Source organism: Mauremys reevesii, linkage group 2, assembly GCF_016161935.1.
Source record: "Mauremys reevesii isolate NIE-2019 linkage group 2, ASM1616193v1, whole genome shotgun sequence".
Classification (NCBI taxonomy): domain Eukaryota; kingdom Metazoa; phylum Chordata; order Testudines; family Geoemydidae; genus Mauremys; species Mauremys reevesii.
This window is the reverse complement of record NC_052624.1, coordinates 189,695,558-189,813,189: the sequence shown is the minus strand read 5'-3', so window position 1 is coordinate 189,813,189 and position 117,632 is coordinate 189,695,558. Positions and strand designations below refer to the sequence as shown.

Below are 117,632 nucleotides of genomic sequence, written 5' to 3'. Positions count from 1 at the left end.
CATGGTAGCAGTTGGCAAACAATGACTATTCAAATAGCAACCATCATCTGTACCATCTACTCAGATTTCTGGTAGGCTGCTCATTGTAAACATAACTAATATCCCGAAAAAGGGATGAGTGATAATTCTCTCTCTTGTAACATCAGAGTTCTCTCCATTTCTCTACAAGTGAAAGCTTTTCATTTTGCTGTTCAATCACCTTATCTGATAGGTCCTAGGGGAGTAATTGTAACTTACACAAGTACCTGTTGTAACTGGACCATGTTGCTTGCAGCATCTAATTTGCTGGACAAGTTGTGACTTTACCATGACATTGCAGCAACCTGGTTTCAGTACAGCTTTTTTTAAACCCCATGTAAGCATTTTGTATAACATTCCATACTGGCTGTGGTGGAAGACAGCTCCATCCCTCCAGCTAGACAAAATTAGTTTCAGCAGCAGCCAGTAGATAAGGAATAAAAAGCTAAATACAGGCACAGCATCTGTTTGAGCAGAAGCTGCATTTTAAAACAAGTCACAACCTTATGTTAAAAGTAAGGGAGACCAAAAGGATAAACAGTAGGGAGAGCAACTTAACTCTAGTCACCTTTTAACTGCAATGTTTCAGTGGATCAAAATGAAATTTCTGCAATTTAATTTAGGAAAATTTCAGGGATTTTGGAAGAGAAATAGGTCCAGGCCTGTCTGTCTAATCTAAATTCAGATTCTTACCACCCTCAAGCTATGTATGAATTCAGAACTGAAATATACATCTCTGCTGATTATCTGAAAGCCCCAGAGGATATCTTCATATAACTGGGGAGTTACTGATCATCACTTGATCAGTTGATGAGCAAGTCATAGCCTTTCCTGCATATTGAGTCAGTACCTTGAATGCATGCGGGTAACTGAGGCTACATTTTACTCCAGCAACCATTAGACTCCTCTATATTATTTAGGTCAGGGGGAAAGAAGCAACTGTTTTTTTTAAAAAAAACCTTCCCTTTATTTCTCGTGAAATTGAGAATCTGCCATGGTTTTGTCCACAGAGAATGTAAAGTGGCAGTTTACAAGCTCCCTTTAGTGTGTTTCCTTGTAAATCATAGCTAATCATCTGACAGAGGTTACAGCACCTGCTTGGTACACCACCGGTACACCAGGCCCCTAAGCATTTGTGCCCTGTTTTGTAAGGGGTCTAACCGTCAATGTGGAGCTTACATTGTGGGTACTGTGATCTCAATAGCCAGTCCTGGTGGGCTCAAAGGCTAACTATGCAGAAATAAGAACACAGCTCTTAAGCAGGTGCAGGTGAAAACTTTTTTTCCTAAGCCATCTGGAGCCTAAGCTCACCCTTCAAAGTTGGAATATATCCCAGTTTTCTCAAGCATCTTGTCTCACCCATACAGGAATTACAGTGGCTTCTAAGCAAGGAGGGGGTTAAAGAAGATCTTAGGGAAGGGGGCAAAATTATGTGTAGGGAGTTTGTGGGGATAGGGTGTGCACAGAAGGAGGGGAAGGCACTTGACAGGCTCAAGGGAGGAAATATCTGGGTGAGAAATGTGAAGCAGGGAAAGAGCTGGGAGAGAGAGAACAGGGAAAGAGTGCTTATTCGGTACTGTGAGAGGGAATAACTAAGAAAGCACAGAGGAACACAGAGGACTTATTGAAAAAGGGCTGTGACACCCAGAGAGAAAGGGGACAGAGGATATTAAGAGGAAAAAAATAAAACAAAACAAAAAGAGAATGAAGACTGAAAGAAGGAAGAAAGGAAAACGGAAGAAAGCACACACCCTTCTGGCTGTCTCATTTTACAAATGGTGTTATGAGCGCTCTGATGTGGAATAATGAGGAAAGGGAAAGGTAGTTGGATCCAAGTTTTTAGTGGCAAAGTCCAATGTGAATTTACAGAAGGTGGGGATCCCAATTAAAGATGATGTGATGAGCAGAGAACATGATGTTAGGGAGACGGGCCTAGAGGAGGAGTAGGTAACTCTAGGTATGGTAATGACATTGCATCCTTGGATTTCCATCATCATGAAGGGTCATGCAAATGTTCGTGGCTTGGATTTTGGTGGCCCCCAAACCTTGCTTTTCTGTCTTCCCAATAGAATTCAAGGGCTGGCTCTGAAAGAGAAGAAAGCTAATACAGCCAACTAGCTGTTTTGAAGGCCTTGAGAAGTGGGCAGTCATTAGCACAGGTCTGAAGTTGAAGCTCAAGGATAGCACAGGTCATAAAATATCAGCATTTCTCTGCTGTATAGCAGACTCAGGAATCTTGTGCTCTAATAAACCGTTTTCCTGATGAATCTGACACAAACTATTTTCCTGTATTTGATGTTGTGGCCTCTATTGTCTATCTGTAACTACAGTAATATATAATGCTACATTGGACTGCTGACAATCCCTCAGTATTCAGCTGTAATATTCTCAGGGCTAGCACAAAGACACAAACATTGGGGTGTGGAATTCCATCAGGAATGTTGGCTGGCAAGTGACTGAAATTCAGCCCTAAAAGGACTTTGAATACTGTCTTCTGATTGGATGATCAGTTTCCCCTATATGAACCTCATACTCATGGGGTGCACAATGAGAATACTAATCTATTGCCATTCTTACTACAGTAATAAGTAATGATATATCCCTGTGAATTTGCTTCTATAATATTTAAGGTATCAGATTTCTATTCTGCTAACCAAGATCAGCCTAACAATAGGTGCTGGGACGAGTCACATTGCATAACACAGCACGCCTCAGAAATCATGACTTCTAGAATTAGAACAGGACTTTTGCAATTAAAGTTCTTCTTACTTCTCACAAAACTGGAGTCCTGGGATACTACATTTTTATTTAGTTGCCTGGTTAATTAGGGCAAGAATTACCTTCAACCAAAAATCTTTATTACTTGAATGGGCTGCCATTCAGTGAGAAGTATTTGTTAAAAAGCAAAGTTTTCCTTGGAGTCAGTGGTATAAATAAAGGGGATGGAGTGAAGGTTTTTAGGACCTGAAAACACAGCACAAAACTCAATCCCTGCTAACTATACTGATTCAGAATCCGTTACATTATAATCAGGATAATGTAGGGACAAGTTTCAATGCCGAGTGCAAACTAATAGGTTTTGCTGAGGCAATAGTGTCTGACAGAGAAGGTCAGACAATTCATGCAATAATCAGACCTCTAAGATGGAAATAAACCATATAATATATGGATGGTAACAAAAAATGTATACTAAAGCATTCTGTAAAGTCACAATCAATCCTTCTAACATTAACATCAATCTGGCTTCAAAATGATGGATTATGATTTATTTTGGGAACTTTTAGCTTTATCAGCATAGGTGTTCTGGGAATTGTAGTTCAAATGACCTCTCGCAGTTAAAAAACTGTTTCAGAATGACTTTCATTCCTATAAATGGGTACTATTTTCACCTCAGAACATGTGTACAACTCCTAATAACATGAAGAGGAATTGCACCAAGACCTTTAATAATTAAAACTACTCCTAATGAAGCTATCTGTATTCTTAGAACCTTTGCAAAAAATTCTTCATTGAAGTCTATGTTACCAGTTATGAAAATTCAGTCCCTCTCCACAACTCAGAAGGTAAAATAAGGAAAAAGACATTAAAGACAGACCCCCTTTGTGCAGGGCAAATCTCCTATTACTGTCCACTGTTAGGGTTTAATACTTGAGGGATCGGGTACCCCTCACTCCTACAGACCTCAATGGGAGTTGAGAGTGCTCAGGACCTCACAGATTCAGGACCTCAATGAATAAAGGAAGAGGTGCAGCAGGTCTCCCTCATCCACATAGTGAACAGTGGTATAAACGATCGCAGAAATGAAGCTTCAGAGCCCCCTTCTGTACAAAGTGGCACTAATTTTAGCTATTCCAAGTGGCACTCTAGAGAGATCTAATGTCCCCACTCTTTATGGATGATTGAACACCTCACCTGTACTTTAAGAGCCCTACACTGGCTTCCCACTGAAGTATGCATTAATTTTTAAAAAAACCAGGAGTACTTGTGGCACCTTAAAGACTAACAAATTTATTTAAGCATGAGCTTTCGTGAGCTACAGCTCACTTCTTCGGATGCATAGAATGGAACACACAGACAGGGGATATTTATACATACAGAGAACATGAAAAGGTGGAAGTATGCATACCAACAGGCAGAGTCTAATCAATTGAGATGAGCTATCCTTAGCAGGAGGAAAAAACTTTTTGAAGTGATAATTAAGATGGCCCATAGAAGGTGTGAGGAGAACTTAACATAGGGAAATAGATTCAATTGGTGAAATGACCCAACCATTCCCAGTCTTTGTTTAGGCCACAGTTAATTGTATCTAGTTTGCATATTAATTCAAGTTCAGCAGTTTCTCTTTGGAGTCTGTTTTTGAAGTTTTTTTGTTGCAAAATTGCCACCTTCAAGTCTGTCACTGAGTGGTTAGAGAGGTTGAAGTGTTCTCCCACTGGTTTTTTAATGTTATGATTCCTGATGTCAGATTTGTGTCCATTTATTCTTTTGCGTAGAGACTGTCCGGTTTGGCCAATGTACATGGCAGAGGGGCATTGCTGGCACATGATGGCATATATCACGTTGGTAGATGTGCAGGTGTACGAGCCCCTGATGGCGTGTCTGATGTGATTAGGTCCTATGATGGTGTCACTTGAATGGATATGTGGACAGAGCTGGCATCGGGCTTTGTTGCAAGGATAGGTTCCTGGGTTAGTGTTTATGTTGTATGGTGTGTGGTTGCTGGTGAGTATTTGCTTCAGGTTGGGAGGCTGTCTATAAGCAAGGACTGGCCTGTCTCCCAAGATCTGTGAGAGTGAGGGATCATCTCTAAGGATAGGTTGTAAATCTTTGATGATGCGCTGGAGAGGTTTTAGTTGGGGGCTGTAGGTGATGGCTAGTGTGTTCTGTTATTTTCTTTTTTAGGCCTGTCCTGTAGTAGATGGCTTCTGGGTACTCTTCTGGCTCTGTCAATCTGTTTTTTCATTTCAGCAGGTGGGTATTGTAGGTTTAAGAATGCTTGATAGAGATCTTGTAGGTGTTTATCTCTGTCTGAGGGATTGGAGCAAATACGGTTGTATCTTAGAGCTTGGCTGTAGACAATGGATCGTGTGGTGTGTCCGGGATGGAAGCTGGAGGCATGTAAGTAAGTATAGCGGTCAGTGGGTTTCCGGTATAGGGTGGTATTTATGTGACCATCGTTTATTAGCACAGTAGTGTCTAGGAAATGGACCGCTTGTGTGGATTGGTCTAGGCTGAGGTTGATGGTGGGATGGAAATTGTTAAAATCTCGGTGGAATTCCTCGAGGGCTTCTTTTCCATGAGTCCATACAACATAAACACTAACCCAGGAACCTATCCTTGCAACAAAGCCCGATGCCAGCTCTGTCCACATATCCATTCAAGTGACACCATCACAGGACCTAATCACATCAGACACGCCATCAGGGGCTCGTACACCTGCACATCTACCAATGTGATATATGCCATCATGTGCCAGCAATGCCCCTCTGCCATGTACATTGGCCAAACCGGACAGTCTCTACGCAAAAGAATAAATGGACACAAATCTGACATCAGGAATCATAACATTCAAAAACCAGTGGGAGAGCACTTCAACCTCTCTAACCACTCAGTGACAGACTTGAAGGTGGCAATTTTGCAACAAAAAAACTTCAAAAACAGACTCCAAAGAGAAACTGCTGAACTTGAATTAATATGCAAACTAGATACAATTAACTGTGGCCTAAACAAAGACTGGGAATGGTTGGGTCATTACACCAATTTAATCTATTTCCCTATGTTAAGTTCTCCTCACACCTTCTATGGGCCATCTTAATTATCACTTCAAAAAGTTTTTTCCTCCTGCTAAAGATAGCTCATCTCAATTGATTAGACTCTGCCTGTTGGTATGCATACTTCCACCTTTTCATGTTCTCTGTAAGTATAAATATCCCCTGTCTGTGTGTTCCATTCTATGCATCCGAAGAAGTGAGCTATAGCTCACGAAAGCTCATGCTTAAATAAATTTGTTAGTCTTTAAGGTGCCACAAGTACTCCTGGTTTTTTTGCGGCTACAGACTAACACAGCTGCTACTCTGAAACCCATTAATTTTTAAGTGTTCTTACTCACTAATAGTTGTGGTCCTCTGTATCTAAACTCTTATTGCTACCCACCTTAGCCTGTCCATTAGGGATCATAATCAGCAGCCTATTTGGTTTGTCCTAGGAACAATTTAATCTCTAGGAGGAACACACTTCATTTCTATTCAGATACTAATTTTTAATTGAAGATACATAACTTTTACTGTACAAATTATATGTGTACTTAAATATTCAGAGGTGGCAAATACAAAAGGCAAGGAGGATGAAGCACAGTTGAAGGTATGTGATAAGTTACAGTAGGAGATAAGATACTGTTTTGATAAGGTTACTTTTTAAAAAAAAAATCTGTTCATCTCTATAGGCCCATCTTTAACAACTGAACTATTTGAGGAATCTAAGACAGGCAGCAAGTTATCCCATAATCTCTTAATTCTTTTATCCTCATAAACCACTTTTTATGACTGACAGCTTTTAACACTAAAGAAACATTCATGTACAGCTGCCTTTTTGAAACATTATTTTGATCATGTTTTTACTGAAAAGCAGCCTGCAAAGGATGCTAGCCATAAAAACTACAAATGTGTACACTTTGAAATTTAAGCACAATGGTAATAGGAGAACCACCACTAAATTTAGTGTGTGTAAAGTTCACTTAGGGGATCTCATCATTTTTACATGAGATCACCAGAAGTCTTTGATAGCATGAGATTAGGGGGCAATAGAATTTTGGCAGTGTTCACCTAAGGGAAAGATCTGACCACTTGGTCTAAGGAACAAGCCCAAGTATTATTTAGTGTCATAGCCCTGAAGTAGTAACTTCCAACATCCATCAATGATTATAGGAAAATAAATTACTGAAGGCCACCTGTTACGGGTAATCTGTAGTCACCTCTTCGCTTTTCAGTCTTCCTAAAATGGAAGGATAGTGAGTGCACAGTGGTGCAAGGGGTTTCACTCACCCAATTGTGCTAACCGATCTTAGCATCAGGAATGTGATGAGTGTTGCTCTACATCCCCCCCAGAAAGAACCACCACAGCTGGGAACACTTTCAAAGCTTTTAAATGCCATCAGCATAAAAGAAAAGGCAAAATTACATTCTTATATAGGCACACTGGGTTTGAGCAGTCTCCCATTGTAATAATAAATCACTCTTATGTGTGTACCAAGGCACATTTAAAGGAAATTATCTTCTGTTAATGCTTGATTAATACCCTCTCCATTCTTCAGAGTTCAATGTACAGTATACGAGTCCCTAATGATATAGCATCAAATGTTTAATTTGATGGAAAACGTTCTGGTCACTGAATGACCATAATTATTGCAATTTGCCTTCTCTTATTCTGGTCTAAAGTTAAAGAGCTTACAGCCATTCAATAACAAGCGTATTCTCCATAAAAGAATAAAGAATTGCCCTTAGGTCTAATTTATTAGACATTTCCTGTATTAAAGTGCATCTATTTTGGAAGCAAGAAACAAGTATGTATTCCCCCCTTTGTCTAACTTTTCTGCCTTTATTGTTTTGATTGAAGCATTGCTTACTACAGCTGGTTAAATTATTTTTTGCAAATAATATTTGTTTCCCTTGCCCCTGGGCTCCTGACTCCTGCTGACCAGCACTTAAATATCAGGTGTTAGAACTTTGCATGGTAATAGTGACATTTCTGTTGATGCACTGTGGCTCTTCAAATCCCACCCTGCAAGTAACTGAGTGGCTTTCAGCTGTGAGGAATGGTGGTCTGCAACAAAGTGGTTCTGGATGGAAACTCTAGGGCCAGTCCAACCCAGATTATACATAATAAAAGAACTTTTACTTCTTCACAAGTTGTTTGATCATTGAACCTGAGTTTTGAAAGTGTTCACCCACTCCCACCCCGGATCATTAGAACATGAGAATAAAGAACATACCTCTGGCAGACAACCTTTCACACTGAAACTCTGGCATTCATAGACATTTTCAGATAGCCTTAGGGCTTAATGAGCAGCAATATGAATCCACAATCCGCAAATCATATTCGTCTCACTATTTGAGCAGCTCTACCATTTACTGTGATACGATTACAATTTAGTAAGATGTGGGTTTGATAATGTTTTAGCTGAGGATTAGTTTAGAGAAATGCAACCAAACCAAGAATTCCTTGACCATTGTTTGGTTTCTATAAAGTTTGGTGCATTCATAGTTTCACAACATTTAAAAATAACAAAACCAAAAAACAGAACAAAGCAAAACAAACCCTTTTCAGAGTACATGGGAAATATTTTAAAGCAGTGTCATTCATATTAACGTACATAAATGGCAGCTTTCTGTCACTGGCTAGCAGGAATTCCACTTCAGCATTTGTGCATGGGCGCATAGAAAATAATCCATCATCCCCACAGCTCAGCACCTAAAAAATAATGTTTCTAGCATGAAAGTCTTTTTACAGCATAGTTTCTCACGAGGATATAATTGGGTTTTCAAAATGACCCATAGCAAGAACACCTCGGCTAACCACTTGTGGAAAGCCATAAATCTATTATCACAACACTGATAGCAGTGCCCAAGTTTCATGGCTTAGTAGTTGCTGGCAATATTATAACACACACGTCTCGTAAAAATTTCAGAAGTCTCGGGTTACATTCTGTACAGTGTAAAGCACAGTACAAACCTGGAAACTAGCTCAACCTTTACCCTACTCTAGTACAGAGCACCCTCATTCTGGCTTAATACTTAAACTCACCTGCCTTTTCGGGGACCTTCTATTACTGCGGCTTTACGTGGGGGAAAACTCACCTATAGCCTTGAGGAGATAAGAAATCATTCTAATGCCTTTATCAGCAGACAAACAGCCCAGGTGCTCCTATGCTCACAGGTGGTGCAAGCTCATAGGATATGTCTACACTGCAGCTGGGAGAGTGCCTCCCAGCCCAGGTAGTGAGACTTATGCTAATAGGGCTTGAGCTACTACACTAAAAGTAGCGGTGTGGAAATTGCGGCATTGGTGGAGGCTTAGGTTTCAGGGGGTTGGGTGGGTCCGAGCTTGAGTGGCTAGCCCAAGCCTCTGCCGCAACGTCCACGCTGCTACTTTTAATGTGCTACCTCAAGCTGAGCCACACACAATCCATAGTGGCCACATGTTGAGAAGCTGCTCTTTGGGCCTGTCCCCAACCTCAGACTCTTAGCCTAACAGCAGGAAATAGAGGTGAGATATCCTGTCAGCTCCCTCTGGCTCTAGGCTGGAGGGCTGGCCCTTTCACCTGTTGTAATGTGGACCTCGGGTTCCAAAAAGGCAATTCAAACACTACCACCTGTTATCTCTGTCCCACAACCTGTCTATCGCAGACTGTTTCTTTCCAGCTAGAAAGTCACTCTCACCTCCATGATCTCCTTGCTGGAGTTAAGGAGCTTCGGTGAGTGAGAAGGAATCAGTCAGCATTTCCACTCATGGTTCTAACACCTGGTAACAGCATGGGTCAAAGGCACCTGTGCACTATTGCCAACCCAAAGGATTCCAAAAATATGAGTTAGGCCTTCCTAAAATCATGATATTTAAAGAAAAATACATTGGGTGGTTTTTATTTGCCTTCTGGTTTCTGAGTTTTCACAGTTCACTTGGGTCACATTTTCAAGCTTTTCCCCACAAACATGATAGCTAGAAACTTACTTTAAACAAAACAAAAATAAGGCTGAGATTTTACCTGATCACAGGTTTCAAGAACAAATCCAAAATTGCAACATTGCCAGTGTCAGGATAAAAATGAACTTATCTTTCTATAAATACAATAAAAACAATGCAGGATCAGTGCCTATGACGAATCACATCTCCCGAAGTACTTTGCTTTCGATGGTTTCCTTTTTTGGTAAAATGGAACACCCTCTGGCTAAATCCATATGAATTCCTGCACTGCGTGGGAAAGTTAACAGCAAGGGTAAAATAATTGTAGATTGTTACAATGTCACTTAAACTTGAATACATGGCAAGTTTCATACTGTAGGTGGGTGAAAAGTTTTAAAATACACAAATGCTTTAGTCTCTGCTCCTTGATCAAAGACCTGCTGGCATAAGAAAAGTATTTCAAAGTATTCGCTTGATTTCAACTTATTTGGAATTTTTTTTCAACACTAGACATGACGCATAAGAAGAATTATGTCTCTCTCATATTTCATATTCAATTTTAATGTATACATTAGGGTCAAAGTGCAGCCTGCACCTCTATTCTCTCTAGAGGCAATGGAAGCCTGGTGGTTCCACTGCACAAGGAGTTTGGACCTCTATGCAGTGCAGAGCTCAATGTGGCAATCTATAGAAGGAGACAGAGTGGGTGGAAGGCTGGATCTCAGAAAAAAGGAATTGTGGAGGATGCTGGGACTGGATAAGGAGGCAGGGGTCCTGTGTTAAAATAGTAGATGATTATGTAATTAAAGACTGCACCATAATGCATATGCACAAGGGGGCTGAATTAAGATTGCACAGTGTGATGTTCCCCTGGTGTTATCTGAACCGGTGATCAGCTAGGTCACTCCAATCCTCAACTCTGGGAGCCAGCCTTCCCCTGCTCTGCTGTGAGAACCCCCACCCCCAGGCTGTTCACGCACAGCCTCTAGCATGTAAGCTGCTCCCAGCTATGTGAGTGAGCACTTTTGGCCAGCTGCTGCTTGGACTGTGCAACCAAATGACACTAGCCAATATCTCCAGTCCCAGACACAACCCTAGGAACCTCTGTCTTGCAGTGTCCAGTTAGGCCCACTGGATGTTGCAAGCTTATATGAGTTCATCAATTTGACAAAGAAATTGATATGTACTAGGCTTGTTATCCCAAGGGGAGTCTGTGACATGCTTCAAACCAAACACGCTGCTTCAGGTAGAATAAACAAATGTATTAACTACAAAGATAGATTTTAAGTGATTATAAGTCAAAACACAAAGATTTGGTCAAATGAAATAAAAGCAAAATGCATTCTAAGCTGATCTTAACACTTTCAGTGGCCTTACAAATGTAGATGCGTCTCACCTCAGGCTGGCCGGTTGCCCTTCAGCCAGGCTCTCCCCTTTGATCAGCTCTTCAGTCGCTTGGTGGTGGTGTCTGTAGATGGAGGTGAAAGAGAGAAAGGATGGCAAACATCTCTCCCTTTTTATCATGTTCTTTCTTCCCTCTTAGCTTTGCCCTCACCCCTTCAGAGTCAAGTGAGCATTACCTCATTGTAGTCTCAAACTGACCAAAGGAAGAGGAGTGACTCGCTCAAGAGTACAACAGATCCTTTGTTGCTGCCTAGGCCAGTGTCCTTTGTTCCTGTGAGGCTGGGCTGGGTTTGTCCCATACATGCCCTGATGAGGTGTGAACTGCCCCTCTGCTCCTGGAGAGTTTTGCCTGGGCTTGTTTTAAGCCATGATGAGACATTTTCAGCCTCATAACTATATATATGAAATTACAACCTATAACATTACTATAATAACAATGCTCAGTGCATCATGAGTCTTCCAAAGACACCCACCATGACAAACTTTGCATTGGATACCACATAATCATATTATAAGGATGAACATGGGGGTGCAGCATGTTCCCTGAGGTACAGAGCATCACACAAAGCAGCCTAAATTCTGGCATGTCCTAATTTCTGAGTGCTTGACTTTGCAACCTTCATGGTGTGTGTGTGTGTGTGTGTGTGTGTGTGTGTGTGTGTGTGTGTGTGTGTGTGTGTGTGTGTGTGTGTGTGTGTGTGTGTGTGTGTGTGTGTGTGTGTGTGTGTAAAATAATATATTTACCATGTCTAGCGCTACGATAACCAGTAATGGTGTCTCAGATCCCACAGGGTGACCTGCCTCTGCCAGCTACAGTCTCTCTGGGAGTGTCCATCTTCTAGTGCTAGGCCCTAGGCTTCCACTTTTTGCAAGAGGGAGTTCTGCAGCTGCATTACTCCAAGACTAGGCCCTGAGTTCAGCATCAGAGGGTTGGACTAGATCAGTGTTCTCAAACTAGGGCCGCCACTTGTTCAGAGAAAGCCCCTGGCAGGCCGAGCCGGTTTCTTTACCTGCCACGTCCGCAGGTTCGGCCAATCGCGGCTCCCACTGGCTGTAGTTTGCCACTCCAGGCCAATGGGGGCAGCAGGAAGTGGCACGGGCCGAGGGACGTGCTGGCCACCCTTCCTGCAGCCCCCATCGGCCTGGAGCGGCAAACCACAGCCAGTGGGAGCCGCGATTGGCTGAACCTGCGGACGCAGCAGGTAAACAAACCATCTTGGCCTGCCAGGAACTTTCCCTGAACAAGCAGCGGCCCTAGTTTGAGAACCACTGGACTAGATGACCTCCTGAGGTCCCTTCCAACCCTGATAGTCTATGATTCTATGACCACTGTTTTTCGCCAGGGCTTCTTCAGAAAGTCCAAACAAACTTGAACTCCTGATGGAGGCTTTACCTTTTGGAAGCAAAGCAATGCAAGACAGCATTGTTTAGGCAACTGGAATACAGTGTTTTAAGATCTTTAGGTTAGAATGGATAAGCAAAGCTTACACGCGTATCCATTCTGGCAGCACAACTTGCCTCTCTGGTCCTAAGAAATCCAGGATTCCATCTCTCCCACTACACCGTGAAACAGAGTTCTTACCACAGTCTCCATCTCCCATCTCCATCTCCCAGAAAGGCGTACACCCCGCCTTTCCCCCCTCCAAGGGCTCTGCATCTCCAGTTTGTTTCATCTGAAAATCTCCAACCAGCTCTTCTCCTGACTCCTCCATTCTTTGTTTCAAGCTCTAGACATGCTGATTTCATATGTCCAGCAGTCACTAAAAGTTAATGTCCATTTGTTAGTCTTCCATGATATCCCTCAGGTTACTCCATTTCCATGTTGACAGTTCTTGATAGTTCATTCATATCAAGCCAGGCCTGGCCTACACTAAAAATTTAGATTGACAGAGCTACGTCATTCAGGAGTATAAAAAATTCATCCCCTTGAGTGCAGCAGTTATGCCAACCTAACCTCTGGTGTAGACAGAATGCTTCCATCAACCTAACTACTGCCGCCTGGGGAGGTGGTGTTTCTACAGTGACTGAAAAACCCTTTCCAATGCTGTAGGATGCATCTATGCTATGGCATTACAGTGTCATAGCATAGCACTGCAGATATTATATCTGCAGATATTATATCTGCTACTGTAGCCCCCTCCTCCCAGTGTACACAAGCCCCCAGACATGCCTACCTGACCAGTTCCAATCTCCTATGCTTCTGTCCCAGAGAACAAATTAACCCCTTCAGTCATAATATATAAAAGTGAGTGGGGAAGTGAGTTATGCATATTTTGTCATAAAAGTAATGCAGAAATTTCTCATGTTTTCCACACATGGTATTATAAAGTGATTTGAGATCCTCAAATGTAAGATGGTTGTAGTTACATGGAAAAAAACAACCACTGAAAATGGAGGGTATGTATGAACAGCCTCATAATACTTCCTTGGACTGTTTCAAAATGAGGGGCAATGACATGGGGTGGGATATCATATGAACATTCATCTAGCTGTGCAGACAGCCATAGAAATGACTGGGTACCCAAGCCAGCCCAAAAAATCCATTCAATTCCCTTTCAAATTATGTTTCTCAAGTCCAGTGCTTAGAAAATGTAACTTTTGCTTTTTGAGAGACACAAAAATATTCCTTTCACAGTAACTTGATCATGAGCCATTAAATGGAGACTGCATTTTACTCTTCCAGCTTAAAAGTGGTTATTGTAATACCTTCAACCACACAAGAACAGGGTAAGTGATGCAGTGGAGGCAGAGAAAAACATATTTCATCTGTGTGCATTGTTCAGGAACAAGCTTAAGTAACTGACTAAACCCTCCCACAAAGACAATGAAGGAGGAAGACAAACAAGAATACAAAAAGTAAATGATGTGCCAATAGGACTTTAAGTTTTCCATAGGCAGGTAAGGTAATTTGCTTTACTTTTTTCTGTTTTATTGCTCTTGTGCAAATCCTTTATTTATTTATTCTTTTAATATCTTAGTTGTGTGTCATATATTGTATTCCCTTTGTGAGCCCGTTTCAACAAAGTTATTGGAAGGATGCACTGAAGCCAGTCACTCTACTTTAAATCAAGCTAAGAACCGCCATTTTTAAACCAATATCCCAAAGTGCAGACTTTTTAAAGAAAACAGTTCTCAAATTTGTACGTTTCCATAAATTAGGTGCTAAAATATTACTTTTGAGCAATTTTCAGCTGTAGATGTCTAAGAGTTTTAGAAATTCAATGCTCCCAGCTTACCAACCTCTCTCAACGTCAACCTTTCATTTTCTCCTAGTTCCTTCCTCTCCATGTATAGACAAAAATCTCCCCCAGTCTCAAAAAAACAACTCTAGGCACCTCTTGGTTCTCTGTCTACCTTCCTCTCTCTCATCTTCCTTTCTCTTTACAGCCAATGTATTAACTTATTCATTGCCACTGCTGAATCCATACCAATCTAGTCAAACTACTCTCACCCAAGTTTCTAATGTACCTGACCAGATCTCAAGTTGTTGTTTTTTTCCAATCCACACTCTCATCTGCCTTGACCTTTCTGCTGCCTTCAGCTGAATTATATTTCCCTCTTTATTTTGGTATATGATGTTCACCATATTTTCTTCTTCTGGTGCACTCCAGCTGCTCTTTTTGGTCTGGTTTTGCTCATTTCCTCCTCTCTGTAGGTGTCCTGCATTGGTCTCTTCTTGGTCCCACATTTTCTCCCTCATCACCTTTTCCATAGATCTCATCCACTTGCTTGGGTTGAATTATCGCCTCTGTGCTGACAGCTCTCAGGTCTACTTCTCCACACCTGATCTCTATCCCATTGTCTCTCCAGCACTTCATCTTCGATAACTTTCTGTCTTGTCAAACTCAAGATGGCTAAAACAGAGCTCCTGATCTTTCCTTCTAAATCATCCTCTCTGATTCCATCAAGACCCCATTCTTCATCACAGTTGAGAACATCTGTCATTCTCCCTAGGCCAAAAACCTAGGGGATCGTCTGTGACTCCATACTCGTCCTCTACCTAAAGGGATTTAATCCTGTTGCTTCCGCTTCCATAGGATCTATTTTAGAGATGTTTTCTTCTCTGTCTCTATGGCTAAACTATGTCTCCATGTCCTAAGCATCAACTAGAATTACTACTGCATACCTCCTTTTCTTTCGTCTTCATGATACGCTCTAGTCTGTCCATTATATGACCACTGCCAAAAGCTTCTTTCTTCTCATCTACTATGGCCATTTCACCTCCAATCTTTTAATCACTTCACTGATGCGCCATCATTCTGTGTAACAAATACAAACTTTTCCTTGTTTTCAAAGGCCAGTTCTTGCTATGTGTCTGACTTACCTGCATTCATCTTCCCCCCTGTGCCCCCAAAGAAACCAGCCTTGATACTCCTTTAGGTCTCTCACACACCAATCTTACACGCTGCCCTCCACTCCTGGCATTCTCTAACCCAGGGGTTCTCAAATTTCATTGCACCGTGACCCCCTTCTGACAATAAAAATTACTACACAATCCCAGGAGGGGGAACCAAAGCCTGAACCCGCTCAAGTCCTGCTGCCCCAGCTGGGGGAGGAGGGCAAAGCCAAAGCTCCATTGCCTCAGGCAGGGGAACCAAAGCCAAAGTCCAGCCTGAGCCTCGCTGCTCAGGGCTGAAGTCCTTGGGCTTTGGCTTCAGCCCTGGGCCCGAGCAAGTCTAAGCCAGCCCTGGCAACCCCATTTAAAATGGGGTCACGACCCACTTTTGAGACCAGTTTGAGAACTGCTGCTCTAACCAATCCACATAATTTTATGACGCTGCTCTTCCCCTTCCTCCCTACACCCAGGTTTGTTCTCTCTGACCCTTATGCTGCTATATCTGAAGTTTAGATTTTCATTTTGAGGCGGGAGCCTTCTCTATTTGTTCTCTTGGGTGTTTAGCACACCTTTTTGTGCACAGTACAAATCATCAATAAAATCCTGCGTCAAGGAGATTGAAATCAACTGGATTTGCAGGTGCTCAGCACTTCTCGGGCTCTCTAATGCAGATGGGCTTATACTGCCAACACAGTATACAGGCATATATTTGATGTAATTTTATTTTAAAAAGCCAGAGAGAGAGAGTTGGAATGAACTCTCTTTCACCTCTACAGTCACTGTTTAAAATGAAAAATTAGCATCCTTCTAGGCAGAGGAATTGAACTGGCATGGGAATTGAGCTATTTTTTCACCCCTCGAGGTTAACACCCCTAGATTAGGAGTTGGTGAACTCTGCTGTCATCCATGTTGTACAAATTCTCTGGAAGGGCAGAAATCTTCTGCCTCAAGGGCTGTCAGTTTGGAGCCTGCCAAGAACCTTAAATTCACTTAAAATGTAAACCAGAAAGGTGTCACCTACACAGACTGCAGATCCAAATTCTCAAAATCTAGTGAACAAAATTAACCAATATCAGTATAATTTAGAAAATCCCTATCTATTGAAATTAACCCATTAAGCTACTTTACAGCTAACTTTTAACTGGCAAAATAATTAGTACAGTAGAACCTCAGAGTTACAAAAACCTCGGGAATGGAGGTTGTTCATAACGCTGAAATGTTCATAACTCTGAACAAAACATTACGATTGGTCTTTCAAAAGTTTACAACTGAACATTCCCTTAATACATCTTTGAAACTTCACTATGCAAAAGAAAAATTTTGCTTTCTCTTTATTTTTTAGTAGTTACGTTTAACACAGTACTGTACTATATTTGCTTTTTTTTTTTTTTTTTGGTCTCTTCTGCTGCCTGATTGCATATTTCTGGTTCCAAATGAGGTGTGTAGTTGACTGGTCTGACTGGTCAGTTCCTAACGCTGGTGTTCGTAATTCTGAGGTTCTACTGTTTATGTTTCATACTGTAGAATTAGTAAGCTGTAGTAAAGTTTTAAAGTACATTTACCACTCGACTCTTCCCCCTTTACTTTCCGCTGCAGCGCATAGCTACACATACCCTACACCCACCGATGGTGGTGTGTGGTGTAGACATAGCCTTGGTCTCCAAGGATGCTATTCAGTAGCTGTAATGGAGGTTCATATTTACAGATCTGTGTGATGTCTCACTGTACATCACATCTTCAGAGTAATAAGAGTAAATGATTCTGTATGTGAAGGGAATCTCTTGTGGTGTGATTGATTTAGGATTTAAACTTCTTATAGAATATTAATTTAGTCCCTGTTTCCAGATTACAGGTGACATACATATCGTATGTGATAAAATTTGTATCAATTTATGTCTGTCATTGCCAATGGCTGAAATCTCTTCTGTAATATCATTCCTTTACTTTGCCTGCCACTAAAGGTATTGTGCTAAGATGGGAAGACCTCTGTGGTTTTGCAATTTATACTATAGCTGGGATATTTTTTTCTCCTATATAACTATTGGACAAACGGGAAGCTACAGGTATGTTCACTACTGACATTAGGAATCACTCTTTGATGCCATTAAATATTCAGTTCTGTACTTAGGGAAAGAGATCAAACCAGATTTATTGGAAGCATTGTGTGTGGTCAGACCATTTGCCTAAGGATGAGGAGACTAGGAAGGAAATGCAGCAAGACAAGAAAAGGTTCTGGCATTTCCCAGCAGCAAACCTGCCAAATGTTCAGTACATGAAAGAACTAGGGGCCCCTCCTCTGATCTATTCCTTGAACGTGGATGGTGATGGGAGGAGAAAGGTCAGAGGGTGCTCATCAAGAGAAAAGGGATAGCAAGAGCTAAATACGGAATGAAGAATAACAGAAAAATGAGGAAAAAACAGGCAAAGATAATGAAGGCTAAAATATAGGCTAGGGATACTATAGGCTAAGGATTCTGTTTCTATCTTCATCTCCCCTAATTTCCACAGCAAGACTATTCCAAAATTCTGTTACTAGTGTCCATGACACTCTAGGAGGAAGTGGGAGGAATTTAAAAGTTCAATACTGCAAGAGAGGATCAGATGAAACAGAGTGAACCAACTAAGACAATGTCTGCAGTAAGAAAATAACCTATAGTTGACAATGGATGTCAGCCATGGATCTTAACCCTTATCCCACACCCAACTAAGGTGGAAAAAATGTGGCCATTAACATAGGCTTGGCCAAACCCCTTTTCAGGAGCTAAATACTGCACCCCTAACTAGACATTCTTGTGCACCAGGGATGAAATCCTGGCCCTACTGAAGTCAAAGGGAATTTTGCCATTGACTTCAATGAAACTAGGATTTCACCCAGTGTCTAGTTCCCTTCTGTTTTCATTGCAGACAGTAGTTTGACCAATCTGTTTTCAAGCCCGTTGAGGGCAGTGCCACCCAGGGAAGGGGGAAAAGCCCAAGGCTTACTCTTACTGTCAACAACAGACTGTATTCATCATACAGTTCTTCAGTTCCCAAAAAAGGAGGACATTTCCACCGCTCTCACACCTTTTATTCAATCAGGCGGAATCAGGAGTTATATTCACCCCCTCTGCCCAGATCTTGGTTCCTGGATTTGGGGACTTTAAGGGGAAAGGTGGTATTTAATGAATTGGTCTTCTAACATTCTTTCCATGTTTGCACTCTGACCAAAATACTCCAGAAGACAAGTCAATTTCAAAGTAGAAAAGGAGCAGTGGTGAACACTTTGTATGTCTGATGGTTTATAGGCTCACTGTTATAGCGTCTAAGCACTCAAATGGGTGAATGCAGAAAACTAATAGTGGCTACAGCAATTGCCATATTACAGGCCTCACAATTGAAAAAACTGTTTTAACCAACTGGCACCAGGAAAATCTGAAAGCCTAACAAATATCTGCGCTGCTGAATACCCACAAATCCAGCTGAAGTCACTGGGAGCTGCATGCTCGGCACCTCTGAAAATCAGACTCACGAGAGATCAACCTCAGTGTATGCTAGCACATTGGAAAAGCCTAATTACAGAAGCTAACGGGTTAAAAAAAACAAAAAAAACTAAAACTGAGCAAATACTACACAAAGCAGTGACTGGAATAAAAACCACAAATACACTTCAAGAGTATTTGCAAACCTTTTTATTAATTTTCTACAAACATTTATACAAATGGAGGGGAGGGATTTCTTACAGGAATGTTAATGGAGAGTGCAAGTCTCATGAATGCTTATATGAACGTGCTTCGTGCGACAGACGTGCACTTGACGCGTTCATATAGCCATTATTGACACACATGCTTTTCACACCTGTTTATGAAAGTTTTATTCATGTAATAAGAGAGCAGAAACAATGTCATGAGTTAGATGACTACTCACACACCACAAATAATGAATAGCAAATAATCAATCAAATAGCTGAGTAGAATAATTTGTGAATAACTCATAAGCAGAAATATTTTTGCATAATGTGTTTGGCAACAATTATGAACAAATTCATAAAAATAGACAATAATTCATGAGTGGGGGAAAAGAGAGGCTACACTAATCAAGAGAATTCTCTGGATAGTTCACCCCAGCTCCCACCTGTTGTTTTTGTGTGTGGCAAAAGTAGCCCTAAGGAGAGTAAAAGCTTTCACCTACCACACACATCAATTTGGGCACCAGTTGCACCTATTTCCCATGTTTGGTCCACCGAAGCGTTAACACGTCTCTCTTGAGCTCTGGTATGTTCATACACAAAGCAGTGCCCATAAGGGTTGGGTCTACTTGTTTCTTTAGGTGTGTGTAATATAGGACAAGAGGGCCAAGAAAAGGCTGACTTGTTAAATATGGAACAGCCAAGACCTGGATGCTGCTATTATTTTCAAAGGCTGAGACCTGCCCCAACCCTTCAATTCTTTACCTTCTGCTTAGGTTCAGGGTGCAAGATCTAGTTTACCAAATGGGGGAAACCCAGGACAGTGGGGACCTGAGCAGTACCTTAGCTATCAAGCCTATCCCACGTTATTACTAACAAGGTTTTGTTTTTCACTAATACAAAAACCTTTATCAAAAGTGTATGTGGTGAGGAAAGGGGGTTCTGGGCACAGACTAGAATACAAATAGCGGAAACTGTGATTTGCAAGGACGGCTGGACTGCCAGTCATTTTGATGCCTTGGGAGAAAGCAACCAAATAGTAGGAAATAATACTTCACTGAAGGTAATCTTATGCAAATTCCAGTCACTAACAGTTCCTTGTATGGGAAAAAATAGGGTGAACAATCACAGTTTATTCAGTCTGTACAAGCTTCTGTTTGTCCAACTCAGCATGTGTCATTTTATACATCATACTGAAATGAGAAGGGAAAATAAAAAGGATGAGGTGATCACTTCACATGCTACCTGTCTGGAATGCCAAATACACAACAAGGTTTGCAGAAGATTATGTGCACTACCTGGGAGCTGGAAATAAGAATAAAGGATAAAATGAGAAAGCGTTGTGTCTGAAATTTGCTGCAGTGCTTGCAGCATAGGTGTTGAGAAAAGTCACTGCATTAAAATCCTCTTTGGGTCAGTTTGTTTCCAATTCCATTGTTTCAAAAAGCTTAATCCTTGGAAGACAGTCAAACTGCAAATTTCAAAAGGAGGAAGGGAGTCACAGCTCCAGTCAGTCATCATACATTTTGTGGCTGTGGAAAAATATTATTTTAAGCCTGGAGAGTATGTCTGCCTTATAGCCTTATAATTCACTACCATCTCCTAAAGCATTAAGGAAAGAGGATCTAAATCTATTTGCATTTCTGTTATTTCTGAGATAGTGGAAATTACCAAAACTCAGAAATAATATATTGAGAACATGGCACAGCCAGATTACATGCCGTTTCCAATTAGCTTTAGCAGCCATACATTTGGGGCAGACTTATAAGGCCAGAGAATTGGTTTCAGAACAGATTTGTGGTGAGAGATAGGGATGGAACAACTGCTTGTATCCTAATTCCAAAGTATTAGTTGTAGCCTGAGGTTAATTCATATTTTAATAGTCAAGGCTAACTATCAATATGAATCACAAACTTTAAATCCTTCTCCCATTGAAATGTAATTTTGCCCAGTTTCACTGCTTGAGAAATCAAGGCAGCATAAGTATAGTTAATGCATTTTATTTAAAAATGACTCCTAGCTTGCCAAATGTTACCTGTGAATTAGTACGGGTGGGTGTAGAGCGCTGAGCCTGCTTAGTACCAACTGTGATAGATTTAAGATCCAATTATAATGAAGTACTCCAAAATGAAAATCCCCAATTGTTTCAATGCACTAAAAAACACACTTCTCGATGGAAGGTCTGAACTGTAGATGGGCCTCCACCTATATTCTAAATGTACAGACATCTATAGATAAGGAGCTTGTGCTCACAGAGATAAAATTCCTCCTGTGAGAGGGCACCATGACGTAATTTGAATGGAAGGCACCTACACATCTGAGGACAGACTATGTATTTGCATGGAGTAATGCTGGGGAATTTGGGTAAAAGGCTTTTCATTAAGAGCAATCTCCTGTACGAGGTCTACTCGGTGATGGGGTTTTTGAGGGGTTGGCAGAGGGGCAGGTACTGGCACTCTATCAACCTTTACATTCACATTACTGAGAATGTAGCTAACTGTTTGAAAAGGTATCAAAACAGCTGCGCGCTAGCACTGTTCTAAGACTGCATGTGGTAGACTGTGGCTTGCCAGTTCAGCCTCAGCTCTGTCCCCTACAATGTGCAAAACCACATACAAAAGGTGAACATGAACATTTACCAAGAAATTGTAAAATCCCATTGTCTCTTCATAGATTCATAGATTCTAGGACTGGAAGGGATCTCGAGAGGCCATCGAGTCCAGTCCCCTGCCCTCACCAAATCCACTTCCAATATGATGTCACATTAAGATATTATTATTGTATATTTAACATATTCATTTTGGTAGTGCCCAAGGGCCATTCAAAACTGGGGGCCCACTGCACTAGGTGTTGTAAAAACAGAGTAGTAGAAAGTCCCTGCCCCAAAGAGCTTACAATCTGATAGGCAAGAGAGACGTAGGGTGGGGGAAAGAGTAGAACACACCAGCAGACCAAACAATGCAATGGCAGCAAACAGCATGATAGTGCCACAGAATAAATAAATAAAATGTTATTTATGAGTTTAATTAGGAGGAGATAAGCTAGATGGAAAGAAAAGGGAAGGGGGACTGGGCAGGGGACAAGAGGGTAGGAGAGTGTGGTGTGAAGCTGAGGGGGCGAAGACTGTGAAGGAGAAGAGGAGGAGGAGTGTTGGAGCAAACAGCCCATCAGCACAGGGCAGAGAAAGTCCAGTCAAAACCGTAGAAAGTTCTCTGAGTGTTCAGAGGTCCCTGCTTTGGCTGCTTCTGCCTCTACCAGCTCGAGTCTCTGGCTGGTTCTTCTCTGCAGCCCACATTAGGGGGAGATAGCATCTGGGTCATAGTGCCCCCAGCATGAAGGGATGTGTCTCCTCTGTCCAGTATTGGGTTAAGGGGGCTGCTGGGGAGAAGGGTGACCTTGGCTGGGTCCCACTTTACCTCCCTCCTCAGCGCAACATTCCCTGCTTTGGCATATGTAGCTTTATGCACTACAAAATCTTCTGCCCCTGTCCCACACACATTAGTTCCTACAAAATACAGTTAAACATATAAATGGTAAGGTCAGCACCCACTTACATAACCAAAGAACACCAATATGATCAGCACCTTTTGTAACAGGACAGATTCTGGTTCTATTCCCAAAAGCAATCTTCTGCTCAACACCACACTAACACAGAACCTACGGAACTCTGCCATAGGCTCTGGCTACAGCCTCCTCGCTTCACACTCTGTATTACACATTTAATGAACAATATATGAAATCAGAAATATACATCCAGCCGCACATTTCTATTACAAAGAAAACAAGAGACAAAGCTGTGACTGGGTGGGTGGTGGTCAAGTGAGGTCAAAGTGACAAATGAATGGTTATAAAGCAGTAGGGGATTGACTTCATCCCTTAATTGTTCATTTTCAGATTTTTTTAAACAGTGAGTTTTTCTTAATGTAAATTTATCTTATTTTATTTATTGCAAAAAAGGGCAGTTATGGTTGGGCGGGGGGTTGTAGAACTCCAATACTACACATATTTGGTCTGAATCTTTTTTTTTTTAAAATAATTAATAAGCACTGTACATAGAATTGCTCTCTCAAGGCTACATTGATTTGCAGTACTTCAGCTTGCACTGAAAAACAAATTAATAATTTGAATAAAGGATTGTTACTTAGCTGGTTATTAACCATTTTTCTTGCTCTGATTTTTTTATTTTAATGAGCTCAGCTGTTTTGACATATTCTCATCATCAAGAACCCAGAGAAATGAATATAATTGGAAATTATCCATATGTAGAACAAATGTAACGTTAACCACCGGTATCTGATCAATACTTCTGACTTGTTGTACATGTATTTCCCTCTCAATGGGTCTGCACTTTCAGACTTTGTTAAGCTTTGGTGCTTTGTTCTCTCACAATATACTTTTGAGAGATGAAACGACGTCAATCAAATCCAGGGTCTAAGCTCTCCAGTTCCATCTTCTCTCTGTGTGTTTACAAGCCTTATAGTTTTCTCCTTTTATTATAATCATCTGTGTTGACCAGACCTGCAGTAAGTACAAAGTATCTCTGCTCCTTCTCTGCAGACATTTTAGAGATGGTACAAGATGAGAACAATTCCCAGGGGGATTTGACCAAGTTTGAAAATGAGAAAAGAACAAGTGATGCACTGACATTCAATATATCTTTCCTTATCACAGACAGCTTACTACAAATATCCTTGCTACCACCATTTCCATTTTGATTTATAAGGGGGGTAGAAGAAAGGAAGTTAGCTGATCAAATTTAACAGTTCACAACAGCTATAAAAATACCCACAAACTGTAGTTTAGAAACCCTTCTGTTGTGTTGTCATCCCAATTCTTAGTGATTTGTGGAAAAACTATTTCATCTGTGCAATTTTTAGTTCAGCCTTATGTAGTATTAGTGTGAACACATACTAAGCCATTTCAAGTCACCTTATTCCCATTCTTTTAAACATTTCTTCTTTCTGCTCATAACCCTACCAATAACTAATTTTAATCAATAAACAAGACACAGGAATATTCTGTAGCCAGAACTCAAACCATAATTCAACAAAAACAAATTAAATCTGTAGACATTAAACATTTTATTGAATATGTTTATGATTTTCTAACAGGTAAACAAGACTTTTCAGCTTTCTAGTTTTTGCATTCAGATGACTAAAAAGAAAAAGATATTCACTGAGTACTCCAAACAGTGAAACTAACATGTTTTATCATCAAAAATAAACATATATGTGACAGTCATTCTAAAGTGTGTTTAAGTGCATGAGCTTACCACAATTAGAAATATAATTATGTTTATTTGTTAAAATAACACACAAAATTTAGTCTGATCCTGCAAATGTGTACATAGCTAAGTATTTGAGTAGTTTCAGTAAAATTAAGCATATGCCTGAGTGTCTAAAGAATCAGAGCCAGAAAGATTTTGATTTGCACAGCACAGGAGGAAAAGTGTAACAAGATAAACTCATTACAAATACTATGTACTATTTCCAGCAAGCTTACAATATTGAGAACATTATATGCATTGTGGAAGCAGATCTGGCTCTCTCCGTAGCCACTGCAGAAGATGCAGTGGGAAAACATCTCTGGGGTAAGATGAAGAGAGAACACCTTGGTCCCCAGGCCACACTCCAAAGGTTCCGGTGATCTGCAGCTCCTGTGATAAGCTCTCTCAATGAAAAAATGGCTGAATAAAGTACTTAAATGTTCCAGCACTACCTTGATATTTACTGTTAAAATTAAGAGGGAAAAAATTCTTAGCTGGTGTAAATCTGTGTAGCTCCATTTGAGTATGCACTGTTGTTGTAGCTGTGTCAGTACCAGATATTAGCGAGAGACAAGGTAGGTGAGGTAATATATTTTATTGGACCAACTTCTGTCGCTGAGAGAGACAAGCTTTCAAGCTACACAGAGCTCTTCCCCAGGCCTAGAGTTCTGTGTAGCTCACAAGCTTGTCTCTCTCACCAACAGAAGTTGGTCCAATAAAAGGTATTACCGCACCTACCTTGTGTCTCTAGCTCCATTTAAGTCAATGGAGTTACACTATTTTATACCAGCTAAGGATATGGTACAAGAGAATTTATACATTATTCATTAAAAGAACTACAAATCAAAGAGGACATTCCACAGCAAAATGTACAAAAAATCAAGACCATAGGACACAAACAAAGGAATTTATTCAAGCAGTAGGCCACCAATGACAACTGCAGGGTTAACATTTTGATGTAACTTTCTTTAAAAAAAGACAAATTTCTGCATTGCTACAATCGTTTTGGGGGAAAGGCCCTTTGGTTAAATCACTCTTTCATACCCATCGATCTCTTTTCAAGGCAATTTAAGCTCATTACATTAAATGAACACTATTATACATGTAATAAAATAAACATAACTACTGTTTTTATGATTGCCTACCAGGTAAATTACCCTTTTAAAAGTTCTGTCGCATAGTAGTTAAATATACACATTCAAAATTTTGGCAGTTTCTCTCTTTCACTTAGATGAGTTTGTCTTCGAAAATGTATAGAAACAGAAAGCTTTCTTCATTTCTGGATTTGCTTTTACTTACTAGTAGCAATATGCCATAGAGATTACCACAGCAGATCAGACTAGTTGTCCATCTAATCTAAGCCCAAAGAACAACTCCAGTTCCAGATGCCTTAGAGCAGTGGTTCCCAAACTTGTTCCGCCGCTTGTGTAGGGAAAGCCCCTGGCAGGCTGGGCTGGTTTGTTTACCTGCCGTGTCTGCAGGTTCGGCCGCTCACGGCTCCCAGTGGCCACGGTTCGCTGCTCCAGGCCAATGGGAGCTGCTGGAAGTGGCGGCCAGTATGTCCCTTGGCCCACGCCGCTCTGCTTCACTCCACTCCACCAGCCGTCCCGTGAGCCACTCCAACCATCCCACAAACTGCTCCACTCTGCCAGCCGCTTAGCAATATATCTTCACACACCCCTACTAGTTAACACAGCACTCAGTGATTTCAGCTCTTAGTAATTTTAGCTCTTTAGTGATTTCAGCTGGTAGTAGGGGAGCCCCAGTGCTGGTGCACCATTGGCCTACAGTGACTTCAGCTCAGCAGCCTGTAACTAGACTCCTAATGGAATCAAAATTAGGTCTGATATTCAACAGTGAAGAGAGGAGGAGGTGCAATTGGTGTTTCAAGCCCTCAAAAGGGGCCCACACCACCGGGTACAAATATCTGTTCCCAGCCTCTCTCAATTCACTGGGATTTGGAACCCATGTCCTTTGTCTAGCGAGTGCTACTTACTTGATGGCGAGTCTCTCTGTCATAAAACAGTTCCACTGGCCTTGATTCACATAATCACGGTAACAACACTTCATTCTTCCTGCCCCAATAACAAAGAAACTGGGGATCCCACAGCAGCCAAAGTGACCATTTGAGCTGCTGTGGGCTCATGCTAGGCCGGGTGGGTGTGCCTATGCAAACAAGATCAGCCCCTGAAGTTCTTTTGCACAACTCGCCACAATTCACCACCAGATGTCAGGGAAGAGCTCATCTTGACTCTGCTTACATCTACAAACATACGAGGAACTGAAAAACATGCAAGGTCCTATCAGGCAATACATACATCATTATAGGATCCAGTTCATGCAAGCTGGGTTTGATTCTGCTGCCAAATAAAGCAAAAGTAACTCTACTGAAGTCAATAGTTACAGCAGTGTAAAACAGATGTAAAGTGAATCAGGCCAACCATGAGTCTATTAATAGGAGGGCATATGGAACCTCAATCTTTGTTTCCAGACAGAGTAAGGCCATCAGCCATTCACCTGAAATTAACACTCTGAAAATGTACAAAAAATAGTTTCATGACCATGTATATCCATGTTTCTTTAGGTGGTGTCAAAACTATTGCTTGTATAATATGCACTTTTTAAATATTAAAAACAATACAGTAGAAATATCTTGAGATTAATTTTATTATTCATAATATCACATTCTAGGTTATATATCCAATTTATCAATAAATCTATGCTTAAAGTAAATATTTAGGAATAACTATGATTCTGTATTTTTGGACAGACAAAATCCAGCAATGCATTGCTGCCACATCTAGGAGTGACTAAGATATTTATTATGACTGTTATGCAGCCACCTCTTTGTGAACTTTAAGTTCAGTTTGTCTCATACTGCTAAGAATCAAGATCCTCAACCTGTCCTTTCCTTTGAGGTGAAGAGGCAAACCAGCGAGGTCTGTCATAGCAGCCTCCTTTTTTCTTCAGGCCCTCCTCTCCCTTGGTGCTGTTTATAGCTTTCCTATCCACCATCAGAGTGAAATCAAGATGATCCTGGTCAGTTTTGCTGCTATCTACAGGGTTCTGAATAGAAGAGGCAGAAATGGAAATGACCAGAGTGTGTTAATTTAATAATGTTGCTAACTCATAAGCAGGGCCGTCCCTAGACATTTTGGTGCCCTACACAGCCTCCGCGGGAGGGAGTGGGGGCTGGCCCCAGGCCACCGCAGGGGAGGGGGGGCAGGAGCAGGCTTGGAGGGCATGGGGGAACTGCCCTCCAGCACGAGCCAGCAGAGCAGAGCGGGTTGGAGCCGGATCGCTCCACTTCCTGCCACCCAGTGAGTGCAGGGCAGGCCCGACCCCGCACTCACGGGGCGGTGGAAAGTGGAGTTACCCGGCCCCAGCCCGCTCCGCTCTGCTCCCCTGGCTCCCAGCCTTGGGACTGGGGGGGCAAGGAGGGGAATAGCCACAGTTACTAGTAGCAGGGCTGGGAGCCTGCGGCACAGAGCAGGCTCGGGCCAAGTCGCTTCACTTCCCACCACCCAATGAGTGCAGGGCGCGCCCGACCCCTGCTGCAGTCCCCCGGGACATTGCTCAGGGGAAGGGTGGAGTGGGGGTGCGGCTGGGGTGGAGCAGGGGCAGGAAGAGGCAGGGTGGGGGCGAAGCAGGGACAGGGGCTTTGAGGAAGGGGCGGAGTGCGGGCAGGGCTGGAAAGAGGAGGGGCTGGAACGGAGCAGGGGCAGGGGCCATAGGGAAGAGGCGGGGCAGGGGCAGGAGCAGCTTTCCTGGGCAGCTCAGCCGGCCGGGGGATCGGGCTGGCCGCTAGAGCAGCACACAGCTGTATAGGGCACCAGGAAATTTGGGGCAATTTGGTACCCCAAATTTCCTGGTGCCCTATGCAGCTGCATACTTTGCATATGGGTAAAGACGGCCCTGTTCATAAGTAGTAAGAAATGCACGAGTTGTTGGTCTGAAGACCCAAAAAGACAGCAGGACAGCATTGATTTACTTTATTCCAAACATCTTCACAACCCTAGCAGCTAGGAACATAATTTTTAAAATTAAAAGCTAGTTAGCTTAGGGTTAATTCTGTTCCCAACTTTGCTGTGGGTAAGTGGAGTTTTCATGCCCTGGAAGAGGTTTGAACATAATTGGAATGGAAAGTAGTTTCTTTTGGGATTCAACATTTGTAGAATCCAAGTAGCTACTGTGAGTTAACCTGTAATAAAATTGTTCCCAGTTTAACTATTATCCACTTTCACTGTGTGCAAGTTGATAAATGATAAGGCTATTAAAGACTTATCGCTTTCCCCATGGGCTCCCTTAATGAAAAAAAAGGTAGATAATTAGATTTCTATCAGTTTTTAGAGACTACAACAAGTATATTTTCTTGACCAGTTTTTATTATGCTGTCACATTGTGTTTGTTACACTGTTTCCTTTGCATAATATAGCATTTTTAGTTGAAAAGACATTTAAATTAATAGAAGTTCTCAAGCATTTTACACTGGAAATATAAAATATTAATACAACAAATTCATTTCAAGTCAGTACTGGTAGAAGGTTGTAACCATCCACTGGCTGTTTAGTGGCCAATGTAAAATGAGTTTGGTGGTTTCATACCAGGTCTTAGAGGACAAGTGTGTTTACATCACAAAGTTATCAATGCAACCGGACCTAATCTGCACCCTAGTGAAGTGAGGCCAAAGGCTGAAAGGATACGGAAGCTGAACTATCCTTTCTCTGCTAAAGGTGGTCCTTCAAAGCCAGACATGAGACACACTGGTAAAGCAGTTTGAGCTGCGGCTGCCCATGCACCACTTGTCTGTGCATAGAGTACTTCAGTGTCTGTCATTCCAGCACTTTTCACACCACAGTTTGCTAAAAATGAAGGCTTCTGTTTTGTTTTCTAAGTCAAAACACTACCAATAAGGATATAAAACTCTTGCTTTGAAATGATCATTTAACCTATTATTGGCAAACTTGCTTTTTCCCCCTTCAAGAGTTATATAGACTCAAAGACTTTAAGGCCAGAAGGGACCATCATGATCATCTAGTCTGACCTTCTGCACATTGCTGGCCACAGAACCTCACCCACTCACTCCTGTAACAGACCCATAACTTCTGGCTGAATAACTGAAGTCTTTAAATCAGGATTTAAAGACTTCAAGTTACAGAGAATCCACCATTTACACTAGTTTAAACCTGCAAGTGACCTGTGCCCCATGCTGTAGAAAACGGTGAAAAAAGGCCAGGGTCTCTGCCAACCTGACCTGGGGGAAAATTGCTTCCCAACCCCAAATATGGTGATCAGTTAGACCCTAAGCATGTGGGCAAGACCCACCAGCCAGACACCTGGGAAAGAATTCTCTGTAGTAACTCAGAGCCCTCTCCATCTAGTGTCCCATCACTGGGATATTTGCTGGTGATATTTGCTGCTAGCAGTCGCAGATCAGCTATATGCCATTGTAAGCAGTCTCATGCCCTCCATACATTTATCAAGCTCAAACTTGAAGCCAGTTAGGTTTTTGCTCCCTGCCACTACCCTTAACCTCTTTCTAACTCTTATTAAAAACGGAGGCAAAGTATTTATTTAGGCATTGGGCTATGCCTAGGGTCAGCACCCTTTCAGAAGTGGTGTGCCGAGTCTTCATTTATTCACTCTGATTTAAGGTTTCACGTGCCAGTAATACATTTTAACTTTTTAGAAGGCCTCTTTCTATAAGTCTATAATATATAACTAAACTATTGTTGTATGTAAAGTAAATATGGTTTTTAAAATATTTAAGAAGCTTCATTTAAAATTAAGTTAAAATGCAGAGCCCCCCAGACTGGTGGCCAGGACCCGGGCAGTGTGAGTGCCACTGAAAATCAGCTCGCATGCCCCCTTTGGCACGCGTGCCATAGGTTGCCTATCCCTGGCCTAGATTAACTTTAATCTCCACCCCATCCTCAGTGCTTAGTGGTCCCACTTCTTCTTTCCTTGGTTTCTTTTTATTTATATGGCTATAGAAACTTTTGCTGTTAGTTTTAATTTCCTTTGCAAGATTCAACTCTGCTTGGCTTTTGGCAGCTCTCGCTTTATTCCTATACTTTCTGACCTCCAAGAAGTAGCTTTCTTTGCTGATCCATCCCATCTTCCATTCCTGGAATGCTTTCTCTTAATCACCAGTTTGAGATGTTTGCTCATCCAGCTTGGTTTGCAACTCTTCCCTATGAATTTTTTCCCCTTGCTTGGGATGCAGGCTTCAAAAACAAAGCATGTTTTTCAGCAGAAAAGAGTTGGATTAATCAGGATAACTTCCTTTCCTAACCCAATTCATGCAGTCTGTGATGCAGAAAATGTATTCAGAATATGACAAAAATTCCTGGCTGGACCCTCAGATTTGTGATTTCTTATGGTCAGGTGCCCACTGTGTGATAAGATACATTTTGTGGTACATGATAGTCTGAAAAGTTTCAGTCCTCAAAGATGCCTCATGCTATAGAGCCAAAAGCTCTATTTTTAAACTAAAACAGAGAATTAAGCATTTCTTTCAATATAATTTAATGTTTATATCTCAGTGCAATTTCATACTGTACCTTAAAGAAACTTCTCTTTGTACTGAAGAAGCAAATGACTGTTTAGCCAGACAGACAACCCATTGGTGTTAGATTGGAACATTTTTAGAGGAAATGAAGTTTCATCAAAGCTGAAATGTTTTGTGAAGATGTACCCATTTCAACATACAATATTTATCAGGTGGCAGGGGTGGGGTGGTGTGTGGGAGAGAGAGTCCGATGCTCTGTCTTGCTCTATAGCTTGGTGATCAGGGTGCTGGCCTGGGATGTGGGAGACCCAGGTCCAAGTCTTCGATCTGCCTGATTATAAAGTGATCTGGGATGAAAAATTCTGCTGTGAATCAGGCAGAGCAGGGCTTGTCCCTCATCTTCCCAGACCCAAGCCCCCTAACCACCAGGTTACGGCTACACCAGGAGTGTAACTTTTTGGCCTGAGGGCAATATCTGAGTGTGGAAATTGCATGCAGGGCCATGACTGTAGGGCTGGGGCAGGGGGTTGGGGTGCAGGAGGGAGTGCGGGGTGTGGGAGGGGGTTCAGGACAAGGGATTGGGATGGAGGAGGGGTACAGCAGGGGTCTCATGGCAGGGGGTTGGGGCGGAGAAGTAGTGCGGGATCCGGGCAGGCGCCACTTACCTGGAGCAGTTCCAGGATGGCAATGGGGCGAAGGCGGGCTCCCTGCCTGCCCTGGCACAGCGCCGCTCCCGGAAGCAGCCAACACTACGTCCCTGCGGGAGGGGGGATACTTGGACACAATTCTGTTTTTGAGAAAACATTTGAAAGCTTTAGTTATTCCACTGCAGAACAAAAACAAAGGTCAATCTAAAGAGTTGCCACAAAACAGAATTGTTGTCCTTCAGTCAGCTCCGGTTATCGGGGATCTTGAACATGCTAAGTGGATAGGGTTGTGGGACCCTCCCCAGCCCGGTGCAAATGAGCGAGTGAGGGAGCCATGGGGTGAGCGGGTGGGGCCTTCGAGAAGGGGCAGGCCAGGAGTGTTCAGTTTTGTGTGATTAGAAAGTTAGCAACTCTAGGTTCCCCGTCTTCAAGGGCATATGCAGGGATTTAAATGTGACTATTTTGGGGTGGACACTTTAAACACTAGCCCCTCACTCAATGCCTCCAGGCCCTGCTGTTTCCCCTAACTCCGTGGCTCCTGCCGCCTCCCCAGGTTCATCCCCACCTATCCCCCGGTGCCCCGCTGCCTCTCCCCCTCCACACTGTCCCAGGTTCCAAATACTTACTGGAGGCTGCGGGTGAGGCAGGGATGAAGCTCAGCAGGCTTCCCAGGCCCCCTCTCACAGAACTCTGCTAAGCCAGCCCAGCTTCCCTGCTCTGGGCGCCATCTAGTGGGGCTCAGTGGGACCGTTCGCTGGAGTGCCTTTCCCAGGCACATCTCTTCAGCAGAGCTCAGCCCGACTCCCACGCTGGCAGAAATGGGGGAGGAGGGGCTTAGGGGAGGGAATCCCAGGGCGGCGGCCAGGGCAGAAGCTGTGGACAGTGGCAGAGATGATTACTGGGGAGTCCCATGCTCCTGCTTGCACCCCTTGCACACACCCCTGCCCATCATTATAAAATAGCCAGGAAGGGCAATGGCAAGAGAATGGGATGGGGAGGGGGAAGGAGAATAAGGATGTCGCTGGGTCTGAAGCAGAGAATCAGAAATAATGTTTACTGGACACTAAAAATGTGCAGATATTTTGTTTATTGATTAGGCGAGGTTACACAGATGTCAAACTATAAACATATGCTGAACCAGACCAGCTTTTCTATTTTCTTTACTTAGTATCTTTGAATTCAAAGAAAACAGTAAACAAGCTTAAAAATTAAATTAACAAAAAGAATCAGTATATCTGTAGTACAAAGGACAAATACTTAAACTCAGCGACTGTTTAAATATTTGGCTCATATATGCAAGTTAATATAGAGACAGGAGGTAAATAAACACATATTACAACAAATCACTTTTACCACAATTAAAAACAAGTCACAGAAGACAACAAATAAGTAATTATGGTAGGACAACCTTATCTGTAATAGGAAGCACTTGGAAACAACACAAAATTTATCTATTTGTAATAAACTACACAGGAACGTTATCCACATTACTAAAAAGACACAATTGTGCCAGTGTCATGTATCTCCCTCAGGCAAAACTCCCAACGGATTTCAAGTAAGGCATACAGGATTGGACTCCAAAAGGTACAACCAAGTAGTCTGAAAGAGTAAACATATAAAATACAATTTTCAAATAAGTCCTACAGATAGATACTAAAAGCCATATTTTAGGTATCCATCATTTCTACTTAAATAACTGAATCTTAACTATGTCAATACGAGCTGATGACGCTTACCTCCTCTGGGGAAAAAAAATCAGACCTCTTATTTAGGGGCCAACATATCTCTTTCAGTCCCTAACTAAAGGCTTCAATGTTTTCAGAGATGGACCACAATCCATGCAACCAAATTAAAACAACTGCATTTTTCCCTCTGACCCAAAAGCAGCTTTAACAGTCAACTTTTAAGAAAAGGGTCTATAGAAGTCTTTCCCTTGGCAAAAGCCTTCTTCCTCACATTGGTCAACCCTGTGCCTGTCAATCTAAATTTTTAAAGCCCCTACCACAGTGAATTTTAGATTACAAATTATGATTAAAAATACCTCATCTGCATAAGTTTGGTCATTTAGAAATAGTTTCTCATAATTATCTAAAGGACAATTATCTAGAAGCTCACTCAACAATACTTTGGCATTGTTTTGTTACTTCAGACTTCATGGAGTTGAGTTTTTCAAGGTGGTTTTTAAGTTCTTAGAAACAGTGTAGAACATACAAATATGGAGAGAGAACACAGTCATATTTACAATAGCTGTTTCAGAAGCAGCATTACATATCTGACTATGCCAGATAAGACTGTATTGAGTGACACTGATCTTTTTACCCTTTTCATGCCCAGTACTTGCAACAGAGACTAGCACACATCATGGTGCTTCACAGGAAAGCTATTACTTTTTATGTTTAAACTTCTCTCCCCAATAACAAAAGTGAAAACAATAATAAAAATAAATAAGTGACTACACTTCCTAGTTTTCAGTAAATAAAGCACAAAACAACTTGTAGCACCTGGATTGTGGGGTTCATTTCAACCTTAATCCCCGCCTCCTCACAAAAAATCAACTAAATACCAGCAGGGAAAGTAACTGCTCAAATTATTAGAATCAGTATTTTGTTCCAAACCAGCGGTTAACTTTTTCAGTGCTTAGATAAAGAACCAGATTGACTATATAGTATTCCTTGGATTCTTCTATCCAAACCAGCTCAACGTGGACTTTACCCTCTGAATCCATATAGTTTAAGTCATAGTTGTGGCCCATATAGTCATAAAGGCAGGATGCCTTGGAAGAAAGTTTCATGTAGACTGGGGCACTGAAACACCAGAAGGGTTTTTCTGTTTCATCCAAGAGGGTCACATCCATCATGTAACAGTTCTAAAAACATAAGCAAAAAAAACCCAACAACATTATTTTTCTATGTGCAGCATATATCATAATTACCACAGGGCTACATCTTATAGTCCTTGCAGTTAGGTAGAACTATCACTGATGTTAGGGGGAATTCTCCCTGATTTAGGGCTGTACAGACTGCAAGATTTGGCACATAGGTAGATAGTCAAAGTAAAATTCACAACACTTCAACGGCCACTGTAAAAGGACTGCAATCTATTTAACTGAAAAGGTTTCCAACCAATAGGATTATAGCCTACGCATGCCATTGGTAGCCTCCCGCCAAGCACATGGTGATACCAGCCAATACCATAAGCCATGTTTTAAACATTTTTTTAAATATTTAAAAACTATATATATAAATAATCATAATTAGTGTGCTATTAGTTAAAATAGTAAGATGTCCTCCATTATGAGGAAATGTGGAGTTTAAACTTTGGCCCAGGACTTCCATGGACCAGGCAATATCCCAAAACAGGCGCAAAGAGTTCCATGACTGTAGAAAAACACAGATGTGCACAAAACAGAGATCAGCCTTTAAACTAAAAATACTGCAAGACATCCCCCTGTTTAACATTTTAGGAATGGGCAGAGGCTGTAGAGGTCTGATTCCCAGAGGAACAAATACAATATTTTAATCTTCCTTTTAAATTATATACTAAAATTAAATTAAATACTTTAAAATGATTATTTAAAACAATGTATGAAAATATTACACAAAAGACTATAAAATATGAAGGTGTACATCAGTCAACATATAGAATTCTTGGGTGTTTTGATGCAAGTGGTATTTACAGGCTTGTACATTATCATTCTTCAGGTATACAAATACTGGACAGACATACACACCAGGTGATGTGTCACTGCCAATCAGCAATGAGTTCAGAATCGTTAAAACTACTCCTGTACTCTGAACGAGGACATGCATTTTTACTTTTATGGGTAACACCATATTAATTATGTTGTATAGACAAACTATCTGATGTTTCTCGGCCAAACATACAAAGTAAAAAACAAAGCAATTAAAACAGGCAATTTTTCAAAATGTAAGAGAAATATCTGGTTCACACTTGTTTATTCATAGGGTAATCAAGTCAGCGCAACGTTTCACATACAAGATGTCATGAGGGAAGTCTCAGCAAATTTTCCTTTCTCATGCCCTTGATTTATAACCCTTCTTAATGACAAGATCCTTGTCTTTCATTACTGATTTTGTAGTTCAATTACAGTGATGTTACATTTAGATGCAAAGAGATTAATACTACCGTCAAATTAGTTCGGACTTAGGATGTATTTTACTGATATATTTCTGACTTATTTTACTGATATATCATGACACATTAGGCACTCCTTATCTCAAGATTATTTATTCTTTAAATCAAATATCTGTGTATAACATAATGCTGATGTCTTTTGAAATACATTGACTTTAGTATAGTCACTTAACCTGCAAATACGATATCCCATATCATAAAACAATCCAAAAGTTAATGAAATATTAAGGTGGAGAAATAAAGCATTCAGAAGTCAGGAAATGCAGATCTGTGATGTAAACTCAATCTTAACTCTGTCCCTTATGCATATGCCTTAAAATATGGTCTCTCTTCATACATTATTTTATCATATAGTATATAGTACAGAGTACACTAGATTATAGATGTTATAATACAGTACATACAATCTTCAGAATTAGCTTTCTTTGTAGATCTTAATGAGATTTAAAATACAAGCCAAGTTGAAGAAAATCAGTTCTGTAAATTCAAGGGTCATAGATTTTAAGGGGGGTGTTATCTTCTTGTCTGACCTCTTGCATAACATAGGCCTGTTATGAAAGTTCAAATCTGAACAGCCTAGACTTTGATATCTGCCCGCCTGCCCCACCCTCCAAATATTACGGCTTCCATAATTACTACTTGAAGAGCAGAGATCTAATGGATGTCTCAGTTGCAAATGGAGATTCTTTTTATGTTTCAACAAAAATGGCTGGACTGCTTTTGCACTGTGTGCATAACATTTCATTATTTTCCAATCAAAATTTATGCACATCGACCCATTTGCTGGAGACAGAAATAAATTTAGCTCGTATCTTAAATATCAATGAAATCATCAAAACATGTGAAGGTTGAAGAAAATCACCCACAGCACCACTTTTTCCTGTAACATTGTACATATAAAAAACGTCAGTTGATATATTATTTGTAAAAAATAAATGTATGTGAAGTTATAAAAATAAACCTTTTACATCATAGGTACAATGAGGCAGAGTTCAGATGGTTTCACCCTTAGTTCTCTATTTCTTTTAAGAGCTTGATTTCTCATCCTTTTTGCTGTTACATTAATAATTGTTTGCATGAAATACATTTTTTAAAAAAGAAAGGAAAACAGAGTGCCAGTTAGGTGTAAGTTCCATAGTTTTATGGTCTTTAGCTTGACACTTCCTGAACCCAGTACATTTTTAAACAAGACCTCCTAAAATCATCTTCCATCAAGACTTTTTTGCCCTGATTCAGTAAATCACGTAAGCATGTGCTTACATCCCATTGACCTTAAGCACATGAATAGTTTCATGAAGTTAATGGGACTTATACATATGCTTAGAAATTCTACATAAACAGGCTATAAACTCTAGGCTGACAAACTCAAGAGCCAGCACAAACTTTTAAAAAGCCTCAAAGAAGTTTAAAAGTAATCTACTGTGCATAGCATTTCTGACTTAAAATGATCATAGCTCTCGAACTTTCAGATATGGCTATTTCTAGATTCAGCTATTTTCAGTTTTCTAACCACAACATTTCTGACTGATTGATACAAATGGGAAATGTGTATTTTTCATATATGTAAAACTTAAAAAAAAAAAAGCTCAGCTGATCTTTCAGATACTAGAAAAAGAAATTTCACCTCTCGGTAGGGTTGCCAGGCATCTGGTTTTCGACCAGAATGCCCAGTCAAAAAGTGACCCTGGCGGCTCCGGACAGCACAGCTGACCTAGCTGTTAAAAGTCCAGTCGGCGGAGCAGCTGGGCTAAGGCAGACTCTCTGCCTGCCCTGGCTCCACGCAGCTCCCAAAAGCGGGGGGCATGTCCCTCCGGCCCCTAGGTGGAAGAGAGGCCAGAGAAGCCCTCACCTCGAGCACTGGATTCGCAGCTCGCATTGGCTGGGAACCATGGCCAATGGGAGCTGTGGGGGTGGTGCCTGCGGGCACGGGCAGTGCGCAGAGCCCTCTGGCTTCTCCGCCTAGGAGCCAGACATGCCAGCCACTTCCAGGAGCAGCATGAAACCAGGGCAGGCAGGGAGCTTGCCTTAGCCCTGCTGCACTGCCAACTGGGAGCCACCAGAGGTAAACGTCGCCTGGCCGGAGTCTGCACCCCAACCCTCTGCCCCAGGTCAGAACCCCGTCCCTCGCCAAAACTCCCTCTGAGAGCCCAAACCCCCTCCTGTACCCTTGCCGCAGCCCTGAGCCCCCTCCCGCACCCAAACTCCCTCCCGGAGTCCACACCCCAATCCCCTACCCCAGCCCTGAGCCCCCTTCCACACGCAAAACCCCTCAGCTCCAGCCCAGAGTCCCCTCCTGCCCCCCAAACTCCTCATCCTTGGTCCCACCCCAGAGTCCACACCCCCAGCCAGAGCCTGCACCCCAGTCTCTGCCCCAGCCCTAAGCCCGCTCCCACACTCCAAAACCTTCATCCCCAGCCCCACCCCAGAGTCTGCACCCCCAGCCAGAGCACTCACCCCCTCTCATACCCCAACCCCCTGTCCCAGCCTGGAGCCCCCTCTCAAACCCTGAACCCCTCATTTCTGGCCCCACCCCAGAGCCCATACCCCAACCCCGTGCCCCAGCCCAGTGAAAGTGAGTGAGGGGTGGGGGAGAGCGAGTGACAGAGGGAGGGTGGCTCGAGTGAGTGGTGGTGGTGGTGGTGGGAGGAGGGCCTCAGAGAAGGGGCATGGCCTTGGGTATGGGACAGGGAAGGGGGCGGGACAAGGGTGTTTGGATTAGTGCAATTAGAAAGTTGGCAACCCTACTTCTGGGCAAAGACCAAGCATAAGAAATTTCAGTCAGAAAGGAATTTGAGAATGTTATAAACAATTGAAGAGCGAGGACTCAATGAAAGTTATAATTCAATCTTAACTATAGTGGGTACTGCCAACAGCAGCTGCAGTAAATCACTAAAAATTAAGCTGAATTTTACACTCACTGTTGCCAAGGACAACTGATTAACACTGTAAAGCACAATGCAGTTAGTTTAACATGTAGGAACCAAATATTAACGCACTCATCATACAGTATTTCTTTCTGCTCAGCCTGCCTAACTGCAAAATCGCAACTCCTATTAATTGTATTTGTTTATGTCAAAATAATATCATCAAAATGTCAAATTCAAACAAACTCTTTAGTATATATTCATTTTTAGGACTGTTTGAAAGACTGGTGCACAGATTACTTCAAATGTGTATTCATTTAAAAGTTTACGATCTACAAAAGTTAAGTATGTTAAAAATGTATTTTTAAACACTGTTGCAGTACTGCAGTATTTTACTTCATTCTTCTTATTAAAAATATGCATGTTTGTAGTTTTTGGACACCCTCTTTTAGGAATTTAGTTCAACGGAGTCCTAGGCAGGCATTTCTCAATAACAGCATTAGCTTCACAACCTCCATAACATCTGGATTTTATGAGATTTTTACAAGTTAAACTACCCAAAACAACTTTGTAACATATTTAGCATGCATATGTCACTTTTTTTTAAATAAGTATTTCCAGAAACAAAACATTAGTGATTTACCTGTACATTGCCTTCAAACACATCAGTTCTCCAGAAGAAGCCAACTTTCCCAGCAAGAGGCAAATGTTGTGAATTATTTTTTAAACTTATAACTGTAAGCCTCAAGTATCCATTTCGAATATATTCTGAAAAGATTAACAATACATGCATAGTTACAGCACAACAAATCAAACTAGGTCAGCCACTCAGGGAATGTTCTTACCTCTACATTTCCTTTCTCTAAACCCTCTATTCGTCTCCTGCACATTAATAGGGTACTTTCCTCAAGAGCCAATAATTCTTCATGCCCAACCAGCTGAAAAATTCAAGCCAGCATGTCTCAAAGATGCAAAGGATTCATTTATTTTCTGAGGTGACAAAAGGTGGGGTGGAGTTGGGATTTTCATTTTATTCAAATACAGAAATCTGAGGCCAGCCAAGTAGAGTTAAAAAGAATGCAAATAAAGAGTCCCAAATTAAATGTTTCAATCCCTTTGAATACAACAAAAACATCAGGCTTAACATCAGAGAAGGAGAAGACAAGTGGTGCTTCATTATCACTCTTTTGTCCACTTTGTCTGCTGCATGGAATCATGCTGCACCACTATTGATTCCAGGGTGCATTTATTTATATCAGCAAGTGGAAAACCTTGATTTAAATAAATTATTTATGCTTCTTGCTTGTCCTGTTTTTTCCCCAAAGACAGACTCATTTTCATTGGTTAGTACAACCATCAAAACATATTGTTTTGATTACTTACAATTAAATATAGCCTTTATATTGGATCTGGTACGTCTTTTTGCTAAGAGGGAAAGAATTCCTGTTTGTTTTTCCCCCAAATGGGAAGAGTTTCCTTTCTAATGGACATGGAATATTCAGTGGCGAATTCTGAGGCCTGATTATATTATGGTGTTTATCTTAATAATCCATAGATATCTTACAAGGACAAACTATCACTTCATGAGATAAGTGAACTTCTTCATAGGACACACACCATAAAACTAGGTCTCCTTGAAGAAGGATAAATCACCACAAGCAAGAAGAAAGGAGGGAGTGTCATTGGAGTTCTTTACCATACTGATGAAGGAAAAGGAAACATCAGGTCTAGCCCTCCATAGATGATCTCAATTACTTACGAATACAGGGTTGGAGTCACTCGTGCTGGCACAAAAAGGTGGTGTAAATTATCCTCCCAGCATGAGCCTGGCTCAACTACACCAGGAGGGTAAGTGTTTATAGTACTGGCTATCTCCCTGAAGGTTGTTGCTAGTGAAGGGAAAGTGGAAACAGGTTTAAATTCCCCCAGTGTCTCCACAGAACACCACCTTTCACAAACACAGCAGGGAGCCATCCTAGCCATATCATCTCTATAACCTAGCTGAACACTTTTTGGGGCTCCAATACCTACCTGTAAAATCCACACCCACACTTCTATACCCCCCCCACACACACACAAAACAGAGGCAAGGGTGGTCAAATGTTTTCTGGGCTGCAACCTCCCTGGTGGACTCTTCACCTGGCACCTAAAGTTAAGCCGACAGAAGCCCAGGAAACCAATGCCTGAATCTAACTCACAGTATTTCCACCAATAGTTTAGCAAACTGTGGAACTATATATACAGTAGGTTACCCAAATGCCATAAGTGCAAGGAAAATCTCACTATGGTTTGGGTGTAGAAGCGAAATTCATCCACAAAATAATGAAATGGCTAGCACATCTGTGTACCACTACTCTTTATTGGACAAAAAAATAACTGCTTCACTTTGGCATAGGCCCTATGCTGAGAGTAACAGAGATTTTGCATGAGCTCAGGTGGTAAGGGTCTGTTTTAGGTTTAGGAGCAAAATTATTTGACTTCTATCACAGGTGCTGTATTTATGGGTGCTGAGGGTACTGCCGCACCCCCTGGCTTGAAGTAGGTTCCATTATATACAGGGTTTACAATTTGGTTCAATGGCTCTCAGCACCCCCACTATACAAATTGTTCCAGCATTCCTGACTTCTATCCTCAATGTCACAGTGCAGTTCCTAATGGCTGTGGTGCACAGTATAGTGACACCTAAAGAATTCACAGATGGGAAAGGATTTGTTATAGTACCCAGGAGCTGGGAGTCCTGGTGCCACAGGTGAAGAACACAGACTACACAATCCTCACTCTGAAAGCTAGACCCATGCTGGAGAGGACCCTGAAGGATGCCATCCACTGCCAGTATGCGGAAAACCTGAAGCGGGAGCCAGACCAGGGCAAGGTGTTTGAGGTGACCTGCAAGTGGGACACCAGCAACCACTTCCTCCCTGGGGGCAGCTTCACCCGATTTGCTGACTGGAGGTTCATCCACAGGGGCTGGATCAACTGCATTCCGCTGAACGGAGCTGTCTGCCATGGGAATCGGGACAGGCGATGTAGGATGTGCGGCTATGCCAACAAGATACTACCCCATGTCCTGTGTAGCTGCAAGCCTCATTTCAGAGTCTGGCAGCTGCAACACAATGCCACCCAAGATCGCCTGGCCAGAGCCATCCCACCACCCATAGGGAAGGTTGCCGTGAACTCCACAATCCCCAGAACCGACAGCCAACTGCAACCGGACATCATCATCACCAACAAGGACCGGAAGAAGATCATCATGATGGACGTCACAGTGCCCTTCGAGAACAGGACCCCGGCCTTCCACGATGCCTGAGTTCAAAAGGTGGAGAAATACACCCCTCTGGTTGAAGCCTTGAGAGCTAGGGTTACCAGGTTCAGATCATCAGAGCCCTGGGCGCATGGGACCCCAGTAATGAGTGAGTGTTGCAGGAATGTGGAATCATTCAGTGTTACTCTCAGCTGATACGGCAACTCCTGGTGTCGGATGCCACCAGGTGGTCGAAGGACATCTACATAAAACACATCACTGGACTTCGGCAATACCAGGAGGGATGAGCTGGAGTGCCAGTGACAAGTGCAGTCAGGAAAGTAATTTAAATACTTTCTTCATGGATTGTATTTTGTAAATGGACAACCTACCCTAAATGTTCAATTACTGAGGGACAATCTTCACTCATTGATATATTTTGCTTTCCACAACTAAATCTTTGTACAACTTTTCATGAGTGATGTACCTAATACTTGGATGCTAATATCTAAACTGTATTCTTAAATTTATTCACCTAAATTTGGGTTACTGTTGATTATGTACTATGTGTATCATATGATTTTTAAAAACAAACTTTGTATTTATGGATAATCTAAGCACTATACCCAGATGTACAGACACTTTTCTCAACCTATGTATTATATAATTTTTTAACATTAGCTTTAATAAAATTGTTAAATTTGTTTTTAAACAGTGCTGTTCTCTCCTTCCACTCATATACCAACAAAGTTAAAAACAAACTGATTTAATGTACTGCATGACTGTCTGGCAAGCTACCAAAATTCACATTTGTATTGGCTCACATCTAAAACTTTATGCCAATAAAATCCTCAGTGAGAAGCATATGGTATGCAGAAATAGAGCAGTGAGAGACAGAGAGGGGAAGTTCTCTCCCCCCATTTACAAATGCTTGTAAAGTGCTTTGCGAGCCTTAATTGAAAAGTTTAAATTAAAGAGACAAAGTGTTATTACATACAATTTTTAACAAACTATATTCTAATTCTACTATAGAACAAAATAAAATACCAATTCCTTATGTACAATGGCCAAAATTTTTAAACTTTGATGCTTAAAACTACGGGCAATAATACAAAATTAAACTGCTTACCTTTAGGCACCATTTGAAAATTTTGATCTATAATGTGACACTGCATGGAATCTGGGGGACACTTGAGAATATTATGAATATGAATATTGTAAAATTGTAATGAGTTATGCCAGATATGCCAGGTGAGGTATCTGCAAAAAATGTTATAATTTGCCAGATATGATAATCTCATTTATGTGTTTGTATCACCTTTGTATTATGGGTTATAGATATGTATGTATATCTGTATTTCAACTTGTGTTATGCTTCTGGGTGACACTCCCAGACGGTTTGGCATCAGCACTGCCTAGCCTGCTTGATGGCCCATTAAGGAACATCAGCTATACAACTGACCAGGGGCGGCTCTAGGATTTGCAGCACCCCAAGCAGGGCAGCACGCCACGGGGGGGCGCTCTGGCGGTCGCCGGTCCCGTGGCTCCGGTGGACCTCCCGCAGACGTGCCTGTGGAGGGTCCGCTGGTCCTGCGGCTCCGGTGGACCTCCCACAGGCATGCCTGCGGATGCTCCACCGGAGCCGCGGGACCAGCGGACCCTCCGCAGGCATGCCTGCGGGAGGTCCACCGGAGCCGCCTGCCGCCCTCCCACGGGATGCCGCCCCAAGCACGCGCTTGGTGCACTGGGGTCTGGAGCCGGCCCTGCAACTGACTCATTGAGAGAAGGCAGATACACCTCATTACTCAACAAGGCATGCAGGGGCAGGCCTATGGACAGAATTCTAAGGATTTCAAGCCATGTGCGGGCGGCTTGTGTTTGAAACAAAAGGAAGCACAGGCCGCATGGCAAAAGACTACAAAAGGCAGCTGCATCTTCTCCATTTTGTCTTCAATCCTGCTTCTTACCTCTAGAGGAACCTTTGCTACAAACTGAAGCTCTGAACAAAGGACTGAATGACTCATCCAAACTGTGGATGTGTTCCAGAGACTTTCAAGCCAGCAAACTCACCAATACTCTTAGGAACCTGAAGTCTTTGTATGTATGTGATGTTTTACCATTTAACATCTCTCTTCTTGTTCTTTCTTTTTTCTTTATAATAAACCTTTAGTGTTAGACGCTAAAGGATTGGCTGGCAGCATGGTATTTTGGGTAAGGTCCAAACCTATACTGACCTGGTGATGTGGCTGACCCTTTGGGGTCAGAAGAACATTTGGTATATATGAGCAGAGTTTTTTAAACAACTTCTCACTATACTGGACCTAGGTGCTGACTGGGAGCCAGAGAACTGGAATGCAATAAGGGGGGATATGTGATTTCTTTTTTTTTGCTTCTTGATAACCAGTGTGGGGGATAAGAAGCACAGTTTGCCACTGGTTGGGGAGTTTAACTTCAGTGTTACCCACCAGTCCTGGGAATATCTGCTCTCCCTTTTGCAGCCTGCCCTGACATTTCTATGATGTGTTATACTATGAAAAAGTTTTCATTTATGGTTAACAATTTTGCTGCTTTTTAAAAACATCATACATTAAGCCAGGGTGAAGGTAACTTATTTTACTTCTTTTCTCTAGATCTGAAAGGCTAATGGATATTTGAAGAGGTCAAATTCCAAACCTAGGTAATATAAATCCAATACAACAGAGTTTAGATCAGGATAAATACCTACTGTTAGCACAGAGAGAATATTAAGAGTTTCCATTTGGAGCTAAGCTTTTACAAATGGAATTTTAAAAGACAAAATTGGTTAATAAGTATTTTCCTCCAAGGAATGATATTCACTTATCCACAAGTCAGACTCTATAATGGAATGACTATTTCTACTCTCATAACCCACTCAGGATCAATCACATTTTAATGGAAATAAAATAAAGCAACTGATGGAACCATGCCATCAATAAAAAACGAACATTCAGGACACCACAGTTATTACAGGATATTAATAAAAGGAATCCCCACATCCTTGATGGGCCACTTAGGGAAGCTATTCTGTATGTAATACATTTCCTCTTAGAACTACTTCTGTACTCTCTAAGATAGAACTGATAAAAGGAGATCTCATGCTTTAAACACTCCTTAAGTGTGCATGCACACATGAGAAAAATTAAGCTTTACACTATCTTGGAGGCTATAAATGCATCTTTGCACTGGAATACTGCATAAGGAATACTTCACCTATCACCTAGAACAGTGAGGTTCAGCCAACAATTGAAGAAAAAATTAAACCAAATACCTTATCATGGTATTTGGTTACTGCATGTCTTTTTACATATCAAAAAGACGGTTACTCACCTTTGTAACTGTTGTTCTTCGAGATGTGTTGCTCGTATCCATTCCAATTAGGTGTGCGCGCGCCGCATGCACGTTCGTCGGAAGATTTTTACCCTAGCAACACTCGGTGGGTCGGCTGGGTCGCCCCCTGGAGTGGCGCAGCTATGGCGGTGAATATATACCCCTGCCGACCCAACAGCCCTTCAGTTCCTTCTTGCCGGCTACTCCGACAGAGGGGAAGGAGGGCGGGTTTGGAATGGATATGAGCAACACATCTCAAAGAACAACAGTCACAAAGGTGAGTAACCATCTTTTCTTCTTCGAGTGCTTGCTCATATCAATTCCAATTAGGTGACTCCCAAGCCTTACCTAGGCGGTGGGGTCAGAGTGAGATGTCGCAGAATGTAGAACTGCTGAGCCAAATGCCGCGTCATCTCTGGACTGTTGTACCAATGCATAATGTGACGCAAAGGTGTGGACCGAGGACCAGGTAGCTGCATGACGTATCTCCTGGATGAGTACATGAGCCAGGAAGGTGGCAGATGAAGCCTGAGCCCTAGTAGAATGTGCGGTGAGGTGGCTCATCGGAACATGAGCCAAGTCATAGCAGGTGCGGATGCACGACGTCACCCAAGATGAAATCCTCTGGGAGGAGACAGGTAGGCCCTTCATTCGATCTGCCTCCGCGACAAAGAGTTGGGGTGTTTTACGAAAGGGCTTTGTTCGCTCGATATAAAATGCGAGAGCCCTACGGACGTCTAGGGAATGTAGTTGCTGCTCTCGGCGTGATGAGTGTAGTTTCATGAAGAAGACTGGAAGGAAGATATCTTGATTGATACGGAAGGCTGACACCACTTTAGGGAGGAAGGCCGGATGTGGTCGCAGCTGTACCTTGTCCTTGTGAAACATTGTATACGGGGGGTCCACCGTGAGAGCCCGAAGTTCGGAGACTCGTCTTGCCAATGTAATGGCTATGAGGAATGCTGTCTTCCAGGACAGGTACAGCAGCGAGCAGGTTGCTAGCGGCTCGAAGGGAGCAGCCATAAGTTTGGCTAGAACTAGATTGAGGTCCCAGGTTGGGGTGGGGCGGCGTACCTGAGGGTATAAACGTTCCAAGCCCTTGAGGAACCTCGAAACCATGGGGTGAGAGAAGACCGAGCAGCCGCTCTCCCCTGGGTGGAAGGCAGAGATGGCCAAGTGCACCTTTATTGATGAGATCGCTAGGCCGTGTTGTTTTAGGGACCAGAGGTAGTCCAAGATGGTAGGAACTGGTGCCTCGATGGGAACAGCGTTACGCTGATCGCACCAGCAGGAGAAACGCTTCCACTTGGCCAGATACGTTAACCTAGTGGAAGGTTTCGTACTACCCAGGAGTACTTGTTGTACCGAGGCAGAGCAGCGTAACTCGGACTGGCTTAACCATGCAGCAACCATGCTGTAAGGTGAAGAGACTGCAGGTCTGGGTGGTGAAGTCTGCCATGGTCCTGAGTTATGAGATCCGGCCAAAGAGGTAGGGGGATTGGGTTGGTCAGCGAGAGGTCGAGCAACATGGTGTACCGGTGTTGCCTCGGCCATGCTGGAGCGATCATGATCAGGTGGGCTCTGTCTCTGTGGAGCTTGAGCAGGACCCTGTGAACCAGCGGGAACGGTGGAAAGACATAAAGTAGATGGCTCGTCCACGGTATCAGGAATGCATCTGAGAGGGAGCCCGGGGAGTGACCCTGGAAGGAGCAGAACACATGGCATTTCCTGTTCTCACGGGAGGCAAAGAGGTCTATGCGGGGAGAACCCCACTTCCGGAAAACAGAATGGATAACGTCCAGACGAATTGACCACTCGTGAGACAGGAAGGATCTGCTGAGGTGATCCGCCAGAGTGTTCTCAACTCCTGGGAGAAAAGATGCTACCAGGTCGATCGAGTGGACTATGCAAAAGTCCCAGAGTTGGATGGCTTCCTGACAAAGCGGGGAGGAACGTGCGCCGCCCTGCTTGTTTATGTAAAACATAGCCATTGTGTTGTCTGTGAACACTGAGACACAGCAGCCTTGTATATGCTTTTGAAACGCCTGGCACGCGAGGCGGACTGCCCTCAGCTCCCGCACATTGATGTGCAAGGTCAGTTCTTGAGCTGACCAAAGGCCTTGAGTGCGGAGATCCTTGAGGTGGGCTCCCCAACCCAGAGATGATGCGTCCATGGTCAGGGCCACTGAAGGTTGAGGCGGGTGGAAAGGCATCCCTGCGCAGACCAGGGTGGGCGACAGCCACCAGGTCAGGGAGTCTATGATGCTCGGGGAGATCATGAGGATCATGTCTATGCTGTCTCTGCCCGGGTGGTATACCGAGTTGAGCCAAGTTTGAAGGGGACGGAGGCGTAGTCTTGCGTGTTTGGTCACGAACGTGCAGGCCGCCATGTGACCTAGGAGGCCGAGACAAGTGCGAGCCGAAGTTGTCGGGAAGTTTTGCAGGCTTCGAATGATTGATACCATTGCCTGAAACCGGGGCTGTGGTAAGCAGGCTCTGGCTAGAGTGGAGTCCAGGATGGCCCCAATGAAGTCTATTCTCTGAGTGGGAACCAGAGTGGATTTTTCAATATTGATCATCAGGCCTAGTCGCCTGACTAGGTCCTTGACGATGCCCACATGACTGGTGACTTGTGTCTCGGAGGTCCCTCGAATGAGCCAATCGTCGAGATACGGGAAGATGTGTACTCGACAACAGAGGGAGGCGGCGACTACAGCCATGCATTTTGTGAATACTCATGGGGCCGCAGAAAGGCCAACGGAAGGACCATAAATTGAAAATGTTGATGGTTGACCACAAAATGGAGGTACCGTCTGTGTGGTGAGTAAATAGCGATGTGAAAATATGCATCCTTCATATCGAGGGCGGCATACCAGTCTCCAGGATCCAAGGATGGGATGATGGTCCCCAGGGATACCATGCGGAACTTCAACTTTATCATGAATTTGTTGAGTCCTCGCAGGTCTAGGATAGGTCTCAGACCTCCCTTTGCTTTGGGGATTAGAAAATAGCGGGAATAAAACCCCTTGCCCCTCAAGTCTTTCGGTACCTCCTCTATAGCTCCCATGGTTAGGAGCGTCCGTACCTCTTGCAAGAGGAATTGCTCGTGAGAGGGATCCCTGAAGAGGGACGAGGATGGGGGCGAAATATATTGGAGGTGGTATCCCAATTCTACCATGCGTAGGACCCAATGATCTGATGTTAGTTGGGCCCACGCAGGGAGGAAATGGGAGAGGCAGTTGTAAAAAGGCGGAAAAGGATCCTGGGAAAGAACTGGTATGCCGTCCTCGGGCGTCCCTTCAAAAGTTCGGTTTGGGTCCCGTGGGTGGTTTGGAGGGGCCCTGATTTTGACCCACTTGGGGCCCAGACTGCCTTCTGGGATTCCCCCGGCCGCGTCTTCTGCTGAAGTCCTGTCGCGGCCTAGGCGGGGGGTAAGCGCGGTGAGGCTGAGGACAGAAGGACCTGCATTGAGTCACCGGGGTGTGCATTCCCAGCGAGCGCATGATCACCCTGTTGTCCTTTAGGCTTTGCAGCCTAGGGTCAGTCTTTTCAGAAAATAGGCCTTGGCCCTCAAAGGGCAAGTCTTGAATAGTCTGCTGTAACTCAGGTGGGAGGCCTGACACCTGAAGCCATGTTATTCTCCTCTTGGCCACTCCTGAGGCCAGAGTTCTGGCTGCCGTGTCGGCCGCATCCAGTGAGGCTTGGAGAGACGTTCTTGCCACCTTCTTTCCTTCCTCCAAGAGGGCTGCAAACTCTTGGCGGGAGTCTTGGGGAAGTAGCTCCGTGAATTTGCCCACCGCCTCCAGGTGTTGTAGTTGTATCGGCTAAGTAGGGCTTGCTGGTTTGCCACCCTGAGTTGGAGGCCTCCAGCAGAGTATACTTTGCGGCCCAATAAGTCCATGTGCCTAGCCTCCTTGGATTTTGGCGCAGGAGCTTCCTGGCCATGGTGCTCCCTTTCGTTAACCGACTGCACGACCAGGGAGCAGGGAGGACGGTGCACGTACAGATACTCGTACCCCTTAGAGGGTACCATGTACTTCCGCTCAACTCCTCTGGCCGTGGGCGGAATAGAGGCTGGAGATTGCCAGATGGTATCGGTGTTTGCCTGAATAGTACGAATAAAGGGCAAGGCCACTCTTGTGGGGGTGTCAGCTGATAAAATATCCACCACAGGGTCTTCTATCTCCGGGACCTCCTCCACCTGAAGATTCATATTCTGGGCCACCCGCCTCAGAAGGTCCTGATGGGCCCTCAGGTCAATTGGGGGAGGGCCGGAGGAGGATGTCCCTGCAACCGCTTCATCTGGAGAGGAGGAAGAGGAGAGGCCAGGGACAAGAGAGTCCTGCATGGGCTCTTGTTGTTGGGTGGTGTCAGGTTCAGGTGGGACGTGAGAGTCTGTCGGTGGAACGGAAGCTTCATCCATTCCCACAGGAAGGGGGTGGCTTACAGTCGCCTCTGGCACCCGATGTTCAGATGACACGGAGCGTGATGCCTCTGGGGGCGCACCTTGGGCTTGGTGATATGCCCAAGGTGTCCAGAATGACCACTGATGGGGCCCTTGTTCTTGACCTTGGGTCTCCTGGAAGGCTCAGCTGGGCACATCTGAGTCACAGTCCTGTGCATAGGAAGCACTGTCTGCGTGAGATGACACTGATGTGTGTCTAGACGGTCAAGGAGGAGCTGAGAAACCCCGAGAAGGGGCCACGTCTCTAGACTATCTCTCTCGGGGCGGCACCGGAGAGTGGTACCGGGCGCCATAACGGTACCATGAACGAGACCGGGACCTGCGACCGTATCGGTGCCGGGAGGTCGACCGGCATCTCGAGGCTCATCGCCTGGAGCGGCTGCGAGATGCGCGGTGCCGGGAACGGTGCCGGGTGCTGGATCAGTACTGGGACTGCTGGGCCGGCGAACGGGACGCTGAGCGGTGCCGCGAGTGCAACCGGTACCGTGATGGAGAGCGGTGCCGGGACTGCGAACGGCATTGGGACCGAGAACGCCGGTGGGACTGAGATCTTGATCAGTGCCTCTCAGCGGTGCCGACGGAGGGTGGCCTCAGCAGGGCAGGCTTGCCAATGGATTGCATGACCCGCACCAGCGGTGCCGGGGCTTGAGGCAGTGCAGACTCCGTCAGTGCAATTAAATCCCTTGCCGTGGAAAAGGTTTCTGGCATGGACAGATAGTGAGCTCGACCACAGCGTGCGCCGGGGAGCTTTCAGGCACCGGACTCGACGGTCCTTGCGGGACCGGAATCGACAGTGCCGAAGCTGGTGGTGCCGCGGCAGGTGTCAGTGCCAGGTGGTCCGACTTAGGCGGGTGCTCCGACTGTGGTGCAGGTGGCACCGAAGCAGCGGGAGTCTTATGATGCTTCTTGACCCGCGGTGACAGGAAACGCTGCCGAGCCGACATCGGTGCCGGCGACGGTCGGTGCCGAGGGGCCTTAGCGGTACCGGGGCGATCCGGAGCCGAAAGAGCGCATCTCCCTGATGTAAATTGTTCAGTGCTCGGTGCCGAGGGCGTTGGACTAAGAGCTGCCTCCATCAGGAGCTGTTTGAGGCGAAAGTCCCGCTCTTTCTTTGTCCTCGGCTTAAAGGCCTTACAGATCCAGCACTTATCTGAGAGATGGGATTCCCCAAGGCACTTAAGGCAGGAGTCGTGGGGATCTCCCGTTGGCATCGGCTTATGGCAGGCCGAGCATGGTTTGAAGCCCGGAGACCCGGGCATGAGCCCCAGTACCGGGTGGGGGGAAGGGGCTAATCCCCGATCCCCTCGCAACTATATACACTAACTATATTATAGAAACGACTAAAGCTAACTACAACTAATGAGATTATAACTATATATACAACTATTAGTAAGGAACTACGAGTAGGCTAGGGAAGTGGAGATCAGCTAAACCGCGCTCCACTGTTCCAACGACCGACACAGGCGGTAAGAAGGAACTGAAGGGCCGTTGGGTCAGCAGGGGTATATATTCACCGTCATAGCGGTGCCACTCCAGGGGGCGACCCAGCCAACCCACCGAGTGTTGCTAGGGTAAAAATCTTCCGACAAACGTGCACGCAGCGCGCGCACACCTAATTGGAATCGATATGAGCAAGCACTCGAAGAACAACTTTTACCCTCGCCTCCTGGAAGAAGTTCTGGCTACAGACACTGCACTTTAATTCCAAGGAATCAGCAGCTCTTTTTAATTTACAGGACTTTGTAGAGCTCTGAACATTTCTCTGACCTTTTCACTAACACCAATTGAATCATTTGATGCAAATAAAAGCCACTGAGAATTTATGCTTTTTAAAAATGAACTCATCATTCATGAATAAATCAATTCATTAATCATCCAAATCTACCTTGTAGACTTCTTCCTTCATTATGGAGACCCCAAGACACACAAACAGATTTATAAAACTGTTAGCATTTTAGATGTGTATAGCCAGGCTAGAAAATCCCTGTACTGATGCTGCTGTCATTGTCCACAAAAGGCACACCTCCAAATCGAGACATATTCCCATTCCCAATACATCAAAATTCTGTCTCTCCCCTCAAAATGGATTCCAAATTTAAACAATTACACAACCTCCTCCCTACCCTTTTCAGGGCTACTTCCCCATCTCCTCCCAGATGTGCAGAAAACCCTTGGGCCACCCCGCTTATTGCATCCTCATCCCTCCTGTAGTTCACAGAATTCATGATCTGCTCCTCATTCCCCTCTGATGAGGAATACAGCAGCTCCCCCCTCACTTTGTTGCCTACTCCACCTCCACTCCTCAAAAGAATCAATGATACTTCTGCTGCTTTGTCCAGTATCTCCCTCCTCCTCCCAACAGAAGGAAATAATGGCTACTCAACCCCACCCACACATGCGCAAGCAATATTTCCATTTGCTCTAGGTGAAGAATGAGTGGGTTTTTCAAGCCTCAAAATATGGGCAGACTGGAAACATTCTTACTGCCCAGAAGCTCAGGACAAGCAGAAGTACTATGTAGACAAGTGTAAGGTTTTTTTGCCTTCCAGATAAGGAAAACAGGAGGTGCAGCAGCCATAGCAGCTGACTGAAGGACATCTGCACAACATCTGGGCAAGGCAGTTGAGGGGTTGAATGAATCAAAGAGCACTGGTAGGGAGCAGAACAAGGAGAGGCAATAGAGCTGAACTGCCAATCAAAGGGATGGATATGGTTGATGTCACCCATACAAGTACCTCTTTAGGAGAAAAGGGGTTCAGTGGCAAGTGCACGGCTCAGCATATCTGAAGTTGAAAGTCTGAATGTGACCTCTGCTAGTGCAATGACTGGGGAAGCAAGAGAATGGGCTGGGGCTTTTCAGCTACAGATGGGTTATTCAAAGGGAACTGTTTTGCTATATACATAAATGATGCACTAATTAGTCAACCAAGACAGAGTAGCCTTTGTTGTAAAATGAACCATCATTTGATTACTTGCTGCTGCAAAACACAACTAGATGTGATTTTAGCACAGAGCTGCTCTCTTTAATGCTTTATTTCATCTTTGCAAGATTAGCTATTGCTGCCAGAGTCAGCTTAATTTGCAAACCAACCCCCAAGTGTGTTTCAAATAGCTGGTGTAAAAATTATTTACAACGAACTTGGTTAATTTAAAAATATATACCTGAAAAGAGTCTAGAACATATGGAACCACCCTGGTAAGATTCTTGCGTTAGAAAAACAAACATAAAACCAAACACATATCAACCTGAATCAACAGAGAGCAGCACTAAAGAGTCCTGGGCCAAATAAGCAAAAAACATATGGCACAGGAGAGTATGTTAAAGGAACATGTGAAATCCACAAGTAAACACTATCCAGAATTCAAAGAAAGCTAGATATCCATGGAAACAAAAATGTAGATTATTTTATCCTCCAATAAAACAATCCATCAAGTTATAGTACACAGCAAGCTGCCTGAATAGGGATTATTGTCCATCAAAATAAAGCTTTTGTTTGTTGTTGTTCTCAGTTCCAATGGCATTCTTGGGGGTTACCAAATACACGTGCTGAATTAAGATTTCATAACTTTTGACCAACTCTGCTCTAAGAGCTGCACAGACTCTAAGTCGGAAGCCATAGTGCACTCTACTGTCTTCACCAAAAAAGTGCATCTACTACAGTGAATAGAAGCTGTTACCTATCAGCTGTGTTCTTGGAGAATCAGGGCGCAGTACCCAGCCTGTCTGACTGACAAAAGACCTTCCCACCCCCGCAGCCTCTGTTTGAACTAAAGCCAATCAGAAGAAAGACTTACAAAAAGCAATGCAAAGGCAGTGGAAGACACACCTAAACCCCTCCGGACAGGGATTAAGGGAACTCCCCTAGCCTCATCTGGATTAAGGATGGGACAGAGAGGCATCCCTATTAGCATACAAAATGGAGAACAGAGATTCCAAGGCAACAGCAGGGGAGCCCTGCATTCTGGGGGATCTCTGATCCAGATGTTAATGAACCCACGCCTTCACACACCCAGCTCAGTAGTTATCAAACCAATTCTAGTAATAAATTCTTTACTGGTATCCAAAATACTGAAGCTGCCTAATTGCATTGTGAGCTCCTTCGAAGGAATACCGCCCCTAGCCAGGAATGGGCAGCTCCTAATGTTTAGCTTGAACAAAACAACTTTGGTATACTCCCTTGAGCCATCAGTTTACCCAAAAATAAATCTATGTTCTCCCTTGAATCATTGTTCTTTCACTACAAAAACCCCTACCCATGCTCAAGTAAGTGCTCTGATGCCTGGATCCAAAATCTGCATCAGTTCCACTGGGACTTGATCTTCTCCTGAATGACTGTGCTGGGGGCTCTGCCTGTCTCCACCACTCTGGACCCTCAGCTACCACCACCACCCTGGGAACCCCAATTGATTCAAGCTTCACAGGGTGGTGAGAACCCATCTCTCTCTCTCTCTCGGTATAGCCTTCCGATCCTGACTTTTGTGATCAGTTATAGTTTTCTAAACCTGATTTTTATAATCAAATTTAAGTTAGATTTAATATTATCACTGTTTTGTTTGTTTGGCTCCCCTTGTATGATTATTACCTGGCAATAAATAATTTTCATGGTTAAGCTGGTTGCTTCTCTCTCTCTCTTCCTCCCCCCACACCACCGCCTGCCCATCCATGGGTGTTTTTTGGCTTCCCCATTCACTCTGCAGCAGTACTCCTCGTACCTAAGCTAAAGATCCCTGCAGCACCCAAAAATCCTGTGGGGTTTGCATCAAGTGGGTTACTACCAGAACAATTGTAATGTGAACGTGGGGACAGGTACATGCTGAACCTGGGGCATATGAGGGTAACAGCTTGGAAGTGCTGCTCGACCCAGGCTACTGAATCCAGGAACATATACAGGGTCAGCTTGGGAGTGCTGATTAACCTGGTCCTCTCAGACGCGCTCTGTTAACGTGTGTGTGTCTGTCTGTCTGATTCTGGAGCTGGAAGAACCCAGCCCTGGGGAACCTAGGTCCTGCAGGATAGCTCCATTGGGAGGGAACTTGCAGAAGGGAGAAGTAGAGCTCCGTATGAGAACACAAGTGACACAAGCAGTACACATTGATAGAATTACAGAACGCCAGCCACCAGAAGAGTAACCCGAATAAATGAGCGTACCCCAAAGTAACAGGCAAATTTGGTAACAAAGCATCAACATTAGCCATTTATTGGAAAAATAATATGAAGCAGTAATAATTGCTTACCTCATTTTTTAAAAAACAACTGTTCATAGGGTACAGATTTTGTTCTCTCTCTCTCTCTCTCTCTCTCTCTCTCTCTATATATATATATATATAATGATTTTTAAAATTTAAAAAGTTTCCTTACCTCCTACATCCAACATAAAATGGAATGCATATTTTTCATCATGTAATTTGAGAGGGACTCGGGGTGGGGAGAGGTGAGAAGGATGGGAGAGAATACAGGATTTTCTGATTTTATTTGTTGTCTGGGGAAATTGTTATCTGAGTTTAATTATTTAATGCTGCCAGCTGGCAGGATTTATTTGTATATTATTATTTAATGCTGCTTGGTGGTTATTATTGTAAGTTTAATTATTATTAGGATCCTCAGAGCTTCTGCATGGGCATGCTTTACTGTTAAGCCCAAGGAAATAAATAAAGTAAATAAATATTATTGTAAATTATTTACAAACACACAATTTCTCACAACTTTGTATTGATTGCCATAATAACAACATATGTCAGTCTAGAGAAGGAGACCAAATAATTATACTTTGTCTGAATCACGATATGCTTATTAAGTTGCACTGTATCTGAACAATAAAGCTTTATTAAAAATCACATCTAGTCAAAGCAAATTTAAGTAATTGCAGAAGAGCAGTAAATTAAAAATAAAACCACACTGAAATCAAGTCCTGGTTATTACATTTGTTTAATACATTATAAAATTATTTCTGTTTTTGGAAATGCTTTGTTTGTTACCAAGATGCTTTATCCCAATTTCAGCCTTGAAACGTAGAGAACAGTTTTATTTTTAATCCAGAAGCCTGAATTTTTTTAAAGAAACAACAGACATTACAATATCTAGACTGTCAATTTGCCAGCAGTAGCCAACAAAATAATTCCACAACAAAAATTCAAGAAAGAAAAAACTAGTTTATCCTAAAAGCCAATTCTATTTTCCCCCTTGAACAGAAAGGAGTTGAATACAAATGGGGGGAAATGAACCCAGGAACCATTTTTAAAGGAAAATCTAAAATCCATTAACTCTACCTTTTCTGCAGAACAGATTGCGAAATGTACCACAAATGTAAGTATGTCCTCCGCTGTGCATATCAATATGTAGTTGGTAGCCATGCAGTCCATATTCTGGGTCAACATCATCCAGTATAGGTTTATGAGGGGGCAGGATATATTGTCTTAAATAAAATCAAGATAAATCAGGTGGGGAAAAAACAATTTAGCATGGCAAGAAATACTGAGTAGTTTCAGCAGAGGAGGTATTTTAAAAAGATTCAGAAAAGGGCAAATGCAATTAGCAGTCAAGGTGTTCTACTTTCCTACTTAAATTTCTGAATCTCAAAGTTTCACAATAGTTTACCATATTCATTACAAGGTTTATTAATGTGCTGTAAAGACTAGTCAAAGGCAGCTAACTAAATTTACCACTAAAACACACCTAAAGTGTGTGCATGTAAAACTTTAATAGAAGGACTTGTATGCATTACTCTGAATCGAACACCCATCTGGCCACCTGCTTTTTTCTAACACAGTGGTTCTCAACATATTACACATTGTGGGAACATGTGTGTAAGCTGCCGCCTCCGGACCTCAGGGCCAGCCAGCTGCCTCAACACTGGGACCCCCGCCACTCGGGGTGGGTCGGCTGCCATGTCCCCCAACCCCCAGCCATGTGGCTGCCCCAACTGCCCGCCCTGGTCCCCTGCCACGTGGTTGCCCCAGCCCTCAGAGCTCACAGGACCAGGCAGCTGCCCCAGAGCCAGGACCCTGCGGGGTGGGCCAGCTGCCCTGGACCCTGGAACTGGCAGGACCAGCCAGCTGCCCCAGACCCCAGAGCTCACAACTCCCTGGGGCCACAAGGGAGTGCCGGAGCCCGACTCCCTTGCAGTAGGCAGCGGGGCAGCCGGGACCCTTCTCCCCAGGCAGCTGGGAACCTGGAATCCAGGGCACATCCATGGTCTTTAGCACACAGCTGACCTGGGCCACAGCTGTGTTCTAACTGGGCCGCGTGCCACAGGTTGAGAACCACTGCTCTAACAGCAGGCAGGGAAATAGTGTCCCTGTGCCTGAACCCTAGTGGAAGGAGCAGAGTATTGAATCACTGACGTGGGGTAACATTTTCAGAAGCACCTAAGTGACGTAAGTCCCAATGAAGGTCAATGAGACAGACTCTTAAGTCACTTACACTTAACAAACTAAGTCACTTAAACATATTGGAAATTTTTACCCATATAAATGACTGTCCCCGTGGAGTGAAAGTTATTAGATATTCTGTGTGTGAAGAGAATCCCAATGAAGGGGGTTGGGAGAGGGGGAGAGAAAGAGAGCGTATCTACGCCAGATAAAATGCTCCTTCAGCCTAGGAGGAAAAGGTATGAAGGAGAAGAAAAAAAAGAGCTGCTCATGGAGGCTAGTTGACATAGTAAACATTGTAACCATTATTTTGGCTATTTTAACATGTGTGAGGAAAAGCTCACACATTAATATATTGCATTAATATACAATGTTATATACCTATTTAAAGGACATTGTCTACTAGAAATCTAATAACTTTTTCAGTAAGATTTGAAAGTAGATTCAGGTTCTAAATTAAGTCACCCTGTCACCATTGGATTTACAATGACATTTTCCTATTTTTTAAAATGTCCCTCTTCCCTGTGGGTCTGTCACACATCAGGAGAAAGTGACTAAAATAAACTGAAAGAAAAAAAATACAGAAAAATTTCTAATCTCTTTCAGCTACAGTAAAAGGTTTCAGACACATATGTAATTAAGTTTAGCGTCTCTTTAATGTATTACTTCACCGCAGTACATTTTAGCATGGAAAACATAGGCCTCTTCCACATCATTTTGTAAACCAGTTGTTGCAACTCTAGTGCACAACAGAGTTCTTATTCTTGGTTAGAGGGAATTACAATTGTTACTGAACTTTATCACCAATCAATTTTAATTTTCAAACTCAATGCTTTATTTAAAAGATCCCTAGCATCCACAGGCAAAGAGAAACCAGTACTTACATAGTGGCAGAGCCCAAAGTGCTTCTCTCAATAAGTTGATGATGATGAAGACTCGCCATAACAAAAGCAATTCCATTTCCTTTCTGAAAAGTTAATTACAATGAATACATTTCTCACTTGGAAGTATGGTGCATTAAAGCCCACAGATAAATGCTTCTTCTTTTGCTGCTGCGAGATTACCACAAAGTATTAGTACAAATTTAATAATAATTATATGTGGGCCACTATTCACATAGAATGCTACCATAAACATTGTCCCAGCACAAGAATACATAAAGCATCACTGGATAGCTACCCAGATAGGAAGATTCTCTGCAGTATCAGCAACAATTCATTAATCTTATTTTTCTACCTTATAATTAGCACTCTTAAAAAGGTGAGCAAAAATGGGGGGAAAAAAAACAACCCAAACCTTTTTCTGAGGTGCTAAATACTCAAACAAACTTAACCAGACAAATTTAGATACTTAATAAACAGCTAGGGCCATGGTGAGCGGGACTAGCTGAAGAGTTAGGTGCTACTCAGTAGCAGTCTAATAGTGGTAGAACCACAGGATTCCACCCAGAGAAGGATGAAATTAGTGACACACATCACCCGAGGAGAGCACTCTTAAAGGACTGTAAAGAGGTCTAAGGCGCCTCATGCCCTGTAACCGTGATGGTACAGTGAGACTAGGTGGTGGTGTAGCCTGGTGATCCACTCTAAAGTGGGGGGAACCAGAGAGTAGCACTCTGGGAGAAGTGCAGATCAGGGCCTGTCTCTTGGAAAGAGTGCCAACAGAAAGTCTGGGGGAGAGATCACACGTGCAGCTTGCCCTTGAACTGTGACACTATGTCAATTAAAAAAATCCCTGGCATATCAAAAACTGGAAGAGGAAAATAAACTGTACAATGCACATCTGAATGTCACATTGAAATAATTAGAAATCTATTTTTTAAAGCATAAATAGTACAGGGGGCCTTGACTGTGGATTCCTATTAGGCTATAGAAGTCATTTGCATGCATCTTCTTTATCTGCATATATATGTGTGAACTTTACAAAAGAAAAAAGAAAAAAGGAAAGATGGAGGAAACTGTGCCTTCCAGGCTACCATAATGAACAACATACTGTAGCTGAATGTAATCTTACCTTCCAGAGACCCACCAGGAGTCCTGGGTTCAAACGGAAAAGTTGCACAACCATGTCAGAGCCAATCATTGTTGTCACTTTAGTGAGGTTAGAAAGGTTGAACTCAGCAATTAAGGAACGTCGCCGAGGTCTTTGAAGAGACACAGCAGAGTAAAGAAAGACACGAGTGCGCCATTAGTAATATGAAAGTTCAGCCACTTTTCATTTTCTCCCTGGGCACTAAAACAAATTGTTCTGAAACTGTGCAATATGAGAAGCAGTAAAAAGTCTAACTAGCAGCTTACCAGCAGGATTGCAAAGCCTAGTGGGAAGAGAATCTCCAATAAGCGTGTCTACCAAAATCTATCACAGGCTGATATAACATATCCACTGTATAGTTCAACAAGAGGAACTGATGTGCTCACTAAATTTCTTAAATCCCAGAGGGTTCTTTTATTAACAAATGGTTTATTATAAAGAAAATGCTACCATAGCAAAGGGAATCATGAAATATTCATCAACATGAAGCAGGCAACTTAGGAAGGTAAAGCTTTCTTGGAACAAGTGAAATTTGAACAGAATATTCTAGTGAATACGGTTGTATTTTTCAGGTTTTTTGTGCCCTACCAATCTGGGATCAAAAATTGGTGTAGAATCACAATGGTAATATATATTTAATACCATTGACTGCTGCCTTATTGGCTGTTTGCAGGAATGTACACAGTGGCTCTTTAGTGTATTCAATCCTTCCCATCAGAGAAGTTTCACAAGACATTGTCTGGCAACTGCTCATTCTCCACAAAGACCCTTGTAAAGATCCATAACGTCACTCTTCCCATGCTTGTTTGTTTGTGTTTGTTTGTTTTAAAAAAAGCAGGATGACATCAGCAAGAGATTGCAGCTGCAAACACATCCCAATCACAGCAATATGCTTGTAATACTCAGTTCTTCATTCCTAGAACTTCAACAGTGTAATTTTTAGGATATAAGACTACACATCCTTTTACTGAAATTCAGATTCTGCAGGCTCAGTAACTCTCCCAGTGTGTGACAAGGATCTGATGAAAATGAACAAGCAGCAACTCATCCAAATAAGGCAAGAGACACATTTAGGAGGAACAGGCAGTAGGAACAAAGAATCTGTATTATCGATTGAGGAGAACTAACTTCTGCTAAAATAGTTCACTACTTCAGGATCCTAATTAGATCCAAAACTGTTCCTGGATTTCCTGATAGTAGCAGTATTACCTTTCTTCATCTAGCAATACAGCAGTAGGTGAAGAAAGGTGAACCTTACAACAGTTACTGACACCTCTACAACCTCCAGCTTGCCTACTGCCATGGTCCACTTAAGGCTTCCTATGATGTCCACTCTGAAGCTCCAGGAAGCTAGGGAAGAAAAAAAGACTTCCCATCTCAGGCTGCTGTGAACATAAAAGACCTCCTTTTAATCTCTGTACTGGTTCCCCGTTTGCTTCTGGGACTCGTTCAAGGTGTATGGATCATCATCAAAAGGTCTAGGACCTAGTTATTTGAGTCTCTCTCTCTCTCTCTCTCTCTCTCATATGTTAGCACATCACAAAAGTTAAGCAGAGATGGGGAAACATCAAAATCAAAATGGCCAACCAATTCCAAGACCTGAGAGCTTGCACCTCTGGAATTTGCTATCCTTGCAGCCTACAAGAGCCAACACATAGAAACCTCCAGTGCAAGAAACCCTTAGTGCATGGTTTAAAAAATAAAAACAAAAAAACCCACACACAGCAAAGTAGTGAAGACCTTTTTAGTATTCATTATCATATAATTTTGACAGGTTTCCATGCCCCTACTTGCTTTATGTCCCACCCTCTGGCCTCATTTTTGGAAGTGTATATTTTTTGATATGGCAGGCATTTTGAAAACAAATGTTTTAGTTTTTCTTTTATGGGTGCATTAGGACTGCTTCTGTGTGTTTTTTCACACATTAATGTTAGAAGATTTTCAGAAGAAAACAGCTTTTTACACATTTTAAATAAAGTTTAGTAAATAGAGATTAGGCCCTTTTTCAGTAATTTACAAAAGAAAGTGGATTATTGCAAAGTGAGAAAAAGGAAAAAAGAGTTTTAAAACTGCAGGAAAGGAAAATACAGAACGTTTTAAAGTGGCAAGAAAGGAAAAAAAGAAAGAGAAAGGTTCAAAACAGCAGAAAGGAGTAAATAACACTTCCTTATTCACTTTCTCCACAACATTCATGATTTTATAGACCCCTATCATATGCCTTCTTAGCTGTCTCTTTTCTAAGCTGAACGTTGGAGTCTTTTTAGTGTCTCCTCACATAGTAGCTATTCCATACCACTAATCATCTTTGTTGCCTTTCTCTGTACTTTTTTCCAATTCTAATATATCTTTCTTGACATGGGGCGACCAGAACTACAATGCAGTATTCAGAGTGTGGGTGTACCATAGATTTATAAAGTGGCATAATAGTATTTTCTGCCTTATTTTCTCTCTCTTTCCTAATGATTCCTAATATTCTGTTAGCTTATTTGACTGCAGCTGAACATTGAACAGATGTTTTCAGAAAACTATCCATGACTCCAAGATCTCTTTCTTGAATGCTAAGAGCTAATTTAGACCCCATCATTTTGTATGTATAGTTGAGATTGTTTTCTAATGTACATTACTTTGCATTTATCAATAGTGAATATCATCTGCCATTTTGTTGCCCAGTTTTGTGAGATCCTTTTGTAATTCTTCGCAGTCTGCTTTGGACTTAACTATCTTGAGTAATTCTGTATTGTCTGCAAAGTTGGCAACCTCAATGTTTTCCCCTTTTTCCAGATCATTTATAAATATGTTGAACAGCACAAGTCCCAGCACAGATCTTTGGGATATTCCACTATTTACCTCTCTCCACTATGAAAACTGACCATTTATTCCTACCTTTTGTTTCCTATCTTTTAACCAGTTGCTGATCCAAGAGGGGACCATCCCTATTAACCCCTTACTGCTTACTTTGCTTAAGAGCCTTTGGTAAGGGAACTTGTCAAAGCCTTTCTGAAAATCCAAGTACATTATATCCATGAGATCACCCTTGTTAACCCCCTCAAAGAATTCTAATAGATTCGTGAGGCATGATTTCTCTTTACAAAGGTCACATTGATTCTTTCCCAGCATATCATATTCATCTGTGTCTGGTAATTCTGTTCTTTACTACAGTTTCAAACAATTTGCTTAGTACTAAAGTTAGGCTTATTGTCCTGTAATTGCCACGATTGCATCTGGAGCGTTTTTTAAAAATCGGCATTACATTAGCCATCCTCCAGTCATTGGGTTCAGAGGCTGATTTAAGCGATAGGTTAGTAGTTCTACAATTTCACATCTGAGTTCCTTCAAAACTCTTGGGTGAATACCATCTGGTCCTGGTAACTTATTACTGTTTAATTTATCAATTTGTTCCAAAACCTCCTCTACAGACACCTCAATCTGGGACAGTTCCTCAGATTTGTCACCTAAATAACGTTAAGTATGTTTTTATACCCTAAAGAAACATGAAGAGCAGGAAAATGCTAAGTTAATTTCCATAACTAAATAATTATTTCTGTGACATAGCTGAAATAAATATCTTAGTCTTTTTTTTGTCTAAATGACTTGCATAGTAAGAAAAAGCCCTGCAAAAAACAGTTTACAGGAATGTAAATTGTGAAGAAGTATGTTCCCGTGGAATACAAATATTATACAAAACCCTCTTGTAAAGAAGGGTTTTACAATTAAAAAATAAAATGTAAAGACATGTCATAGCTTCCTAAATATTGAAAGGAGCTCTTTAGTTTGATTTTTAGAGTTTTACCTAAATGAATTGATCAGAATGTAAAAAATCCAATCAAACAAAAATTTCTCTACTCAGAAACTATAAAGAAAGCTTTACAATTTAGGGTACAGTATGAAACCCACCAATGATGTGATACCGGTCACTCTGTGTTCTTAGGGAACCAGGGCACAGTATCCAGCCTGTCTGACTCATGTAGGACACCCCCTCCCCAGCCTCTGCTTGAACCAAAACCGATCAGAGAAAAGACTTGCAGAGAGCAGTGAAGGTTGGTGGGAGACACACTTAGTTCCCTCCTGACAAGGGCAATAGGATTAAGGCAACTCCCCTAGCCTCATCTGCATCAAAGATGGGACAGGGCAGAATCTCCATTAGCTTACAGAATGGAGAAAAGAGATTCCCAAGGCAAGAACCGCACTGAACTCTGGGACCAGAACAGCAGGGGAGCCCTGCATTCTGGGGGATCTCTGCTCCAGATGTTAATGAACCTACGCCTGCATACACCCAGCTCAGTAGTTATCAGACCAATTCTAGTAATGAATCCTTGATTGATATCCAAATACTGAAGCTGCCTAATTGCATTGTGAGCTCCCTGGAAGGACCACCACCCATATCCAAGAGTTATCAGCTCTTATTGTCCAGCCTAAAGAAAACCCTTGAGTCATCAGTTTACCCATAAACAAATCTAGTGTTCTCCCTTGCACCATTATTGTTTCCCTACCAAAAACAAAAAAACTACCCATGCTCAAGTAAGTGTTCCGATGAATGGATCCAAACTCTGCAACAGTTCCACTAGGATTTCATCCTCTCCTGACTGATTGTGCTGGGGGCTCTGGCCTGTCTCCAGCACTGAGGACTCTGAGCTACCACCATCACCTGGGAACCCTGACCAGTTTAAGCTTCATGGAGTGGTGAGATCCCAGCTCACTCACTCTCTCTCTGTTTTCTTTTCTAACTCAGGTATAACTTTCTAACCCTGACTTATTTGATCAGGTGTAGTTTTCTATATATGACTTTTGTAACCTTTAATAATGTAACTGTTATATTTGTTAGGCTCTCCTTGTGTGGTTATCACTATTATTCAATAAATAACTTTTATGGTTAAGTTGGTTGCTTCCCTCCCTCGCTCTCTCTGAACTTTACTCTTTTGTGGTTTTGGCTTCCCCCATTTATTCTGCAGTGTTGGAGAGTGTTCTTCCTTTACTTCCACAACAGCAATGCTCCTCTTACTAAAGCTAAAGATCCCTGTAGAGCCCAAAAATAGTATGGAGTTTGTTCATCAAGTGGGTTACTACCAGAAAAATTGTGACGTGAAAGCGGGAATAGGGACATGCTGAACCTGTGACATACGAGAGTGGCAGCCTGGAAGTGCTGTTCGACCCAGCCTGCTCAGGCTTACTCTATTCCGGTGCAGTACCTGTGGCATATAAGGGCTGCAGCTTGAGAGTGCTGATTGACTCAGTCCACTCAGACTCGCTCTGTTAGAGAGAGAGTGTGAGTGAGTGAGTGTGCGCGCGCATCTGATTCCGGGGCTGGAGGAACCCAGCCCTGGGGAACCTAGACCCTGCAGGATAGCTCCATTGGGAGGGGACTTGCAGAACGGAGGAGTAGAGCTCCATATGAAAACACAAGTGACACAAGCAGTACATTGATAGAAGTCCAGAAACACCGCCCCCCTCCGAAGAGTAACTCTAATAAATGAGTGTACCAAAGTAATGAGCAAATCTGGTAAGAGATGGTTTTTACAATAAAAAATAAAAAAAGACAAAAGGAATAGCTTTGTGACTGCATGAAGCTAGACGATAAGTCTGTAGCCTTTGTCAGTTTATCTGAAGAAACAGCTCCAACCCCACCCCACTTCCCAACCCTTCCTTTCCTAATGTCTTTTTAAATTGACAACTGTTATTGTCTTTTGCTAAATATACTGTTTTTAAGTTTTAAAAAATAAATGTAAAAGGTTAACATGTAAAACAGGAGATGGGAATAACAGAACTGCCCTGAATTTTAGGGCAACAGGAATAACTGACTGAAATCTTTTTTAGTGAAACAGTCTTGTCACTGGCCATTCTTTGTTAACTGTCACACTTTGAGCATGGGCAAGCATTTGTCATACAGAAACTTTATGAGGCACTATTTCCCTCAGATAATGGACTATCAGAAATAATAAATCAAATAAGATTAGCAAAAACACTGAGGATTGCATGCTTGGAGATATTTAGAAGTACCTGCAAGTCAACAATCACATTTTTTTTTGTTTATCATTACATTCAAGAGGCCCTAAAGAATTGTTCTTTCTGGTGTTCTATAACACTTTACATTTTACCTTTGTACAAGCTGTAATCCTAGATGCTTTGCAGCATTAAATAATGAGAAAAGTACTGAAAAGCTTATGCCCAAATAAATCTGTTAGTCTTTAAGGTGCCACTGGACTCCTTGTTGTTTTTGTACTGAAAAAGAGGTGCTATGATGACTGAAGCCCTAATGCAGAGGGCCAGGGGGGAAATTGAAAGGTACAGCTGAAGCAGAAGAAAGCATGGTTTAAGAGGTGTTCTGAGGCTATTTTACGATGGCCCAGACGCCCTGCTGCCTAGATTTCTTACACTCACACACAAACGCAAGGGGACCCTCGTCAGAGGAACAGGTTGTCTATATGCCTTTTGTTGTTGACAAACTGTAACTTAACAAGTACAATACAAAAATAAGGGTGCAATCTACTTTCCTTTTGACCCCAACCCTCCATCTTACTATGACCCAGACAGAAGTTTCTCCTTAGAAAGGGATGGAGGCCTATGGACTTTTAAAGCGTTGTCCCTAAACTACTGGCTAAGAATGTATTTCACAACCATTGTATAAAAAAGAATGAGCCATTTGAACAGACCTGTAAATTAAATATGGAAGTGCCTTATTTTCCCCTCTCAAGGAAATGAAAAGGTTGACTTTCTGATAGAGCTACATTAGAATTATACAGGAAAACTTATTTTAAGAGAAAAGGCAACTGACTACGTAGTCTTAACAAATGTTGCATTTTTGATTATATGTAGTTTCATAATCCTAGGGAACTTGATGGTACTGACTGCCCTATGAAAAAACAACAAATTTCACAATCACATGTACTTTTTCTTAAAAATCAGAAGTCTAATTCGTTGTGATTTGTTAACTAGAATACTTCGTTAATATAGTTCCAGACAAAGATTGGTAAATTACCCAGAGAAACCAAAATAAGCCAACATTTTCCAATAAGAAGGAAAACACTATACTTTTTATATGCATAAGGTCTTCTTTTAATCATAGTCAAACACCTCTCGATGGCTACGGCTAATAAACTAAAAGTGTAAGTTCCTAGGACTACAAACATACCGCCTTCCCTAATAAACCAGATTGTGTATGGCAGGCTCAAAAAGTCTTCTTTCCAGACATAAGAACTTTTACTTTGTAAACTATTTCAGTTAACAGATCAAAAAGAGTTAGATCACCAATTTTAAAAAGTATATGAGGTTGTGGGCACTAAGAAAGTCAATGGGCATGTTACCAATAACATCAAAGAATTTAAATATATATATAATTTTTTCTCTTCTCCACATACATCACTCACTCTTCCTGGACAATGACACTAGATCAACACGTTTGTGCTCTGGGTCTTATGCACTACCATACTGTTGTGTGCAGTTTCACATCATACATAAACATTTAAATTACTGACTAACACTCTGAAGCCCTTCCACTTACACCAAAGAAATCCTTTCATGGATTTTTTTTAAAGATTTTATTAAAACCTCCCTTTTATTCATATTAGGTTTTCTAAACACACACATTTGTTTTAAACAAAAAACATTCAGATTAAAATATATTTTAACAACATTTCCTTACTTGTGTAACAAATGTCTTAGATTTATATATATGATTAAATAGAGATAAAGAATTGTTCTCACTGGATTTTTAATTACAAGTTTTCCATGGGTCTGGATTTACCATTCTGTCTTATTTATATCTATGCTTAGACTGTCAGTTTTCCAAGGCAGGAAGTGTCTCTATTTTTCTGTATTGTACATGGTCAATCACTATAGCATACCTGCTCAGTTCATAAAATAATGTGATAGTTAATAAATAAATAAATAAATGATTTTGTTAAATTCTCTATTCTCCCTGGAACTCCCTGGTGCCAGTGAAAAACAAGAAATAGATTTCCTAGGATAAGCTGTAGGACTAAAAATAATTCACTGGTTGGGCCAGTTTTAGGTCTGGCAATTTCCACACAGACAATTCCAACAATATTTAATTGTATAAAAATACTTTAATTTAAACTCACCCATTCTTGGTGGGAACTTTACATTGGTCAAGAAGCAATGGTGTCACGCCACATAATTCCAGAGTTGACAAGGTGTCTAAACATGGCCAGTTTGTACCATACCAAAATACAGTAATAGATGTGTCATTATAAGAGATGTCCACCTGCTCCATTACATGTTCCTTTCCATTTCTGTCCTTCAGTACAATCACCCATCTCAAACTATATGTTCTGTTATTGAGGAAGTAAAAACAATAAAAAAGTTTTTAAAACAACCTGTCAGAAGTGACAAGAAGAATGTATGGAACTTTAGAAATTCAGGCAGCAATGTCCCTGGGGATTCCTTGGAGAAGGGCATATATCCTTCCTATTACTTTCAATGGAAATAACCAAGGTAATTTCTCTTAAAGTGTCTTCTTCCCTGCAAGCAAAAAACTTAGAAATATTTCTTATTTCACTTTTATTTTCCTTACTTTTATCTTGTGACTAAATCACATTAATCAGATTGTGAGAGCATCTCCTCATCATGATCTGAATTCACAACTCTATTTCGCCATACACAGATACCATATAAAACCACTACACCAACATTCTGAATGTAGCTTGGGAGTAAACACACTTTATGACAAGACAATACTTACTTGATAGCTTCTTTGGTTTTAAGTGGAAGGCCAGTGGAAGGGTTTATAGGTTTCAGAAGCTGAAATATTCTAGTTTTGCCAGTTGCTATTTGTTTCATGATATATTCATTCTTCCAATATCCCGATTCTCTGTCCTGAATTGTAGCATGGCTTAGTAAGACAGCTGTTCTTTCAACAGAGTTAGTTTTCCAATTTGTTCTTTTAGGTGGAAAAAAACTGGAGTAAATTTTGAACCAGATCACACTGGAAAAAACATTCAAGAGACAAAGTAAATCCCATAAAGAGTTATTACCAGTGAGGGCACAGACCAGTAAAGAACAGACCCACCAGCATCAGAATTAAAATATACAGTTGCATCTCAGGCATTATTGAGAATTTTATTAAGAAAAATATATATTATCCAACTTTAAGAACAAGTTGGGTTTGTTTGATTTAGGTGGAGAGAGGGAATACAAATAATTTCTAGAAAGTCCCAACATCTAGGTTTTGCCTCAATGGCTGATGTCCTTCTGTATTCATAATTTCCCCTTCTTTTAGTTTGTTGCTAAACCCCATATTCTGTATTAGTGCGGATAAGCTTGAAATTAAGATTGCTGGGGGAAAGACAAGTCACATAATGAGAACCAAAGAGCATTTTTACACATCTTGATATTTTTGTTGGATATAAAAAGTTTTACCTGACATCATAATACATGAGATACATCCTACTTGTACTCATTACCTTCTCAAACAATTCACATTGAGATCAGTGGGAATGTCTGAGCAAAGACTGAGTAAGGACATCATAATCATAACCAACAGGGAGATGCAAAAAGTGCCATTTGTGCTGCATTCCCAGACCTGTCCTCAGCCAACACAATGCCAGGGCAGTCACCTGGTACAAATTAGAAGGCTGCTTTAAGTTGTGTTGGCTGCTAATGTCCCCAAGGGCTAACCCAACAGCGGGGCCATACCAGGGATGTACTCAACATGCCCTTTTTGTCCCAAGCCACATCCCTTGCACCATGGCTAGAAGAGGGTGGCATCAAAACTGCTACAGTGGCTCCTCGCCACCCAAGAGTCGCCACTTTTCCGCATCAAGAGTGTTTTATAAATGTTATCTAGTTAATCCCCACTATACCCCAGAGAGGTAGATAAGTATCACTTATGTATGGGGAAAATACGACAGCAAAGTTAAAGGATTGCCCAATGCCTAAAAAAGTCATTTTCAGAATAAGAACTCAGGACTTCCCAATCCCTAGCCTTGTGCTGCAGCACTAGACAACATCTATCTCTCTCTCTCTCTTTTTCATGCATTTTTGTATGCATTTAAAAAATACCCTTCCTTCCTCCCTCATGTTATAATTCTTTCCCTCTGGGGCTGTCCTTTCCTCATTAAAACATGTTAAAATCATACAAATTAGAGACGATAGGAAGGGAGAGGGGGACAGTATGCAATAAATATGTTACCATTTATCCTTTGAATACAATTTTACAAATGATGAACAGGATGTGCTACCAAAATATCAACCACACAATCCATAGTAATTATACCAAAGACACATTATGGGGTTTTATTTCTCACTTAGAAATTAGCCTCAGCACAGGATTTTCACATCCACTGGCCAGCCAGATCTTCCTTACCAGTCCCTGCTTTTTCCCAGATGAAAACTATGTTATCTTGCTCTAGTATGTTTCTCTGGGTCTTTTTCCATAAAATATTCAGGGCTTAGATGGCTCCCAGGCTGACCTCCATTCAAGAGAACAGTCAATCTCTCATAGCAGCCTGTTTCCCATGCCCTCAGTGGTTGATGTAAGTCATTACACATCACTACCACCAAGCTCTCTCTTCTTATGAGTACATCATTCCTTTTGTAGGGGCTTCTCTGGGAAGTCAACTGTAGTCTGATGGTCTAATTCATGTAAGATTTATGTGAAGCTTCCTCTCTTCAACTCTTTGAGATGAGGCTGTGTAAGGCTGCCCCCTGTAAGAGGAGCTGCCCCCTGTAAGAGGTTGCAAAGATCATACCACCAACAGCCCAAGCTTTAAAGTCTCCTCCTCCCCCTCCTAGATTCTGATTTGAAAAAGGAATTCAGGATGGAGAAGTTAGATTTCAGAGAAAATCCCAGAAGCAGGACAGAGAGCTGAAAATGTTTAGCACTGGAGGCTGAGATGGGAAAGGAGACCTTGTTCTCAGAAAGGTCCAAAACATCCCTGAGGCGTCAAGTACAGCATTTACCAACTAGGAGGGAGGCATGCACCAGCCTAAGCTATTGCAATCTCTCCCACTGGCAGTAGTTGCAGTCATGGTGTGAGCAGAAGAAAGTAGCTGGGAAAAGGCAAAGGAGTTATTACGGGCCACAAGCTCCCTACACCAGGGGTGCCCCCTTGCATTTATGTGGCCTGTGTAATATAATCACATTTTAAAATGAAATGAAATTGGAGGTTATTTACATAGTATATTTCTAGCCCTCATGGTTGCAAAGTAAATCTACCATATGTGAACCAAATGCAATCAATGCAGTGAATGTCAGCAGATGCAAGCAGACATTTCAGACCGTAACTCAGAAGTGTGGATTTCCCTGACTCTTTAATCTTACTGGAGTGTCCGCTCCAAAGCCCACTGATGACACTGCAATGACAACAGTAACAATTCAGTGCATATCATTTTAGCAGATGGGGTGGGAAATGAAATGGGAGAAATTGGAGAAATAGTGGTGGGTCTAAGGCAAGCAGATTTTCTCCCTAAGTGATGCTAAATACAACAACATGCTACTGAAAAAATGATACCTAAACATTTTAATTACTACACAGAGGTTGGCCTCTCCACTTGATCCATCTGCAAAACTCCCAATGACATCAGTGGGAGATCAATATGAATTGAGTCTTAAATGTATACTCTGACCCATGGACCATAATTAAACATGGAATTTAGCCCTTTGAACTGATACCCTTGTGATAAACCTTTTTCTATTTGTTTTTTTTCTCCTGTTTTTATCAAAAATAAATTCATTGCACTGTGACAAATGAAAGCTGCTGAAACCACCACCAGAACTGCCTAGCTACGTAAACCCCCTGCAATAGCGCAGGAGAAAAACTGGAATGAAAAAGGAGGAACCTGAAAAGAAGGTGTGAAAATCCCTGCCTGTGAGGAGGGAGCCCAGCATCCTGTGCTGGTTAATCTAAATCAGAAAGAAAAGTAAAGTATAAATTGATCTTATAAAGCAATAAATGCAAAAAAGGGTAAGTTTTCAAAGCAGTGTGCTTGGTTTTAGCCATGCAAGTCCCATTAACTTTAATGGAACTCACACAGCTAAAACTGCATCCAGTTTATTGAAAATTTACCATATAGATTGCAATACAACAGAAAAATAGCTGCTGGGTAATTACATCAATTCCCTGGCATCAATGAAACTAAATTAAAAAGTCTCATATAACTCAGGTTAACTTGACTGCTGTGAGATTGAGATTACTATGCTTCCCCCCTTCCTTACTTGTCATTGGCCAGATGATAGAAGCGTTTATTCACACAACCGATACACAACAGGGATACAGCATCCAAATAAGAAAATATCTTCAGTAGTATCTCTGATGGCATACTGAAAACAAAAAGGAAGGGAAAATATTACTGGACTTATGTGCAAAATAGAGTTGACAAGTGGCTAAAACCTTTAACCCCTCAGCACAGGAAAGTGAACAGAAAAGAGAGAAGAAACCACTTCATAAATCCACATGTCAAACCTGTCTTTGCAAAACGTTGTGTTCTCACCTAGAGCATTAACCTGCAGCCTCATCAGTTTTGATTTGTTGCTCTGATCTAAAGCCTTTGCTTACTGCACTTCACAACAGTCTACTGAAGTGGCACAAGATGTTAACTGCTAGCTTAGTTCCTCATGCATTCATGTTACTTTTTTTGAGCTTTAAGTTGTGAAAAGTAACTTCATTCAAATTATGTGAAATTATTCTGTTCACCCCTCTACACCTCCCCGAGGTTCACAGTCTTTTTCATATCATGGCTCCACATTCAGTCACTCACCACTAATACTTCTCAAATGTATCCCAGAATCTTGTGTGTTCATCAGGGCCGCCCAGAGGATTCCGGGGGCTGGGGGTCTTCGGCGGCAGGGGGCCCTGCTTCAGTGGTAAGTCGGCGGCGGGGGTCCTTCCGTTCCGGGACCCGCCACCAAAGTGCCCCAAAGACACACAGCGGGGACCCCCCTCCGCCAAATTACCGCCGAAGCGGGACCCGCCGCCGAAGTGCAGCCCCCACCGCGGGTCTTCGGGGCACTTCGGCGGCGGGTCCCGGAACGGAAGGACCCCCCTGCCGCCGAATTACCGCCGAAGACCCGGCTGCACTCCGGCGGCGGGTCCCGCTTCGGCAATAATTCAGCGGCGGGGGGGTCCTTCTATCCTGGAGAGGAAGGACACCCCGCCAGCGAAGACTGGGAGCGAAGAAGCTCTGGGGACCTGAGCCCCGCGAGAGTTTTCCGGGGCCCCCGGAGCGAGTGAAGGACCCCACTCCAGGGGCCCCGAAAAACTCTCGTGGGGGCCCCTGCTGGGCCTGGGGTAAATTGCCCCACTTGCCCCCCCTCTGGGCGGCCCTAGTGTTCATTATCACCTTTCAAATGTGGTGTCAGGTCCCAAGGTACTTTACCAACAGTGCCTACTCCAAGTCAAACTTTGGTGGGATGCTGTATCTCTTCTCAGCTCCATGTGTACTTATAAAAGGTCTAATCTAACTGCCATTAAAGTCAATGGAAAGACTACTGCTAACTTCAACAGGACTTGCAGCCACCCTCAGGGCACTTCTGAAAGTGCAAATCTGTCTTCCACTGTGGCTGTCAGGCTGTTCAGTGAAGGGCAGGTGCCTTCCCTGAAATCCTATTGCTGCTGCTGCTGCTTTGCAGTCACCTGGTGGAATGTGCAAACCATAGCCTGGAGCATGAATTCTTTGTCTAGACTCTAGGAGTTGGAACCCCCAGGCCATTAGATTAACATTTGCGCATGGTACAAAAATTGGAGGGGATAGCTCAGTGGTTTGAGCGTGGGCCTGCTAAACGCAGGGTTTGTGAGTTCAATCCTTGAGGGGGCTACTTAGGGATCTGGGGCAAAAATCAGTACTTGGTCCTGCTGGTGAAGGCAGGGAGCTGGACTCAATGACCTTTCAGGGTCCCTTCCAGTTCTATGAGATAGGTATATCTCCATATATTATCATATATTTTAAATAAACTTATTCTATTGTCCTCATTTTTCTGAGTGTTGCAGTACCCTGGTGCCAGATATGCCACTGAACAAAGGAGCTACTGTGGGACTCAGCAACCTTAACATCTTTCCTGATGTCTATGTCCATTTGCAAGTGACTGAGCAAATCAACTGTGGGTCAGAGCAAGTCAGCTGTGGTTCTTATGAAGAAGCTGCAGATTTAAGACTACCATTTACTCCAGCAATCTGTGATCTTCCAAACATAGGTTGATAAATACCACTAAATACTAAGGGAAACATGTTAAAAACTCAACTTCTAAGGGTATGGCCACTTTCAGTCACGGAATCTGATTGAAACTCATGCTCATTTTAATCTAGCTAATTCAGATACTGAAGCAGTGAAGCCATGGCAGCATGGGCTCCAACCTGGGCTAGCCACCCCAGTAATTACCTGGGGTCCCAAGATAACGTCATACCTAGTAAGTGAAGGGTATGCTTATGTTCATTTTGGATAAAATGTGGTTTGCAGGGTGCTTATGCATAGGGAAGTATGCTGTGGCTCATTACCCTAGGAACATTCTAGAGAAGGCCAGGGGGAGGGGGTAAGCTCAGCATTTGGAATGGAAAACTATGAGCATGTGATAAACAAACCCATATATGGAAAGGTTAACTCTTATTGGTTAGAGGTTCATGTTATATAACTTGTTATGTAAGTGCCATGTGCTATAAAATAGAAAGGGGAGAGACTCCTTGCTGGAGGGACTCTGCCTGATTTTTTGTACCGGGGCTCTTCTTTTGTACATATTGAATAAAGCCTTGTTGAATTGAATCGCATCGCATCACATTGAATCAAAGTCCCTTGATTCTACCCAGCATCAAGCTAATGTAGTGCCCATCTTTAAAAAAGGGAAGAAGGAAGATCCAGGGAACTACAGGCCAGTCAGTCTCACCTCAGTCCCTGGAAAAATCATGGAACAGGTCTTCAAGGAATCAATTCTGAACCACTTAAAGGAGGGGAAAGTGATCAGGAACAGTCAGCATGGATTCACCAAGGGCAAGTCATGCCTGACTAACCTAATTGCCTTCTATGATGAGATAACCGGCTCTGTGGATGAGGGGAAAGCAGTGGATGTGCTATTTCTGGACTTTAGCAAAGCTTTTGATACAGTCTCCCACAGTAATCTTGTGGATAGAAAACTGGCCAGATGGTCGGGCTCAACGGGTAGTGATCAATGGTTCCATGTCTAGTTGGCAGCCGGTATCAAGTGGAGTGCCCCAAGGGTCGGTGCTGGGGCCGGTTTCGTTCAATATCTTCATTAACGATCTGGAGGATGGTGTGGACTGCACCCTTAGCAAGTTTGCAGATGACACTAAACTGGGAGGAGTGGATGTGCTATTTCTGGACTTTAGCAAAGCTTTTGATACAGTCTCCCACAGTATTCTTGCCAGCAAGTTAAAGAAGTATGGGCTGGATGAATGGACGATAAGGTGGATAGAAAACTGGCTAGATGGTCGGGCTCAACGGGTAGTGATCAATGGCTCCATGTCTAGTTGGCAGCCAGTATCAAGTGGAGTGCCCCAAGGGTCGGTGCTGGGGCCGGTTTTGTTCAATATCTTCATTAACGATCTGGAGGATGGTGTGGACTGCACCCTTAGCAAGTTTGCAGATGACACTAAACTGGGAGAAGTGGTTGATACGCTGGAGGGTAGGGATAGGATACAGAGGGACCTAGACAAATTAGAGGACTGGGCCAAAAGAAATATGATGAGGTTCAACAAGGACAAGTGCAGAGTCCTGCATTTAGGATGGAAGAATCCCATGCACTGCTATAGACTAGGGACCGAATGGCTGGGCAGCAGTTCTGCAGAAAGGGACCTAGGGGTTACAGTGGACGAAAAGCTGAATATGAGTCAACAGTGTGCCCTTGTTACCAAGAAGGCTAATGGCATTTTGGGTTGTATAAGTAGGGGCATTTCCAGCAGATCGAGGGATGTGATCATTCCCCTCTATTCAGCACTGGTGAGGCCTCATTTGGAGTACTGTGTCCAGTTTTGGGCCCCACACTACAAGAAGGATGTGGATAAATTAGAGAGAGTCCAGTGGAGGGCAACAAAAATGATTAGGGGGCTGGAGCACATGACTTATGAGGAGAGGCTGAGAGAACTGGGATTGTTTAGCCTGCAGAAGAGAAGAATGAGGGGGGATTTGATAGCTGCTTTCAACTACCTGAAAGGGGGTTCCAAAGAGGATGGATCTAGACTGTTCTCAGTGGTAGAAGATGACAGAACAAGGAGTAATGGTCTCAAGTTGCAGAGGGGGAGGTTTAGGTTGGACATTAGGAAAAACTTTTTCACTAGTAGGGTGGTGAAGCAGTGGAATGGGTTACCTAGGGAGGTGGTGGAATCTCCTTCCTTAGAGGTTTTTAAGGTCAGGCTTGACAAAGCCCTGGCTGGGATGATTTTGTTGGGTTCGGTCCTGCTTTGAGCAGGGGGTTGGACTAGATGACCTCCTGAGGTCCCTTTCAACCCTGAGATTCTATGATCAGACTCACTGGGGACCACAAAATCCCAACATAAGATACAAAAAGAGTTAAAAATAGTATCAAGTAATTCCCTTGCTCTAGAGTCCCATCCACCAGTTTTGAATTTTATAACTACACTTTCCTTTTTTTTTTTTCCCCCTTTTCAAAAAATGCTTTTCCCTCTTGCTGTGTGAAAGACCCACATAGACAACAGGGAAAAGTGATTAAATAATTAGCTACATAGGGAAATTAGGAAAATGGCTGCACACAAAGTGCTATCAAATGTACAAAGTAAGCAAAGTCAAAGACGTTTCTCTAATCTTCCAGTTATAATAATCTCAGATGTTTCTTGTAACAGGAGGTACAAGATTTTTCAGAGAGAAATGTGATTTTTATGTTGAGGGTGTCCCTGTAATATTACCAGACACAGTGGTACAGTTCCATCTTCAAGACTTGTTCTGAAGGAAGAGGCCACCCAGTTTACACACCCCATCATTCTAAAATTCCATGTGCTAAATATACTTCTCACCATGAAAAGTATTTAAAAGTTTAATTACAAACTGTCATTTATTAAACTAACGCTGTAACAACCTTGATTTTAAGAAGCGATATAGTTCATTCATCAAGACCATGGGGTTGCACACAGGTAACTGAGGGACTAACCTGGCCTGCAGAACCTTCATTAAAGGGCGAAAATGCACAAGAAAAGACCCAGTTTATTACTCAGGGCCCAATCTGAAGCTTCAAGGTAGGCTAGTAAAAAACACTCTGTTCATTTTTATACTAAGAATATTTGGTATGGAAGTCACTGAGACACAAACATGGAATTCCACTAGGTTATTTTTAAACATGATTATATTTCAGAGCAGAACAGCCCTTTAAAATTTGATTAGCACACTGAAGCCACAGACATACTCACCTCTCAATGCATAGGCAAAATTTTGATTTCATAAAACTCTTCTGATAATGCCTTTGAATGCGAACATTTTGGGTTTCAGATAGTTTTGCAGACATGGCAGTGAAGATTCCTGACCTCTTACTACAGACACAAAGATAAGGCTGTTAATAGTCACACGATCATTACCTGGAAAAAAATATATGTATCAATATGTACTATGCATCACAGCAGAAACATGATTGAGAAGGACACGTTATATGGCCAATGTTTCACTTCATAACCAGCACTTAAGTAATGTGAAATAACTGAGCTGATGGGAGGAAATGGGGCTGGAACTTATGGCCCTGCTATGACCACTCAGGTCAATCTCTACTGATACTCAGAGATGAATGGTACCACGACAATACCCAATCAGTTTTACCAATTAAGACAATCCATTCACCTTGTTACAAAGAGCAACTCCACCATGACCAGCATAATTATACTCCAAAAGAGACTGCCAAGGACTCAAGCCACTCAGACTGTAAACAGAGGTTTAACACCAAGACATAGTACATTTTTGTTGACCCACCTAACGCTGGTATGTTAATAAAAATAAAAATCAGTGTAACTTATGCTTTGAATTTGTCAGAGCCCAAGAAAAATTTCATAAAGCTATAAATCTGAATCATATCTAAATGTGCAAGTATATTACCACTTCAGATCTGCTTTTGTTTAACAGTATATATTTTGCAGTCATAGGAGTACTAAATCACTAGACAGGTGGGTTTTGCTGCTGTTTTTATGTATTTAGTTTTTAACATGTGCTGGAAGTGTGAGACAAAATTGCCGTTTCTTCCCACAAAACAAAAAAGCAGCATGCTTGTGCCAAGTGCAAATAAAGCCACATACCTTAACCTGCCATACGTTTTATACCTAAGGGCTGATCTACACTGGAGGGGGGGGGAAATCGATGTAAGATACGCAACTTCAGCTACGTGAATAGCGTAGCTGAAGTTGAAGTATCTTAGATCGATTTAGATCTAGATGAGACGTGATATATCGATCCCCGAGAAATAGATCGCTACCTACCAATACGGCGGGTAGTCTAGACGAACCCATAGTTTCCAAAACAGTAAGTCTATTTGAAACTATCTATATATTCATAATATTCTTAATCATCATCAAACCCCACAAAAACTCTGGAAGAAAAAGCAGAATATGTAGATGGAGCCTCAGAAACCTAATCAGACTCTGACAACCAAGCACCCTGTAATGCAGAGTAGAGCTTCCTATATTCTCTCTTTGTTAATGCTCCAGAGTTTGGATTGCCAGCTGGCATTCAAATATCTGGTCAATCCAACTCTCTGTACCTAGGCAACCCAACTGATGCTGGGGATGCTTAAAAAGAAATCTAATTTGCATGGACATGGATCAGCAGAACATTTAAAACACATGGGTAATAAATAAAGAACATTTTATGGTCATGGAGCAGAAATAAAACTTAGATAAAGAACAAAAATTAACTTTGACCTCATTATATACTGTGCTACCTTCACAAATTATTATCCCATCACAATAGAAATCCCTAAGATCCCACTGGGCACCATTAGAAGCATATTTCCTTCTGATCTAAAAGTCATACAGTTCACACTTCAGAAGCCAATCCGCTAGTGCAGTGATTCTCAACCTTTTCAGACTACTGTACACCTTTCAGGGGTCTGATTTCTCTTGCGTACCCCAAGTTTCACCTCACTTAAAAACTACTTGCTTACAAAATCAGACATAAAAATACAAACATGTCACAGCACACTATTACTGAAACATTGCTTACTTTCTTCTTTTTATCATATAACTATAACATAAATTGATTGGAATATAAATATTGCACTTTGTATTTCTGTGTGATACCCGAGCCTGTTTTTCACTTGTGAGCCTTGTCATTCTGGGAGGCAGTGAAGCAACACCAACAATTAAGTTTTTCTCCATATTGAGTCTATTCCTGTAAACTGTTGTAAAACTAGGAAAATACTGTATCTAGATGAGCTGACGTACCCTTTGGAAGACATCCGTGTATCCCCAGGGTTATGTACCCCTTGTTGAGAACCACTACTCTAATGGACCAGCATGATCAGTAATAACATTTCTAAATATATGTCACATATGATCCTAAAGGTCAGATGTATGTGTGACTATGTCTACTACTGTTAATAGGTAATTTTGGATCAAAGCTGACATTTTTTATTGTGAAAGGGAAAAATGTCACTTTGCATTTTTCAGTAAAACTGCTAAGCAACTGGAACACAGAACTCCACCCTTAACTGGTTAAAGAAAACACCAAACTTTAGCTGTGCACAGGTTAGCAATACCGCTGTCTAGAAAAAGGGATGAAATGACGTCATCTTGGATGAAGCAATGTCATTAAGATTTCTGTGTTCTGAGGGAAGTTTTCAAATGCACTTAATGGAACACTCATCCATTTTAAAGCCAATGGGATGTGTTCCTAAATCCCAAAGGTGCTTTTGACAATCTTTCACTTTACTTCTACACATTTCTAAAGTATTTGTTTTTAAAACTTGTATTCCATTTATTATTTTTCATCTTTCAAAACAAAAAGTCCACAGTTCCCTAATTCATCAACTAATTCAATCACTTTCCCATGCACTGTGTGCATGAGGATAAGAAATCAGTCCAAACACTAGAAAAACTTTCATGATGAAATAGATAAGGCTGGCCTGACGCTTAAAATCTAAATGCAAGATGTTAATCCCCCACACACTTTTTTTTAAAAGCGTCATACATCATTATATTAAGAGATTCAAGCTCAAAAGGCACAACAGCCGCAATGGTTAATTCATTAGCTGTTCAATTTGTGGCACTCAGTTTTGTAGCTGTATTTTCACCTCAATAACCTGTAGTATACGTGAAGTGGAGACAACCTTTTTTTAGAGAAGGAGTAATCTAGTCTGTTTCAAAGAACATAGCAAGTTGTAATTAAAGTTGTGACAATATTGATTCTGTTTCCAAAATTTTAAAATATATCTAGTCATAAACAAAGACAGTAGTAATTTAAATGGCTATTCCTAATTTCATCTGATGATGTCCAAGTGCTTTACAAGAGGCGGGGGTATTACTAACCCTTTTACAGGCAGAGAAACTGACATGAAGAATGGATAAGAAACTTGTCAAAGGTCACACAACAGAAGGATTGAGAACACAACACAAGTCTTCTGACCTTGCTCCTAGGCCAGAGTTTCTCAAATCTTTGGAAGCTGAACCCCACTCCAGAAAAATGAAACCTGACACATACACCCACTGAAATCACAGAAAGTGTATACATTATATTCCTGAGGGAATTCTGCACCACTGCACATGTGCAGAATTTACGTCCCCCACAGATTTCTTTGCTTCCCCGCAGAGAAATGACTTTCTGACAGAGAAATAAAGGGAAGCCACAAGAGCGGTCATGCGACCGTCCCCAGTGGTATGTTTCAGGTGCCCAGGGCAGCCGGCAGAGGCCAGGAGGAGGGACTTGGGAAGACCCAGCTGGTGGCTCCTACCCTGCGCCGGGCTCAGCTATTAGTCCTGGGGAGGACGGGACTTCCTCTTCCCTTGCACAGCATTCAGGGCCAGGTCAGACCCACTCCCAGATTTCTCCCTTGGCTGAAGGAAGTTCTGAAAACTGCCCCTTTGCCCCCCCACTGACTGCATCCATCACTCCTCAGCTGCAGTGGGAAGGACCCTGTACAGGGAGCTTCTCCCCCATCCGTGCAACCCTTGTACACCCAGACCCCCTTATATCCAGACACTCCCGCCGAGCCTCACCCTCCCACACCCCAATGAGCCCCACTCCCCCTGCACCTGGACCACCCCAACGAGCCACCCACACCCAGATCCACACCCCACCGAGCCCCAACCAGCTGCATCTGGACCCCCCCAATGAGCCCTCACACCCATACCCTCTGCCGAGCTCTATCCCCCATACCCAGACCCCCACCAATGAGCCCCAACCACCTTCACCTGGATCCCCCTGCAGAGTCATTACCATTGCACCCAGAACCCTCTGTGCATCCAGCTCCTCCCTGCACCCGGATCCCCCACTGAGTTGCCTGCGCCCAGATTGCCCCATACAGAACCCTCTCAACCCACACCTGGATCCCCCCACAATTGGATCCTCCCTTGCTGAGCCTGCCTGCCCACAACTGGTGCACCTGGCACAGAGGGGAATAAATATATAAATCAATCAATCAATAAATGTGGAGGTTCCAGCATGGCAGTAGGGAACACAAGTCACTGGCTGCATGGAGGTGGGAGATCGCCCTGTAGTCCCTCCCTCCCCTACCCTCCACCCCAGACACGGACTCAGTGATGAGGCTGCACGCGACCCTGACACAGTGCAAGAGCTGGGATTGCCCCAGAAACATCCCGGGGTCTTGTCCCTCCATGCCAGGTGCACCAAGATAGCAAGTGAGAGGGACAGAGTCTCACATGTGTAGTAAGAGGAGGCCCTAAGATATAAACCTTGATATCAGAGGCCTGGTATGAGGCCTAAGGCCTTAACTAAAGTAACGATCAAGACTTTGCTAACATAAAGCAAAGTTAAGCTGTGAGCCAGAGGCAGGCCCTGCTCACAGAAGCTGGCAAGGAAAGGGCTGATGCTGCAAAAAGAGACATATCTAAAAGGTACTGGACACCAGATATCAGAACATTCGCATACTCGTACACTCCACACAGATAACAAGGAACAGGCTGGCCCATCCCAACGACAGGGCCAAAAGGGTAATATGATGGATAGAGTTGTTTTGTTCGAACCAACATGTACAAGGTGAGAGGCGGCACCTTACTACGTAGAGGGGTTGTACCTTGCTACGTAGAGGGGTTGCACCTCATACGTCAGGAATGACGTGTAACTTGTTTGTACCTGTGTATAAGAATGCATCCCTGGGGCGGTGTCTTTGTCCGGCCGAGGGGGCAGTGGAAAGTCCCGCCACTGACAGAGCCGAGTCCATTGCTAAGAGGCACTTTCTCGTAGTATGCCCTGTAGAGTAACGATCTAGGGGGAACTATCATTGTGTCCATACGGCAATAAACCTGGCCGACGTGCCTTCATACCTTACTAGACTCTGTGGTCATTGGGGGTTCTCTTCGGATCTGCTGTGTCAGTTATCTGCAGAGCTGGGGCAGCACACAGAGGGAACACATGCACGCAGCCGAGTGATACCAACGTAGAAGGGAGCAGAGCACCACGCCAGTAGCATCTGACAACAACATGTATGCCCAGCCCTGACCCCCAATCCAGGTGTGGGGCAAGCAGGCTCTGGATGGCAGGATCCAATTATGGAAGGGCTTAGTGTGGGGGAGATCCAGGTGTGGGGCAATCTGGAGCAGAATTCCCCCAGGAGTATCCTTTGCATGCACACTCTTACCTATGCCCATAACACTTTTGGAAATGCTGGTGTAGATATTCGTAATGTCATACTTCCTCTCCTTTCTTACATGTACTTTCATGAACAGTGAAATAACTAGTTAATAACATTCTTAACTATTACTTAGTTCTGCCTTGAGTGCAGGGGACTGGACTAGATGACCTTCTGAGGTCCCTTTCAGTCCTACACTGCTATGATTCTATGATTTAGAGAAGTGTTTCTCAAATGCAGCCACAAGGGACTTTTTGTGCGGCCACAACAGCCTCCTGGGCGGTGATGGAGGGATGAAGTATTGGCATCTCCCCCTCCCTCCCTGTTCTTCCTGGATGCGCTGCCCTACACCGTCTCGGGAGACAGGTGTGGCACAGTGCTGCAGGAGCAAGATGAGTTCTCAACCCACCTGGGGGCGGGGGCCAGCAGTGGGGCTTGGCCTTCAGCCCTAGGGTGGTTATGCGGCAGGCTCCAGCGGCAGGGCTTCAGGATCCAGGCCGCGGTGCTTTGGGTTCTGGTGCCCAGCTCCAAATGCTGGCCCCAGCTCCAGTCCCGAGCTCCAGCCACGTGGTAGCGGGAGCTGGCCCTGGTGCTGACCCCTGGCCCAACCCATGTGGCAGCGGGGTCCAACCCCGCAGCTCTCAGCTCTGACCATGCAGCTCCAGGCACCTCCCATCACACCGGTCCCCCACTGCCTTCCCCATCCATTACCCTATCGCCCTGTGCACCCACTGCCTCCCACCAGCCCCACATCCATCCCCATATTGCCCCTGGCCTCCACTGCCTCCCCCTCTCACTCCGCCATCTAGGACTTAATTCGTCCTGAGAAAAGTGATATTAACAAACATGCAAGTATCAATTTTCAGAGCAGACTTATTAGCTAGCTGGGAGGCTGTGATAAGTGATACCTGTATGTTTGTTAATATCACTTATCACAGCCTCTCAGCTAGCTACTAAGTGTGTTCTGAAAAGTGATACTAATGAGCATACAAATATCACTTTTCACAGCATTATTTTTTATTACTGTCTGGAAAAAAAAACCCTACGTAAAGTAAATGATTTGGATGGATGGATATGCATATTTATCTGTTTTTCCTAAAGTTAATTAAATATTTTAGGGAAAAATGTCAGTGCGGCCACCAGTGAGAGTTGGTGGCTGCACACTGAGGCCACCAAAAATTCTGTTGTGAGAACCCTGAGTATCATCACTGCTATTCAGAGATAGCACTCATTGAAATGAATGGCCCAGTTCACGGCTCAGAACTTATTTCAGGCTCAGTGCAAATTTGTCTTTGCATCAGCCGTCGTAACATCTTGTTTTAAAGGTTTTCCTCACAACCATAACAGCTAGAGAGACATCCTTTTTCTCTCTCTTTTTTTAAATGAGAGAACAACTGTCCACATTCCGATAGCTAGTCCTTTGCATTACCGAGGCCTGTGCCCCAGAGTTTGGGAAAAACTGCACAACTTCCCTACCATTAGATCAGATCATCTTCTCTGAAGCACTTTTGAATTTTCTGCATTCCAAATGTCAAAAGCTATAGTGAAACCAATATGCCTTTAGTCAATTCAGTCCTTTTCTTATCATTCAAGTCAGCAGCTGCAGAAGAACAACACCCTACTAGTGCTTTACCAGCACCTCCTGGCATTTGACATTTACCAGGATCACCAGTTGCCAGAAACAGCTGTCCTAAACATGCAAGATGATGATGGAGGAGAAAGGGGAAAAAAAGTCTCATCAGGTTAAGATGTACTTTAGATAGGTAAACTATATCCCAGTCCTAATGGATGATTAATATATAAACCTGGGATTTTCAAAGAAGCCTTAGGGATTAGACATTCAGTTCCCTTAGAACTTTAACAGAGTTGGGAATCTAACTCTCTTAGGCTCCTTTGAAAATTCTAGGCTTAAAAGCTCCTAAACAGACAGGCAAACACCCAAGAATGTTGTGTGACACAATTATTTCATAATCTCTACAATCATTTCACCCCAACACACTCTCCATAATCTGCCAGATAAGTTTATTACTTCACTGAAGCTTGTTTTCCTTATTCATGGCTCCTTTATAGTCCCTTACAGTCCATTAAGCCATCGCCACTTCACGGCCACAGACTTTGGCCTTGTCTACACTAATGCTAATTATGCTAGGTAAATTATGAAATTACATAATTTAACTCAATGAAATGTACACTGACTTAAAGCAGTGTTTACACCACACTATGTCAATAGGACAGCTTCCGCCTCTCATTGAGGAAGAGTACTGAAGTTGACAGTGTGACACCATGCCTTGGAGGCCCAGCCCGTAACCCCCATATTCCCCATGTATAGATAATTGTGATATTGCATATAAAGCAGGCTGTGTGAGGTATCAGGGGAAAAGTTATGATCTGCTGAAAGTCACTCATATCTAAATATGTATATCATTAATGCATATGAAGTTATGAGAATTGTGTTGTATGGCTGTCACTAAAATATGCTGTGGGTTTGGGAAGCACTCAGATACTAGCTCTCCAGAGACAATGCCAAGGAAAGTAACCAACAGCCAGGGGCGGCTCTACATATTCCGCCGCCCCAAGCAGTCATGCGCGGGAGGCGCCCCGGAGCCCCGGGAGCAGCGGACCTCCCGCGGGCTTGACTGGTGAGGGTCCGCTAGTCGCGCGGCTCGGCTGGACTTCCCGCAGCTGCAGGCGGTTCGCTGGTCCGGCGGCTGCGGTTGAGGTCCAGCCGACCCGCGTGACCAGCGAACCGCGCGACAGCGAACCGTCCGCAGTGACGCCTGCGGGAGGTCCACTGCAGCCGCGGGAGGAGTGCCCCCTCCGCAGTCTTGTCTGCGGCAGGTCCGGTCGTCCCGGGGCTCCGGTGGACCTCCCGCAGGCGTGACTGCGGCAGGTCCGCCGGCCCAATCTGCCGCCCCTGCCGGCAAGTGCCGCCCCACGCGCGTGCTTGTCGTGCTGGGGTCTGGAGCCAGCCCTGCCAACAGCCAGGCAGGTGTCAAACAACCATTAACAGCTATTGTCCTGCAAGGGAGCTACAGTTCAATGCAGGGATCGGCAACCTTTGACATGTCCGTGTGTTTGGCTGCTCCAGGCCAATGGGAGCAGCGGGAAACGGCGGCCAGCACATCCCTCGGCACACACCGCTTCCCGCCACCCCCATTGGCCTGGGACGGCGAATCGCGGCCATTGGGAGCCGCGATTGGCCAAACCTGCAAATGTGACAGGTAAACAGGCCCGGCCCGCCAGGGTGCTTATCCTCGTGGACCAAGGGCCAAAGGTTGCCGATCCCTGGTTCAATGACTCAGCTGCATAAGGCCACACTAGGGGAATTGCTCAACCTTGCCTTGTAATTCAGCAATGCCCACCAGACATGCCTGGACTTGTGTTCTCCAAGCACGTTGGACTGAGGGTTTAAAATAAAACACAGAGGTCGCATGCTTCGCCTTTCTCCTGCCCCCACCTATGCTATTCCCTCCTTCCTTATTTTAGCAATCATGCAACTGGTTGAACTTGGCAAACCTCAATTTTATAAATGTCACAGAATGTGACTGTTATATGCAATACAGGACTAGATATTAATTTTGGAGATTACCATATTCGATGTTTGGCGTTTACCTTCATTAGAAATGGGGAAGGAATGGGTGGCAGTGGGTCTGTTAGCAATTATTATGGGAAATATATTTTTTTCCTCTGTTTCCCACACTTCCATTGGTAAATAACAGTTAAGCTTCTGTTCGCTCAGATTTCTTTTTCCCATTCTTTTCCTGTACAGTTCATTCAGTAATGCCACAATCTATCTTTTGTGACAAATTTCATGGAGATGGCCTCCGATGTCAAAAACACTGGATTCTGTCATTGCTAAATGAATCAGGCCAAACGGAAAGAAGAGAGCTTGTCCCATATATATGACCAGCTGAAATGTCATAAGCAGTGATGCAGGAAGTGAAAAGTTCACTTTTTCTGACTACTAGAATTTATTCCCAGGGCTTTGGCATAGGTAGTCTCCCCTACTCCCCCTTCTGGATCTCTTGCCTCCACTATACCTCTGAGCCCTGGTCTACACTACGAGTTTAGGTCGAATTTAGCAGTCTTAGATCGATTTAACCCTGCACCCGTCCACGCAACGAAGCCATTTTTGTCAACTTAAAGGGCTCTTAAAGTCAATTTCTGTACTCCTCCCCAACGAGGGGATTAACGCTGAAATCAACATCGCCAGGTCAAATTTGGGGTAGTGTGAACACAATTTGATGATATTGGCCTCCAGGAGCTATCCCAGAGTGCTCCATTGTGACCCCTCTGGACAGCACTCTCAACTCAGATGCACTTTTGAATTTCATTTCCTGTTTGCCCACCATGGCGAGCTGATCAGCACAGGTGACCATGCAGAGCACATCAGCACAGGTGACCATGCAGTCCCAGAAACGTAAAAGAGCTCCAGCATGGACCGAACGGGAGGTAATGGATCTGACTACTGTTTAGGGAGATGAATCCGTGCTATCCGAACTCCATTCCAAAAGAAGAAATGCCAAAATATTTGAAAAAAATCTCTAAGGGCATGATGGTCAGAGGCTACAACAGGAACCTGCAGCAGTGCCGCATGACAATTAAGGAGTTCAGGCAAGCCTACCAAAAAACCAAAGAGGCAAACGGCTTCTCCAGGTCAGAGCCCCAGACATGCTGCTTCTATGATGAGCTGCATGCCATTCTAGGAGGTGGGCCTACCACTACTCCACCCCTTTCCATGGACATCTGCAACGGGGGAGTCTCATACATCAGGGATGAGCATTTTGGGGACGAGGAAGATGAGGAGGTGGAGGAGGATGAGGATAGCACACAGCACGCTCCCTGACACCCAGGAACTGTTTATCACCCTGGAGCCAATACCCTCCCAACCCTCCCAAGGCAGGCTCACGGACCATGAAGCCGGAGAAGGCACCTCTGGAGAGTGTACCTTTGTATATATAATGCATATATAAAAGCATTTCCCTGAAGACCTGGGATACATTCGCGGCCAGGACAGCCCCTCCTTTTAAATGGCCAATCCAACGAGTGCTTGGTATGAGAAAGGAGGGCGCTGTTGTTTGAAACCATTCCCACATGTTATGAAGGTTGAAGAAGCTGAAAGACAGTGGCTTACCTAGCTTAGCATTCCTGCAAGCTGAATTCTGTTGCCTGGCCCTGCATGTGTAATCTCACACTAAACCAACAGGCCCTCAATATAAGAGGCAAAATGCGACCTTGTACTGAAAGCACGTGCTATGTAATGTTAACAGCTTAGTTCACTGTGAAAGTGTCTACCCATTGTTCTCTAAAATGTGTCTTTTTGAATACTACTCTCCCTTTTTTCCTCCCGCAGCTACAAATGTTTCAACGGTACCCCTATCATCTCCGTCCCAGAGGCTAGAGCAGATAAGAAGGCAAAAAAAATGCACTCGCAATGAAATGTTCTCTCATGCGGTCCTCCCACACTGAAAGAGCTCAGCACATTGCATGGAGGCAAACAATGTCAGAGTCCAGGAAAGCACAAAATGCACGCCAGGACAGGAGGGACAAACGAGATGAGAGGTGGCGGGAGCAAGATGAGCGAGGCAGCAGCGCGATGAGCAGAGGCAGGATTCAATGCTGAAGCTACTGGGGGAATCACACTGATATGCTCCAGCATCTGGTGAAGCTGCAGGAAAGGCAGCAGGAGCACAGACCGCAGCTGCTGCCTCTGTGTAACTGCCTGCCCTCCTCCCCAAGTTCCATATCCTCACCCAGATGCCCAAGAACATGGTGAGGGGGGGCCCTCTGGGCACCCAACCACTCCACCTCAGAGGACTGCCCAAGCAACAAAAGGCTGGCATTCAATAAGTTTTGAAGTGCAGTGTGGCCTTGTCCTTCTCTCCTCCCCTCATCCACCACCCCGCCCGGTGCTTCCCTCCTCCCCCACCCCTCCCAGGCTACCTTGGCAGTTATCCCCCTATTTGTGTGATGAATTAATAAAGAATGTATGAATGTGAAGCAACAATGACTTTATTGCCTCTACAAGCGGTGATCGAAGCAGGGAGGGCGGTTGGCTTACAGGGAAGTAGAGTGAAACAAGGGGGCGGGTTTTCATCAAGAAGAAACAGAACTGTCACACCGTAGCCTGGCCAGTCATGAAACTGGTTTTCAAAGCTTCTCTGATGCGCAGCATGCCCTGCTGCGCTCTTCTAATCGCCCTGGTGTCTGGCTGCGCGTAATCAGTGGCCAGGCGATTTGCCTCAACCTCCCACCCCGCCATAAACGTCTCCCCCTTACTCTCACAGATATTGTGGAGCACACAGCAAGCGGCAATAACAACTAGAATATTGGTTTCGCTGAGGTCTAACCGAGTCAGTAAACTGCGCCAGCGAGCTTTTAAACATCCGAATGCACATTCTACCATCATTCTGCACTTGCTTAGCCTGTAGTTGAACATCTTCTTACTACTGTCCAGGATGCCTGTGTATGGCTTCATGAGCCATGGCATTAAAGGGTAGGCTGGGTCCCCAAGGATAACTGTAGGCATTTCAACGTCCCCAACAGTTATTTTCTGATCTGGGATGTAAGTCCCTTCCTGCAGCTGTTCAAACAGAACAGAGTTCCTGAAGATGCGAGCGTCATGTACCTTTCCCGGCCATCCCACACTGATGTCGGTGAAACGTTCCTTGTGATCCACCAGTGCTTGCAGCACCAATGAAAGTACCCCTTGCAGTTTATGTACTGGCTGCCAAGGTGGTCTGGTCCCAAAATAGGGATATGCGTTCCGTCTATCGCCCCACCACAAATAGGGAATCCCATGGCAGTAAAGCCATCCACTATGACCTGCACATTTCCCAGAGTCACTACCCTTGATATCAGCAAGTCTTTGCTTGTGTTGGTTATTTGGATCACAGCAGCCCCCACAGTAGATTTACCCACTCCAAATTGATTCCTGACTGACTGGTAGCTGTCTGGCGTTGCAAGCTTCCACAGGGATATCACCACTCACTTCTCAACTGTGAGGGCTGCTCTCATCTTGGTACTCTTGCGCTTCAGGGCCGGGGAAAGCAAGTCACAAAGTTCCATGAAAGTGCCCTTACGCATGCAAAAGTTTCGCAGCCACTGGGAATCATCCCAGACCTGCAACACAATGCAGTCCCACCAGTCTGTGCTTGTTTCCCAGGCCCAGAATCGGCATTCCACAGCATGAACCTTCCCCATTACCACCATGATGTCTGAATTGCCAGGGCCCATGACAATGTTTTTGCCCCATCAGGCCTTGGGAGCTTAACCCAGAATTCCAATGGGTGGCAGAGACTGTGGGAGTCAATGCTAGCCACAATATTGAGGATGCACTCCACCGACCTACTGAGCTTAGTGGGGACATACACGATCGACTGTATAAAATCACTTTCTAAAGATCGACTTCTATAAATTTGACCTAATTTCCTAGTGTAGATATACCCTTAGCTATTTAGGAATGTAACTTAATAACATTAAGTACTCAACTACTTAGAAAGGCCAAAAAATAATTTGAAGAACAGCTAGCCAAGGACTCAAAACTGGCAAAAAAAAAAAATTAAGTACATCAGAAGCAGGAAACCTGCTAAACAACCAGTCAGCCAGTAAGCCTGACTTCTGTACTGGGCAAACTGGTTGAAACTATAATAAAGAACAAAATTGTCAGACACATAAATGAACATAATTTGTTGGGGAAGAGTCAACATGGTATTTGTAAAGGGAAATCATGCCTCACCAATCTACTAGAATTCTTTGAGGGGGGTCAACAAGCATGTGGACAAGGGGACCCAGTGGATACAGTGTACTTAGATTTTCAGAAAGCCTTTGACAAGGTCCCTCACCAAAGGCTCTTAAGCAAAGTAAGCTGTCGTGGGATAAGAGGGAAGGTCCTCTCATGGACTGGTAACTGGTTAAAAGATAGGAAACAAAGGGTAGGAACAAATGGTCAGGAGTCTGTACTGGTTCCAGTCCTATTCAATATATGCATAAATGATCTGGAAAAAGGGGTAAACAGTGAGGTGGCAAAATGTGCAGATGATACAAAATTGCTCAAGATAGTTAAGTCCCAGGCAGACTGCAAAGAGCTACAAAAGGATCTCTCAAAACTGGGTGACTGGCTAACAAAATGGCAGATGAAATTCAATGGTGATAAATGCAAAGTAATGCACATTGGGAAACATAATCCCAACTATATATATAAAGAATGGGGTCTAAATTAGCTGTTCCCTACCACTCAAGAAAGAGATCTTGAAGTAATTGTGGATAGTTCTCTGATAACATCCACTCAATGTGCAGCAGCAGTCAAAAAAGTGAACACAATGTTGGGAATCATTAAGAAAGGGATAGATAATAAGACAGAAAACATCATATTGCCTCTATATAAATCCATGGTACACCCACAACTTGAATACTCCATGCAGATATGGTCCCATCTCAAAAAAGATATATTGGAATTGAAAAAGGTTCAGAAAAGGGCAACAAAAATTATTAGGGAATGGCTGACATATGAGGAGAGATTAATAAGATTGGAACTTGTTAGCTTGGAAAAGAGACGACTAAGTGGGGATATGATTGAGGTCTATAAAATCATGACTGGTGTGAAGAAAGTGAATAAGGAAGTGTTATTTACTTCTCATAACACAAGAACTAGGAGTCACCAAATGAAATTTATAGGCAGCAGATTTAAAACGAAAAAAGGAAGTATTTTTCACACAACGCACAGTCAGCCTGTGGAACTCTTTGTCAGAGGATGTTGTGAAGGCCAAGATTATAACAGGGTTCAAAAAAGAACTGGCTAAGTTCACTGTTAGCCAAGATGGAGAGGGATGGTACCCCTAGCCTCTGTTTTCCAGAAGCTGGGAATGGGCAACAGGATGGATCACTTGATGGGTACCTGTTCTGTTCATTTCCTCTGGGTCATCTCGCATAGGCCACTGTTGGCAGACAGGATACTGGGCTAGATGGACCTTTGGTTTGACCCAGTATGGCTGTTCTTATGTTCTAGCTACAAATAAAATATTATTTACAAGTATGGCCAAGACAATATAGGAGAGTTCACAATAAAAAAAAAAAAAGTCAAATGTTAGGCTAGCAACCAAACCATAACAGTGACCCTTTTTATCTTGGGAGGAGAGAAGAAATAAACAAACAAAATAGTGCTAAACTGAGCAAAAGTAGATTGCAAAGTCCACAGTATGACACCAGAGATCATGGCTGGTTCAAATAATTCTGTCAAACTTGCAGTGTTTTCCACAATTTCTGTTTAACATAGGGTGACCAGACAGCAAATGTGAAAAATCAGGATGGGGGTGGGGGATAATAGGAACCTATATAAGAAAAAGACCGAAAAATTGGGACATCTGGTCACCCTACTTTAACAGGAAACCTCCATCTGCTCTAACCCCAGCTCTCTCCACAAACACATGCACAAGTTCTGAACACAGTATGTATTCTATTTTTCTTCAACCCCTGTGACTCAAACCTATGCAATTTGTGTGGCATAAGAGTCTGGACAGGTGGAGGGAGAAAGTCACTCATCAAATCTCAAGCCTGGCAGACAAAGGCCTTTATTAAGTTACCTTTTTGGAAGTTCCTCATGGTGTGGTCGTGATTTTGTTTGTTTGGTTTCGGGTTATTTGTTTTGCAGGGGGGGCCCAAATTTGTTTGTACTGGTCTTGCCTGAGGCTCCTCTCGCATGCAGTATAATAGTTCCATCGTGTGGGAAGCATAAAATCTTTATATTTACAGCACAGAACCTGCATGTATGCATTTAAGCTGGCTTGGCAGCCTGGAGACATCACAATTAAACTTGCGTAGTTTTCAATATGGAAAACTGTATATGCTTAAAGTGGCAGTGGAAGAGGCAGGGGAGGAATAGATAATGAAACAGTAGAGGAGGACCATGGGGTGGGCACCACAGTTAAAACTGGGCTGTTTTCCATGTTGAATTTCTGATGCAATAAGAGGGCACGACTTCAGTTTTATATCACACCCAAGAATCGCACCTCTAGCAACCAAGTAACCGCTTCTGATGCCTTTTGTTCAAAGGCAACTCTCTCTCAAGTATCACCTACTAAATCACCAATACCACGTCCTACAACACCCTGGGTTTTCCCTTAGAGGTATTCCTTCCAAAGTTCTCACCACTCAGACGTGAAATAAGGTCTTCCAGGGCCAGAGAAGTTTGAAGTCCTACCCCATACCCTTACCCAACCCAGATCCTCTTCTGTTTTTGCAATATAAATTAATTGGACATAACCTTACAGTCCCTTCCTCACTTCATATTATTTATATATAACCTTAGAATGTACTTTACTCCCTTTCTTACTCACCAATTTAAAATGAAACTATAAATGCCTCTTCTGGAGGCCCCCTTGACTACAATGCCCCACCTAAGATAGCGCCCCAACCACAGAGAAGCTGAGGTGTTCCTTAGCAACACTTATGTGACCAGCAGTAGTCATCCTGAGCCTGCTTCAGAAATGGCTTTCCATGTGGACAGCTTTCTTGGACCTACATTTGCCTGTAATGGAAAACTGCAATTTTGGGAAGCAAGAACGAGAATTACATCAAATACATATTTAAATCAGGAATAACAATATATTCTCTATGTTAAGTGAATACATCTTTTTTGCAATCTGCTTGGCCTTTCACGTTGCTTAGTCTTTTACACCCCTTCTAAATTAAACACCTCCGACAGTAGGAGTGAGAATTTTGATTTGTTAGCTTTTTACAACTACTTTACAGAGATGTAAATAACTACACAAGACACTTTATTCCCCATATATTTTATTCAAGATAAATTTCACAACTGAAGTGTCACATACCCTTATGGACCTCTATAATTCTGTTTCCCCATCTGCAAAATAGGGATAATAATATATTTGCAATACTCCCTTGAGATAGGAAAAATAATAATTGTTTGTGAGGCGCTCAGATGCTACAGTGATTAGTGCCATAGAAAAGACTTTAAATAAATATGTCATCATCTCAGCATGAAATTTTCAAATAGCCATATTTTGTTAACTCAAACCAGACAAAAGTACATCTTCTCTGAGTTCAAAATCCATGCCAAGTTTCAAACTTCTGCCATTTTTGCCACAGGCATTTATGAGAGTGGTGTTAGAAATCCTCTTTAATAGAAACAGAGAGTTTCATTCTCCATAACTCAAAAACAGTTCACGGAATTTTGCTCAAGCTTTCAAACCAAAAACAAACAAAATATCTTTGTGCCATGAACAAACATGAAAAATGCCACCTTTGAGAGAGAATATTCAAGAAAGATTTGAACACATGAGAAAAGAGGCTTGACTTGTGCAGGAGGTCATCACTAGATGATCACGATGGTCCCTTCTTACCTTAAAGTCTATGAGTCAATGGGACTTGCAATTTTAAGGCCCAGTCCTACAAGGATTGGCTCCTCAATTATTGCCGATACTGGTACCAACCAAGATAGTTTTGACTGACTAACACGAAAAAAAGACAATGATTCCCAACAGTGAGTAGCAGCTGCCAGTACAGTTTCTTCACTTGTATTACTAGCCCAGGGGATCAAAAAATCACATTAGGCCTTCCAAAATCATCAAATTTTTAAAATTACTTTTGGATGGGGATTATGGAAGACCTTTATTTGCTTCTTTTTTGAGTCTTTAAAGTTCATGTTTTCAAGCTTTTCTACACACCAATTATGGCTGGAAACTAGAAATATTTACATAATTGCATGACTCCAGGAGCTAGGACCTTGAAGAAAACAACATATATTGAGAGAGATTCATGATGAAACCACAAGATCCAGCAATTCTACTTCACACTTCTACGGCTAGTTTTACAAACCTTAAACTACCAGACCCTGGGAACAGGGACTCCAATCAGGTCACATTCCCCAGTGGCTGGCACTCACCCGACCGGGGAGAAATAAAAAGTGGGCACACTTTCCTGACCTCTGCCCACAGGTGAAGTAGATCTACAAGCTGCCGCTCACCGCAGACTTTACAGCTCTCCTTCCCCTTGCACGTTGCGCACTAGTGAGGACGCCATCATTAGGGTTCCGAGTCAAGGCTCCGAGCAACCTCGGCCCGGGGGAAGATCGGGAGCGGGCCTGGCTGCATGGGCACCACAGCACAATTAAACACAGCGTCTGGAGGGGACAGAGTTACTCGCGTGACTCGGCTCTGCACCCAGTTCACCTGGACCCCGAGTCCCGCTCAGCCAGGGGGAGCCAGCAGGCATGGAGGGCGGTTACCTGAGCCGCACGGCCAAGCTGCCGCGGTCCGGGCCTGCAGGAGGAGCCGCGGAGGTCGGGGGGCTCCGGCTAGGGAGGACGGGCGGCGCTGGGCGCTGGGGAGCAGCCGCTGCCCACGCCAGCCCGAGGCTGTGCTGCTGCAGGATCCAGCCGCGTCCGGTCGCCATAGTGACGCCGGAACCCGAACGGCCCAGCCCAGCGTTCCAAGCGGCGCGGCTACAAGCCCGCCCGCTCGCCCGCCCGTCTGGTGTTGCCTCTGCCTGGCCTTGCACGGGCACCCGCGGTGCGAGGGCGGCGTTGGAGTTGGGCAGGAGGTGTCTGCGGCCTGTCCGCAGCCTGAAGTTACTGGTTGCAGCCCATTGAAGGACCTGGCTCCTCCACACATCCTGGTTACAGGGTTCAACTGACACACACACACACACACACCCCACCCCCCAGAGAAGGGCCCAGTCTAGGGTTCTATCTGGTAATGAGCCCCACACGCTGTCAGGGTTGCACTCCGGGGCAGAGCAGGTCCACCCCCAACCACACCCTAAAACATCCCTGGATTGTGTCACCCCCATAGTGGGCAACATAAAGATAAGCGCATTCTCCTAATTTATAGCCCTCTTCTCCAGAACCCAGTTCAGTGCTCCCACCGTTGCTTCTCCCAAATGCCCACTGCCTCATCGGGCATCTCTATGCTCCCCTGCGCATGCTCCCTCATTTCCTCCTCCTTCCTATCCTCCATTTTCCACTGCAGGCACAACCACCAGTTTCCCATCTGCACCCCATATTTGCCTGCATATACCCGGACAGCCCAGCTACGTCTCCGTACAATACCCCACTTTGTCCTAGACACATACCAGTTCCCCCCTCTTTCCTATCATGCCTTTGGAGCAGATTTGGTGCAATGGATAGATTTTTGGAAAGAAGACTATAGGATTAATAATGGTTGACTCGTTTTTGCCATTTTCATCTCTGAAAGCTTGTTTGCAGAGGTTGCTGCATCAAACCAGGGGCCGCTAACAGGAAGTTTCGAGAGGGAGTTTGGAAAGGGAGTGGGAAGGGGGTGAGGTACACTTGCCATTCTTTAAAACCTTTAGCCTAAACTATATAATCAAATCTTGATTTAAACAAAAATCCTTTCATTAACCTAGGTAGCTGTAGGAGCGATTGCAGAAAGAAGCCCAGCAGCAGACTGGGGGCTATCCAGTTGACTGCGCTCAGTGTAGCATTTATGATTACCTGCCCTGTGCAAGGAGCTCCTGGCCCTCAGAGACCGAGTATGGGCTTTGGAGGCCAGGGTGGCAGAACTGGAGGAGCTAAGGGAGGCAGAGAGGTATGTTGATGAGGTTTTCCAGGACACTGTAGATTTGTCCCACCTCCGGTCAGACAGCCCCTGTGCTGTTAAGGAGGATGAAAGTCTCAGGGAAGGAGAGCAGTCAATGGGAGCAGAGGAAAACCTTCCCATAGTTGGGACCCTCCTTCCAGATGATGTTGAGGTATCCTCTCGCACTGAGGTTACCTTTCTGGGGGAGGGAACTCCAGTCATTAGGAAAAGGCAGGTGTTAGTAATGGGAGATTCGATCATTAGAAACAGCTGGGTTTTTGATGACCGGGAGAACCGCATGGTGACTTGCCTGCCTGGTGCAAAGGTTGCAGATCTCTCCAGGCATCTAGCTAGACTTATGTGTAGTGCTCGGGTGGAGCCGGTGGTCATGGTACATGTAGGTACCCATGACATAGGGAAGGGTAGGAGAGACGTCCTGGTTAAATTTAGGCTTCTAGAAAAAAGTCTGAAATCCAGGACCTCTATGGTGGCATTCTCAGAAATGCTTCGAGTTCCATGGGCAGGGCCAGGTAGGCAGGCAGAGCTTCAGAGTCTCAATGTGTGGATGAGACGATAGTGTAGAGAGGAGGGGGTTCGATTTATTAGGAACTGGGGAAACTTTTGGGATAGGAGGAGCCTATACAGGAAGGACGGGCTCCACCTAAACCAAAGTGGATCCAGACTGCTGGCACTTAACATTGAAAAGGTTGCAGAGCAGTTTTTAAACTAAGAGATGGGGGATAGCCAATTGCTGCAGCAGAGCACGTGGATCAGACAGAGACTTCTCTTAGAGGAGAGTCTATTGATAGAGATTCTCTAGGTTCTAGTCAAGAGGAGAGGATGGAAGAGGATAAAGTATGAGCCAGATCAGATGAGAAACATTTACATAAAAAAGAATCTGACACATCAGAGAAGGGCAGACAAATAAACAATGACAAGTTTTTAAAGTACTTGTGCACAAATGCTAGAAGTCTAAATAATAAGATGGGTGAACTAGAGTGCCTCGTATTAAAGGAGGATATTGATATAATAGGCATCACAGAAACCTGGTGGAGTGGGGACAATCAATAGGACACAATCATTCCAGAGTACAAAATATATTGGAAGAACCGAACAGGTTGGGAGGATGGTGGGGGGGAAGAAGTGGCACTATATGTGAAAGAAAATGTAGAATAAAATTAAGTAAAAATCTTAAATGAATCCGCATGTTCCATAGAATCTCTATGGATAGTAATTCTATGCTCTAATAAGAATATAACAGTAGGGATCTATTATCGACCACCTGACCAGGACAGTGATAGTGACGACGAAATGCTAAAGGAGATTAGAGAGGCTATCAAAATAAAGAACTCGAGTTATAGTGGGGGATTTCAATTATCCCCATATTGACTGGGTACATGTCACCTCAGGATGAAATGCAGAGACAATATTTCTTGATATTTTAAATGACTGCTTCTTGGAGCAGCTGGTACAGGAACCCACAAGGGGAGAGGCAATTCTCAATTTAGTCCTGAGTGGCGATCCCAGCAATTACAGACCAGTAAGTCTAACGTCAGTACCGGGCAAATTAGTTGAAACAATAGTAAAGAATAAAATTGTCAGACACATAAAAGAACATAACTGTTGGGCAAAAGTCAACATGGTTTCTGTAAAGGGAAATCATGTCTTACTAATCTATTAGAGTTCTTCGAAGGGGTTAACAAACATGTGGACAAGGGGGATCCAATGGACATAGTGTACTTAGATTTCCAGGTCCCTCACCAAAGGCTCTTAAGTAAATTAAGTTGTCATGGGATAAGAGGGAAGATCCTTTCATGGATTGAGAACTGGTTAAAAGACAGGGAACAAAGGGTAGGAATAAATAGTGGATTTTCAGAATGGAGACGGGTAACTAGTGGTGTTCCCCAAGAGTCAGTCCTAGAACCAATCCTATTCAACTTATTCATAAATGATCTGGAGAAAGGGGTAAACAGTGAAGTGGCAAAGTTTGCAGATGATACTAAACTGCTCAAGATAGTTAAGACCAAAGCAGACTGTGAAGAACTTCAAAAAGATCTCACAAAAGTAAGTGATTGGGCAACAAAATGGCAAAATAAATTTAATGTGGATAAATGTAAAGTAATGCACATTGGAAAAAATAATCCCAACTATACATACAATATGATGGGGGCTAATTTAGCTACAACGAGTCAGGAAAAAGATCTTGGAGTCATTGTGGATGTTCACGCAGTGTCGAGTGGCAGTCAAAAAACCAAACAGGATGTTAGGAATCATTTAAAAAGGGATAGAGAATAAGATGAAGAATATCTTATTGCCCTTATATAAATCCATGGTACACCCACATCTTGAATACTGTGTACAAATGTGGTCTCCTCATTTCAAAAAAGATATACTGGCATTAGAAAAAGTTCAGAAAAGGACATCTAAAATGATTAGGGGTTTGGAACAGGTCCCCTATGAGGAGAAATTAAAGAGGCTAGGACTTTTCAGCTTGGAAAAGAGGAGACGAAGGGGGGCTATGATAAAGGTATATAAAATCATGAATGGTGTGGAAAAAGTGAATAAGGAAAAGTTATTTACTTGTTCCCATAATATAAGAACTAGGGGCCACCAAATGAAATTAAGAGGAAGCAGGTTTAAAACAAAAAAAAGGAAGTTCTTCACACAGCGCACAGTCAACCTGTGGAACTCCTTGCCTGAGGAGGTTGTGAAGGCTAGGACTATAACAGGGTTTAAAAGAGAACTAGATAAATTCATGGAGGTTAGGTCTATTAATGGCTATTAGCCAGGATGGGTAAGGAATGGTGTCCCTAGCCTCTGTTTGTCAGAGAGTGGTGATGGATGGCAGGAGAGAGATCACTTGATCATTACTTGTTAGATTCACTCCCTCTGGGGCACCTGGCATTGGCCACTGTTGGTAGACAGGATAGTGGGCTGGATGGACCTTTGGTCTAACCCAGTATGGCCGTTCCTGTGTTCTTATGTTCTTAAACTTCTCCTTCAGAGAAACCCCCAAAGAAGTGCCCTCTTTCAAACTGGCCATTTGTTCTGATGAGAGTAAAACCAAGAAAGATTGTTTTCCCCCACACTTTTTAGGAGGCATAGAGCCCAGTGCTATTGAGAATGGCCACCTGAGGATGATGGATGGCTTCAGGCTTGTTGAGAAGAATGGGAGATGGCAGTTGTTTTGAAAGAGGGCAGCGCTGGTTGGAATTCTCTGTAGCGGAACTTTATTGTTCAGCCTCTGCTGAAGGAGAAACTTGCAGTTATGAAGACTAATTGGAAAAAAATTATCAGTCCTTTAAAACCCACCAAAAGAGGCCTGTGCACAAGATTTCTGTGAATTTAAACTATGTGGGGAGGTTGAAGCGTCTGTGTATTGTTATTGAGCTAATTTGGGACAAAAAATCAGTTTGACACATACTACATTTTTAAAAGACCTAACTTGTTATTAATTTGAATTCCTAAACTAATTAATGGGTTTACTTGTAAATTCTCAGGAAATTTAACCTATTTTCAAAGAGTAATTGTGTAAAAGAGTAGTGTATGATATTTATACATTACAAAAGAGTTGAATCTCAGCTTTAAGTGCAAAACTTCTAAGCTATGGAGCTGCAGTTGGTACTTCCATAATAACCTTACTGGGGGCTGTGATTTTGTGACCAATTCACCAAAGTATTTTTATTATTGGTTTTGGTGATCTTTTTAACTTATTTATACCTAAAGTTTGGTAGGTAAATGGACCAAAGAAAACCATTACATACGTAACAGAGAAGGGAACCTATGGAGTTGTATACATAAATAAATAGGAATTTCAGGATAACCATGGTAGTATTCAGACAGGCACTACTACAGCCACCAGCAGGGAGTAAATTCAGTGTGAAGTTATATGGCAGAAGCAGAGGAAGTATTAGGGATAATAGGTTGGTATAGTCATTGCACTCACCCACTAGAAGGAGACATAATTATAAGCCAATATATTATTATGTAAGGTGAAATGGAGTTCTTATTGCTACACCTATTTAGAGACAGACTCACTGAAAGCCCAGAATCCAAATGTAGCGATGTCCCCGCGTCACTACATTGAAGTAAACCAAAACTCAGCATCTGAACACCCTCTGGCAGGGTACCTGCTTCATCTCATCCTGTGGGAAGGGGAAGGTCCTTTAGCCATGGGTGGGCTTGTGCCCGGCCACTTCCTGGAACCCAAGAGGACTGCTCTCTTATGTCCTTCAAGACTGACTTTGTCACAATCCCCAAATCTTGGAAACATTTGGATTCAAATTTTGCGCCAAAAGTCCACTTCTAATTATATATTACATAGGACTTCCAACTGAGTTTAACAGCAAGGCGGTAAGGTGCTTTGAAAATGTAAAGTACTACAGAGATGGTAGGTATTATTAGTTATTAAGCACTGTATTTAAACTCCAATGAAAGTTTTATGTAGATAGGGCCTAAAGAAAATATTAAAATACATCTAATATTACAAAGAATTTATAAACAAAGAACCACCATCTCAATAGTCCATTGATATAGGTTAGGACATAAAGAACTGCAACTCTGTTTATGGAATGGGATATCATAGATTCTTAAAGATGTTTTAAAGTAAAATTCTGTTATTTCTGTTATTATCAATATTATAGCATCCATGGTAGAGGCAGCAGAGTCTAAAGTTGTGATTGAATTCCAACTGTCATTATAACCACTGCTTTTTCATTGCTCAGAACTTCCTTAAACAAATTCCTTTTGGGTGTGAATTTTCCTGTAAAGTTTGAGTAAAATCTTTACAGCTGTTTTTGAGTGGTGGCTTTCTACAATTATTTACTGAGTTGAATTAATAAGTATATATACGATTGTATATGAGTTTTATGTACATGCTGACCACAAAGGAATTATTAAACTGAGGAAAAATAATAAATAGAATTTGAACCATACGGGCAGAGTTACATCTATGCTGATCCAGTTGCTGGATCAGGGCCTTTTAAAATAGATTTTTCATCCATTCGTTTCCTTAACAAAAATTACAACCTTAGATCCTCCAAAGACAATGAGACTAAACGTGTACCTAAATCTTTGTTGGATTGAGGTCTTAATGTGATTAATTTTATTCACTCTGGAAAAGGAAGAAATACACCTCTACCCCAATATAATGCGACCCAATATAACACGAATTCGTATATAACGCAGTAAAGCAGTGCTCCAGGAGGGCGAGGCTGCGCACTCCGGTGGAGCAAAGCAACTTCAATATAACTTCTAACGCATTAAGATTTTTTGGCTCCCGAGGACAGCGTTATATTGAGGTAGAGATGTACTTCCAAATTTGTATTTTTACCACTTTATTGAAAAGAAAAGAAAACACACAGTTTGCATTATTGCATGGTCATAATGTTTCCCTAAAGATAAGATGATCGGAAACTTTAAAAAGAATCAAAAGAGAAAAAACACTACAAAACACACGCTATTTTTAATTACAAGTTAAAGGAGGTCAAAACAGTCCAGCCTCCCCTACCACTTCGTTATGTGCTATCTGTACCAGAACTAGCGGATTGAAATTACTGTAGTTTCGTGTCTGGGTGTAATTTGATCTCAACAGCAGGAGGTGGCGCTTTGCATTGCGGTAGTTGTAGTCATTTTCCCTTTAAGCTACTATTCACTGTGGACGGGAAGAGAATTTCTGTGAACTACAATTCCCGGAGCTTCCTGGTATTTTTTTCCCAAGGAACTTTGCAAACGTAATGGCGAGGAAGTTGCAAATGTCAGCGAGCAAAGGGTAATGTAGGTTTCTCAATTAAAGTAAATCGACAAGGTAAAAGCAAAACTCAAAGTCAGAGATTGCTTTAATTCTGTTAAATTCATTATAAGGGCTGCACCTTCCGTGCACACACTGTGCACGTGTTGCTTAGGTGCAGACTAAACTAATGTAGGATAGATCTGTGCGGCAATCAAGGGACGCTTTAGTTCAGCTAATCTAGATCTTAGTTTGTTGGTAACATATTAAGACTTGTTTTGCCTCATCATGTTTGCTGCTTCGTTTATGCGAGTTATTCAGTGCAGCGAGAAGTTACAAGGCTCGCCAGGAAAGTGGTTGCTTGCACCCCATGGGAAGGTGTTCCTAAGGACTTGGCGGTGTTTTAGGTGGGGGCAGGAATTTGCCCACAGAGAATCTGTGTTGCGTCCTCGTATGTTTTTCCAAGTTGCTAAACAAAATATCTGGACCCAGGAGGGGCCGCTGAGAGCTGGGAATGAAAGTAAACAAGTGTCTGTACAAAGAAGTCAAAAAGGAGGAGCACCCGTGTCGGCTGCTCAGAAAGGTAAGTGGGCCTATGGCCAGTATTAATTAGGAGCAACACGTATTGTTTTTAGAGATTGTTGCTGCAGGAACTAGCTGCAGCCTTGCAATTGAGATTTTAGGCATCCAGAACTGAGGAATTAACTGAGCTCTTCTTGACTTTATTGGGAGTGGTATTTGTATATATGAGGGAAGAATCTGATGCATCAAGTGTTTGAGGGCGTGGGGAGGACTCTGAATACATGTCTATATTAGAGGAAAAAATAAAGTTCATGTGTTGCTAATTCAAGTTCAACTTTAATGATGTTAGCAATAGGGACTTTTGTTTTTGGAAAGCTTTCCTGTTGTAAATGCTTGACAAACTGGACAGTACCGCTCCAGTTGTGCAAATTTAGGCTTGTGTTTTGCATGCCATCACACACTTTCTAATGTATACTAAACAGCTAAGTGGCAGGCCTCTAATATTTAGACTAATTGGAGTAAGCCTAATATATTTTGTAGGATCCTCTTAAGTAATACACGGTGCTTCTCCATCTATCTCCTCAGTTATGGCTGAACACTCCCCTGGACATGCATAGTGTTAGGGGGCTTATTCCTTCACCCTCTCTCTTCCCTGGTCCTTCTTGCATGAACAGAGAGCAACAATACCCGAAGTCCAAAGGCGCAAACAATTTGATGTTTATTGGGGTGAACTTCCAGCAAGCATGATTCCAGTTTCCTTCCTTAGTGTCCCCCTTCCCAGCTCTGACACCACAGAGCCTTGCCTGTGGCCCTGTTCCTGTTCCCATTTCCCCCATTAGCAAGACATGATTTTAATTCCCCCATCCCCGGTCCCTGTTACCATTCCCCCCCCCCCCTTCCTGACTGACTGCAGACTATATAGTAAAACTTGAGTTTTGCTTAGCTATACCTTAACCAATCATTTTACTGAAATTTAACTAACCAATCCTAACATATTGTAACATGGTTATTTAACTAATTATATTCCACCACCTTCATTGGTTTACACCCAACAAAATTAATTATGCAGTAGACAGAAACAATCACAGAACCAGACAGAAACCATGCAAATAAACATACAAAACAATACAGAAGTGAGGATTTCACAACTACATTTATGCAGACATAAGGGTTTTCCAGCTGTGTCTATTGATAAGTGAGTTCTTGCCAGAAAGGATGCGATCAAACTAAGTTTCCTTTTACATCTTCTAGGCTCTTCCCTTTCTCTGGAGGTGATAGGAATATCAGGACAGGATTGTATTCCTAATAGCACCTTATTTCAGTGTGACTAGTTTGGAATGTGAGGCTGTGACCATACCCTTCCCAGCTTATGGCTGCCTAACTACATTTTAGCTGAAGGCCTTAGCCTGTCACAGTAAGAGAAGGCCATTACAGAGTGATTTTGATTCTTTCTTTTATACCTCTATAACTAGCTAAGTGATAAGAATACACCTAAATTCTTAAAGTATAGGCCTTTGCAGTCAGGCCTGAATATCTATATCCTAACACATAGGTTTACCACTACATTCCCATCCTTTTGCCTGCCTGCCATCAGCTTTTTGTATCACCCCAGCCCTGCTGCCCCAACTTCCCCATGGAACAGGAAGCCAAGAGATGAAGTAAAGGTACATTTTCCAAGCAGAGAGTCCACACAAAGACTCTCAGGGATAAACCTCTACTTCTGCAAAGTGCCACCCAAGTCAGATGGGCTCATAGATGGGGAAACAGGGAAGATACCTGGTTCAGAGCCCCTGGAAAAATATTGCAGCAACACTTCGGTTGAAGGCTAATACAAATTCAAATAAACTGTTAATTAACTCTTTTAAAATCATTTTCTTCCTCCAACGCACACATCAAATTTTCTTATTGACATCATAACAAAATATTTTTTCTTTTAGCATGGGTGGAAAGGAAGGGCTTTGTATCTAATAATTTCCATATCTGTATATTAGATTGATATTTGATTTCAGTTTCATCAATCCCTATTTAATATGGAAATTGTAACTCACTTTTGTGGATTTCTTCCATATGGCCACAACGATGGTCTTAGATTGAACATCATCCATCAGTTCAAACAGAAAAAACCTGAATGGAATATAGAGGTGACTCAAACTCTTATCACTGTTGGAATTCATTGTCTATAAGTGCCCATATAAATTCTATCTCCATGTCATTTCCTGAAGATTAAGACTGGCTGGGTTTAATGACGTAAGAGAGCAGTTTCCAAACAGTGGTCCATTTGCTGGTTGCCAGTAGAGTTGGCTGATCACATGGTATTGGCTCCTTCTTTACAACTGGTACATCTTAAAATTGTGAACGCTTTCCTAACAATGCATTTCCATGTACGTAATTAATATACTGTAGTTGCCATCGACGTTGTCATTTGATCACCAATGGAAGGGGAGGCAGTCCATGTTGTTCCAAATGGGAAGGAAGATGGCCCATAAGAGACTTTGATGTGGTCCATGTTTGGAGATCCCAAGTTTGAGGTGTCTCAGCTAGGTATTAATCCCCAGGAACTGCCTTGGGCATTTATAATTCTTTGCTTAAACCTTCAATAGAATAAAGACAATGCTAAACCATGTAATTTTATTTCTCTGAGGCCAAGGAGGTTCCACTTTCATTGATAGACATAAGTGAATATCAGAATGTAATGTCTTAATTGATCTTGAATGCTTTGAGCGTCTGTTAAGCAGTTACAATATGTAGCTTTTGTTACAGTAAGCAATTTAGTTCCCTAAAGGCTCTAGCAGTTTTTTCTGTTTTGTTCCACTACTAGTGGAATACTTTGCTTAGAGGTAGAGTAGGATGAGAGGGCTTTTCTTAGAATTATTGTAATTTAGTTATCTTCTATTCATTATGTTTGTAATTATGTAATGTGTGATGACAGTTCCATCATATGACCCCTAGTTCCTCCCATTCATTCCTTTGAGCAAGAAGTGATTGTTACACAGCTTCAGAAAGTGAAAGGCCTTTTCTTTGGATAAAACCTTCTCAGCTGTGAAAAGTGGGAGGAAAAGAGGTTATTAAGTTTCCCCCCTAATTTGGAACTTTGCTAAAAAGCACACCTTATAATCCACACAAATTGGTGATCTCTTCCCACTTCTCAAGAAAGACTTTATAGCAGAGGTTGTAATGAGGTCTCATAACTTCATACTCTTCTACATGATGAAATATTATAAATAAATTACAATTGACTAAATAAAGTATATGCTTTTGTGGCATCCTTGCTTTTTATTGTTCACATACTTGGTAATTCCTCATTCACAGTCTTTGTCAGTAGTGTTGACTCTTTCCCCCATACTTTTGTTTAAAAATTGCTATAAATGAATGTTATATTGTAACTTGAATACTTTGCAGCTGAAAATGTAGTACTGAAACTTAAAAGAAAATGACTTTGTATGTCAACTTGAGAGCAATAGCACAGGTTGTTCTGGGTTTAAACTAGTTGAAAGGTTTAATAAAAAATTCTGCTGGAACTGACAAAAACTTTTCATAGTCTCTTAATTTTACTGCTGAGACATAACAGAAGGAATGGACTAAAAGCTAACTTTTCCCCCCTTATCACTATGAGACCTACTAACCAAAATGCTAATTGAATCTTAGACTAGCACATAGAAGAGAAGAAAATTATTTATATGATACACTTATTCTAATCTTATTAACTGACATTTTAACTAGTATATTTTTTCTCTCTATTACAGTGAAAGAAGCTGGAAGGGATTTTACCTACTTAATAGTGGTGCTCGTTGGGATTGGTGTTACAGGTTATATAAAAAGCTGTATGCCCTATAAATATTCTTTTATTTATTGTTAATTAGATTAGATTAGTTCTCATTATATTTGCTTTTGTTTCCCTCTATTTCAGGTGGTTTGTTCTATGTGATTTTTAAAGAACTATTCTCTTCCTCCAGTCCCAGTAAGATCTATGGCGATGCCTTGGAGAAATGCAGATCTCACCCAGAGGTTGTTTTTCAAACCTAAATTACAGTTTCATAGTTGAACAAAAGGATTTCTTATTAATTGCTGCCTTTTTTAGATCTTGCATTCAAAGAGCATGTACCATTAAGCTCCAAAGAAAATTCCAGTTGACTTAGTCACACACATAATTCCACTCAGTACAGTGGGAATTGGTGCCCACTAAAATACACCATGTAGTTTCTGACTGCTTTCTGCACTGAATGATATATTCTTCTTATTTATACTGCGGTACTAAACAAGAGTCTCATTAAGATCAGAACACCATTGTGCTAGGTGCTATACAAATCTATAGGAAGACATGGCCCCCCTCAGCCAAAAAACTTAATGTAATTTGAAACAAAGTGACTTTAACAAATAGTAGAAGAGAGGGAAGGATGAAGTTAACAGTAATAAGACCATTCGGTTGTGTAGGTTAGCTAGATATAAATAAAAATAAACTCAGAGCTAGACCTTAAAAATCACATTTCAGATAAAGCCATAAATGTGTGTAATAGCCTCCAGACAAGATTACTAAGGTGTCAGTGGGATTCATCTAGAAATATAAAAAATATTAGATAAAAATAGAGATCTATACTTTGAAACTAGGCTTATAAAAATAGCCTCATTCTGGTCATTCATTCATTCATGCCCGTCACCCCAACCGGGGTATGGGCCGCCAACCACAGATCTCCATAGTCTTCTATCCTGGGCCATTCGCTCTAGCTGGTTCCAGGTATAGCCCATTTTTTTGCTATCAACCTGAAGGTCGCGTCGCCAGGTATTTCTTGGGCGGCCTCTTTTCCGCTTGCCTTGGGGGTTCCACTGCAGTGCCTGTCTGGTGATGTTGGTTGGCTGCTTGCGTAGTGTATGTCCTATCCAGCCCCACCTTCTCCTTCTAATTTCTTCCTCTGCTGGGAGTTGATGGGTCCTCCCCAAGAGGTGGATGTTACTGATGGTGTCTGGCCAGCGGATCTGGAGAATCCTTCTGAGGCAGCTATTAATGAAGGTCTGGATTTCCTGGTGGTTGTTTTGGTTGTCCTCCAGGTTTCAGCTCCATACAGTAGGACTGATTTCACGTTGGAGTTGAACAGTCGAATCTTTATTGCCAAAGACAGCTCTCTGGAGCTCCAGATGTTCTTGAGCTGTAAGAAGGCTGCTCTTGCCTTACCAATCCTTACTTTGATGTCTGCGTCTGTGCCACCCTGCTGGTCGATGATGCTACCTAGGTAGGTGAAGGACTGCACTTCTTCCAGGGGGCTTCCATTCAGTGTGACTGGGTCGTTGCTGATGGAATTGATCCTAAGGATCTTGGTCTTGTCCTTGTGGATGTTGAGGCCAACCTGTGATGACATGGCTGCCACTACGTTGGTCTTCTCTTGCATCTGCTGTTTACTGTGCGAAAGGAGTGCAAGGTCGTCGGCAAAGTCCAGGTCATCAAGCTGGGTCCACAATGACCATTGGATTCCATTCCTATGCTTGTAAGTGGATGTGTTCATAATCCAATCGATGACGAGAAGAAAGAGAAGTGGTGACAACAAGCATCCTTGTCTGACTCCGGTTTGCACCTGGAAGCTGTTTGTGAGCTGCCCTCTGTGGATCACTCTACAGTGTATGCCGTCGTATGAATTCTTGATCAGGTTGACCACCTTTGCTGGGATGCCATAGTGCCGAAGGAGCTTCCAGAGGGTCTCTCGATCCACGCTATCGAATGCTTTCTCATAGTCAACAAAGTTGATGTACAACGAGGAGTTCCACTCCATAGACTGCTCGACTATGATGCGGAGCGTTGCTATCTGGTCCGTGCATGATCTGTTCTGCCGGAAACCTGCCTGTTCATCTCGTAGCTGTGGATCGACGGCATCCTTCATTCTCTCTAAGAGGACTCGGTTGAAGACCTTCCCTGGCACCGACAGGAGTGTGATTCCTCTATAGTTGGCACAGTTGCTGAGGTCTCCTTTCTTGGGGATTTTGATGAGATATCCCTCTTTCCAGTCAGCCGGAATCACTTCTTCTTCCCATATCTTCTCAAAGAGGGGGTACAGCATTTCCACTGAAGCATCCAGGTCTGCTTTCAGGGCCTCTGCTGGGATATCGTCAGGTCCAGCCGCCTTCCTGTTCTTCATCATGGTGATGGCTTTTCTGATCTCGTCTCTGGTTGGTTTATCGCAATTGATTGGGAGGTCCTCGTTGGCTGGGTCAATGTCTGGTGGATTTGGTGGTGCTGGTCTGTTCAGGAGTTCCTCAAAGTGCTCCGCCCATCTGTTCATCTGTAGTTCTATTCCTGTTATAGACTTTCCCTGCTTGTCTTTAACGGGGCGTTCTGGCTTGCTGAACTTTCCAGACAGTCGCTTGGTAGTATCGTACAGCTGTTTCATGTTACCGCTGTATGCTGCCTGCTCTGCTTCTGCTGCCAGTCCATCCACATAATCTCTCTTGTCCTTCCTAATATTCCTCTTCACTGCTCTGTGGGCTTCAGCATACTCTTTTTGAGCTTTGGCCTTTGCTGCTCTAGTCCTGCTGTTGTTGACTGCTGCCTTCTTCTTCTTTCTGTCTTCTATCTTTGTCAAGGACTCTGCTGTGATCCATTCTTTCTGCTGGTGTTTCTTAATTCCAAGCACTTCCTGGCATGCTGACCTAAGTGTGTCTCTCACTTTCTGCCATCTGTTGAGTACACTGTCTTCCTCTTCCTCAGACCGATCCTGTAGTACTGAAAACTTATTCTTCAGCGTCAATCCAAAATCTTCCTTGGTCTTATGGTCCTTCAGAAGGTTGACGTTGTACTTCGCTCTTCTGTCTGACGCGTCTATCCAGTTCTTCTTCAGCTGCAGCTTCAATCTGGCCACCACTAAGTGATGGTCGGACGCCACGTCTGCTCCTCTTCTAACTCTAACATCCTGCAAGGATCTTCTGAACTTCTTGCTAATGCAGACATGGTCGATCTGGTTTTCTGTCATGCCTGCTGGCGATACCCAGGTACTCTTGTGGATCCGCTTGTGAGGAAAGATGCTGCCTCCTATGACCAGGTTGTTAAGTGCACACAGATCCACAAATCTCTCTCCATTCTCACTCATCTCTCCCAGAGCGTGGGTCCCCATGACTTGTTCGTATCCTGTGTTATCAGGTCCAATTTTGGCATTAAAGTCTCCCATAAGGATGGTAATGTCTTTGTCTGGGAGAGTCTCTAATATTTTCTGGAGTCTGTTGTAAAAGTAGTCTTTGTCCTCCTCTTCACTGTCATTGGTTGGAGCGTAGCACTGAACAACATTCATCTTAATCCTCTTCATTTTAGTTCTGAAGGATGCTGTGATAATCCTGGGACCATGTGCCTCCCAACCAATCAGTGCTCTCTGTGCCTGTTTGGACATCATGAAGCCTACTCCCTGTGTGTGGGGTGCGTCGCTCTCTTCATGTCCTGAATACAGCAACAGCTCTCCTGTCAACAGTCGTCTCTGTCCAGCTTGCGTCCATCTTGTCTCGCTAATGCCTAGTAGGGTCAGGTTGTTGCTCCTCATCTCTGCTGCAACCTGCGCCGTCTTTCCTGACTCGTACATGGTCCTCACATTCCATGTGCCGATGGTAATCCTCCTGGTTGTAAGAAGGGTGATCGGCTTAGTGGCTTCCTCGCGGCTTTCACCACCCAGCGTCATGCATCTTCGAGTTGAAGACCCTTCTTTTTCTAGGCTAAAAGTCTCTGTTAACTCTATTGTTGGCGTTTCTGTAGCAAGCTGATTTTTACAGGGTGGAGTTGCTAGCCCCACGCCCAACCCTCCTCCTTTACCCTGACTTGGGACAGGCAGATGGCCCCAAAGGACCTCTCTGGTGGAGTTCCTCATTCTGGTGCCATACCGCAAAAATCATGCTTCCTCTCTGATCTGACTAAACTAAGTTTGAAAACCTGGCTGATTGTTTGCTGTGCTTTGGAACCAGATTTATAGAAATGACAAAACCTTTTGTTTCTAGTTTTTAATAAAAGGAATCATTGCTGTTTTATTAGGTTATCAGATTACTTTTTAAACTACAACTTTGAAATACACCAAGACAATGTCTCTGATGAGATGGGAGTGCATTTTGCTTTTTCTTTCTTTAGATAGTAAACCTGGGAAGACTAAAGTCAATAATATACATACAGTACAAGGAAAAGTTAGAATTGTGTCAGCTAAGATAGATGCTCATAATGCAGGTCTTTACAGGATTTTAAGGATAATTGAATAATCTAGTTTATAAAGAAATCCATTGAAATATAGAAATATTATTTGATATGAATCGGCTGTTCTCTTCTAGTTTGTTTCCTAAATTCTTGGGTTGTCACTATCAGTAGTATACTAGAAACATTTGGTGAAATAAAAATGATTTCTGATGAGGAGGTGGGATGACACTGGAGTATCTGTTTGAATGTAACCCTTTAGACATGCTATACCTCATCTCTGTTCTCTTTCTTAGGTAATAGGTGTTTTTGGAGAACCCATTAAAGGTTATGGTGAGCCAACGCGACGAGGAAGACGACAGCTTGTCAGGTACTTGTTTGCATTTGTTCTGTACAAACACCAATTTCTGCAAAGACGCTCTTGGCCAAGGTTACATCTAGACTAATTTAGCTGCATAGGATATATTTGATCTGTCATTTATAAAAGGAACTGAGCAACCTTTTTTGCAGGGCTACTTACATGGCACATAGGTAGCAAGTGTTTGCTAGGGTTAAAGAACATTTGAGAACAATTTTAGGTGGAAGATTTTTTCCAAGTTCATCTTTCTGAGGGCACAGAATTTGAGTTATTAGGATTGCAAACACAGAGGCAATATTTTTCATCTTCTATTTATAGTTATGCTGATCATTTAACCTGCAGAATTATTTGTATAGATAGAAAAGTATTATTTTGGGGTCTATTTTGTTTAAAGAGTAGCTAGACCCTGTTTCCTGAACTGCCACCTAAAAGAGCATTTTATTTTTAAAGGAAGAGAGAAGGCTGGAAAAGGATCTTTTTTAAAAAAAGGTCAGTCAAGGACAGGTTTATTTTCCTTGTCCTAAATGTAAAGATGCACATTCCAATTGGTCTAATTCCTTCTGTTGTAAGACTGGCAGGAAACTAAAGAAACACCTTAGTGGTAGAATACTAAAATGAACATGCTTTGTAAAAGCTTTTAATACTGGGGGTTGGGACCTTTCAGGGGGTCGTGAGGTTACTACATGGGGGGTCACATGCTGTCAGCCCCCACACCACACCCCACTTTGCATTCATCATTTATAATGGTGTTAAATATATTTTAAAGTGTTCTTAATTTATAAGGGGGGGTTGTACTCAGTGGCTTGCTGTGTGAAAGGGGTCACCAGTACAAAAGTTTGAGAATCCACTGCTTTAATATGATACAGCAGAATGTCTGTTTATATCCAACACTGACCACTTTTCAGTCATATAGTTCCTTACGTTTGACACTACACATGTAATATACACTAATCATTTTGATCTCACACAACACCTTTGAAATGGATGTAGTCCTCTGAAAGTGTGAGAATTTATTACATTCCCACTTCTCTCCTATTTGTCATATTCGCTTGCTCTAGCTCTTCTTAAATTAAATTAGAAGCCCTTTGGGGGCATGGACTTCTTATCTCACGTGTCTCATAATACCTATGGGCCTGCTCACTGGGTGTATTTTTGGATCTCTGGACTTTCTGAACTCCAAGTTACCAGAATGGGGAGCTCCTTCATTAGCATAAAGGTAACTAATTAGATCCCATTGCAAGATGCTAGTGACCTCAAGAGAAGTAGCTCCAAGCAGGAGGAACTAGCTATGTAGTGCAGCCATGCCTGACAAAACGTTTTGACTTACTCCACACTCCTGGTTGGCTGTTGAGTAGTAAGAGTCCAGCAAAATGAAACTTTTAAGATTAGACATCTACAAGCAAGTAACCTTTAGTCAGCCACCAAGTCTATCAAAGTTAAACTTCAGAGCCAATAAAACCACTGGCTTTTGTGTTTTGTTTTTTCTTTTCCAACCATGTACCGGCTTCCTGAAGTTGAATAAAACCACAGTCAGCAACCACTATACATAAGCATTAATTTGTTTTGTTTTCCAATCTTTAATAGTAGAGTAACATATCTACTTCAGCATTCTTGCTCTTGATTTTAACTCCCAACGGACGACTGATATTGAATGCATGTGTATGGCTAGAATCGACAGAATTTTTTCTGAAAATGGGACCTACACAGTAATTCCTCAGATACCTAAAATGGTTCTAGGTTAAACAACTTTGCTGTCTAAAAGATCATGCCAGTGTCTCTTGAAAGCACTGGACTACATTCCCTCCCAACATAGCTAAGCAACTTCTCTAGCTAAGAGTGTTAACTCAAATACAATTCATTAAAATAGCAAGAAGGCCACGGGTTTTTTTTCAAGTGCAGACTAGCAACTTTTCCTTAAACTATCTTACGTCTAACAAGTGAGAGTTAAGATCTTCTGTCTATACAATTACAATCTGGCATTGAGATATAGGTAAGATCATACATTGAGACAAAATTGCTGTCAGTACAGATGTTACATTTCACATAATTGTGCCTGCCATGTTCATGGTTTCTCAAACTGCAATACACAGAATGTGTAACATGTTTCCTTGTTCCTTTTTCTTAGTCAGATTGAGTATGTAAAAAATGGGTTGAAATACATGCGCTTGAAGTTCTACATTGAGGGCTCAGAACGGGGAAAGCAAGGGACAGTCCATGTGGAAGTGAAAGAGGTAAAATTGTCTCAATGAGTTATACAGTAAACAAGCATCACCTAATGCTTAAACTACTGAAGGGAAAAAATAACCCTTGCCTATTTTTCCTTATTACAGAATCCTGAAAGCAGAAGATATGAGTACCGTTACATATTTGTGGACGTTGAGGCCTACCCTAGAAGAACCATTGTAATTGAAGATAATAGATAGTAACTTGGTTCTGTGACACTTCTTGAAGAGTGCTGAATGATGCGCAGTCAGTGTACAAATGAACGCCGAGTGATGCAGCATACCATCTACAATTTCACAATCTTACCCTTACTTACATCCATGGAATCTCATTGAAGGCACTGGGGTTGCACAGGTGTAACTGGGGACAGTAGAGAGTTGGTCACTATCAGTGTATTTATAATGGAAGTATAATAGGATTTGAAGTGAACCAAATTTTAAAATACTGTCATCCTTTATGGCAAAAAGGCATGAGACAGGAAAGAATGGTTATACAATGAATTTAATAATGGATAGTATTTCTACACAAATCCCTAATATTGTCTTCCAACATTTCAAAATTTTTCTTTTGTTTATATTTCACAACAGCACTTCAATAAAGAATGACATACAAAATGTAGAAAATACATGTTTGTTTATGTGCAGCCACTGTGTTTGATAGTGAGATAAAATGAGAAGATATCAGCAATACAAGGAGACTTTATTGCATATGCAGCTATGAATATGCATCACACTGTTGCGTGGCCCGACAAGATGAATTAGGATGAAAGGCAACAAAATTTAGCAGCTTCTAAGAAGCCTCAATAGAATGAGGAAGGTACACATTTCTGAGCAAGTCAGACATATAGGACAAAGGACTTGATTGCAAGGGAGCTACAGTTCAATGCAGGGATCAGCAACCTTTGACGTGTCCGCGGGTTTGGCCGATCGCAGCTCCCACTGGCCGTGGTTTGCCGCCCTAAGACAATGGGAGCAGCGGGAAGCGGCCAGCACATCCCTCGGCACACACCACTTCCCGCCACCCCCATTGGCCTGGGACGGCGAATCGCGACCATTGGGAGCCGCGATTGGCCAAATCTGCAGACATGGCAGGTAAACAAACAGGCCAGGCCCGCCAGGGTGCTTATCCTCATGGACCAAGGGCCAAAGGTTGCCAATCCCTGGTTCAATGACTCAGCTGCATAAGGCCACACTAGAGGAATTGCTCAACCTTGCCTTGTAATTCAGCAATGCCCACCAGACATGCCTGGACTTGTGTTCTCCAAGCACGTTGGACTGAGGGTTTAAAATAAAACACAGAGGTCGCATGCTTCACCTTTCTCTTGCCCCCACCTATGCTATTCCCTCCTTCCTTATTTTAGTAATCATGCAACTGGTTGAACTTGGAAAACCTCAATTTTATAAATGTCTGTTATATGCAATACGGGACTAGATATTAATTTTGGAGATTCCCGTATTCGATGTTTGGCGTTTACCTTCATTAGAAATGGGGAAGGAATGGATGGCAGCGGGTCTGTTAGCAATTATTATGGGAAATCTTGTTTAACTGTCACATAATATCACCCTTTGTTTCCCACACTTCCATTGGTAAATACCAGTTAAGCTTCTGTTTGCTCAGATTTCTCTTTCCCATTCTTTTCCTGTACAGTTCATTCAGTAATGCCACAATCTATCTTTTGTGACAAATTTCATGGAGATGGCTTCCGATGTCAAACACACTGGATTCTGTCATTGCTGAATGAATCAGGCCAAATGGAAAGAAGAGAGCTTGTCCCAAATATTTCAGCAAATAACACTTTCAAAAAAAAATACCAAAGAAATTAATAACAATTTAATAGAATTGTATCCAGTTACAATTTACACATCCAGACTTCGTAATGTTAACTGTACAACTTTACTGCTGCATAACAAGTTCAGTGAAGTTTTGGTATTTCATTTTTTTTAGACGTGCCATTGACTTTAGGTCTTGTTTAATATTAAGCATCCCGACAATTGTCTCTCACACATTTGTCCCTGCTGTCATTCTTTCACTCTGAGCAGCTGAAATGTCATAAGCAGTGATGCAGGAAGTGAAAAGTTCTCTTTTTCTGACTACTAGAATGTATTCCCAGGGCTTTGGCATAGGTAGTCTCCCCTGCTCCCCCTTCTGGATCTCTTGCCTCCACTATGCCTCTGAGCCCTGGTCTACACTACAAGTTTAGGTCGAATTTAGCAGTGTTAAATTGATTTAACCCTGCACCTGTCCACGCAATGAAGCCATTTTTGTCGACTTAAAAGGGCTCTTAAAGTCAATTTCTGTACTCCTCCCCAACGAGGGGATTAACGCTGAAATCGACATCGCCGGGTCGAATTTGGGGTAGCGTGAACGCAATTTGATGATATTGGCCTCCAGGAGCTATCCCAGAGTGCTCCATTGTGACCGCTCTGGACAGCACTCTCAAGTCAGATGCACTGGCCAGGTAGATGAGAAAAACCCCGGAAACTTTTGAATTTCATTTCCTGTTTGCCCAGCATGGCGAGCTGATCACCACAGGTGACCATGCAGTCCCAGAATCGTAAAAGAGCTCCAATATGGACCGAACGGGAGGTAAGGGATCTGACTACTGTTTAGGGAGATGAATCCGTACTATCCAAATGCCATTCGAAAAGAAGAAATGCCAAAATATCTGAAAAAAATCTCTAAGGGCATGATGGTCAGAGGCTACAACAGGAACCCGCAGCAGTGCCGCATGAAAATTAAGGAGTTCAGGCAAGTCTACCAAAAAACCAAAGAGGCAAACGGCTTCTCCAGGTCAGAGCTCCAGACATGCTGCTTCTATGATGAGCTGCATGCAATTCTAGGAGGTGGGCCTACCACTACCCCACCCCTTTCCGTGGACATCTGCAACGGGGGAGTCTCATGCATCCGGGATGAGCATTTTGGGGACGAGGAAGATGAGGAGGTGGAGGAGGATGCGGATAGCACACAGCACGCTCCCTGACACCCAGGAACTGTTTATCACCCTGGAGCCAATACCCTCCCAACCCTCCCAAGGCAGGCTCACGGACCATGAAGCCGGAGAAGGCACCTCTGGTGAATGTACCTTTGTATATATAATGCATATATAAAAGCAAGCGTGTTAAATGATTAATTTGCCCTGAAGACTTGGGATGCATTCACGGCCAGGACAGCCCCTCCTTTTAAATGGCCAATCCAACGAGTGCTTGGTATGGGAAAGGAGGGCGCTGTTGTTTGAAACCATTCCCACATGTTATGAAGGTTGAAGAAGCTGAAAGACAGTGGCTTACCTAGCTTAGCATTCCTGCAAGCTGAATTCCATTGCCTGGTCCTGCATGTGTAATCTCACACCAAACAGGCAGGCCCTCAATATAAGAGGCAAAATGCAACCTTGTACTGAAAGCACGTGCTATGTAATGTTAACAGCTTGGTTCACTGTGAAAGTGTCTACCCATTGTTCTCTAAAATGTGTCTTTTTGAATACTACTCTCCCTTTTTACCTCCCGCAGCTACAAATGTTTCAATGGTACCCCTATCATCTCTATCCCAGAGGCTAGAGCAGATAAGAAGGCAAAAAAAAATGCACTCGCAATGAAATGTTCTCTGAGCTCATGCAGTCCTCCCACCCTGAAAGAGCTCAGCACATTGCATGGAGGCAAACAATGTCAGAGTCCAGGAAAGCACAAAATGCATGCCAGGACAGGAGGGACAAACGAGATGAGAGGTGGCAGGAGCAAGACGAGAGATGGCAGCAGCACGATGAGCAGAGGCAGGATGCAATGCTGAAGCTACTGGGGGAATCACACTGATATGCTTCAGCATCTGGTGAAGCTGCAGGAAAGGCAGCAGGAGCACAGACCGCAGCTGCTGCCTCTGTAAGCGCCTGCCCTCCTCCCCAAGTTCCATATCCTCACCCAGATGCCCAAGAACATGGGGGGGGGGCCCTCTGGGCACACAACCACTCCACCTCAGAGGACTGCCCAAGCAACAAAAGGGTGGCATTCAATAAGTTTTGAAGTGCAGTGTGGCCTTGTCCTTCTCTCCTCCCCTCATCCACCACCCTGCCTGGTGCTTCCCTTCTCCCCCACCCCTCCCAGGCTACCTTGGCAGTTATCCCCCTATTTGTGTGATGAATTAATAAAGAATGCATGATTTTGAATCAATAATGACTTTATTGCCTCTACAAGCGGTGATCGAAGCAGGGATGTCAGTTGGCTTACAGGGAAGTAGAGTGAAACAAGGGGGTGGGTTTTCATCAAGGAGAAACAGAACTGTCACACTGTAGCCTGGTCAATCATGAAACTGGTTTTCAAAGCTTCTCTGATGCGCAGCATGCCCTGCTGCTCTCTTCTAATCGCCCTGGTGTCTGACTACGCGTAATCAGCAGCCAGGCGATTTGCCTCAACCTCCCACCCTGCCATAAACATCTCCCCCTTACTCTCACAGATATTGTGGAGCACACAGCAAGCAGCAATAACAACTGGAATATTGGTTTCGCTGAGGTCTAACCGAGTCAGTAAACTGCGCCAGCAAGCTTTTAAACATCCAAATGCACATTCTACCATCATTCTGCACTTGCTTAGCCTGTAGTTGAACATCTCCTTACTACTGTCCAGGATGCCTGTGTATGGCTTCATGAGCCATGGCATTAAAGGGTAGGCTGGGTCCCCAAGAATAACTATAGGCATTTCAACGTCCCCAACAGTTATTTTCTGATCTGGGATGTAAGTCCCCTCCTGCAGCTGTTCAAACAGAACAGAGTTCCTGAAGATGCGAGCGTCATGTACCTTTCCCGGCCATCCCACATTGATGTCGGTGAAACGTTCCTTGTGATCCACCAGTGCTTGCAGCACCAATGAAAAGTACCCCTTGCAGTTTATGTACTGGCTGCCAAGGTGGTCTGGTCCCAAAATAGGAATATGCGTTCTGTCTATCGCCCCACCACAAATAGGGAATCCCATGGCAACAAAGCCATCCACTATGACCTGCACATTTCCCAGAGTCACTACCCTTGATATCAGCAAGTCTTTGCTTGTGTTCGTTATTTGGATCACAGCAGCCCCCACAATAGATTTACCCACTCCAAATTGATTCCTGACTGACTGGTAGCTGTCTGGCGTTGCAAGCTTCCAGAGGGCTATTGCCACTTGCTTCTCAACTGTGAGGGCTGCTCTCATCTTGGTACTCTTGCGCTTCAGGGCCGGGGAAAGCAAGTCACAAAGTTCCATGAAAGTGCCCTTACGCATGCAAAAGTTTGGCAGCCACTGGGAATCATCCCAGACCTGCAACACAATGCAGTCCCACCAGTCTGTGCTTGTTTCCCAGGCCCAGAATCGGCATTCCACAGCATGAACCTGCCCCATTACCACCATGATGTCCGAATTGCCAGGGCCCATGACAATGTTTTTGCCCCATCAGG

General features: G+C 43.0%; 1 protein-coding gene across 4 annotated transcripts; it reads right to left on the bottom strand.

Annotated features, from left to right (window-relative positions):
- Positions 1–32,591: 32,591 nt before the first annotated feature.
- Positions 32,592–94,332, bottom strand: FBXO15 (F-box protein 15). 4 transcript variants are annotated; one of them, XM_039521423.1, is made up of 11 exons: positions 93,931–94,329; positions 76,312–76,431; positions 71,163–71,267; positions 67,689–67,931; positions 67,069–67,278; positions 58,976–59,105; positions 57,847–57,929; positions 55,862–56,007; positions 39,184–39,308; positions 34,234–34,387; positions 32,592–33,120 (listed from the first exon to the last, which is right to left on the bottom strand). In XM_039521423.1, exons 1-11 carry the CDS (start codon positions 94,095–94,097, stop codon positions 33,050–33,052), a joined length of 1,554 nt encoding a protein of 517 aa, XP_039377357.1. In that variant the 5' UTR covers positions 94,098–94,329; the 3' UTR covers positions 32,592–33,049. The 4 variants fall into 4 exon arrangements, with proteins under 4 accessions (XP_039377357.1, XP_039377358.1, XP_039377356.1 ...); XM_039521424.1 differs by having other exon boundaries at positions 32,592–34,387; positions 67,689–67,886; positions 93,931–94,332; XM_039521422.1 differs by having other exon boundaries at positions 32,592–34,387; positions 93,931–94,330.
- Positions 94,333–117,632: the final 23,300 nt, after the last annotated feature.

Bases quoted from the DNA above. Each gene is read 5' to 3' on its own strand.
- FBXO15 (XM_039521422.1), bottom strand. From the start codon at position 94,097: ATGGCGACCGGACGCGGCTGGATCCTGCAGCAGCACAGCCTCGGGCTG. The intron at 71,268-76,311 runs GTGAGTATGTCT...TTTTGTTTTCAG, and splicing joins TTTTGCCTATGCATTGAGAG to TATGCCATCAGAGATACTAC. The intron at 57,930-58,975 runs GTAAGATTACAT...TTAACTTTTCAG, and splicing joins TCCTGGTGGGTCTCTGGAAG to AAAGGAAATGGAATTGCTTT.